This window comes from Phoenix dactylifera, unplaced genomic scaffold (assembly GCF_009389715.1).
Source record: "Phoenix dactylifera cultivar Barhee BC4 unplaced genomic scaffold, palm_55x_up_171113_PBpolish2nd_filt_p 000026F, whole genome shotgun sequence".
Taxonomy (NCBI): Eukaryota; Viridiplantae; Streptophyta; class Magnoliopsida; order Arecales; family Arecaceae; genus Phoenix; species Phoenix dactylifera.
Window position 1 is genome coordinate 2,701,990 of NW_024067667.1, and position 123,359 is coordinate 2,825,348.

The 123,359-nt window shown below is 38.9% G+C and overlaps 6 protein-coding genes and 1 long non-coding RNA gene across 9 annotated transcripts; 3 read left to right on the plus strand and 4 right to left on the minus strand.

The window, feature by feature from the left end:
* Positions 1-4,267: 4,267 nt before the first annotated feature.
* LOC103713632 (branched-chain-amino-acid aminotransferase-like protein 2) lies at positions 4,268-59,454 on the plus strand. The gene is made up of 19 exons (XM_008800633.4): positions 4,268-4,896; positions 5,073-5,171; positions 5,609-5,680; positions 8,747-8,839; positions 16,520-16,657; positions 27,148-27,206; positions 28,859-28,961; positions 31,371-31,550; positions 31,650-31,750; positions 31,942-31,996; positions 32,194-32,280; positions 32,439-32,490; positions 41,932-42,017; positions 48,712-48,765; positions 48,847-48,930; positions 49,009-49,080; positions 50,528-50,608; positions 57,791-57,826; positions 58,922-59,454. Exons 1-19 carry the CDS (start codon positions 4,813-4,815, stop codon positions 59,045-59,047), a joined length of 1,662 nt encoding a protein of 553 aa, XP_008798855.2. The 5' UTR covers positions 4,268-4,812; the 3' UTR covers positions 59,048-59,454.
* A 1,053-nt stretch (positions 59,455-60,507) lies between these two features.
* On the minus strand, positions 60,508-70,477 carry LOC103713633 (protein ABCI12, chloroplastic). 3 transcript variants are annotated; one of them, XM_008800635.4, is made up of 9 exons: positions 70,017-70,476; positions 66,205-66,321; positions 65,573-65,639; positions 65,403-65,494; positions 64,296-64,460; positions 64,037-64,112; positions 62,085-62,149; positions 61,025-61,195; positions 60,508-60,944 (listed from the first exon to the last, which is right to left on the minus strand). In XM_008800635.4, exons 1-8 carry the CDS (start codon positions 70,368-70,370, stop codon positions 61,043-61,045), a joined length of 1,089 nt encoding a protein of 362 aa, XP_008798857.2. In that variant the 5' UTR covers positions 70,371-70,476; the 3' UTR covers positions 60,508-60,944; positions 61,025-61,042. The 3 variants fall into 3 exon arrangements, with proteins under 3 accessions (XP_008798857.2, XP_026662969.2, XP_017699891.2); XM_026807168.2 differs by having other exon boundaries at positions 60,508-60,936; positions 65,403-65,639; positions 70,017-70,477; XM_017844402.3 differs by having other exon boundaries at positions 65,403-65,639.
* Positions 70,478-73,896: 3,419 nt separating this feature from the next.
* Positions 73,897-82,815, plus strand: LOC103713634 (DEAD-box ATP-dependent RNA helicase 57). Its single transcript, XM_008800636.3, is given in 13 exon segments — positions 73,897-74,069; positions 74,193-74,301; positions 74,399-74,517; positions 74,613-74,704; positions 77,361-77,457; positions 77,665-77,745; positions 77,832-78,064; positions 79,977-80,171; positions 80,257-80,347; positions 80,888-81,010; positions 81,217-81,367; positions 82,047-82,073; positions 82,076-82,815. Coding segments are annotated over 13 exon segments (1,599 nt in total). The 5' UTR covers positions 73,897-73,988; the 3' UTR covers positions 82,276-82,815.
* A 93-nt stretch (positions 82,816-82,908) lies between these two features.
* LOC103713635 (membrane protein PM19L) lies at positions 82,909-85,570 on the minus strand. The gene is given in 5 exon segments (XM_008800637.4): positions 82,909-83,185; positions 83,317-83,362; positions 84,904-84,941; positions 84,943-85,121; positions 85,235-85,570. Coding segments are annotated over 5 exon segments (507 nt in total). The 5' UTR covers positions 85,362-85,570; the 3' UTR covers positions 82,909-83,068.
* Positions 85,571-87,277: 1,707 nt separating this feature from the next.
* Positions 87,278-90,147, minus strand: LOC103713651. The gene is made up of 3 exons (XR_005506945.1): positions 89,801-90,147; positions 88,200-88,884; positions 87,278-87,639 (listed from the first exon to the last, which is right to left on the minus strand). It is a non-coding gene; the product is annotated as an uncharacterized LOC103713651 (long non-coding RNA).
* A 2,498-nt stretch (positions 90,148-92,645) lies between these two features.
* Positions 92,646-107,089, plus strand: LOC103713636 (E3 ubiquitin-protein ligase SP1). Its single transcript, XM_039115897.1, is given in 13 exon segments — positions 92,646-93,092; positions 93,191-93,248; positions 94,422-94,447; positions 95,159-95,258; positions 95,371-95,400; positions 95,402-95,467; positions 101,345-101,482; positions 101,558-101,623; positions 101,986-102,098; positions 102,212-102,322; positions 102,853-102,896; positions 102,989-103,097; positions 106,663-107,089. Coding segments are annotated over 13 exon segments (1,029 nt in total). The 5' UTR covers positions 92,646-93,027; the 3' UTR covers positions 106,766-107,089.
* A 12,735-nt stretch (positions 107,090-119,824) lies between these two features.
* On the minus strand, positions 119,825-121,287 carry LOC120104577. The gene is made up of 3 exons (XM_039115918.1): positions 120,680-121,287; positions 120,272-120,607; positions 119,825-120,091 (listed from the first exon to the last, which is right to left on the minus strand). Exons 1-3 carry the CDS (start codon positions 121,100-121,102, stop codon positions 119,825-119,827), a joined length of 1,026 nt encoding a protein of 341 aa, XP_038971846.1. The 5' UTR covers positions 121,103-121,287.
* Positions 121,288-123,359: the final 2,072 nt, after the last annotated feature.

Below are 123,359 nucleotides of genomic sequence, written 5' to 3' on the forward strand. Positions count from 1 at the left end.
GAAGCACCTATGCTGCCACTTCCTTCTAGTAGATCTCTCTTACTCCCTTTATCAAACTTATATGAATCTTAGATAGGGCAAAAAGAGTACAACTAGCTACATAGCAGAGTTTTTCAAATTCTCTTCTTTGGCGTACCTACCTAAAACAGAGAAACTTATGTAGCCCACTATTTCGATAGCTTATGTGTGTCGATCTATAATGCAATTGTTGATCACACTATGTGGTTGCATGCAAAGAAAAAATTATGAGAGTAATATTGGCAAGAAGAGGATCCATTGTTGCACATGCCACAACGTGTGCTATCCCTTCATCCTCCAAGGACACTTACAATTACCAAGTCGAGCACTACAAGAAGACTACCAACCATCGAACCATCATATTGTGGTCTCAAGCGAGGCGAGTCCTTGCAAACCATGCCATGTGATATATATACTTTGTTGTCTTGCTACATTTGTGGAGATCTAGTAAACCATGCTTTCGAGTGTCCTCGTCGATGCTCTAGTACTGATGTCCACTTATCGATACAGATGAAATGGGATATCCAGTATGAAGTGCACGACACTAATTAATGAGAGTTGGTTGGTAAGCTTATCTACGACGATGAACCAAGCGATGAACCCACCATCAGGCTTGAAGCAGATCAAGGCTAAAGCCTTAACTTGTGATGAATGATGTATGTATCTAAAGTTGAAGAAACAGATTGGCTTTGTATCAACATTTTATACACTTGTTGCACCACTGATGTACATGTTTGCAACATCATCATTGATAGTTGGTTGTGCAAAAATATTGTATCTCAAAAAGTTATTAACATGCTTAATCTAAATGTAGAGAAGCATCTCCAACCATAACAAATTGCCTGGTTCAAAACGGATAATGAGATAATAATCTTCAAGTGCTGCCTTGTCAATTTCTTTATTAATGGCACTTACATTGATAGTGTATGGTGCTATGTGACACTAATGAATGCTTGCAATATATTATTATGTTGTATTTGGCAATATGACTGAAGATTATCTATGATGAAAGATATAACATATACTCCTTTCATAAAGATGGAATAAAGATCATGCTCCAACTAAGGAGGAGGAATCCTCACCAAAGGTGGGGGATTCAAGTATCCTTACTATCATAAACTTTCTCGATGAAAGTAAGGGCTTGGGTATGGTCAACCACTGAAAAAAGGGTAATATAAATCCAATGCTTGATGACATCAAGCCACTCTTTAAAAAATTTGATTATCCGTTGCCTGAAGTGCTCTTCAGAGGTCTTCCCCCTACACATGACATCTAGCATGTGATAGGTCTTGTAATTGGTGCCAACTTGCCAAATATTTTATCCTGTTGTATGGAATCAAAGGAGAATGAAGAGTTATAAAGGCAAGTCAATGAACTTTCGTGGAAAGGCTTGATCCATAAGAGTTTAAGTGTTTATGCCATGCTTGCCCTACGTACTCCAAAGAAAGACATGATCTATAGAACGTGTGTGGAAAAATGTGCCATCAATAAGATCATAATGAAGTGCAAATTTCTCATCACTTTGTTGGATGATGGGTTGGACCAGCTTGTAGAAGTCTATATCTTCTCCAAGTTTGACTTTTGCTTAGGCAATCACCAAATTCGAATCTGCCCAAGGAAGGAGTCAAAAATCGTGTTTGAGATGCAGGACCAGCTTTAGAGGGGCTTGTCATGCCATTCTGTCTGTCTAATGCCCCAAGCATGTTTATGAACTAGGTACTTCAATCTCTTACTGAAAGATTTATAGTTATATATTCTAATAGCCACAATTCTTGTGAGCATATGGAGTACTTGTGATAGATGCTTGGAATCTTGCATCAATGAACTTGAAGAAGTGTTTGTGGATTGTGCCCAAATTGATCTTCCAAGGATATGTTGTATGTGAAAATGGTATCTAAGTTGATGAGAAGAAGGTTAAGGCCATTAAAGATTGGCCAACTCTTTGAAACATCCACAATGTCCAAAGCTTCCATGGCCTTGCATCATTTTACCAACACCTCATCAAGAACTTCTCCTCCATCATCACCCCTATCACCAATTTCATGGAGCAAGGGAAGTTCATTTGGGTGCTCAAAGCTAAGAATAACTTCTATAAATTGAGGGAGTTAATAAGAGAAGCACCCAACTTGGCGCTTCTTGACTTCGACAAGTATTCAAGGTGGAGTGTGATGTATCCAAGGTCAACATTAATATAATTCTCTCTCAAGAAGGCCTTCCAATGGCCTATTTAGTTAAAAGATGAATGTAAGCCATCTCAACTACTCTATGTTATTGTGTAGGCCTTGTGATATTGGAAGTGGTACCTCCAATAATATGATTTTATGCTCTATTCGATCTGACCATTAGACATTGCCCTTCCTCAATGACAATCATTGCCTTAATTGTCGACATGGAACATGAGCTGCGTTTCTCTAGCAACTCAACTTTATGATCCTGCACAAGTAAGATCTATACAAGGAAGATGTAGATTTTGAAATTATCTGATTTTTTTTTTAAGCATGAAGGAACTCTTAAGTTCTTTCTTATTGATGATTCTCTCTTTTTTGGAACTTGACTTTGTATCCCAAATTGTTCTATGCAAAAATCATTCAAGAATTACACTAGGGAGGATTGGGAGGTTATGTTGGAGAGGGCAAAACCATGGCCTTGGTAGAAGAAAAGTATTATGGGCCTCAATTATGGAAAGATGTGATCTATTTTGTGATGAGATGCTAAATCTACCAGACAGAAAAAGATCACATATAGAACACAGGTCTTTATATCCCTTTGCCTATCCTTGTAGCATCATGGATTGAAGTGAGCATGGACTTTATTCTTGGCTTGCCTAGAACACCATACAGATTTGACTCCATATTCATAGTGGTGGATACATTTAGCAAGATGGCTCACTTTATCTCATACCAAAAAATGATGAATGCTTTACATATGGCAGTTTTGTACTTTAGTGGTTCGTTTGCATAGTGTTCCTAAGACAATCATTTCAAATGGTGATATCAAATTTAAGAGTCATTTCTAGAAAATATTGTGGTGAAAATTGAGAAGCCTTGGGAATTTACTCAAATACCTTGTGCCAAGCTGACCATTTGGGACTTAGCTCTTCCTTGAGCCGAGTTTGCTTATAATAGCTCATATAACCATTCTATTGGCCAAAATCTATTCGAGATTGTGCGTCGAAGAACACAAAATAGTATCTTGATTTGGTACCCCCACCAAACCCTTAGCCGATCAGTTGTAAGCAAAAGAATTGGTCGATTATATCAAAAACATCCATGATCGAGTTTGGAAGCAACTATGGGAGTCTAGCACTAAATACATTGAAGCAGCTGATGCACGCTACAAGCATAAAGTTTTCAGAAAGGGAGACCTTGTGATAGACTTCCTTTAAGAAGGAAAGATTGACTTTTGTAAAGTTTATAGAAGGTCAATGACAACACTATCACATAAAACTTCTTGAGAGGCATAATCCTATTTTTAATATTGTAGATCTTTTTTAACTTCCAGAGAGATGAGGCTGAGTCGGCTCCAATTCAATTGTTAGCAACTACACCTAAAGATCCAATTAAGCAGATACTAATAGAATGATCTATCATCACTCGGACCACATCCTTTGTTCAATACTTGGTTATATGGAAGAACAAGCTAGCCATTAAATATTCTTGGACATCACAAGTCGTGTTTGAGGACAGGGCTTTCAAGTTAAGAGCGAATTATCTCAAAACAGAGATAGTGACGCACATGTCATTTATGTGTATTTAAATCAATGTATGTCAAAGGCTGATTAAAGAAACAAAAAAGTTCGATACTAGGTTCGAGGCTAAGCTCATTCTAGAAGGCTCCTATAGAATAGAAAATAGCTCTAGAGATCTAATAAAATTTAAGACTGGTATCAATAAAAACTAGATAAATTTGGGAGTACCAAATGAGCCCCGGATCTTATCCAATCAATTTTTTTTTTTTTTTTTGGTACCAAATCAAATCCTAGAATATTATACAGAATATTTTTCCCTATTTGTAATTTTTTTTAACCTTTTGAGCAATAAACGAATATGAAGATATACTTGAAACATCCTAAAACTATAAGTAGATTATTGTGTTGATTCTCCTTAAGGAGAGATATTATCGTCTGCACTTCATCTCCCGTTAGAAGATGATGACAAAATTTTAACATTCAAAATGATGGAAAATGATCATAGTACAAAAGAAAAAAAAACCCGCAAGACTCTAACTATAGAAACCACTACCCATTTCCAACTATCGACATATCTTCCTACCCCCAAACAACTGACACATAATATCCGACACTAGCAATAAAAACAGCAGCGGGAATCCTTCGAGCATGCAACCAAAATAACAGATATAAAAAAAATAGAACAAAAATCAGATTTGCCACGCTTTGCCATCAGCCGCCATGCAACACCTCCACCATCCGTAGCGCCATCGGCCTCTCGTCTCCCCTCCGCCGCAGCTGCCTCCTGTTCACCGTTGATCTCACCGTTGGTCTTCTGGACGGCCATATGCGGCTATGTTGTCTTTTAAGCCTTTTCTTTGCAGTGGGCTGACCTAAGACGAAATTACAGGAAGGTCCTTTTTCTTTCCATTTTGAGGCATTAAGCGGCCGCCTCAGTCACCAAAGAGTTGGGCCGGCCCTGTTCGCTGTCCGCCGCCGACAGCTGGTTTCGGTTTTCTTCTTGGCAGCAGAGAAAGCGTGGAATAAGAAACGGTGGTACTGAAGAAGATCTCCCAGCTGTGCAGATCCGAGAGAGGAGAGAGAGAGAGAGAGAGAGAGAGAGAGCAATGGATGGGGAAGAGGTGCAGGTGATCCACTCGTGGTCGGCTCCGCGATCCCTCAGCACCAGCCTCATGTACTCCTTCGCTCAGGTCCGGCATCTCGCTGTGATGTTATTTAAAATTAGACTACATGTAATTTGAGATGCTAATTTTAGATGTATGTAATCTGAGATGCTAATTTTAGACGACCTTTTCTTTTAAATACAAGTTGCATCTACTATGAATTTGCTTTCTTCAGATTCTAATTTCTGTCGCCTCTGTTTTAGAGGGATGACATGGAGGTGCTCGATGAACCTCTCTATGCGAATTTTTTAAGGGTCACTGGTGTCGAAAGGCCATATCGTGATGAAGTGCTGTCCAAAATGGTAAGGTAGTTGGCACATTGTGTTAATTTGTGAGGCATTCTTGCTACTATGGACTTTGCTTTCTGTTATGACTGCTAAAATGGAGCTGATCTGTACATGTTGCATTTGACTTGTTTACCAATTTGCATGTGTCATTTGGTTCAAGCTGTTTCTCTGGGAGCATGATATTGCCGGGAAATGAAATTCATTATTACCTCTAGGAAATTTACACCAACTACTTCACTTTAGGTTCAAATTTTTTCTTGTTTTCAGATACTATAGTTTCATGTATGTCTCCTTTTCTTCATCTTTTGGTCTTTTACTCTCTTCCTGCACTACTGTTATAAGACTTATATTGTTAGTGACCTTCGTGGTGTCTTCCTTCTTTTGTATGTGACATTATATGTCAAAATGCCAGTTCCATCTGCTGATCTCTCTCTCTCTCTCATGTCGAGTAGGAATCTGATGGTAATAATGTCATCAAGGAGGTGATTTTTGGTCCTGGGAAGAAGAAATATCGATACTGCAAGGTATTATTTTTTGATTTTCAGTAAAGGATAATGTGGCCAGAAATTAGTTTGGCCCAACATTTCTTCAATAAAGTATAAAAGCTATATACATCATCAAAACATTTGTTCTGCCTTGTATTAGACTATGTTTGTTATAAGTCAGAAAAATAGGTAGAAACAAAAAGGGAAACAAAAATAACTTCATTGTTACTACTGTCTTTATATTTTTTCTCAAAAAAAGAGTTGTTTGTACATGACAGCATAACTAAGATAATGTGTTTCAAAATTCAATTATTATGCGAGTGTTACTTCTTTTTGACCAAAGTAACAAAAGAAGAAGAGTAAAATATCTTGACTGTATTTCTTTTTCTAATATGTGGCAGAATCTTTTCAAGCAGGGTTACTTAAAAAATTGTACATACAATATTTAAACAGCTAACTTCGCTTCTTGATATATTTACATATTAATATGTTGCCTTATTTCTTCTCAACATTGTAAGTATAAGATTTTGCATCATTCAATCTTGTAAATATTTTGATTTCTGTATCCTAACATGGCAAAATTTTGCAGGTTTTAGGTGTAGATTTTGATGAATGCACTTCATCTAAGGGCCCTTAGATGATCATATCAACTAAGACTCCTTTCTGCAATTTGGAGAAATTACTTAGTTCTTCTGCTTGAACAATTCAAGAGAAATAAAAGATGGATGAGGAGAACCGATAGAGCCGCCACCATTTTTTGCAGAAAATTTAGGAGACAACTGGAACAGACTTATGGAAAGAACAGAAACTTAATTTGTTGTTTTTAATTGTTTCTTGTGGTAGAATTAACCATCATAATGACTAGAACCTTACGAAAAGGAAGATCATATGTTGGCTCATGAGAATAACAGTGAAATGACATAGTTTGAAGAAGTGTATTTAAAGAAAGGGTTATACCAATAACAACACCATTGATCTATCACAGCATTTCTTGGGACCATTAAGGGGAGCATGCCGAAACTAAAATTATTATAATGCTTTTGGAAGAGTTCTAAGCTTTAAGAAAGGGAGCACAGATCTGATACTAGGAAAGGTTTTCTTTGTAATGATCACAAGAAGAAGAGTAAGAAAAGAACAATAACTAAAAATAATGGTGTTTCTTCTTTATTCCCTTTTTATGGTATCTTAAACTTTCATAGAACTGCATTTCATTCCTAAATTCACCTCATGAACATGAAATAAATAATTAGCTAAAACTTCTTGAAAATGACTGAAGCAAGTTCAGTAATTGTTGTTTGGCCCCCTTTTCACAACACTGCCTAACAAGTTGTTAAGAAAAGAGCTCCAATAGTTCCCTATGCACAACTGTGGGCTTCAAACTTTATAGATCAAATGTTGCAGTGACTGGGTTAACTAGGTCTTAGACCCTTACTAGGATTTTGGTCCTAATGTACTTAGCAGTTCTATGACAGAAATTGGAAGAGAATTTCATGAGAGTACAGGAAGCCATTCACCCCTGGAGAAAATATTCCTCAACAGGAAATGGATGCAAACAAGGAGAGCACCAAGCCCCACAAAAAACTAGATTTTTCTAAATCTTAAGGACACTTTATTTAGCTAGATTTTACATCAAACCTATCCAAGATCTTGACTGTACAAGAGAAATGTTTTGGCACATTAAAATAAAAGTCAGAGATCCATATGAAAAGTTACAGTATAAAAACGGATTAAGGGTCCAAAAAAAATAAAATCCTCAATCATGCATAATGACTTGCGGACTCAGAGTATCAGGTCTCAAAGAACTAGAATTTCATTGTAAAGCATGAATGGTGCAGAGATTTAAAATAGATCTTGCAATCCTTTAGGGGTGATGAGCAAGGTGCAATCACGATTGCTGCACCTCCAGGCTCCTATGATTCTATTGATATTCTCTCTTCCTTACTCTCCATTCCCAACAAGGGACTATTAGACCATCTAGCTAGTGAATCCTTACTGGCTGGCTCCCATGCTTTTACAGTTTTACATATAGCAATAAGGGTTAGGGTTTCCTAATACTGACGAGGTTAGATTGGTCATTGATCTCTCTTTCTAATGGTCTGACTAGCTCCATGACTGCTTCTGTACATCACATAATCCAGATTATTAGACATAAGCAAGAGTCATGTGGCACATCTACAACATTCTAAAATTCTGTGTAGAATTTTGCAGATAAGTTTCTCACATGTAAATTTTATAAAAACTAAGTGACTTCACACCAGTAAGAAATATTATCCCTGCCGAACATGAACTTTTATTGACAAGGCACACTTTTATAAGTCATAACGAAACACTTCAGACCTCTTTTTTTATCAGGCAAGAACTCTCCCTTTGTGCATATAAAAATCTGTTACATTTTTATTGAGGTGAAAGTCCTGCTTAACATGGCATTATCTTAAACAGTTCTTATGCTTTGAGCAGTACAGGCATGTTGTTCACTGTTAGTATAGGGCATTTACATCTAAAATAGTTCCCTAAGCATCATTTGGAAGGTTAACTTCGGTAAGAACACCAGCCCACTATCATCAAGGCTGGGCTGAGCGTATCATATATCTGTCTGGAACTATTTTCAGTATCCTTTATCTATATGTGGATGCATGCATGAATATTTCTTCTATAGAGAGAATTTTGTCCGATTTGCTTGGAGTTTGTCAACTGGGTAGGCTTACAAGTTGATGGGCTTTATTTTTGCATTGGACTTTTATTAATGTGCTCAAGTGAAGAAGAAACATTGTAGCTACTTGCATATATGTTTTGCGCCACGTTAATGAAATACATGTTCATCTTTTTCTGTTGATAAAGTAAACTCGTTGCTACCAGGATTTATTATTTCCTCTGAACTTGTTTTTGTAGTCAGATAAATTTCTTGAACAGAACTTTTTATAATCTACACAAACCTGACTGTTTTTTGTATATGCCAGTCTGCATTTTCAGAGGTTGACCCTGATTGTTTATCTAAATTTGCACCCTGATATTCTTAACTGTTTTTCTAGAATTGCTTGTTAATGCTGGACTACTTGACCACTGAGATAGTCTTTGCATTTTTCTTTTTCCCTTTTTTGTCTATAGCATATGGCAAAACAACATCTTCCTAACTTAACGAATGATTTGATGAAGAAAGGAAAGCACTTCCTATTGATACGGCACCCCCTCAATGTCCTGGTACGTACAACTTTTTGGTTCTAGAAAATAAATTGTGAAGACGTTAGACTAGTTCCCAACTTGTCTTTATTGTGTGATTATTGTCTTAACTCTTAAGCGATGCAACCTTGTACATGTATCTCTTTTTAAGCCCATATTAGAACACAAGGTGATTCTTAACTTGAGTTCTACGTGTCATGTGGCTGTGAAGTAATTATGATGATGTTAGGCTGTGTTGTTCCTAGCTTGCCTTTTTTGTGTATAATATTATCTAATGTGAGGCAGTGTTGTGCTTAGATATTGTCCCCATAACAAAAGACAGCCTGATTCATAACCAGAGAAGGCTTATATGTCTTGAGGGTGTGAAGTTGTTACAATATCTTATTGCAGTTTCTCATTTATTTAATTAATAATTCCTCCCCAGAAATTCTTTTGATAGTGTAAAGGGAAAATTTTGGTTCCAGTTCATACTTCATAGAAAATTACTATTGAAGATTATATATAAAATACAAAATGACAAGTTCTTCTTATGAATTTTCATAACAGAGATAGAGTTGATTGCATAATCTTTTTGTTAACTAGAGTTTAGTAACTGCTTTATTATTTGTGTCTGCAGCCCCTTTTTAGGGCAGTGCTTGAATGATCTTCTTCTTTATTCATCATTAGTTGATTAAAGTGTGATTAGAATTTTTCACTTGTATGCTTCTCCTAGTGTATTTCAAACACAGCTTGAATCCTTCAAGTTTTCAAAAATTTTGAAAGCCAATAGTCAATAAAGTATGCTGTTATATTTTTAGGAGACTGGCAGAATATTTGTGTATCTACCCAAAGGCCACATTTGGTTCGCAGAAATGGAATTGGCTATAGTTTACCCCCAGGATATCATTCCAGGGAATTGTCCAGAATGAGTGATTCCCATCCCATGTTTGGATGAATCCAGGATTACTGAGCAGGAATGAATTTGTCTTCCCGTTTAAGTATTTTGTTCAGACAGAAATGGATTCAGACTCTTTATTTTCTTCCAAAAATATTTGTCATATGTTGAAAAGTTGTTTAGTTGAACCAATTAACACTAGGATGGCCAAATAATAAAGGAGCATCCTGGGTGACACTAGTGGGCCCAAGCAGGCCCCTAAGAAAACCAGTAAATATCACAAGGTGGACCCACAACATCTTAAAGGAAAAAAGGAAGTAGGACCCAATATTGACATGTAGATCTTAGATTCCTGTTATTCTGTATTTTTGCTAGCATGTCCAATGAATAATGCCTCAACATCCTTAAATTGTTCTAGATGTATTACAACAGTCATAATGGTCTTTCTCCTTCCCGCTCGTTTTTTTTTGTCAGTAGAAAAAGAGGTGCTCACCAATAAAACTTAGAGTTCTACTTGAATTCCTCAACAAAATAATAGTTCAATTACAACACTCTATGGTCCATAACAGTTTTAAGTTTCAGCCATTTACCTATGAACTGGACTTATTTGCCTCCAACAGGGTAGCCTTTTTGATGGACATAATCACACTATTCTTTAACAAGTGATTAAGTAAAAGAAAAAGAAGTTAAGACATCTGCACACTAGGAAACAAAAGGATACAAATCTGACCTCATCTCATCTTTCCTTGGACTGATAAAGGCCCATCGCATGATGCACCCACACAGCTTGCCATTCCATGTTCAAAATCCTTGCACTAATTAAAAGGCATTGAAAGGGAGATGGTCCTGATCGTAACCAGCTTCCAAATGTGTAGAAAATAAAAGAGGCTAGGAGATATAGATCTCATATAGATTCCCATCATTTTAAAGAGAGACTATTGAATTCATACAACAACAACATTTAATACTTGAATAAAAATCTTGGCCACCATTAATAACCTTTTTCATAACCTTTAAGCATGGTATGTCGTACAGCCCCGTACCTTACCATGCCAAGTGGAAAACGATATGAAACTCAACTTTGAGTTAGTACAAGCCCCATACCATCCCATACCAAGCCGTACCATCCCATATCGTGGCATAAGGACATGTACTGAGACATACTAAGATGTACCGAGGTGCGTACCAACTCGTACCAAAGCGTATCGATTTGTATTGATGCATATTGAGATAAAAATTGAGAAAAATGGCTAGAGAGCTATTTTAGTCCCGATACCATACCTAGTACCGAGATTGTAGACCTTGCTCCTAAGTAAAAAAAGTCACCACCATCTGAGCTTTATGTTGCTTAACTGAACCGTCAATAAATTAAAACACTTTCTATGAATAGTGATTGGAGAAGGCGAGCTCTCACTTATTAGTATGTCTTAGAGCAAAATGCACGTTAATGATAGACTTCATTTAGAAACCTTAAAATCCTCCCATAATGTTTTAACTCTTGATAGGAACAATGGCTGCATAACAAAATAAAAGCTAAGGATTAGACTGATGCCTCTCTAGTAGATGCTGATTGTAAATCGGGCAGCGACAATTAGAGAGATATAGAGAGATGCAACCATAAGCCTAGGAGCAAGATAATAACTAGACCTTTGGGTGTCATGTTTACCTATATATCGGGATAATGTAGCCTATGTAAATTTATGTAAAAAGAATACAGTTAAAAGTAAGGAGAGGATGACAAAAATTAGAAGCAGGTGTTCAAGAAGAAGGTAATAGTTAAAAGAAAGATATAGATGATGAAAACTAGGGCATACAATGAATGCATCTGCATACGGAGTTACAAATCTATATTTAATTATTAAAATTGCTTTCAATAAGGAATCATATGGTCTTTCGGGATCAATAAATAAATAACATTAAATCATCCTTAAAATTATAATCTAAAGATCCATAAATCTTAAAATAACTTTAGGAACTAAAAGATGAAAAATTAATTGGTAGAGAACTAAGAGTGTGTGTGTGTGTATGTGTGTGTGTGTGTGTGTGTGTGTGAGAGAGAGAGAGAGAGAGAGAGAGAGAGAGAGAGAGAGCTTGTTGGATGGTCAACAATGGGATAGTGCTGAGTTTCATCACTGGTGTGGATGTGTTTCTGAGTCCCTGATATCAAGGAGTGAGAAAGAGGGAGATGAAGGGAGATGGCTTGAAGCCTCAAAAGGGACATCAAAAGGTGAGGGTCATATGGGGTTTGTGGTTTTCTTTTTTGATTCTTGACTCTTAATTCCTATCCTAAAAATAATTGGCAGCCCCACCCATTTGGTATGTTTTAATCTTCTTGGGGGAATTTGAAAGCCATGGGTAGTGTTGTTTATTTTTTTTAATTTGTAGAAGTAAGTAATTTTCAACTTTTCTGAAAAATTATATGGGTACCTAGATGTTATATATTATCATAGTTCCTGCAAAGTTAATTAAAGTCCTTGTTACAATTACCAAAGTATAATATCTGATGAATTGTTCAAGGCCATATTATCATGCCTTTATGTGAATGAACACCTTAATGTTATAAATTTTTAGCAGGACTCTGATAAATATTTCAATGTTATATTGGTTTACATTGTATCTAAATACTACCCTTAGTGACTTTAATAAGTAAATGATAAGGTTGTGAAGACTGTGCTATAATGCTTTTGTCTATCCTTATGATTGGAAATTGGTGATTTTATTTGCAGAATAAATAGCTTCAGTATCATGTTTTCCAGCATTTTCTAGGTTATCTTATGAACAACCATGTTCATAATAGGTAAAATCACCATCACTTCCTTGGCAGTAATTAAAGCCTAACAGTACTATATATTTATTTTCTTTGACTTCTGGAAAGGGCCAGCGCAGAATATAATAACTTGAGGAAATCCAGTCCTTAAAATTTCTACCTAAGGTTTCTGTCAACATCCAATATGATAGTATCATTATCATGAAGTTTGTAGTACCTACAGTTTTTCTATCTTCAATACTAGCTCCTCTATATTATTGGCCTTACATTTTCTTTAAGGACTTGCATCCTTAATTTCCGTTCTTTGCATTACTAGCTCCAGCTATATTTTTATGCATGATGTACTTTATTAACGTATTTTTATGGATATGGAACCTCAAATTTGTTTTAAGTCATGTTGTCAAGCTGGAAGTAAAAGACAGCAAGTAAATAGCTAAACAGGGGCTAAAATTCAGCAAGAGTGAAATAGGAAAACGGAATAATGGATTTAGGATTTGTAAACCACTGACTACTGAAACAGGAATAAGACAGCTGCTTACTTTAGGTCTGAAGACTATTTATACTAGGGTTACAGCAGCTTTCTAGTCCTATTCCTTGATGACAAATAATCGCCATCTAATCTTAGCCATCTAAACTCATTAAGAGTCATATGCCAGTCACATGACTACTTAATATAAACTAGAAACATAATTATTGACCATAAACTAAAATAAAATAATAAAAGAACATATTAAAAGCAGCTGATGAGGCAAACTCCTTGGATGCTCCTGCATTAAATTAAGACATAATAACTCTAATACACACACATACATACAGCCTTAATCCCAAACTAGTTGGGATCGTCTACATGAATCTTTTTCCTCCATTTGGCTTGGTTTAGGGCCATGCTTTCTAAAAGATGTTGAGATATTATGTTGTTCCGTACTATTTCATTTCGTGTGATTTTCAGTCTATCTTTACCCCACATTCCTTCTGTATGTAACAAAACACTCATTCCCGTTGATGCATCCTTCGGCTTACGTTATATATGTCCAAACCATCTAAGTTGTCATTCTCCCAGTTTCTCTTTAATTGGTGCTATCATTACCTTTTTACGAATGATTTCATGTCTTATTTTATCTTTTCTTGTATTATCACACATACATCTCAACGTTCTCATTTCGCCAAACTCATCTTGTGCACATGCTACTTTTTAACTATTGATATTTTGTATGCTCGATGCTAAATACCGAAAATGATTATTCATAGAAACTTCATGATTCTCAATTTTCATACCACGTTCATCTCTCTTTCTAATTTTACTTCAATTACATTCCATGTATTCCATTTTGGTCCTACTTAAAATTCTTAGATTCTAATGCACTCCTTCATAATTCCGATTTACAATTAACCTAGGCCTTGGTTTCCTCTGCTAAGACTATATCATCCGTAAATAGGATGCATCAAGAAATATCATCCTGAATATGCCCAGTAAGCTCATCCATAACATAAAAACAAATTGGTTCTCTGATATTGTTTTGTCATACTTAATTTATGCTCAATTACCCTCTCTCAAAGTTTTATAGCATGGGTGATGAGTTTAATACCATGATATTTAGAATAATTTTAAATATCATATTTATTCTTATAAATCGATACTATAATGATCTTCCTCCATTCATTGAGCATTTTCTTGGTCCTGAAAATTTTATTGAAATAAGTTAGTCAACTAACTTACTTCCACATCATCTAAACAATTCTAAACCTTAGTGGGGATCCATCAGGTCCTACTGTTTTTTCTATTTTGCATATTTTCATAGCCTCCATTACCTTAGATACTGTAATTCTGCGGGTATACTTAACATTTCTATTTTCAATAGGACTAATAAAGCATCCTGAACATGACTTCCATTGGATATCTTATCAACATAACTTCTCCGTCTCTCTTTGATCACGTTCTAGATCTTCAATTTTTTTTTTTTGTAAAAGGAAAATTTTTATCTTTGATGCATTTAACTTGAGTCAAGTCTTTAATTTTTCTTTCTCTTAGTCTTGCAATCGTATAGATATTTTCTCCCCATCCTTAGCATTTAACTTGTGATATAACATTTTGTATACCTTAAATCTAGCCTCTTGTACCACCTTTTTGGCTTTCTTCTTAGTCATCTTATAGCTTTTATACTCTTCTCTATTTTCACATTTAGATAGTCTTCTATAGCATTCTCTTTTGGCATTAACGGCCAACTGAAATTTTTATTCCACCACAAAGTTTTCTTATTGGATGACCATTTTCCTTTTGACTCTCCTTATACTTTTGTAGCCACCTTCTTAATACTGTTAGCCTTTCTTCCCACATGTTATTTATTTTCCCATCTAGATCCCATTTTCCTTTTTTCAACATTTTATCCTTGAAAAGTATTTGTTTCTCTCCTCTTGAATTCCGCCACCTAGTCCTCAGGTTCATATTTTCTTGTGTCCTTTTCTTCCATCTCCCAATACACCACCAATCTATGTTCAGTAGTTAAACTCTCATTCTATATAACTTTACTATCTTTAGACAAAACTAGATCGGTCTTTCTAGTAAGGAGAAATCTATTTGGCTAGTATTATTCCTACTTTTACAAATTATTTAGTGAGCCCTTTTAAAGCAAGTGTTAGCTAATGATAGGTCACATGTTTAAAATGGCATCTCCTTCCTCGTTTGTATCTCTGAAATCATAGGTTCCATGTATCATTTGGCTACTATTATTCCTACTTTTAAAAATTATTAAGTAAGCCCTTTTGAAGTAAGTGTTAGCTAATAATAGGTCACATGCCATTTCAAACTTTAAAATGGCATCGCCTTCCTCATCTTTATCTCCGAAATCACAGGTTCCATGTATCTTTTCAAAATCTACATTATATTTGTCTAATGCTCCTTCAAATCTCCTTTGGTAAATATCTTTTCTTCACTAGAAATCTCTTTAATTAGTCCATTCATGTCCTCCCAAAAGTGTTGTTTTGTGGCATCATCTGATCCTACTTGAGGAGCATAAATACTAATGATATTAATAGACTACTCTCTTAGCTCTAATTTTATCAAGATTATTATATCTCCTACTTTCTTAATATCTAGAATGTCATCTTTTAAACTTTTATCTATAATAATTTCTACTTCATTTAATTTTTACCTTTTCTTGTACACCAAAGTTTATAACCTGTCTTACCAAGTTTCTTTACTTTTTGTCATATCCACTTAGTCTCTTGCAGACAAGTTATGTTAAACTCTTCTCCTAGCCATTGTATTTACTAGTTCCACTAATTTTCTTGCCAACAACTCTGCATTCCAAGTTGCTAAATGTATCTTACGTTTTTGAACTAATTTCTTTACCCATATCCGTCCATTAAAGTTTGGGAACCCTTGCTTATTTCTACTATATCCAGGCGCCGAAATAGTGTACCTAAGGTCCGCTGTACCGGTGGCGGCCCGGATCGGTCCGAACCGGGCCCGTACTAGTTCTCTAATAATAAACTACCGGTACCAGATTCCACGCTGATCCGGTACCGGATTCCACGCTGATCCGGTACCGTATTCCACGTTGATCCGGTACCATATTCCACGTTGATCCCGTACCGGTCCCAGGCCGAACCGGTACGTACCGGCCCATACTGGCCGGTACGGACTGGTACGGCAGACCAGGGGTATACCATTTATGGGGAATCCCCTACTTAACCCTTGCCATTCACTATACTCGGGGTCCAATGTTGTGCATTGCTGGTAGGAAATGCCTCAATAGTTTTCTCAGAATTCGTATGTATATGATGTGACTATCGTTTTACATTGGCTGTCGAACTACCACAACCCTTCTTTACCTGGGCTTGAGCTTGGCTATATACAAAACATAGGCAGAGTTGCACAGATCCATATACACATACATATTATATTTTATATATATCTTTATATTTTGAATTGCCGTATCAATACTGTATTTACTTGGATGATGATTGTTGCATTTAAATCAAATATGTCATTACTGTGTTTGTTGCTCCTTTAATTCCTTGATTACTCATCTGTTTTTCTGGTGCTTATATATCTTGTCAGTCATCCTTCAACAAAGTTGCACCACCATCTTTTCTAGAGCTAGGTTTGGGAAACCTTGCCTCCATTTATAGTGAATTATGTTTGCTTGGGAACCCTCCAGCTATAGTAGATGCTGATGATCTACAAAAGGATCCTCAGGTTAGCTTGCTTTCTACACCATTTATACCATTTATTTACTTTTAAGCATGCACTATTGATCCTTTTCTAAAATATATCGAACACAGTTTATGTAGTACTTAATTATTAAACTTTTATTTATCTTTTCCATAGCTCTCATATGTTCATGTCTCATATGTTGTGATGGACAACCTACGTTTCAACATAGTAGAGCTTGTATAATGAGTTAGCAGTTTATTTACACAATAGTCAAGCTGTTCTCTATTGCTACTGGTTATGTTCTTGTACATGCATAGGTAGGTTCCAACATATCTAAAATAGTGGATTTGCCTCATGATTTCTAAAAGGAGACATGATATAGGAAAGGGCCAGGTTCAATTTTGGAAGTTTTCCTTTCAATCGATGGCTGCAATTAATTGGACATACTGGAAACATTAGATTTCTGCGACTACTAGTTGGAAATGGGAATATGGACATGTTGGATATTAGATAAAGATTTCAGGAATGGAGGTTGGAGTCAGTGTGATGATTGAACACTGAAGACCATAAAGGCCCAGTGTATATGTAATGGTACAACCTAGACTGATGTAGACAGTCTATTGAAGAGGATCTTTTGGGTTTAGGATAGGACAAAACCTATATGTTCCTGGAATTTCAGGTTAAGACTTGAATTTTCAATACAAGAAAATTTAAAAAGTAAATTTCTCAAAGAAAATAAGCAGTGGATCTCTATCAGCTAACCTAGGGTATAGGATTCTAGGGCCTTATTGAGTTTCTAATGGTTTATGCAATGGATTAACCGAAATCAAGTGTTTGTGCTGGAATTTACAGGAACCAAAATGAAAAATCAACAGGCAATGACAACAGAAAGAGATGAGAAAAAACCAGGAAGATCTAAGGTATAAACAATAGTCATGAAAGGAACAAAGGGAAAGATAAAGATGGTGCGTAGACTTAAGTTTGAAGGAACATAAGGCAAAATCAGATGTAGAACAATAGAAAAATATGAACTCCAAAAAGAGAGAATTTGTAGACAATAGTAATGAAAAGAGTAAAGGTAATACCAAACTCAGTCTGGAACCCAGAAATCGCACCTAGAGTTCGAAGGCCTTAGACATCCTTTGTAGAATTACACCATAAGAAGAAATCAAAGACTGCATAGCTTTCATTAATCAACCATCCCATTCTGTTACAAAAAACTCCAAGACCTAGATTTTTAGGAAAAAGAAACTCTTAACAATTTTTTGCAGGCCCAAAACTACCAACCTTAAGGCATGGTTGCTGTTCACAGTCACAATCTGAATAATGCTATGTGAACAATACCATGAACAGTCCTGCTACAATAATTAAACCTGTCAAACTATTAAATAAATTCAAAGATCTTTTAATATCAGCCGTTGACTTTAAATAACCTACCAAATCAAAAAATAAACAAAAATTAAAGAAAAAATAATAAGTTGTTGACTAAAATTAAATTTAAGAGCAACACAAGTCTCATGGCCTTCAGTGCATCATGACATGATATGATTCTCTATCATAGATTGATGATAATGAGGATGATGATGACAATGACAACGATGACGACAACGGCGACGATGGTGACGATGATGATGACAATGATAATGGGGCATCCTTTGGTGACTAAGATGCATGACTTTTTTGCTAGGCTTCCAGTTTTTTAGTCCAGTCCATCTGATGTCCTTTTCGGGAGCTAGAGGAAATGCATCTCAGATACATCAATTAGTAGGTATGAGAGGATTAATGTCGGATCCCCAAGGACAAATGATTGATTTACCCATTCAAAGCAATTTACGCGAAGGGCTTTCTTTGACAGAATATATAATTTCCTGCTACGGAGCCCGCAAAGGAGTTGTAGATACTGCTGTACGAACATCAGATGCCGGATACCTCACGCGTAGACTTGTTGAAGTAGTTCAACACATTATTGTACGTAGAACGGATTGTGGTACTATCCGAGGTATTTCCGTGAGTCCTCGAAATGGGATGACGGAAAAAATTTTTGTCCAAACACTAATTGGTCGTGTATTAGCAGACAATATATATATGGGTCTACGATGCATTGCCGCTCGAAATCATGTCTTAGTATAAAATAAAATTTATAAGATCTTAAGATTTGAGAAGTACCTCTGAATTCAAAAGTTGAAATTTTGTCAAAAATCCCATAAATATGGGATTTGAACTAAACTAAGGCTAAGAAATCACCTTTTTATTCCTCTGAAATTTGAACTTTTTAGTGTTTTATTAAACTTAGATGCGGTTGTTCCTATTTACATGTAATAACTAAAGTAAATGGGAACAATAAAACGTAAATAAGCCCGTATAGTAGCCTAACTTCATCTTATGCCTTGCTGTGTATATAACCAACCCAACCGCTACCAACCGACCTAAGAGGGAACTTACCTAACCTAGTGAATAGATCTAGTGCATCCCCCTTATCAAACTGCCCTTCCTTGTAGTGGGGGCAACCTGCGGAGAAAAAGGAAGTAGCATGGAGGCCTTTAGGAGAAGGAAATCTTGGATAAGGATATATTGCTTCTTCATTCATCTTCAATTTAAGTTTATGCTTTTGGATCTTCTAATCGATCTTAAGCTTACATATCTAATTTCTTCATAAAGAACCTATCCTTATTTTTGAATTTAGTTGTTGCTTTTAAACCCCATGAGTTTAAGTTAGTATTATTTTATGGTGAACAGTGCAGTCAAATTTATTCCTCGATATTCTTTTGAAACCTTAAAATTCAAGCTACTTTTGGAACTCTTTTGAAATCTTATAACCTATGTACTATTATACATCTGAATCTTGAGATGATTTAGTTTTTGAAATAGAGGATTTCTTCTGAAATTTTGGACTCTGCAATCAGATTCAGATTTAAAGTCATTCTGAGTTTGAAATTTACAAGTAGTTGCAAAGGCATTGACTTAGCCTTCCATGAAAAATTAGTATCTGTTAGTTTAAATTTATATTTTGGTTTTTATTTGAAATTCTGAAATCCAAGTTGTCAAATTGATATTTATGGACCTATATTTATATGTTCCAAGTAGAAGTTCTACATGCATTTAAAACTCTTCTACATTCATTTTTTTTTTCCGTCCAAGCATGATCTTGAGGAATTTGTGCCTATTGTCTGGTCTTGTGCTCTCCCAATTTTGCAAAACCTACTAGTGACCAAGCCTTGCTGTGGAAAATCTGATAGATGTCTCGGTCTTGCCACGAAAGAATTTGATGCAAGATTACTTTTACCAAATAGCAGCTTAATAACATTTTTGCTAGATGCTACTATCTTTTCGATGATTAGATGTCCACATAAGATACTAGAATGATTATTATTCATTATTTTGTTAATATATAATGCTGAATTTAATATCTTAAAAAAAAATACAAGAGCTAAATCTTTCACTACATTATGATTATTATATATTATAGTAAGGCTAGCCGAACTGGATCCAGTATCGGTACCAGTTGGTTTCCGGTTCGGCACGGTATCAGTTCGGTATCGTACCAGCACACGGCATGTTGTGGCGTAGTAGTTCTGAATCGGCACCTTTTTTTAATTTTTTAATTTTTTTATTATTTAATAAAAGGTACCTTATTTTTTTTGGTTTTTTGAATGATTTAAAGTCTAATTTGATGTTTTTTGATATTTTTATTGTCTCTGTATATCTTAAATGATGCTTCTCGATATTTTGGAGCAATTTTTCTTCGTTATTGTGGCAGTGCTCTGAAAGAATGCTACCTTGGGAAAGCAAAAATCTGGCAAAACTATGTCATTGGGTTTGCTATCCCTAGCCTTTTAGCGTGAGCATTAGACTAAAACCAAACAGTAAAGAAAAAAAGCTAGCGATCTTAGCTTCATAAGCTAAAAAAAGCAATATGAAATATTCTAAAATCAATTAGTGAAATACAAAACATAAAATGATATAATCAATTAGATGTATTTAAAGTACAACATATACCAACATATAAAATTTTGCCGAGATGTGATATCTCTCATGGATATCGGAATCATTAGCATAACTAGGAGGCACATCAGCCCATCCCTTTAACCAAGCGGCATTATAGTCTTGTGTGCTCATCCTATAAGGTACGCACTCTAGGTTATAATTGGTCTTGGATCTCTTATTAAAGCTCTAGCTCTAAGAGATATCCTTTAACTGATAATAGGATTGTGGAGGGACTCATACGAATATGCTGGCAGTGAAATTCAACTCATAAGGTGCTTCGAGTTTTGTAGGATAGTGGTTGCTGGGAGACGATGCCTCAAATGCACCATATCCATATCCATATCCATATAGGTCATAGGTTGCCGATAGTTCCGAATAATAAAATCCAACATATAACTCAGAATCTGATATCTTCTCTATATATGAGGACATCTACAATTGTGTTCTCCTGAACGATCTTGAGGAGCCCATCTTTTGTATGCAATTGTATCCTCGTGGGCTCTACTAGCTCGTGCACCATGGTCCCTATCCTGTGTAGCATATGTAAACTAGAACTCACCGATAAACTGAAGAGTGAAGACTATCCTACGGTGGTGCCTCATAAACGATGGTCTCATATCCTGCACTCCCTCTCTGCCACCAAATCCATAATCACTAGAACTGTCATTGTTACTCGTTCTTATCTATGAATCTAAGTGAACTGACTCCATTCTATTCATTGGGGCTGCAACTACCTTTCATTTTTCATTCTAGCTACAGTGAGCAGTTGCTTGCTTTCTCTTTGTACCCCTCTCTACTTGGCTATGCTGGGAGGATTGATGTCTCCCTCATGACTGAGTTGATCGGATAGCGTGGTGGCCTCGTCTAAGCAACTCTTGGTCACATCTCTGGGAGCATATCTCGAACATGGAGTTATGTGATAATCAACTCCCCACTGAACCCTATGGCTGTGGCAGATCAACTAGAAGCATGCATGGAATGTTGCGATCTGTCCATTGCTCTGCATCCGCTCTGGCCTCGCTGGCTACAAAACTGGCAGATTGTGGAGGCAATCCTAGCTTATCAAGCTCCGGCTTCTGCTATTAGCCCACAAGCCATCTGATCATGGGGTCATCCTCATCCTGAATGAAAGCATTGTGAATCGAATCCATGTACTTCTGCTCCACTTTCTCTTGAATGCATTTCAACCTCAACTTTAGATTGTAGTGGACATATATGAGGTCATTGAGATACTTCTGTGTCACGGTTTCTCTGCTTGTTGTGGATAAATATGCTAAAGATTGTAGTGGACCAGTTGTGCTCATAGCCACTCGAAGAGACCATTTGGGAGAAGATCCGGATAGCTAGTTGTTTAAGATTTCTCACTGACAGAGCAAAATAAATCCACCATGCAACAGCAAAAGTATTGAAGAAAATTATATATAAGATAGTATCATATTACTAATTATAAAACGTTAAGTAATAGTTATCATTGATATCTAATATACCTAGATTCATACTTTTCTTATGACAGCTATCGAGATTCCAAAGCTGTTAGTACTCTCTCTAAATATTATCATCTGTGAAAAAGAGATGTGTTATAACATATTAATGATTAAAGACACAAGTTAACTTATGCATACCACTTACATTAACTTACCTCTTGTAGACGTAGGACCAAAACTTTTGGATCATGCTTTATCTTATAGATTACATTGCGTAAGGAAGCCAGAAGTTTCTTGTCCATATCGATCCCTGGGGTATGGTGTATTGGAACCTCCAGTTCAGATAGTAAGCTGCAGATAAAGTTTGTAATTATTTTAGTAAAATTTTACAAGTATAGGAGTAGTTAAATTTTTAATGTTCTTGCTTATCTAGTAGATGCAACTCCTTACCCATCTAGTAGTCCCACCTCTACTCGATGTTGATGTACTCCTAGGCATGCTTTAGATTTGCCTCTCTGATTTAATTCTTTACCCTCTCCATCACATAATATAGGAAGCCCATTTAGGGGTATCTCTCGTTGTTTACAGTTTGAAGCAATTCATATAATGGCTTGATATCTTTTACTATCTTCTTGGTCCGCTGCCAGAATGTTTGCCTCATCACCAAGTTCTCCATATGGCTCCCCCTAGTGCCAACCCTTGCAAATCTACTCTTCTGCCACTCAATACTAACAAACATATGATGTAGGCCTACTTTTCTCTTAAGGAGGCTATTAAGTGCAATGTAGTTAATAGCAAACTATGTTACATCTGGTCTTAAGATCTTCCCCTCTACATACCTCCTCATAAGTGATAGGATCCATGTGTGGCTATCAACAAATCTACTGATGGACTGAGTTGTTTCCATTGTCTGCTGCACCCTATGAATCTTCCCAATCTCTATAAATATGAGGTCAATACTATGTGTAGCACATGCGATCCAGAAAATATATGGCCACTGCTCCATCAAGATCTCTCCACGGTCTTAGACTATGGCTTGTTATCAATGATGACCTGCATGACATCATGCACCTGATCGGATTACCGGATCAATCACCTCCTCCATCAATCCAAGGATGTACATGGCATCATGCATATGATCGGAAGCATCAATTGACTTTTGGAAGAAAGTTTTTATGTCATAATATGTTAAAAAGTTGACGATGCTCATCTGATAGGGTCGTCCAACCATCACACATCACCATTAGTCTATATGTAGGCCACTTGCTCTGATATGAGGCAATCCACTTCTGTAGTTTCTTTTTGTTATTGTCTAGAAGCTCACCGTAAATGTTCTTCGGTTCTGGAGGATCTACACCAGGATCGGCAGCTTGTATGAAGAAAATGACAGACCTATAATATGTGTTGCCTGCAGCATTTGCTGGAATTTGGCTGAAGTGGAATTAGGATCCAATAAATCTCTACATATGCTTCTTTTTGTCATTCAGCATGATGTCAAGCATTTGCTGCTTCGAGTCCCTACTAGGAAAGTTATGTGGATCTAGATCATGGATGGTGGCTCTTAGTGGAATCTTTCTGGAGGACTTCTTCCTACTACCAAAAGCTTCTAGATGTGATACGACCACTGCCTTTACTGATGACCTTCGTGATTCAGGAGGTCCTCCTAAAGTTCGGATCTCCCCCGCCAATCGCAGAACCAGAGCCCAACTCATAGTGTGAGAGCCCACATCAAGCCTTATGCCTGGCCACCTCATCCTGTTGTTGTTAATCATCCAAGCTCGTTTGAATGGCATCCTGGATCTGTACTTTCTTGTCATCTGGAATGGAGGCCTCCTCTAACTCCTTAAAGTGATAGAAAGGTGGCTCTGATGCTCGGTGGTCCACCTCTGTCTTCTTCTAGGCAACCCTCTCTTTCGTTGCTCTAAAATCAGTGATTTTTCATAGTTGCCAGAAAATACTTCTAAATAGCACTAATTTTTCATATTTTTTATGTTATGTATATATTTTTAATAATTTTTAAATTAAAAATAATTTTAACACATCAGATATTCAGAAAAATATGTGTTCTACTTCAAAAAATACTTTTGAATTACCCAATATGTAGTATCAATTTTTCATTTTTTATTGATTATATATTTTTAATATTTTTTTAAAATTAAAAAATGATGTTTAAATACAATAATTTTAGAAAATTAATTTGAGCTTAGCTCCATGTAGAATTCTGCCGTGGATACTACATATATTTTTTCAACCCATGGGCATGCATCAAAGACTATTTATTTTTCAATTTTATTCAAATATGGGTCTAGGCCACCGTGCGCATAATCGCATCCAAATATGAATAAATGGACTTCAAGTTTAGATCAAGCGTAGCTTGCATTCCCTTAAACAAGCTTCTAATTTTACGGTTATTTTTTGAATTTTATTTCATTTTTTTAATTTTTTAATCCAAAATTATATTTTTAATTTAAAATTATAATTTTAATGAAAATTAAAAATTTTAGTCTATTGTGTAGATCATTCATAGATCTACAACATATCATTAAATCATGCTAAAATTAAAAATTTTGGCATGACCTTCTCTTATTTTCCAACTTTTTTGACATTTTTCGATGTTAGAAAGAAACAAAAAGGAGAAGAAATGAGGTGGGGGATAGTCATCTTACCTTGTTTTGTGTTAGATTCTCCTTTAATTGTTGAAATCATGTCTTTTTTGGTGAAATGGGTGGGGGTGTTTGAAAATGAAAATGAAGAAAGGCTGGAGAAGGCTCGGGTGGCCTTCTTTGGTCTCTCTATTATTGAAAGAGCAGGGGGGTGCACCGAACTGATTCAAACCAGTGCAAACTGAGTAATTCACATTGGTTCCGCTTTCGAACTACCTGATTTAAAGTGTTTCATGAAATTTTTCAAAAATACTGGCCAAACTATGTCAATTCCGAGCTGGTTCGGTACGGGATGAACCGAGTAGTTTGGATTAGTACAAGATGAACCGAGCGGTTCAATTTGGTACGGGGTGAACCGGGCGGCTCGGCCACGCTTGGCAGACCATGTATTACATAGGCCACCCTTACTATAAAATCTTTCATTCTAAATTCATGCACATTATGATATTAAACCTGCACACAAATTTCTGGCATACTTATCTTCAACAACTTTAACCAACAAAACTCAGCTGATCTCTATGGGATTGAATCAAAGTATAATTGATTAAAGAACATTTAGCAGGAGTTCTCAACCTTTTGTGAAATGTCCAACTTGGTGTCTTAATTCCTAGCCAGTGCAAACTTTAAACACTAGAAGGGCGAAATTTATAGGACCTAGTGAGCAGCTAGTAACAAAAATTAGGCTCATGCAATTTTTCTCTATTGGGTTGTAGGTGTGAGGGCACTTCATGGCTTTGAAACATAGAAATAATCTCTCTATAGATAGGAGTAAGGCTGCATGCATCTGTCCCCTCCCCAGACCTTGCTGGGCCTCATGCATTGTGACGCCCTTTGGGTTGGGGGGGGGGGGGGGGGGCGCTACAAGGTTCCTAGGCTTGGAAAGAGTAACAATTATAAACTAGGAAGGTCTAAACAAAGTCGACAGGCGGCATATCTTGATATAGGTAATTGCTGTTATCTAAAAAAAATACTCTCCAGTTTCTGTTTTTCTACTTCTTAAATTAGTCCTAAAGTTATTAACAATTTAACATATGTAATTTTGATAAAAGAAACAAAAGAACACCATAAGTAGCTTCATAGTGTATTCCTATATATGGAATATCACATGCATATTCTTGTAATCAAGATGTCCCATTTCATAGTTCATAACTTCAGATTATATACTATATTGAAAATGATAGTTTTTAATTTTGGCATTTTCCTCTCTACATTCGATTTATCTCAAATTTTCGCCAAAATGTCTTTGTTGAAACACCAATGTACCTTCTGAAAGTCCTCTATATTTTGACCATGGTCTACCGTACCGGTCCGGACTGGGACTGGTACTGGATCAGCGTGGAATCCGGTACCGGTAGTTTATTGTTGAAGAACCGGTTCGGACCGGTACGGAACCGGTTCGGACCGGTACGGAACCGGTTCGGACCGGTACGCCACTGGTACGGACCAGTACGGGACTGGTTTCATACCGGTCCGGGCCGCCACCGGTACGCCGACCGGTACCGGTACGGCGGACCTTGATTTTGACTCAATTATTTATGTGTAATAGGTAACCTCAATTTACTCCTCAATTTTTCCTTTCTGCATTAACTCTCTCCCCCCATAATTGGAACCTTAACCGAAATGAATCTCTTTCTCAATCTCCAACTCCTACACCATCCAAACTCTCTCTCTCCCCCTCCCTCCCTCCTTCCCTCCCCCCTCTCTCTCCCTACCAGTTCTTGTTTCTCTCCACATTTCTATACATATATTTTTTTGTCATTAAATTAGAATTCTTGTTGAATTTGGATCCTTAGCCAACTTCAAATTGTTAGTAAGGAATGAAGGTGATGGTTTTGTTATATCTTTTTCCCTTCACACTTTTGATTTCCACCATAATTAAGGAAACAAACTCTCCCCAGTTTATGTATACTGCTCTCTTTGCTAATTTTCCTCATGCTTTTCCAACAGAGTGTACCATATTCCTTTTTCTTTGTTATTGATGCACAAAATCATTGAGCAGCAATATTAATTGTGAAGAAAAATGTTTTAAGAAAGTCAAATTTTTAATAGATTTAAAGCTTATAATAAGTTCTCTTAATATATTTGAGTTTGATGTTCATTGCATATGCCTGGGTACTAGTTTCTATAATCTGTATAAATCTAATCTAGGGTCTAAAGTCTTAAGCATATAGTTTTCATTCGCATACAAAGTTAAGCTCCTATAATTCTATATCTGATTAATTGCTTGATCTCCAGTTGGTCATGCTCTAGTAGTATCGTATGATCATCATACTATGATGAATATTAAATTGCCTTGTTTCTCATCATATCCTAAAGATAGGTCATGCTTCAGGAATTTTGATTTAAGTTTGAATATCAGCTTTATAATCGCTCTTCAGTATAATACGATCAATGCTACTAAAAAGTTAATCGACAAAATATGCCATATTTGAATTCACATTGTCTCTGTAATCTTATGCAGGCTGTCTTGAGTGGTCTTTGTCAGGAACTGGGTATTCCTTTCTGTGCATCAATGCTTGAGTATGTTGAACAAATACTACATTGCTCACATATCAAATTTTATTTTGAATCCACCAATATTGAACTAAATCTTAGTTCACACTTCACACTAATCATGACAGGAAGAAATTCCCCCCCCAAGAAAACATAAGTAATATAAAGTTTGTGAAGATTTTCAGGTTGCATGACTAGAAAAAACTTCAGTTTCTGATAACATGTCTATAACATTGAAAACTAATTGTATTTTGAATCCAGTGATACTGAACTATCTTAACTCATGTAATCATGATGGAAAGAAACTTTCCCCTTAGAAATGTGATCAATATGAATATCGTGAAGATATTCATGTTGCATGACTGAAAAAGTTTCCCCTTTCGACAGCATGCCTAAAGCATCTAAACTTCTTCAGTTGTTCTTACAACATCTGTGTTATTCCATATTTTACCATTCTTTGAACCTAAGAGCTATAAAATCTTTATAGTCAGGGTTCTCTAGCACCTTAATCCAGCGATAAATGGTGTTATTCATCTCTGTTTCACTAGATATAGATGACCAGACAAAATTGGACTATTCAAGTACATAACCCAATTAATAGTTCAACTATCATTGGCTTTTGGTTTCCTACAATTTTACATTTTGTTTTTAGTTTCAAATCTCACTATTGAAAATTTCAATTATGGTGGATGAACTGCTTATTCATGGTGACACTACTCGGCATACATAGACCCTAGGACAGATGCTAGTATCTTGATTCAAAGAACAACCAGGGCTACCAAAAGAATGCGATTATTTGGCAGAGGTTTTGTGGTCATGGATATTGCATATGGTAAATTCAGATTTCAAGTGAACAATCAATAGCATCTCAGAATAGAATGACATCAATGTAGGTATGATCTAGGAAATTAATCATTGATGGAATTTGGACCTGATTAGATGCAGATGTGCATGATTTATTCTAGATGGACAGTTAGGGCAGAGATGTAGCCTCTTTATAGGTGAAAGATGATTGCTCTAATTCAAAGGGATCTCTTTCCATGTTAGTATAATGCCTTGAAGAAGCAAAAACACATTATTTTGAGCAGTTAAACTCTAACAATGATGGTGATGACATTTGGAGCATCATCCCCTCTCCTGTGATGTGCGGTCAACAGAGAAAATTGTAAAGTCAAAAGACCCAAGACACAGAGTAAGAAAGAAGAACCTTGGAATCATTAACAATGACCATTAGGATATGATCATCATAACTCAGCTTGCTTTGGTAGATCGAAAGCATAGAACAGGAAAAGATTTTGAAATCCCTTAGGGATACATATTTCAGCATTCAAACTAAGGTTACTGGGATGATATGGGGAAAGATGAGAGGATAGAAAAGAAAGGAGAAGAAAGATAAGATCCAGAACAGAAAATAAGGGGGCATCCTGATCTAGTCTGTGTTCATGGTGCTCCTTGTTTATTTCTATCCCATGGTTTAGATTAAAGCTGAGTAAATTATTATATACCCTCCTTGCCTCCCCCATAAGAAATAAATTTTCATAATAACCAAGTACAAGAAAAAACTCTCCCTATCTTGAGTAAAGAAAAATACAATCTATTTGAGAAATGTGGCTAATATGTTTTACCTTGCAACGTGAAGTGATTTCCTAAGTTATATGGAATCGAATTATTGTTACCAGATGGGAAGCTGGTCCAAAACCATTTGATGGAATTTGGGCTCCTTGGTGGTATGGAAATGTACACAAGACAACAGGTTTTACAAAGCCATGCATGCATTCATCGGTAAGATTTATTATTTTTTTTCGCTTCAAAAATTGCTTTAAATTTTGATTATTTAATTTTTGAAGCCATGTATGGAGTTTGCCTTTGAAGTTTGTTATTTTTTTAAGGATATGAGTTTGTTAAATTGTTATTTTGGCATACGTAGGTTTGCTGTGATGTAAGGCGATAATGTCTAAAAGGATTTTAGAATGTCTTGTTGCTAAGTTTACTTTTTTTTTCCTGTATTGGAGCATAAAACTATGGTCATACCAATTTTGAGTGTTTTATTGAGAACTTTGATGATTCTGAAATTATTTGAGTTTGTTCTTTAGTGCAAACAAGGCCCTAACATGGTACCTTGCTAATTGATGTAGTGTGAAATTTGAAAAGGAGTTGTGGATCTAATTGCATAAAGGAGGGGGGGTGCAGGATCCACATACATAGGAGTGGGGCAGAGAGCTCATTCCAGAAAGGGGTCCACTGCATTTCGTAGAAGCAGAAGGGCATGTGCCTCTGACCCCCTCCCTTTGCAGATTTCCACAAGGGCTGTAAGGTGACATTAGATCACTATTTTCTTTCCTTGACAAGTTCAATTATTATTAAAAGATTCAAGGGTTTAAATCAAGGTTCGCCATCCCGGTACTGGACCTCATATGGGGCTAGGTGGGTACAATATCAGGATAGACTAGCACAACCATTAAAAATAAGAATGAATAGAAAAAATATGAAAAAAATTTGTATCCCAGGATGCCCGACCATCCTATGTTGGGGCGCAAATATCCTAGTCTATTCCAACTAGGACAAACGAGAATCATCTGGAACAACCCAATGTGGAGAGGCATGGGATCCCAAACAAGGTTGTAGATATTGTGGGGTAGCTCCATCCTCTTTTTTCCATGGAACGAGACATATGGAATACCCCATGTCTGAACATTCAGGACGATGGATCCTATCTCGTTCTAGCCCATTTCTATACTTGTCCTATCCCAACACTCAAGTTGGTGGGATGCCCCATGGTCCCATCTACATTTAAAACCTTAGTCTTGGATCTCTTAGACTGTCTCTCTCCGATCCACTACAATACTACTGTTACGAACAGGGTGCTTAATCCTTGATTAGAATATTAAGAACTTTTTAGTCATGAACGGGTGTTTTATATTGTACGTGCAATGTAATTCTTTAGTTGCATAAATTGTGAGTAATTAGAAGCAATTATTTAATTTTTTGTTCATTCCAAGGCATTCATCTACTTTTGCTTTTTTTTCATTGTCCCTACTAGTTCAACCACTACTGGCACCAACTTAGAAGTTGTTAAGCAACAACTCTTGAATCATCTTGGTTTGGTGGAGCTACTGGTGCGGCTCATAGCCTCCTTAACTGCTTTAGCCCATTATACTTATGGTATATGTCCATTTAGTATTTTTTGGTCATGAATAGATACTCTATAATAATATAGGACCTCGTTCAAGAGGACTAGCCAGATGTTATTACTTGGGTTTCGTAGCCCCAAGGTTCGCTGTCTCGGTACCAGACCCTATATCAGTGCCATCCTATTACAGCGTCAGTACACCCAATATGATACCTAGTTCGGCATACCGAGTGACGGTACTATAGACCGGATCGGTATTGGTACCATTGATATGCACTAGTATCAACCAGTACTACAAACCTTGCTTAGCCCTATATAGGGATCCAAGATATTCCCAATGCACAACCAATGTGGGACTAAACATGCCTACACAAGTCCTTGCATCCTAAGTTCTAGTGCGTCATGTAGTCCCTATGCATTTATTTTAGCAATCTGTTGTTAGAGGCTAAGTTGAAGATCATCTCATCCTACACCTTGAAATAATGCCTCACAATAAACAATGGTTAAGACTTGAGAGTTGAGACCATGTGAAGCGAGGCACAAGTCATTGTTTGAAAAGGTTCAATTATGGTATGTATCGGCTGGCTTTAGACGGCACTTAAAAAACACATTACTATGTGGATCTTTAAACATGGGCATGGGTTTTACATAGTGCTGCTCAGAACTTGGTGATGCTGATATGACATCCACCTGCTGAAATTTCTACTTCAAGACATGTAATATTTTATTTGCTGCATTAGATTCTTACTGAAGATCAATACAACTGTATATTGAAGTACTATATTGATATCCTATACCTTACTTTATTTTCAGATAATATATAAATTTTCTAAAAGCAAAAAAGCTCATAAGGCTTATGCCTTGCACCTGCCACACTGAGAATCACACCTGTCTTCGTTCCTCCACCTTCTCAACATCAACCCATGTGAATTTTACTGTTGCCTGTCATAACATTTGGCCCTTTATTATCTTTTATCACAATATTTTTTTCTTTTTCATTTCATTAAAACTTTGAGTATCAAAATTTTAGTTTAGCTAACATTTAAATGGATTTCCTTCAGCCATTTCCATCTGCCCAATATGACTTGCTAGAGCAAAGTCTGCCTTTCTACAACTTGCTCAGACAAAAGAGTAGGTCCTCATTACAACCTTCTTTACCTCTTCCTAGTCTTCCTGTCCTTGCCAATGGGAAGCTCCTTGCTTGGGTTGGTGATGAACTCTTACCTCGTGAGAGTGCCAAGGTATTTGTAAATGAAAAATTGCTAACTACTTTGTCTTCTATGCATTCTACTCATTCAGATCAGTCTCAGTGATCTAACAATATTTTTTTCTTGTTGAAGGTTTCAGTGTTTGATTCAGTTGTACAAGGTGGTGATGCAGTGTGGGAGGGACTCCGTATCTATAATGGAAAAGTTTTCAAGCTTGATGAACACTTGGATCGGTGAGTTACCTCCAACTTTCTACTTCAAAAAATAATTACCATAAATATTAATTGAGATCATGCAATATCTTCAAACATACGGCACTTCTTTATCTAGTTTTTTGTGAAGCATTCATGTCAAATATATTTGATGGATAAACAGATGTTTTTAAAAAATATTTAGCATGGGCATCTTGATTTTCTAATATCAGGTTGTTTGATTCAGCCAAAGCTTTAGCCTTCAGCAACATTCCAAATCGTGAAGCGGTAACTACTAAGAGTTTGTTATTTGCTTCATCCTTTGTTGTTTCAAATTGCTATGAACAATAAGATTATAATGGCTGAAGGTTGTGGTAGGTTCCCACATACTGGGGAAGAAAAATAGATTTAGGCAACTTGAAATTGTAATTTGAGAGGCTCTGCTGTATCTGCCTGAAATTTTTTCTCTGATTAAAAAATTTCAGATAAAGGAAGCAATTTTCAAAACTCTCATATCAAATGGGATGTTTGACAATGCACATATAAGACTCACTTTAACTCGTGGGAAAAAGGTAATTTCTTGGAGGGTTCTCACTCATATGTGTGTTTTCCAATATCCATTGATGTTCTGAAATGATAGTTCTATGTAATTGACTAGTTATTTGGTGGTTACTCTCTAGTTCCTTTTTCTTAATTAGTTTCTATTTCACAATTCACTTTTCTCTGTTAGGTTACATCTGGAATGAGTCCAGCATTCAACCTTTATGGATGCACTCTGATTGGTAATAATCTATAAACTCTCTTTGTTTACTAATTTCCTTCTCATAACTGAATAGCTCAATAAGTAATGAATATCTGAGCTAGATAATTCACATAATAAAAATTAAATAAGTTTTCTTACTAATAATAAACATGTAACAAAATCATTATATTTTAATAAACAAATCTAGAATATCCAGTATTTCTCACTTCATATTCATATTCATAAGTTCAATTTAATATATCATATTTCATCTCAACAACCTTTTTGACTATGACCATATTATCCTTGTAGCAGGGTCCAAAGTACCACATTGAATCCCTATTGAGTAGGTCCGAATTACCGCACTTAACCCTTGCGAAGTAGGTACAAAGTACTACATTTAACCTCTGCAGAGTAGGCCTAGAGTCAATTCATCGGTTCATCCCATTTCATCATATCCAGGATGTGATATGGTTCCAAGGATGATCTGGATATGGATGGTTCCAACAAAATTTCATTCTTGAAAAAGAAAAATCCATTCTTTGATTTATTTCATCTATTATATGACCGGAACAAAAGGGGATACATGTTACACCATGATCTTGAATCAAAAGAGAGAATTCAAGAAATGGCATATTTATTCACTCTATTAATAACCGAGCCAGATTTGGTGTATCATAAAGAATTTGGCTTTCTTATTGATTCCTATCGGTTGGATCGAAAGAAATTTTTGATGTGGTATTCAACTCTAGAGAAGCCAATGTATAACTCGTGTAGTAGGTCCAAAGTAATCAAATCCTGGAATGATCAAATGCCAACATATAACCTCCTCTGGTAGGGTCCAAAGCATAGTAATGATAAGAGTCCAAATCCAAAATATGTCAAAGTTTTGGATAAAATCATATATGTCATATTCCAATCAAAATATGCATATTCCATTTAAGATTTTTAAACGACATGCATAATATTCCGTAATAAAAATATTATTCTGATTTACAAATTTCTTTTCCGTCATGACATTTTCATAAAATTTATAAATTGCATATTAATCGATATATAATTTATTTGATGTCAAAATTTATTCATATTAATCTGATGAAAAATCTAGAGAACGTGAATCATTACTTACCTTGCGAGTACAAACAAATCCAACTAATTCTGAATATTTCTTTCAAAACCTCGATATGAGGACTAAATTGTGAAAACCCTTGTTGGACTTCTTGTCCAAATGAGTACACCCATACATAGAGCCAAGACCAACAATTGGATGAGGTTGCAAAGGGAATGTCATTGTAGAAAATATATGGAAAAGGTGGAGGAAGGACAAGACTGGTTGGGTGCCTCAGCAATGTGGATCGGTCTAATTTGGGTAATCCAACTGGTCCAATCGCAAAATGAGAGTCAAAGCAGGTGAGGATTCCATGATAGAAATTGTTAATGGTGGTCCAGTAATGCTCGATGAAGGTTGGGTGGAGGTCAACATGTTGGGCGATCACCAAGTCAATTCATGAGGCTTTTTTTGGGGTCGATCAAAGGACACATTAAAGGGACCCTTTGCTAGGGTCTACTAAGACGAGAGAGAGAAAAATAAAAGAAGAGAGAAAAAGAGCAATAGGGAGGGTGAATAGGGGTCTTGGGGCCTCTCTTAAGAAGAAAGAGAAGGGGAAGGAGGGTGGTAGTGTCTAGTGGTGGTCCTAGCTGGAGGACCAGCAACGAGAAGTGGTGGCAACGGGCAATGATGGCATGTGGCCAGTGGTAGTGATGAAACAAGAAAGTAAGAAAGAAACAAAAGATTGATTTCTCAAAACAGGGCTCGACGTTAATTTGACCCTTAGCTCACTCGCCAGGGCTAGGGCTTCGACGTCAGTCATAGGTCATTAAGGAGAGATGGCTGGAGAGGGAAGCAATGGTGGTTGGCTTCAAAAGTAGGGGAAGAGGATCAACAAATGCAGAATAGGGGATGGCATTTTTGGTTGTTTTTCGGAGGTTCCTTGTCAAAATCCGGCTAGCAATGATGGATGGGGTAGAGAGAGAATAGGGATGGCATTTTTGGTTGTTTTTTGGAGGTTCCGTGTCAGAATCTAGCTAGCAATGATGGTTGGGGTAGAGAGAGAATAGGGTAATGTGCCATTACCTTGTCTCCACCGAGGTTTGGCTGTAGCCACGATGTGCACCATCATGATGGTCGACAACGGAAAACTCAAGAAAGAAAAAGAGAGGGACAAAGGGCTTAGTGTGGGGCTTCATGGGGAGTGGACGAGGATTTATTCTCGACAGAGGCTAGGGTTTTCTAGCCCTTGCCAGTGTTTGAGGCGGACCCTGGGAACGACCTCCCCTTCTTCAAGTTGAGTAGGGGCTCTGCCCCGTTTATTTTGGGAGCGGGCCTTCTAAGCCTTGCTTTGTCTCTAGGTCGGGCCTCATACGAGCTAGGCTGGCTAGTCAATGGACCAGGCCAAGCCCTACATTCCCTCATAAAATTTGTCCACGAAATTTTCTTTCCTGAGTTTTCAAAAGTTCGGCGTACTCAAAAATGATAACTCCATTATACTTTGACATAACGAATGATACGTCATCGCAATGCTTGATCCCAAGGTCTACCGTACGAGGTGTACCATACCGTACCAGGAGAACTAATACAAAACACCCCTTCAAATCGGTACAAGTCTCGTATTGCCTATACGGAGGCATACTAACCTGTACCGAGGTGCGTACCGAGGCGTGCCGAGATAAAAATTAAGAAAATAGATTGCGAACCTTTCTTGATTGCGGACCTTTCTTGATCCTTACAATTCAGAATTTGTATAGGGTGCTACTCGTATGACAAGTCCTCTCTAAGACATAAGGGTTCAAACTTTACAACATGGCTTGGATCTAGCACATACTTCCTCAACATGGAAACATAGAAGGCACATGTAAACCGGCTAGTGAATGTGTCAAAGCAACTCTATAAGCCACCTCACCAATTCTTTCTAGTATCTCAAATAGACCTGCAATCTTGGGACTCAACTTGCCTTGGATTTTGAACCTCGCAATCCCTTTTGTAGGTGATACCTTAAGTACTACATGACCACCCACTTGAAAGTCCAGTTACCATCTCCGTACATTTGCATAACTCTTCTGTCTACTACGGGTTGCATGAAGTTGCTCTCTAGTTACTTGAACTTTTTCCATTGTTTGTTGTACAAGCTAGGGTCCTAATATCCTTCTTTCACTAACATAATCCCAACAGATAGGTGATCAACATTTCCTACCATATAATGCTTTGTAAGGCTAGCCTGGTAACTAGTATTATAGGTGAACTCCACCAAATGTTGATGCTCATACCACGAGCCTTTTATTATCAAAAGCACAAGCTCTCAATGTATCCTCCAAGATTTGAATATTCCTTTATGACTAACCATCAATCTATGGGTGGAAGGCCGTGTCGAAGTTCAGCTTAGTCCTTAAGGCCTTACGCAAACTCTTACAAAATTGCGATGCAAATCTGGTATCTTTATTTGATGAAATAGTTACACGAATCCTATGCAGCTTCCCAATTCTTTTATATGTAATCTTGCTAGCTTTTCATGACTAAGACCAACTCTAATAGATAGAGTGTATATTTCATCAATTTGTCCGCAGCCACTCAATCTGTGTCATTTGTACTAGGAGTCAGGGTATGCCGTATCGGCCAGTACGGGCTGGTATGTACCGGTCCAAGCTGGAACCGATACCGGATCAACGTAGAATCTAGTACCGGAAGCTTTTTATTGGAAAGCTGGCCGGTACGACTGTTGTACCGGTGCGGGACTGATACGACACCGGTACGGACCGCCACCAGTATCGGTACGGCAAACCTTGCTAGGAGTCTTGGGCAACCCAATCCAAAATCTATAGTGATATGTTCCCACGTCCGTAATGGAATAGTAAGAGGTTGTAACAGCTTTGCTGGTCTCTTATGCTCGGCTTTAACTTGTTGAAACACCAAGCCACAAATTGAACAATCTCCCTTTTCATGCTATTACACTAGCACAACTCCTTCAAATTTGTAGAGATTTTAGTACCTCCAGGATGTACTATATATCTTATGTGGTGAGCCTCTTTTAAAATGTCACCTTTTAATTCTGGATCCATTGGCATACAAAGTCTAATTCCCAAATCTCAGAGCACCATCTTCATGGATCCGAAATCCAAACTGATCACCTGACTCCACTAATTATTTGATCTTCAGTAGCTAAGGATCATTATTCTAAGCAGCTTTAATTCTCTCAATCAATGTAGGATGGACTTGAAGGCTAGCTAATTGAATCTCTGAATCATGCACTCATTTTCTATCCTAAGTCTTCTCAAAAGTTCCAAAATATACTGTTGAGTAGTGATTAAGGCAGGCAAGTTCTACAGACTTCTTGCTCAAAGCAATAGCAACAACATTAGCTCTTCCAAGGCAGTAATTGATTGATAAAGCATAATCTTTCAGCAAACCTAACCATCTTCTTTGTCTCATATTTAATTCCTATTCGAGTGACGTTGTACTTTAAGCTTTGATGATCAGTGAAGATCTCAACTGCTATCATATAGATAGTATCTCCAAATTTTGAAGCATAAATCTCTACTGCCAACTCCAAATCATGTGTAGGTTAATGTTGCGCATAAGGTTTTCATTGTTTGGAAGCATAAGCCACTACTTTGCCATGTTGCAACAAAACACTACCAAAACCTATTGTAGAAGCATCATTGTAAATGGTGAAGCCTCCACTTTCTGATGGTATGGTAAAGATAGGAGCTATCGCCAATCTTTTCTTTGATTCTTGAAAGCTTTGCTCACACTCCTCATACCCCTCAAAGTTGACTCCCTTTTAAGTCAAATGGGTCAAAGGTACAGCTATCTGGGAAAGTCCAAAAAAGTTGTGTACCTCAAAAATGTTAGCCTGAATCTATTGAAATCCCTCTTCTTTTATTTAGCAAAAATCTTCTTATCTCTTAAAATCAACAGCACACATCTTAAATGTTCCTCATGCTCCACTTTACTCGTGGAATGTACTAAATTATTATCAATGAACACTAGAGGTGTGCAAATAGTCAAATCACAAAACTGGTCCAAACTAGTTTCTTTGGTTCGGTTTATATCATTTTTTTAATTCATTTTGGTGTCAAATTAAGAAAGCCTTAAGCCGAAAAAGCTTGACTCGGTTTCGTTTTGAGTTTTCAGAACCAAACCAACTCAACCTGACCCTACCTATATATGTGTGTATTACAATTTTTTTATTATTTCTTATATTTTTGTCCTATATATAAAATAAAATTGTTATGCTTATGCTTAGCCCAACCCATTTAGTCCAGTTTATTGAACATTAATCCTATATAAAATGAAATTTTTATGTTTAACTTTAGTCCAGCCCATTTAGCCTAACCCACTGAACATCAACTTGATAAACCGAACCAAATCAAACCAAATTTTTCAGGTCAATTTCAAGCTGTTTTTGTAGATGGTTGGTTTGGTTTCAGTTTTAGGAAACTAATTTAAATCAATTTGGTTTTGGTTATATCTCCATACTAACTCAACCCAACCCATGCACACCCCTAATGAACACCACTACAAATTTATACAGAAAGGATTTGAACATCCTATCATCAAAGCCATAAACGTTTTCGGTGCATTAGTCTACCCAAACAACATCACCAAGAACTTGTAGTGCCTCTAGCATATCCAGAAAGTAGTTTTAGGTACATCCTATGTTTTAATTTTTAATTGGTGATACCTGAATCAAAGGTCAATCTTGGAGAAGACTTGCACTTTTTGCAGATGATTGAATAAATCATCTATTTCAGGTAAAGGATGCTTGTGCCTATCCAAGGTACTTATACTATAAATATCAAAGAAATGTATCCCAAGGTACTTAGTGTGTGTACCTCTCTACATTCATCTTATATTTATCTCTATATATTATAACCTATGCTCTAATAACACTAGTTGTCACGCCTCGATCCAAAATGGTGAGTCAAGGATATGGCAACTGCCGCACACTCATAGGGTACTGCTCCACAAGCATGCAAAGCAACCATCATGACATCGTAAACAACATAGTGGAGGAAAAATCAGTGTAACAAAAATCTAAATTTAATAATTAATAAATTCAGAACCTTCTTATCCCTATCGTTATGCTCGCTTTTACGAACAAGGTGTCATAGCACTGCCTCACCCGCAAGTTCCCGAGCTTGCCCTACCCTAAGAAAGAAGAACGTGAGGACAGAACCGAGATATAGTTTTTTGAAGCCTGGCACCTAACAATAAACTTCCAAAATTTTTGTTCACAAAATCTAACACCAAATCAGTGAAAATAATACTAATTCTAAGCTATGCCGAAACATTATGCTCTCGCCTCTAGTCACTCCTTTAGCAGTACCCTGTCAGGAACTAATTCTCTAGAGCTGTAAGGAAAGAAGAGACAAATAATGAGCTCAAAAACCCAGTAAATAATGAATACATTAACTAGATAATTCATGTAATAAATTAAATAAGCTTTCTTACAGATAACAAGTATATAACAAAATCATTACATTTTAATAAACAAATCCAGAATATCCAGTATTGCTTAGTTATGCATATTCATGTTCATAAGTTCAATTTAAAAATATCATGTTTCAACTCAACAGCCATTTTGACTACGATCACGTCATCCCTGTGGCAGGGCCCAAAGTACCTATCAAATCGCTGCAGAGTAGGTCAAAGTATCGCACTTATCCCCTACGAAGTAGGTCTAAAGGACTGCATTTAGCCTCTGCAAAGTAGGTCTAAAGTACCGCACTTAGCCTCTGCAAAGTAGGTCCAAAGTATCTAATTTAACCCTTGCGAAGAAGGTCCAAAGTAATCAAATCCTGAAAAAGTCAAATGCCAATGTATAACCCCCGTTAGCAGGGTCCAAAACATAGTTAGGCTGAGTCCAAATCCAAAAAGTGTCAAAGCTTTTTATAAAATCATATATTTCATATTTCAATCAAAGAGATTTATAAACAACATGCATAATATCCGATATTAAAAATATTAACTTTGATTTAAAATTTATTCTCCGTGATAACATATTTTCATAAAATTCATAAATTGCATGTTAATCAATTTATAATTTATCTAATGTCAATTTATTCATGTTAATTTGATGAAAAATCTAGATAAGGTGAATCATTGCCTTACGAGTATAGATAAATCCAACTGATTTTGAATATTATTTTTGAAATCTCGATTGATCCCCTTGTCGGACTTCTTGTCCGATGAGTGCACTTCTACATAGAGTCCAAGATTGCAAAATGAATAAGGTAATGGTGGAAAAATATGAGGCAAAGGTGGAGAAAGGGCAAGGTCGGTCAATGCAGCGTTCAGCGGCCCGGAGTAGTCCAATCTAGGTAATCCAACTAGTTAAATCGTAAAACGAAAGTCAAATTAGGTGAGGATACCATGACAAAAATTGTTAATGGTGGGGTGTAGTGATACTCGACAAAAGTCGAGGTGGAGGCCAACATGCTGGGCGACTACCAAGTCAATTCATGATCCTTTTCCTGGGGTCTATTGAAGGACACATGAGAGGGACCCTTTGCTTGGGTCCACCCAACACATGAGAGAGAGAGAGAGAAAAAGAAAAAAAAGAGAAAGAAAGAGGGAGAGGGAGGGTGAACTGGGGTCCCGAGGCCTCTCTTAAGAAGAACGAGAAGGGGAAGGAGGGTCATGGTGTCTAGCGGTGGTGTTGGCTAGAGACAAGAAAGGCGGAACAATCCTAAATCACCCTGTTCAAGGCATACTGGTAGCGGACCAAGACGGTTTCGGCCAAGGTTCATCGTCTCGGTACCGGACTTCGTACTAGTGTCGTACGAGCACGGTGTCAGTACGGTACGGTACATAATTTTTTTGGCGTACTAAGAGCCGGTACACCATCCATACCTGGTAGGCTGGTACCAATACTGAACTGGTACGGTACGGTATGCTCCATAGTCCATACTATTCGATTCGGATTGGTATGGCATACCATAGTTCCGACAATAAAAAACGAGAAACTGGCGAGTGGTAAGAGAGGAAGAAGGAAAGAGAGGAAAAAAGAGGGAGGGAGGGAAAGAGGGAGAGGGTGGCGGTGAACGGCAGCCGTCGGAATAGGACTGAGATAGGGAGAAGGACTGAGATAGGGAGAGAGGGCTTTCCCTCTCTCCTCCATGTATTGGAACAGCGGCGGAGCACCTATTTCTAAAGAAAATAGGGGCTCCCCCTCCTTCTAGTCTCTCTCTATTGTGCTCTCTCGCTCTCTCCCTCCCTTCCTCTCTCTATCCCTCCCTCCCTCTCTCCTCTCTCCTCTCTCTCTCTCTCAGTCCTGTTCCGGCGGCCATTGCTCATTGTCGTCCTCTCCCTCTCTCCCTCCTTCCTCTCTCTGTCCCTCTCTCTCCCTCTTTCCTCTCTTTTCTTGTCCCTCGCCCCCTTCTTCCACGTCTCTCTCTGTCACGCTCTCCCATTCTCTCCCTCCCTTCCTCTCCCTCTCTCTCCCTCCCTCCCTTCCTCTTCCTGTCTCTCTTCTTCATCTCCCCCTCCCTTGCCAGTCTCTTTGTCAGTTCATGAATGTCGGTACCTTGGCTGAAAGACCGCGACATATGTGGCGATAGCAGGCGATGATGACAGGTGGCTGGTGTTAGTGACAAAAATAGAAAGGAAGAAGGAAACAGGGGATCAACTTATCGAAACAAGGCTCGCTGTCGAACTGAGCCTCCGCTCGCTCGCTAGCAGCTAGGATTCAACAATGGTCGTAGGTCATCAAGGAGAGATGGCTGGAAAATGAAGCAACGGTGGTCGGTTTCAAAAATAGGGGAAGAGGGCTAACAAACATGGAAAAGGGGATGACATTTTCGGTTGATTTCTGGCAATTCCTTGTCAGAATCCGGTCGACATGGCTAGGGTAGAGAGAGGGAGAAGAGGATAAGGCGCCATTACCTTGAATTTGGTGAGGTTCAGCTGCAGCCATGATGAGCAGGTGATGGTGGCCCATGATGGAAAACTCGAGAATGTTCCTACCATTAACATACCCAAATGTTCCAATGTTTTTTGTTGTCATAAGTTGATGGGCATGGGGATCTTTTCTTCATCACAATGCTAGCACGAAAAAAATGTAAAACAATTGCTGCACCCAAAAAATGGTCAAAATGCTCCCATGTCGATTAAGTCATTATTCAATACCAATACAAAACATGGGGTCACCCCGGTCATTTCACTGGTGTAAACAGCTTGTTGGATAATGCAATTGTAGAATTGCAATGATACCCTTCTTTAATAGAGTTATTAATTTTTTTTTATTCTTCCATATCCTTCTCTTGCTTTATTTCCTACCTTAGCATTCTCCTTAGCATGTGTTGGTATTTGATCCCTCTCCATGTCCATGCAACATCTGTATACATATAATTATGAAATAATTTGCTGATGTATTAATAATTGAGTTTCTTAATGCATCATTATTTGTTTCTTTGAGCAATTCAGTGCTTGCTGAGTGGAAACCACCAGTCTATGACAATTCAGGTGGTATAAAACTGGTGACAGCAACCACACGTCGTAATTCACCAAATGTAAGAATCATGATGTAACTTGTTTTTCTAAATTTGTTTGATGTATTTATGTTAGAGCCTGGTATGCAAGTTGTGACATAAATGACTGGCCACTTTTTTTTACTTTAAGGACTGAATTTTATTTATTGTCATAAATGATCTTATTAAAAAGAATTGTGGAATGATAAGCTTACGAGGATCACATGTGTTGCTAAGATATCTTGAGCACTCAAATTTTTCTCTTGAAAATTTGTTAGTTCCCTGCTGCTTCAAACATATAAGATTGATGCATCGTGTTCACAGAAGTTTGGCTATCTGAAACCCCTAACAGGCGTAAGCTAGTAGTATGAACTTCAAATTTATGCCAGAAAGTTTTGAACTGGCCTACAAATATGTTTCAACCTTAAGATATATTGTGCCGTAGATCTGTGCTCTGCTTGAAAACAACCAATGAAAGATAAACTGGCTTTTTAGGTTCTGAGTAATGACCAATAGCCACATCAGTGAAATGGGTTGTCAGAATGATCTCTACAATTTAGTAGCTGACCAACAAAAGCCCCTGTGAGTTTCCAGACTTGAATTTGTGTTTTATCAAATAGTTATTACCTAGACATACTGGATTGTCTTTGGTATGTTTGCAGAAGTATATATATGTGATTTGGTCTGCTAAAGTAAGAGCGAAGCTAGTAAGCCCTATTAATTTTTAAAGTAGAGGACCTGATTACAGACCACTTCTGTGTGAACCTAAGACTAAATAGGGTTGTGCATTCTTTAACATCCATCTAGCTCATTGTATGTTGCTACAATATGGTGTATCTAAGTGCATGTCAGTGTTTCCTAGTTGCTAATTGTGCTGACCTAGGTGCCAAGAGGTTTATAGTGTGAATGTTGGAACAATCTGGGCATCGGCTTAGCTTGGTTTATGGCATTGCAATGGCCTAGTGAGCTGTTGAAAAGTGTAATTGTAACAACCTAAGACCTCACCCAAAATGGCTAGCCGGAAGATATTATTTGGGTTTCTTGATTTTATATAAGTACCCAAGATCTACCCAGCGAATAATCGATGTGGGACTAAGCATATGCCTGCACGGGTCCTACATACTTCTCCTATTTAAGCTCTGACGTCCTCGTCAGGCTAAGGGTTCAAATCTATTCAAATCTAATCACAAACACCACTATCGACCCCCCAATGTATCCATGCTGCAGTGTCCCCTAGTCCACATAGGTAATGGGCCAAGTTCGCTCTGATACCATTTGTAATATACCAGGACATCACCCAAAATGGCCAGCCATAAGGTATTATTTAGATTTCATGATTTTGTATAAGTACCCAAGATCTACCCAGCGAATAACTGATGTGGGACTAAACACACACATCTGCTGGATAGATCTTGAGTACTTATAGAGGATCAAAGAATCCAAATAATACCTTCTGGCTGGCCATTTTGGATGATGTCCTGAGTTTTTACAAATGATATCAGAGTGGATCCAGCCTATAACCTATGTGGACTAGGGGACACTGCAGCACGGATCCATTGGGGCTGACCACGGACCGATCGTGGTGCTTGTGATTAGATTTGAACCCTTAGTCCGATGAGGACATCACGGCTTAAACAGGGGGAGTATGTGAGGTGTTAGGATCTGATGCATGCCGCAGAAAAATTTCAAAAATTTTCAGATCTGCAGCGGAAGGCATGCAAGATCCCGTTCATCGCATGAACGTATTTTAAAACCGTCGTTTGTAGATAGATTAGGATTAAATTTTTTTAAACCATTTAAAAATCAATAAGAAGATCAGATCTTCACCTTGTGCGGGTAGAAGGTCTCCGCAAATCTGATTTACCTGGATTTGTTGAAGGTTTGATGGAAGCCGCACACGCGTCCGACCTCTACGGGTATCCACACGAGGCAAAGCACCGATTGAAGCTTTTAGATCTTTCCGGGGTGCTAGCTCCCTTGTAGAGATGGCTATTGATGGCTGATATCCTCCCTATCAATCAACTCTTGAATGCCTAAGGGAGGAGGAAGAAGAAGGATGGTTCAATGGAAGGAGAACAAAAACCCGCAGCCTTTTATTTTTCCTTCGCGTTGGAACCAAGGAAGGGGATGAAGTAGACCACGTCAAGAGCTTCTTTTCCCTTGCTTCCTTGTGGCTGAAAGGAGAAATGGAAGGAGGTTCCTTGCTGCCAAAAATCCCAAAAAAAACCATGAAAAATTTGGAGCCCCTTTGAACCCCTCTTTTATGGTGTGTGGATAGAGATGAGCTCCTAAATTTTAGGAGCTCATCTTTATCCCTTTGTGAATTCAAAATAGGAGGGGCATGGCCCCTCCTTTTTCCTTCACGCCACCAGCCAAGTGATAGGATTCAATCCTATTCAAAATAGGATTTGCACCCATTTCAATTTTCTCCAAATCCTAATCTAATTAGGATTTAATTGAACCATGACTCAATTGAACTCTTCAATCCTAATCCAATTAGGAGTCTTTTAATTAATTAGATTAAAATTAAAATTAATTAGGACTTAAGAAAATCCTAATCTAATTAGGACTTATTAAATTTCAGCCCTAAGGCAATTAGGACTTTAGAAATCCTACTCCAAATAGGACTCTAATTTAATTTGAAATCCTAATGCAATTAGGACTCCAACGATCCTACTCCAAGTAGGACTCGTGATCAAGTCCAATTAATTAAATCCAATTAATTAAATTAAATTGCAATCCGTTTGCAATTATTCCTTCTTCAACTCACTAATTCTTAACGGGTTAACTAATTATCAATCAAATTGATTATTTGTGATTTCTAATCACAATTCAACCATCGGATCGGTCAATACCTCTAATGTGTGTGACCCCATAGGTCTATTCTGACTGGTAGTGAGATATATTGCGATCTTTATCACAATATCATTGAAAACTCCTTTCAATGGGTTGAAACAATTCCAACTCAACTAACCAGGGATCATCGACCATCAAGATGGTTCCTATGAGTCTCACCATCCACCAGTGACACCTAGCAGCATGTAGTGGCAACCCAGCAGAATGGAATGATGAACCTCTAGGTGCAGTTATCGTATGATACAGTCCTTCTATCGTAGATCCCTACAGAACGAAGGTCATGGATAACTCGTCAAACCTCGTCATCTGTCATATGTCTAGATTTATTCGACTTGAGTTCGAGAGTGGAAAACTCTTTCTCCACTGTATATACTGCCCTGGTCAAGGTCTTAGAACTCAGTTTTATAAATCATATAAGATCACTCCTCATCTATCAAGATCGATAGATTCCATGTAGGTGCATACCCTACTCCTACAGTGAACCTACTGCAGCCAATCTACACTATAAGGACCCATATGACTAGAGATCATGTATATGTGTAGTCAAACTACAATAACCTCATTGTGAGTAGCCGAATCACCGCAGGTCAAAGGACCAGTCACACTACTGCAACATCAAGCAAGTCACTGACGAGTGGATAGACATCCAAGTGACTTCTTATCTTGGTCACGATCAGTACCCTTGTTCTCTAACAAGCACCTGCACTATCACTTCAGTGTCTCTATACTGTGAACTCGAGTCTCATCCATCCTTAAGGAAAGCGATCTGTGCACTGATCTTATCGGATCGATCACCGTCCTTGTGATGATCCATTGATCAGGAGTATTTAGAAATTAATCACCAATGATACATGGCTCAAATTCTCAACTCTTGAGAATATGCATTATCATCTTATTAATTTCTTGGACGATTCATAGACACATAAACAATATGAATGAAAAAAATGCTCATTTATTATTCAATAATAATAAAGTCAAGTACAAAACAATGTCCTAGAATTAATAATGTGTCAGCCAGATTGGCTTCTAGGGCATATATCTAACAATGCGGACCCATGCCGGCATGTGTTTGGTCCTACATCAGTTATTCACTGAATAGATCTTGGGTACTTATATAGGATCAAGAAACCCAAATAATACCTTCTGACTAGCCTTTTTAGGTGAGGTATTAGTGCATACCGTCTTGTATCGGTGCCTACTCTACTATACCGATACCAAACCAATCTTAATACGGAGGCGTATCGGGTATCGGTAAGGGTGGCAATCGGGTTGGGTCAGGCATAAACAGGTCAGGTCAAATACAGGTCGGGTCAAAAAACTATAAATCTGAACCCGACCTGTTTATTAAACGGGTCAGGAATTACAAACCTGAACCTGATCTGTTTATTAAACAGGTAACCCGACCCGACCCGTTTAACCTGTTTAATAAACAGGTAACCTGTTTACCCAATCCGACCCGACCTGTTTAACCTGTTTGCCCAACCTGATCCGTTTAACCTGTTTAGACCTGTTTAATCTGTCCAACCCAACCTGTTTAACCTACCCAACCCGACCTGTTTAGACCTGTTTAGACCCATTTAACCTGTTTAGACCCGTTTAACCTGTTTAACCCGTTTAACCTGTTTAGACCTGTTTAACCTGCCCAACAGTTAAACGGGTTAAACGGTTTAAACGGGTCAGACATCTAAAACCCGTATCCGACCCAATTAATAAACAGGTTAAACGGGTCGACCTGTTTACGACCCGAACTTGTTTAGGCCAAACCCAAACCTGTTTATGGCGGGTCGAACACGGGTCGGGTTGGCGGGTCGGGTCATATTTTGCCACCCCTAGGTATCGGCGCACCAAACCAACCCACATATTGGGCATACCTACACTGTATCTACATGGTACTAGTACGTGATCCAGTATTGCAATTGCGAACCTTGGTTAATATGTTATCATGATATTTCTTGGCATGACTAATAATCTTCTATTTGGACAATCTACTTGACAGAATCTAATTCATGTATAGATTTATAGATTCTAGCACCTTTCCGCATTTTGAGATTATGAATTTAGGTGAATTTTGTCTCATTGCTTTACTCAATTTGTAGTTAGTAACAGTGAAGAAAGGAAAATATTTTAGTAATGTGGTTGTCCTTATTGTTCTTATATATGATTATTTTTATCAAACAAGATGTCACAGAATCGACAAAACCAACAATTATTGGCCTCCATTTTTCGGGAACTGCAAGGCCATGTGTTGCTGGTCTAGAACAAAGCGCCTTTGGTATTTCTTCTCTGATCTTATAGCAGTCCTGGGTTGTTACAAATGATATTATTCGGATTCTAGCCGGAATGGTATCGGAGTGGACGTGGCCCATAACCAATGTGGACTAAGGAACATTGCAATACATGCTCATTGAGGCTAACCATAGGCCGATCGTAGTGCTTGTGATTAGATTTGAATGGATTTTGACCCTTAGCCTGACGAGGATGTGAGGGCTTAAACAGTAAGAGTATGTGAGGACCCGTGCAGGCGTGTGTTTAGTCCCACATCAGTTATTCGCTGAGTAGATCTTGAATACAGGATCAAAAAACTCAAATAATACCTTTTGACTAGCCATTTTGGGTAAGTTCCTAGGTTGTTATAAATAGTATCAGAACAAACTCAATCCATAACCTATGTGGATTAGGTGACACTGCAGCATGGATCCATTGGGGCTGACCACAATCTGATTGTGGTGCTTATGCTTGTGCTTGTGCTTGTGCTTGTGATTGGGGCTAGCCATTGTGGTGCATAACGTGGTACGCCTCGGTACAGGCTAGTACATATCTCGGTACGCCTCGGTATGCCTTGGTACGGCTCGGTATGCCTTAGTACGGCTCGGTAATCCTCGGTATAGATCAGTACGCCTCAATATAGGGCGGTACATCTCAGTACATGGTAGTACGAGACTTATATTGACTCGAAGTTGAATTTCGTAGTAGTTTCCTCCCAGTATGGTAAGGTAAAATTGACCATGGACTTTTCTCTCATTAGCATTAGATGGGATCATGGTTGTCCATTGGGATGCTCCTTTATTTGTAAGAAGGGGAAGAAGCAAAAGAAGATCCTAAGAAGTTGCTTTTTATTTAAATGTTAAATTCAAACTTTGAAGTGTTATATGGGATCATGGCCATCCATCAGGATGCTCCTCTGTTATGTGCATTGCATGTGCATCGCACATGCTGCATTCTAATTCAAGAAGAGGAGAATAGGCAATCTTATTTGAATTTTAAATTCAAAATCTCAGGTGACTTTTCTCTCATTAGCATTAGATGGGATCGTGGCCATCCATCAGGATTCTCCTTTATTTGTATGTTCCATGTGTGTCGCAGAAGAGAACAAGCAGTCTTTATTTAAATGTTAAATTCAAAATCTCAAGTGACTTTTCTCTCATTAACATTAAATAGGATCATGGTCATCCATTAGGATACTCCTTTATTTGTATGTTCAATGTGCATCTTGCTATTTGGGGCTATAAAAATGTTTTAGTGCTTAATGCTGCTAGAAGTGTCATTTCTTCCAGTAGCATTAGAAGGGATCATGGCCATCCATCAGGTTGCTCCTGTGTGTGCATTGCATGTGCGTCGGACATGCTGCATTCTAATCCTATATTATTGTTACTGACCTATGGCTGTAAAAATGCATTACCACTTGATAACACTTGGTGCTTTTTGTGCTGCGCAAATTTTTGATGTCTGAAGATAACATATGTCGCAAGCTACAATCATGACTTATGAGTACTTTGCTATTAACCTATCGCCACAATTCATGCTACCAAAGTAGAATTATGTTTGTCTAATTTTAATAAATTTTGCCAGACATTGATTTTATATTTTCGCCTTGTTCCAGAGTATAGATTCCAAGATTCATCACAATAATCTTATCAACAACATATTGGCCAAGGTTTTGTCCTTTAAACATGTTTACTCATGGAGTTTGGCTTATTTGTTTGTTTGATAACTTTAGGATTTTGTGGAATTGCAGGTAGAAGGAAACCTTGCTGGGGCAGATGATGCTATCATGCTAGACAAAGATGGTTTTGTATCAGAAACAAATGCCACAAACATTGTGAGGAAATATTATGATAGACTTTTAGTAAATATATTATTGATGTTTATCTGATAGTACAACTGATTTTTCTTGCAGTTCATGGTAAAAAAGGGGCAAGTATCCACGCCTCATGCTGACTACTGCCTTCCAGGCATCACTCGAGCAACTGTAATTTCCATATCCTTTGTTTCTTTTAAGTAGCACTAATTCTTCTATTAGAGAAGTAGCTTCCACAAATATAAGAAAATGCAAGTGACAATACACTTTAGCACACCCGTAATGTATAATACTTGCTTTTGGAATCTTTCTTAAAATTATGACCCACAACATAGATGAGATTATTTGCCACTTATCTACCACCTTTTTCTTGAAATGCATAGCCTTTAAAGGGTGAAGAACAAGACAACCAGCAAATACAACTTCCCAAACTAGAAGCACGAAAAGTTTAGCATTAATTAAATTGGCACCACCAAGTTACACCATCTTGATATCGGGCCCCGTACCAATGCCACCCTATCACTATCAGTATGCTCTATAATCCGGTTCGGTATGGTATGGTGTACCATGGGTACCACCAAATAGACCTACTAAGCTAATTTATTAATAAAAATTAAGTACCTAGTTGATATCGCATCATATCGGGTGTCCCGAATCAGAATAATGAGGTTCTAGGTCTAGGGATGCTCTTGGTATCTAGCGTCCTTGGAAACCACTAGTGCCCCAGTTGGTACTACTCGGTACATGGGATCGTACTAGCAGTTTGCCCTGATGCTAAACAGTACCACTCAAAAGGCTCCAAAAGCCCTTTTCTTCTTGTGGAGGAAAGAGGGAGGGAGACAAGGAGAAAGAGTTCAGAACCAGAACCATTAGAGAACATCTAAAAGGAATGGTGTTGGTGTCAATACCTGGCACCATAAAATCCAATTATGCGCCCTAAAGCCTAACCTAACCCTAATATAGGACTTAGACAAACCCTAAACAACCATAAGATATGGAAAAACAAAAAAAATAAATAAAGGGTCTCATTGCAATATCAAGATGTCATAATGTATTGTGTTTGTGCCAGTACCCTAGCACGCCAATACTGTACCCGACCCAGTCCTAGACTAATACCAACACTGATAAGGCACTTTAAACCCTGCATATTACACAATGAGCAAGTATATTAACTATTAAGGTTCTTTACCTTATTTGCCAACTATGCAAAATGCCTTGAAGGTGAGATAACAATAATATAGTTTAGTAAAATATGATTCTATTGGCTTGAACCTCTACAAACTAGAACCATCCTAATCACTTGGAATTTTCGAAAATACAAATCAATAGGGTAAGATATTTTTACCTCCTCAAGCTTCTCATTGAGAAGGTTTCTTCTTAAAGATAAGGCCACCAAACCCACCAGACACTCTCGTCAGTAGTTATACAAATATTGAATAAGCCTAGAGTATTAGAGAATATCAGAATATCCAATGTAGCAAGTGACTCTGGATACCAAGATTTGTTTGATGTTTTGAAAATTGTGTTACAAGAGCATTAGTTGGTGAATGAACATCATTTGATAAATTAGTCTTTTTTTTAAAATATAGTTGAGTAACTTTTGTCTTTGAAACATCAGGTTATGGATCTTGTGGTGAAAGAGAACCTGGTCCTACACGAGCGACGTATTAGTCTATCTGAGTTTCATACTGCAGATGAGGTATGCAATTTCAAATATGGAGAACTTTTGAAGCTTTCACTCAAGGGATTTTTCCATGTGTAACATTTCAAATAAATGTTAATGAAACTGCTTTGTAACAATGTTGACTGTACGTATCATCATGTTTGTATATTCTGCTATTGGAACCATGTGATTCTATTTCCATTGTTAGCTAGATACTGTTCAACTTTCAACAAATTCTTTGTCATCTGTCCTTATAGGTTTCCTCTTTGCTTGAGTTTTACAATGACAGTTTGTGCTGTTACTAGACTAAGATTAATAAAGTCAAGCTGCAGTCATGAAACTTGTATGATAGATATTACATGTCAGTGACAGTTGAGAGAATGTTGATGATAATTAACAGACTTCTAGGTGATGATTAATACATTTGCTTCTAGGTGTCAGCAAGGTTGACTAAACTATCCTGAATCGCCCGGTTCGGGGCATACTGACACGAACTAGTCAATTACCGAGATGGTTCAGTGGGTCAGCTTGGTAAGATTACGAACAAGGATGAATCAAGCTGAACCAAGGGTAGTTTGGGCCTCTTACCAACCTAATAATTGGGGACGAGGTAGAGAAGGCCCTCCTATGACCTTCTTTGCCTTCTCTTTTTCAAAGACACTAGTTTTAGGGTAAAAGTGAGAGGAAATAGGGATTTCTGCCTGTTTTCAAGTTAAATCCCACCAAAATCAGGTTTTAATCCCCTCCATTCTAGCCATTCCTCTCTGCTTTTCCTTTTCATGCCTAAAATAAGCCAAAAATTGGAAATCAGCAAAAAATATGCCAAAATTTGTATTTTGGCATGATTTCATAATATGCTTTAGGTCTAATAATGAACAATGTATTGACGAAGAAATCATAATTTTTCATTAATCATATAATTTTTAAATTAAAAATATTAAAAGTAGTAATAAATAAAATAATATTCATTTTTTTTAGAAAATGGTAACATGTTTGGGGGTATATATGCTACAAGCTATCTTAGTTTTATAGCAATTTATTTAAATTTGGGTGTGGTTATGGCTACCCAAATCTAAGCCCAAATTCAAGTAAATATCAAGAATAAGTGATGATTAATACATACTAATAGGCTAAAATAGATATATGTAGTATCTGGTAGGATTCTACATTAATCTGAATTAAAATTAATTTTTACTAATTTTAATTACATGTTAATTTTTTACTAAAAATAATTAAAAATATTTTAGAAATATAAAAATATGAAAATTTTTTTTCTTGTGTCGATAATGCAAACATATTTTTTGAAGTAATTCAACCATTTCTGAATTACAATGTAAATTATCTAATTTTCAAGTATTTAATTAATTAATTGTTAGTTCAACTAAAAATCATGAAAATATGGTAATGTGCATCAGCAATTGGGGCATATTTTTTGGGACAACATGCATAGTTTTACATAATACTATAAATTACTACATATTCATAAGGTTCGCCATACCGACATACCGGTGCGGTCTAGTATTGGTAGTTTGGTACGGTATCGGTACCAAACCGAGCCGAACCGGTACCGTACCGAAAGTGCCACAGCGCGTGGTACTTAGTGCCATACGCTGTTTCCCATGAAGAACACCCCGTACCGATGTGAACAGGCTCAGTTCGCACCGGTACGAGTATTTACCGGTGCAAACTAGTATGGGTATGTATCGGTGCGAACCAAGCCGGTTCGCACCGGTAAAAGCCATGAACCGATCGGTTCTGACCCAGATTGGATCGAAACCGATTTCAATAGTCCGATTTTAATAGTCGTACCGTATCGGTACCTGTCAGTATCGGTACGGTACGGGCTGAACCGACCGGTACCGATCGGTTCAGCAGACCATGCTACATATATTAAGGGACATTAAACTATAAAAGTCCAATTTTTTGTATAAAATTTTGTTTATTCTTTAAAAAGTATAGATTTGCTTTATGTAGTTTATGATGATGAATGAGGTGGTTCATGACGTGCATTTGTCAAACTTGCAGAAATGGATCCAAGAAGGAAAAAGAAGGATATTGGTTGGGTGCAAGGTGTGATGATTTCAAAATGGCACCATTGGAGGTGCAAATATGCAATGCGGAGTTTAGCACGATGGAGTGATGATTTTGAAACTTCTAGTCTGTGATTACATTAACGTGGCTGCATGTAAAAAATCTCCACTGGAGGTCTGGCAATTGATAAAGAAGCAATTTGTCGATTTTAGAGTGAGCAAGAGAAGTGCAGGGAAGCAAGGAAAGATTAAGTGTCGGGTAGCTAAACCACCATCATGGAGATCTGGAGTACTATGAGAAATTAGATCCAGATGACATGGAGGAGGCTCAAATTCAAACTACCATACGAGACAGTCTAAATGATCAATGGTAGAGGGACGAGATTGCCAGCACAGGGCATAGTTTGTGTCCTCACAATACGAGGGAGTTTCTGGTTCTGAGTCCACCATAGGAGATCTAGGTTATAGAAGTCGTCCATCAATGAGAGAGATTGTCGATAAAGGTGGCATCGGATGGCATCTATGGTTAGGGCCTTCATTAATGTGAAGGACAAGAAACTTGAGATATACTAGTAGGAGCCACCATTCATGACCAAGATCTACATGCCTTTCCTAGCATAGACTTAAAGTAGCAAAGGATTGATTCTATGCTTGTTCAAGATAAGAAAAAGGACATTGTGGAGAATTATTGCTTTGTAGTTCCACTTCAGCCACATTACTGCAAATACCATAGACAACATCTAATGCTGGTCTGATATTAGCTCCATCCAAAGAGCAGTCACAATGTAGATCCTCTTGGGCCAAAGGATGTATAAAGTGAGCTGCTTAACAGTGATGAAGAGCTAGAGTGATAGATAGCCTCCTACTAGAGCAAGTGGCACACCTACGGTGTAACTTTGATTGCGATGGATGGTTTGGGCTGCAGAGTATCATCAATTTTTTTAACATATCATGATATGAAGACTCTTTTATAAGTCAGTGGATGCTTCTGACAAGGTGCACAACACCCAGTACATCCTGAAGTAATTGCTCAGATAAGGGAGTAACATGTCATGCAGATGATTATTGATAGTGGATCATAATACAAGGCTTCCAAGTTTGTTGTGATGATCATGAGGTGACGCATTACTGGGTCCCATGTGTTGCCTATTGCATAGACTTATTTCTGATGGAATTGGCAAAATTTGTAGGGTTAAGCAGGTGGTGCAGACATCCCCAACCATTGCAAAATTTATGATGAGAAAACACATTGGGGGTGAGGTACTAGGTCAGCAAGAACTCACTTTGCCACAAACTATGTTGTACTCCATAGCCCTATTGAGAAGAAGGTGGGCCTGTGTCGGATGTTTATGAGTACTGGGTCGTAGGAGAGTAGATATGCCCATAATGGTATGGAAGGTGACTATTTGGAGGGCTTAGTGACAAGCCAACAGTTCTAAAAGCAGGCCAACAGAAGTGAAGGCAATTGCACCACTATATCAAGTGCTCAGGATTGTGGATAGTAAGAAGTATTCTCATATGGATTTCTTATATCATATGATAATGTTCCCAAGGTCGTAACTAGGTAGGTGGATCCAAAGCATGCTGATAAGTATATTGACATCATTACGCAGTGGTGGGATTACCAGATGGGCAGGAAGTTGTATCGTAACCCAAGTACAATCCGCAACACTTGTTTATTCTTATTAAATGAAATCGAAGTGCAATTATTTATTTGTTAATTAAATCAATTACATATCTTGGCAGCTACTACCTCAACCTAAAGTTCCAATATAGTGTCCCAGGAAAGGTCTGCCATACCACCCCATACCGCCCAATACAGAGCGTATCATACCGTACCAAAAGGAAACCGACACGAAACTCAACTTTGAATCAGTACAAGCCCTGTACTGCCTTATATTGCCCTGTACCGACTTGTACCGGGGCATACCAACCTATACTGAGGCATACCGAGGTGTGTACCGACCTATTCCGAAGCGTACCAACCTGTATTGAGGCGTATCGAGATAAAAGTTGAGAAGAATGACTAGAAAGCTATTTCGATACATCATGTATACCGAACCGAACTACTAAGGTACTGATAGGTACTCGGTACTGAGATTGTGGACTTTGGTCACGGCAATGGACATGGATGAGGAATGATTAATCGCCCTGCACAGCATGATGTACAAAGTAGAGCTGATTTGATCATTGCTGCTAGATGTCTGGAGAAGGTAAGTTAATTTTAATGGGATATAAGAACTTTACTTTGTTAATTAAAGCAAATCATTGATATCATATATCTTGTATGTTTCATAAGGTAAAGCTTTTAGAGAGGGCTTGCACAGTTTTAGTGAGAGGGAAGCTATGCAAGCAAAGATAATATCATGGTATATTATACCGGTCGGTACCGGATGGACCGTACTGGATCCAATTGAAATGCATCCAAGAGGTGAAGCATGATGATCCACTTCATAATGACTTCGTATATGATGAGGAGGATACAATGATTTGTTAGCTTAAGGGCCAGCGGTAGGTAGAGCTTGATGAGCCAGGATCACCTCCTCGACCGGCTAGTTTCATAGCAATGGAGGTTGTGGTGAATGCAGAACAGTGGGCATAGCAACACATGCCATACTTCCAACAAACCGAGCAGCCATAGAGGACAAGGGGAGTCGATCATTATCGCAAGACTATGTCTAAGACATTCTCTCAGAGATATGACAAAGTGATGCTAAGAAAAGGTCGCTACAGTCCAGTCCAATCAAGGTAGTGGGGGTAGTCGAGCCACCTAAAAGAGTCGGCAAGCAGGGGCAGTTAAGGAAAGAAAACAGATTTACAAAACAACAAGCAAGGAAAAGGAAAGAAAATTGCAAAACCACTGGAGGGAGTTGATGAGAAGCCTGTTCCCTCAGATTCTAAGACCAGGTACCCTTAGATGACCAGTTGTAGATCATCTCGTGATACAAGCAATGATGATAATTACAGTTTGAGCAATGACGTATCTGGTGGCCAAGGATGTAGCAGTGGACATGGCAAGGGTGCATACAACTCAGTCATATGGTCTTTACTCAATTCACCAGGTAATTGTATTTCATTTATGCCATGCAGGACACGGACCATAGTGCATGACCTAAGCCCATGAGGATACAATAGCATGTAGAAACAAGCCCCTTGAGGCGGTTCAGGATATGGAACCATTGCAGATGATCTAGCATGTGGAATAAGGTTCCTGGATTTATCTAGATCCTTATGTATACTACATCGTATTCTACACAACTAGGGTATGACCCATCTGGATATCCCCAAGTTTGAGACATCAGATTCGAGTGGCTACTACTCTCCAATCGTAGATAATGGGTTAGATTTCGTTGCCCATGACCAAAATCCCAATGTCTACAAGTAGCATGAACACTCCATGAGGAATTAGATGCTGGTACATATTTTTTAGTTCAAATCAACTTGATATATATATTTTCCAATTCAAAAATATGCATTGTCTATATTAGTTATATTACAATTGTATTCATTAAGCAGTCGTATGGTCTGTTGAGACCAATGTGACATAACATCAAAATACCCTTGAAATCATAATTTAAACAACCATAAACCTTAAATTATCCCCTAAAACAACAAAAATGGGGGGGAAAAAGAGAAGAATAGTTTACTAGTACCAAACTGGTATGCCAAATTGTATCTAGTGCTTATATGGTATGATTGGATACCATATCATACTAGTCACCGACTGGTATGGTAACCGATACCAAAATAGTGGACATGTTATCTTGAGATAGTTGCTTCATAAGTGCTTCCCATATGACATCATTCTGTTGAGTGAAAACAACATCATAAGATGATGCTTCCATGAGTCTTTTGATTACAATACTTTGCAGAATGTCCGTGAAGTAGCTATCAGCAGCTTGTTTGTATGGAAGAACCTCGACACAAACAAAGAGTTGAGTTTATATAATTTCCTATGCGACCAAGAGGAACTTTGTGGCCTTAGACATTTCTAGTCTCCAGAAATCTGTGAAGTGAAAAGTAGAAAAGTTAATGCTTTTACGTTATTATGCAAACATTTCTTGCTTTCACTAAGAAATGATGGGGCTGAGAAAGTATTTTGATTCACAGGAACCATATCTTAGCTGCATACATAGTATCATGCAGTATACCTATGCTGTAATTCTAATATGTCATATTCTTTCTTTAGATACAGGCACCACTGTCTGCAGGCATGGTTGCTCTATGATTTATAAGTTGAGCCTGCTTCATTCTTCATAAGCTAGCACCAATATGCTGGTGGGATAGCATATGAGATCATAGGTTTAATGGAGAGACAGCAAAGAGTACTAAAATGGCATGTTTGAACATTGATTAACAACTTTGACGGGTGAAAAGGATTGACAACATGACTACTATAACTCCCTCTTTGAACTTTGTGTTATTCAAATTGTCTTGACAAATGACAATTAGTTGCCTACATGATCTTCCTAAGGGATATAATATTTTAGAAATTGATTAAGTTTGATCGTGAGAAAAAAACAACTAAGGATCTCGTAGAACATTGGGAAATATCCAAGCCAAAGGCTGCAATTGCAAAGTATGTTGATTGTTGAACCACATTGATGTACTTAAAAAAGGTGATGACAAGGGATATCGCCTGGGGACTTGAGACCATGACATGACTTCTAAAGGCTATTCTATGATTTTAGTAAAGGCTTATGGTACATGGTTATGTTTTTCTTCTCCTCTTGATCTGTTGCGGTGTTACTATAATACTTCCATTAGTAAATAAGTCCTCTTTTTATTAAGAGTAAACAAGTCCTTGATAAGAAGAATTGGTGAATAAGGATTCTTTTAGCAAACCCAAAATGGTCGGAACAAGGCTTGATATTTATGGTTATTTTGTAACATATTGCTCATAATATAAATTTTTCATCATCTGTTCTGGTATTTCTTTCATTATTGTATATAATAAGTTACTATTGTCCTTGTAGTGCATTCTCTTAATCTCATTTTCCCAAAAATTTCACTGTGCCTGTCGTCTTTTAATAATTAAATGGAGAATAGTAAATAAATAAATGACTTGTTGAAATGTTTAGGTGCATTAGAAAAGTCGAAGTTTCAAACTTTCTGGTTATTGTTGTTTTTTAAAAAAAAATTACATCCTCTCTACTCCTTGTAGTGACATTAGTATTTTTGTGCACAGGTATGGACAACAGGAACTATGGGTGAACTAACACCAGTGAGTCCCTCTGTCTGTGATGTTGAACTGAAATTATTTGTTTTCTATCTTCCATGCCAGTTTTTGTGGTTATAAATTTTTTCCGTACTATGTCCATGCATCTTTAATCCCAAAAACTTAGTGACTAGGTTAAAGCAACAAGTGGCTAGGTTAAGGCAATATATTATCTTCAAATATATTTTTAATATAATATATGATACATAACATGCAAGTTAATTCAGCTTTTGGTTTGTTTGCCACAGAAAAAGAAAAAAAAGTTATAGTAAACCAGTTCAGTAGGCTGACTAGTAATTTTAACAGCTAAATATCTCTACATGCCAAGATCCTTACTGGTTATGAGATACCTTTGCATGGTTCTGACATTGTAATTCTTCCGGTGGTTTTATTAATGAGTCTTGTGCCCCAATAATTACCACCACTACTCTCTAGACAACTCTAATGGTGGCAACTACTATATCATTTGTTCATGTGGAAGGTTTAGTTATAGAGTGTCATACATGATTGTATATTCAAGTTCTGGTGTTCACCTGGCAAAGAATGCCCTAGTGCAGCAACAGACACTTGTTCCCAAAAGGCATGCAAGTGCTACCAAGACATGTTCCTGGGGCAAGGGAGGGGGACAAAGAGCAAGAACACCACCCTGTACAACAACGATGTGGCAGGTGAAAAGCAAACTAGAGAAACTTGGCATTAGCATCATTCAAGCAAAGAAGGCAGGAGAGCTAAAAAGACAAACTACCAAAAGGTGGAAGGACCCCACCAAGAGGAGATGCATAGGGATTGTTCAGGAACTGAGATGGTGTGGTAGTTTTATGGAGGGAAGACAAGCACATCCAAGAGGACTAATGCAATAAGCAAGTCGTCTCAACTCCCCCTGCCCCAAAAAATGTACTCAAAATTTACCACTCGAGTCTTCCCATCCATTTTGAGAGAAAGTTGTACAATAGACTGATGTAGACATCTTGATCGAGGAACAATAGAGCTTGATTAATTTGAGTTACTTGTATCCTTCCAGTTTTTCTTTTCTTTTTTTTGTGATTGTTGGTGCGTTAAAATGGATGATGATTCATTATTAACAATGGCTGCTTTCAACAGGTTGTCGTGATTGATGGGCGCATCATTGGAAATGGAGAAGTTGGTCCTGTGACTAGAAGAATCCAGGATGCTTACAGGGTCCTGACTGCTGAATCAGGGGTGCCAATACCTATGCATGTGGAGTAATCATTCTGAAGACTGAAACTAAGACTAGCTCCAAGCCACTGCCTTCTGATCTGTTCTGTTCACATACACTACAGTGAGGCAGAAATCTGTGGTGATTTGAACTTCATTTTGAACCAGTAGTAAATGTCATATTATTACTGGTGCTCAGTTCTTGTTCCCATCTTGTGTTCCTTCTGTTGATGGCACCAGCTATCCATAGGAAGTGGGATCTGTCCTGACCAAGATTAGCTCTATCCATGCGCTGGTAGTTATAAAATCTAAATTGGAACAGTGGATCTACTCAGAACTCCAAAAAATTTGGATTCATAACTAACATCATGACATGTTCATAAACTCCAATGAGATTGTAGTACTTCACATGAACCTTATTGAGTGTGAGAATGTGTACATGTCCACATGTTCATTTACGGGAAAGTTTGTGCATACCTGCATGCAATATAGCATTGATACACATTTGTGTCGATTATATAGAGTTCACTGGACCAACCAATGCAGCCCTTAATGAAGGAAGGCTAGCTCCAACATTCGGGGAGAGTGCTGGCTGGTGGATTGGGTAAAGTAGCCTCAATGTTGGATACCTACACCTAATCCCAGGCTAGCCCCGCTTTTGACCAAGCTTCCTCTCATCCTAATTCTCAAAAAAAAAAAAAAAAAAAAAAAAAAAAAAGGAGCTGATTTAATTTCAGATTCAAATCTAAACTCTAACATTATAGATGGCAATGTACATCAAATTGAGGGAACCTAAGAAGAAACAGAGGACACAAGTAAGAAAAAGGAAAGAGATAAGGGAAAGAATACAGAAGAGAGCTTCAGACTACTTGCAATCAGTAGTGTACTTAAGCATTTCCTTGCTTCGCATGTACATTCCTACTCATAGACGGATTCACAGATGGAAGGAGCATAAACGTATATAAGAAATATAGCCCTAAAGTTGTAACTAAAGCCTAATGAAGCAGAAAATAAAATTAAAATCCAGCAAAGGCTCTAAAATTCTGAAGGCAACAAGCAACCTTGGAGCAAGAGTGGATACAGCAGCAAAATCAAAAGCTATGGGCCAGCAATCGCAACAAAAAGAAAAAAAATATTAAGATTCTGTAAAATTAAGCAAACATATTATTTGGCAGATCTACTTCAAGAAATACATTAAGAATAGTTCATAACAAAATAAATGAAACAGTTAATACATCAAATGTTGTCTTATTATACATGTAAAGAACAGGTTGACAAAGGGAAATTACAGAGAAAGCATCTGCATGACTGGTAAGTGTATGTTCAGATGAAATTCCATGATGGATCTGGCAACCTAAGTTGAAGATTTTGCCACTAAGAGGACAGGTTAACGTTGTTAGAGTTTTTGTTTCCTTTTTACGCCCAAATACAACACCTTATGGCTCATATGAAAAAGCTAAATGCGTTAAATTTTGCAATTAATATGAGCAAATTATGTCAGTGAGCTACAGTTCCCAAGTTAGATACATTATTAGGAGCACTATAATGCACTGTACAGTCAGAAACTGGTCTAACATGATTACAACAATTAAAGCCCACTAGGGGACTACATGCTATGGCTCTTCACATCTAATAAAAGAAGACCTCATCAATCAGATAGTTACAAACAGAACAACAGTGTGCAAATTAAAGTATTGCGAGCATCATTGGATATATACAAATTCCCACAAAAAAGAAAAAAGAATCATACAACTGAATGTGCAAAATGGCCAGATTCTATCAGAAGAAACAGTTTGTCATCCATTAGTGCAAGAGAGTCTTCTTTCATTTATAATTACAAAGTTGATATCCTCGCTGTCAGCCAATGACTATGAGCTGCAGGATTGGCAGCCAAATCGGTGTCCATTAAACCAGAGATAATTGCCCTTTGCGTATGGGATCTTAGTAGCTGAAAAGATCAGTCATACATTACACTGTAAAAACTGCAGTCATTCATAAATCATAACTAAAAATTGGTAAAGGACTTACCAAAGAACAAAATCTATATTATATAAGGAATTGTTCTGACAGGATGGCAGCACCTATGAGACCAAGAAGGCACAGCAAGGAGAGGAAATCTCCAATACCAAGGGAAGACTCAGAAAAGAAGTATATCTTATGTGTGTTGCTATTACCACGAAAACCTCTAGCAACCATTGCCTGTCAAAGACAATTTTGAAAGATCAAGTACAAAGGTTGACAAACATCATTCCAAGGTAAAGAATTAAGCTTCAGATGAGAACTTTTAACTTCATTAGATCATCATTTGTCCAGAACTGTAATTTACAGCAAAATTTAATGAGAAACAGTTTGAGACAGTAAATCATATTATCAAAAATCCAGCAAATGAGACTGTAATTTGGACGCTTTTGTTTGAAATTTCAACAGGCATGTCATAAAAGTGGGATGAAGAGGAGGTGAAGACTAGATGGTGTCTTGCTAATTTGGATTTCACTTTACAGATCAAAAAGTTCCAATGGTCACCTGTATGCTGATAGATCAAGCCCAGACAACCTTCAATTAAACAACCATGTTAGGAAATAAGACAAAAAAAAAAATAGTAGATAGGTATTATCACATATATCATATATCATACATGGAGATGTTGCTTCACTAATTAGTCTCAGAAGCATCATCTATTAGTCAATATGGGGGACAGCATGATCTTAGGACAATTGTGTCAGTTACCGACCTAGCATAAAATAGAGCGTTCATAAATAGAGTTCAACTTTTGGTTGAATAGAGCATTTCATTCAATATTCCCACACAAATTGATATACTTTCTTCTTAATCAACTTAAAAATTCATTTTTTCCGCATTGTTGTAATTTGGTTTTATGCCTTAGTTTCGGTCATCAAATTATGATCTACAACAAATTCATAAAAGTTTGCTACAATACAAATTATGCTTTTAACACTGAAAATGGCTGAATCTGGAATATGCTAAAGATATTTATCATGAAATACCTTCACATCTAAACATTTTATGGGACCTAATGATATTTGAATGGACTTCAATAATGGAAAGGGGTCTCAAATAGAAAACTGACCTTGGAAATTTGCTCAGCATGACTAAAAATATTCTTGAAGATCCGACGAACATACATGAAGCAAACTACACAAGTCAGACTTAACAAGTTAGAACCATAAGCATGCATTGCAGTTCAACCGTAAGACAACAAAGTTAAAGCAAGTTTCTGTTGAGCCACAAAATGTGTGCAATGCAAAGCCACAAATACAACATGTTCCTACTACTAATCATCATGAAAAGGATATTTACTTCTAACAACTGCAGAATATAATAACTTCCGCAATATTGAAATCCCACAAATAACACAATATGCAAAATGCAATGTGCAGCCCTTAAATTTCCACACATCATTATCTCAGCACCACCAAAACCTGCAGAGCTATTATTACTTTTAAGAGGCTTAACCAGCAACAGATTATAATAATTCAGGCCTTTTGGGGACTCTACAATTAATCTAGAATCCTCGTAAATTTGGATTTTGGACAATTAAAATTCCCTAAAAAAACACCTAACTTGTAGACTTCATAAAAGATCTAAATCTTAACTAACTTTCATCTCAGGCAAAGGGCCAAGCCAAGCTATCTTTGACTGCAAATATCAGCAATTGCTTCACTAGTTTTTCTCTTGCTTGGACATATTGACAACAATGTAGTGGAAAAGTTTAAAGCAATCTATATATTATCAGGTAATACACTATCAATGTTCAGGAAGGAGATTCTTCTAGTCTACAGGGAAAGGTTTCCTGTCAGCTAAAAATCTAGATTTTAAGTCCTAAGTTTTGTCTCCCTGCATGTATTTGGTAACAAAAGTCTTGTATATTTTGAATGTTTTATACTTCTTTCAAAATGCTTCTGGAATATCATGTTGCATATGTGTATTAGCAGCTAAGATGAAAGTATGATCACCTGCATAATGATGAACTCAAATCTCATCTCCCCTTGAAACTTAAAAAAGATTGTATCACTTGTATCGAAGGTTGTTTCTGTTACCAGAAGCAGTATCTATGAGCACAGTATCTACAATTTCTTGCAGGTACCGCGTCTTGTCATCATAATTATTTCCTTTTATTACTGAAATTAGCCTCTGACCTCCTTAGCTGTGTATGATTGAAAAAATGCAATTTATATCAGCTTACTCACCTAAACAAGAGCAAATTAGGTGGATATTAAACTTAATACATGAACTTATAATCAAGTTAATAACAGATTATGTAGATAATCCAAATAACAACAGATTACGTACCCTCAAAAATTCTCACATGTGAGATTAGAATCTTTTCCCTTACCCTCTGCATCTTCTTTTGGAACCTCTTCATACATTAAAGTAGTATGTCTTTATGATCACCCAAGGTAATGAAACAGACCTTTAGTGAGTTATACTTATACAGTTATACTCAAATCTCAACTCTGTTTGGGTTTCTCTTGGCCCAAAGATTCAGGTAGCTATATGATATTGAATTAAAAAGACATAACGGAGGTCTTGTTTGCTTTATATCTTAAAAGGTAGAAGCTGCAAATCTCAAAAAAACACACATAGTATACTAACAAGCACTACCTGTCCAATATTAAATAAAAGTTGCTTCTTTAACCATCAATAGAAGCAGTTGGTTTATATCAAATTATTTAGTCTTTATAATTTTATTGTCAAGTATAACTTGCGGTTATATCTCAAGTGTTAGCTTTAAAACTATAGCATTTGTGTATTATGTTCAGTAGGGTGTTTGCCTTGGAGTATATTTGACAGAATTCCACCCTGGGTTTTTGCTTAGATTTTTATTAAGGACACTTTTATTTTTCCTTAATATATGCATGTGTTTGCATTTGCAAGTCCAAGTTTACAAAAGAAAAACAGATTTTGTAGGTGAAAAAACAAAACATAAGGTTGTTCTTCAGTGGCATCCGAGGCCATATTGGCTCAAGAGTAATCCTATGCAAGTCACCAATTAGATATAAATAATCTAAGTATGTTTACCATCCAACGTTTCCATTATTGTTAACCGGTGCCATTGTACTCGACGTGCTATGATCCCCAATGCAGCATTGCGAACCTGTCAAATTTAATAAGCAAATCATCAGCATTTAAGGAAGCAATTGTTTTACTAAAAGAGAGAGAAATGACAAGAGATTCTCTTTGATCGATAACCAATCAACGTTTATCAAATGAAAAACAGAGATTTACTAACCAAAACTTTACATTTCATTGCTCACTACAATTATTAACTGCTACTTGCCTCATCAAAGACTAGATTGATAAACCTCAGAGAAAGTAGGAGAGTAAGTAATATCTCAGCTACTGGAACACCTATAAACGTCAATGGAACCATAAACCACCGAAATGCAGATGCAAGTTGCTCAGGTGTAGTCGTCGTCAAGCATAGACTTGCACTTTGAAAGATCTGTTAAAAAAAATGTTTTTTAAAAATTGTAAGAAAGCAACTATAAAACCTAAAAAGTCATAATAGGAAAACAAGCAATGATACATAAATTACTTCAGCTACTTTTGGTAATTGGTTAGCAAAGACTAGAAGAAGGAAATAGTAACAGAGAAAGCAATATTACCAGATCTGCATGCGAAGGGATGGATCTGCTATGACCAGAGTTCAGATCCTCTGTGGTGCATATTTTGCACGACAGAGAGCCATGCATCATTGGATTCACCATGTTACCAATCTTGGAAACGGACAGCCATCATTCATCTCAAAAATAGAGATCATCGTGTTGCATGCCAAACATGGTAGGTGGGGAGATGAACCACAGCCATCCACTTCCAATATGGGCAATGTGGCAGCTATCCAAGGATGCACAGTTCTCTACAGTGCAAAACACGCACCGCAGAGGAACCTGCTATGACCATTTTTTGGTAAGACCGTACTCAGTATTATTTTAACAAGAGATCTAGGTTACCTTCACAACTGTGAATAGGCATTACAAGAGGATGTGGGCAAAAGTTACAAAGTACCAATTAATAAGTCTTTCTAATGAATATCAGTTCAATTATAATGATAAGAAATGGTTGAAAAGGTTTCATAATGCAATTGCCGCCATCATCCAGATAAGGGGATTACAAATTAGACCAGAAAGATCCACAAAGAGAATAAGCAAGCAATGAGGGGATGGATAGCACTGGTCCAAAAATATACAAGCCATCATGGCATAAGAGGTGGTTCTTAGTAAAAAGAAACCAGATCCAAATTGCTGGGGAGTCTTCTTGATCATGCTATTATGGTAAAGGAAGCAAAGGTGAAGATAGTCATATAAAGAATTAGCTAAGAGGATGTCAAGAAGATGCAAAGCGAAATCATGTTGCAAAATTGTATGTGAGAAGAAAGGGAACATACAGTAAAAGTTAAACAGGCAGATGTACTCGCCACCGACAAGCCTTTCCTTGTGAATTGCAACGGTCCTAACTTCATGATTGTATATGAATAACCTGCTAAAGATGAGGGAAGACATGACAATCCTGAAACAGATGCAGGAGGAGTTCTTAACTGGACAAGTGGAGGTACACCATCTGAACCCAATCCCAGCATGATAAATAAGATCCCTGAAAGCAAAGCCACTCTTCCTAGTTGGTCCTGAAAAGAAGAAAGTATTTCACTTGACTACTTGAAAAACTTGAGCTGAAATTTAAATAAAGTATGCATGTGAAGTGAATGTTGTGTAAGAAACTGAGAAGAACAAGAAATAACAGCATTCAAAAACTTGATACAGCAACACATGACACATCCATCAAAGTATACATGTATTTTACTAAGGATATATGCAGATGACCAATTGGACCAGCTGGCCCACAACTAAATGAAATAAACAAGAATATTATTATGGCTACATTAAGGTTCAATACCTTTGTCAAAAGTGCCATGAAATGACATAGGAAGATGATGCAATCTTAGTTTCACAATACAAGTTGTGATTATAGCAAAACAAAAACTGTCCAAAATCCAAAAGGTCAAACAATTCAAATTTTGAAGTGTCCAACAAACCATCTAGTACATGATAAGAGCAATAAGGTATAACAATGTGTCTGTGAAGCAGAAGACCCAATACACATTATTGCATGCACTTGAATGTACAAACTCTTATGTTTAATAACCAAAATAAAACTTGTGACAAACCAAGTAAATTCAGCATCAAGCTTACCATCCAAATAGGAGTTGGAAGAATCCATATTGACAGTATAGAGAGGTATAAAACTAATCCAAAGCGCATGTAAATGTGTGACCTAGCTGGTAAGATGACAAGTGCCAACAGCCAAACCTGTAGAAGTGATAAAAGTTATATAGAAGAAAACTAAATGAAGCATACCAAAGAACATTTAGAAAATAAATTTAATATCAAGTAATAGTAGCTCTCATAATTTTGAAAACAAACCAAACTTCTCAGTTAGATGTGTAATACAAGATTTAACAAGAATGGCATGTGGCCTTCAGGATGAGAAATATTATCTAGCAAATGAGAAAAGCTTACTGTACCATCAATGGAGCCTAAAAAGATGCCTTCTTACGACGGGTATCAAAATATAATTCCACAAACTGTCAACTATATTGGATACACATATAGTAAAAATGAAAATACTTAAGAAGAATTGAAAATGGTTTCATGAAATCCCTAGAAAAGCATTCACTCTGCCATCAGTGGAGTCTAAAAAGATGCCTTCTTAAGATGGGTATCAAAATATAATTCCGTAAACTATGAACTATATTAGATATCCATAAAAATAAAAATACTTAAGAAGAATTGAAGATGGCTTCATCAAATCACTCCAAAATCTAAAATAAGACAGTTCCATGCACTAAATGTTTATCAATAAATCCAAAAGATGCAGACAAAGATTGGAATTATACATAAACTTCAGAGATACAATACTAAAGTTTGAGTTCATATCCTAATAAAACCAGCATACTGTATCTTAGGCAGCAACTAAACAAAACACAGAAATTAACAATAAATAATAGCATTTTAATATTTAACATTAATGATCCATCAATAAAAAGATTACAAGAATCATCTGAGAAAATGTAATTGCTCTAACATTGATCTATAGTATAGAGACATCTTGGGATTTTTTTTCTAGTTCTTGGGACTATAGGAAGCAACAAGAAAGGTCCATAAAGAAAGAAGCAGAAAGTAGGTTGCAGCCATATTTGAAGAGAAAAAAATCTAAAGAGAAGAGGGATGGCATTGCTCTCTCCACCTTCAGTTATGAAGAGTCAAAGAAGGGTGAAGGTCTGGATCAAGTACTCCATAAAAGGATAGTAAAAAGTTGAGAAGAAGAAAGTGAGAGTAGAAAAGATAAAAAAAAGGGAGAGGAAACATATCCTGTTCTAACCTTTTAACCAAAAGGGTGCGGATCACCACTTGTATAAGACGAGAGAACACCAAAAAAAGTAAGTGTTGGGTTAATAAAATGAACGATGACCCTACCTGACCACTTCAGCATCAAAGACCATGCTTCAAACCAGATCCCTTGGCTTGAACATGTGCCTGAAGCAACGTAAGTGAAACCAAAATGTTTCAGTTTGGACTAGAAGCAGTTTGAAATTTGGATCAATGTCAAAGTTTCAACCGAAACTAACTTACAAGGCCAAATTCATTGCACATATAAACTATCAATGCTCTTTTACTTTTGTTATTTCTTCATTTATTAAAATGTTAAGAAGCATGTTGTCTAGAGAACCTAAGTATTTGCATGGTTCATTGGTTTGCAGAGGTCTAGAAACATCATAACATTAGGTTCCAAATAGCCTAAGAGAAAAGAGAATTTATGGCATAGATTTGGTTATATTTATAATTCAGATCTGCTAAGAAGGTTGTAGTATTCATATTATCATCAGACAATAAAATGAGATATTATACTCTGAAAATGATTTTTTTTTTTTTTAGAAGGGCCGGGCTCGAAAAATCCTAAACAAATTTCATTAAGGTAACGAAATAAAGAGAACAAGAAAAAGAAATAAAAAGGGTGAAAAACAGAAGAACTACACAAGACAACCAAGTGACCAACCCAACCAAAATCGCCAACAATCTTATATACCCGAGTTCACATGACCACCACCCTTTTCTCACACTCTCAGACACTGCCAACCTCTAAGAGATAACATTCAGCCTCTTGAGAACTTTCTCTACTCACTTTCGAGCCTGGTCCTGCTGCATTATACCACTCCTTGAGCCCTTCTGATAACAACTCCTTGAGCCACCTCCTTACTCTTCTAATAACCACCAGTCTAACTGCTTTAATAAATTTTGAATTTTGCAAAGCTTTGTAGATGAGTCTTCTAAAAATCATTTTGGTGGGAATCTTGCCCAGTAATGTTGGATACCCAAAAAGCTTTTTTACCATCAATATTAAGAATTAGTTTTATGTATTAGCTCTCTTAACAACCCTGAGGTATCAAAAAACCTTCTCCCATTTTGGCCTGTCCAACAAGACATTGTTTGGATGCAAGCTTAATCAGTTTGATCTGCTGCAGGCCTTTAATAAGGGTAGAAGTCAGCTGCCTTGCACTTTTCTATGTCCTTAAACATCAAAATCCTATCTATACACAGTAAACTAACTAAAGGATTTCTTTCCCAGCACCCAGCTCCCATCACTCAACAAGCAACCAGCTCTTTGCTCGGCTCTGTAACAACATACTTGAATCCACTGTAGCGCTCTGAGGAAAGAAACAAACTCAAGTAGGGATTAAGGAAAGAAAAAAAGATGAACAATCAGTATGATGACCAAGCAAAGTATTAACAGCTGTTTGAGAAGCCAAAGCTTAAGAGGAAAAGAAACTAGTTACTATTATCTCTTTCTTCACACAAGTAAGGAACATGTATAGTTCATGTGCAGAGCAATCTCTCTCGCTCTCAACTAGCATATGAAAACTCCAACTACAAGACTAACTACATTAGCATTAGGACTTCAGTAAAAGACAAACTTTGACTATTATTACTATTACTAACAGGCTGCCATGTATAAGATATTAGACATACTAAGCCTAGTCCTAACGTACTTTAAACTCCTATATCCAAAAACAAAAGGTGGACTCGAAAACTTTAGTCAACCCTGGCTCCCATGCATCAAAACTGAAACAAGAATCAGCATATAGGTGTGCATATGAACGTCAAATGCAAACAAATTGGCTTTCAAGTTTCAAATATAATAGTTGAGGAGCAAGAGTCACTCAGTCATTAGGGACAAGAGTGGTGGGTGGTCAAGTGAAAGTTCCATAGTCAACTCATGTGGCAAGCTCCTTCCTAGTTAGATAGAACTTACCTACTTCCAACCCATTTGGGTTTGCCAGCCTATCTTGCAACAAAGCACCTTTCACAAGTACGTAACATTCATAGCTTAATCAAGAATATTTTATGAATAGACAGACGTATTTCATTTGGGAAATTGTATTTCAACCTAGCTCTTTGGCTTATAATATGCACCTTAATACTGAATAACATTCTCTATATCAAGCCATGATCCCAGTCCTTATTGCCCAGATTGTTTCCAAGTAAAATTGGAACACTGGCAAAGGAGCTTAAATTACATGACCAGTAGGAAAGGCCTCTCTATTTGTCTTAGTTTTCACCATAGTTTCCACCTGTCCACCAAAGTTGTCATCGCAAGAAGATATCACTGAGGGTCATGACTCTTGACATTTGATCAACAGACTGGCATGCAATGTTCTCAAAATTCGACAGATCATACTGCCACCATCATTCCGTCTCATATTGAGGGAGCAAACCTTGTAAGTCTGGTAATAGCTAAAACAAGGCAATTCAGCGCATTAAAGTCATCCTCCAATGCGTGTGAGAAACATATGCGTCACACAAGCCATGTCAGATTAGGAAAAGAGAAGTTTTGCAAACGAAATGTCTGTTCGAATGACAAATAGAAACAGAAAGCCGATGACTTGAAGCAGGTCAAGCAAAGGTCAAGTATTACAACCAACTAAGAGGAAACATAAAAAAGATACCAATTTGATCCGCGGGTCGATGGAGTGCAGGAAAGTGCGGGGAGACTCGACGAACTGGCAGATGGGGCTGGAAGTGGCGCCCGAGATGAGCTTCAGAATCTTGTCCGGAGACACTCGACGGGGAATCCATGACGCCCATCCCGCATCTCCACCGCGATCGGCCGCCAAACAAGTTATGGAGATTTTCCTCTTGGCTGACCTGAGGGTTCCTCCTTTCCATGGAGCCCGAAGTACTCTCGGATTCGGACGAGGTGGCTGCGGGAGATGAAGAGAATTTGGGGGAGGAAGATGGAAGCCGAGGGTTGGGATCGGAGAGGAGAGGAGAGAGGAGGAGGAAAGGAGTTGGGATGTCATGAGCTCGGAGAGCGAGCAGGTGTAGGAATAATCGCAAGCTCTTATATCTCAGGGAGGAGGCGAAGACTCGAAGACGGCCGGAAAAAACAAAAAAAACAGGGAAGAGATGGGAATAACGGCCAGAAAAGACGGATCATATGCTTCCGTTATTTTTTTTTTGCTATAAGTAATTTGCCGTTAACCCTTCACAAGCCACAGTATCAAACAGAAAGAATGATTCTGATATTCCTTCCCTTCCCTTTATACTACCAATAATATAATTAGCATGTTTTCTACACTGAAAAAAAAAATATAGATATCCTAATAACTAACAATATACTTGTGCTTTAAACTAGGACTAAATTGGTCATTGCCTAATTTAGGGACACCTACCTCTAAATTTTTTGTTTTAGAAAAAAAAAAAAGCAAACCAAAGATGAAATATGACCTAAACCAATTCGGGTGTTTATAAACCTAGGGCTCTTTCTGAATGGCAAATTTTATTTCAATAACGTTGTAACTATGTCGCATTCGCCATGCCTTTTTTAAGAAGCACCAAAGCCCCTTTTCCTCCTCATAGATAGCTGCAACTTATGAATAAATAGCATAATGTGGGTTCTTGTGAGGGCCATGTAGTACACAGATTTTTTTTTTCTTTTTTGGTAAATCAGATGCATTAAATTAAACTAAACATGAATAGATACGTTTGTGTGAGTTAGAAAATAAAATATTTAAAAATTGAGTAGGAAAATCAATAGAAGAAATTTATAACTTTGATCCTGTATGGTTTGGGGTATAAGATGTCATTCAATCAGTAACACAAGTAGTCTCTCTGTAAATATATGAGACGTCAAGAGAGAGTGATAAGTGCATCGTTCTCCAACAATGCTATAATAATGGATGTGTATGTTCCCAGATTTTTTTTTGAGGCTGCTGTTAGTACACCTTTCCTAAATATAATTTTAGGAGTCCCATATTAATTTAGTGTATGACTGTGTGAGTTTATTGGAACCGCTACTAGAAAAATATTTAGATGATTTTTCAAACTCATAAATATATTTAAATAGAGACTAAGTATTGTTCTCAAGTGTGTGCTGTGTAGTTCTGTGATACTTATTGCTGATGATTTGAGAGAGCCAACAACTGTCAAATTTGTTATTGAAACCTGTGCACAGTCATTCTAGTTGATAATAGTGGCATATCAAGATAGACATATCTATAAATTATCTATTGATTAATTCAATATTGACAAATAAAATCCAATTGTCGAATTTGTGATTGAAACCTGTGCATAGTCATTCTAGTTGATGATAGTGGCATATCAAGGTAGACATGTCAAATAAAATCCAAGAAATAAAAAATAGAACTTCATGCCACGAAATATTGAGCAAAGCAGTAATAGATTTTCTACCAAAAGTCAGACAATATGGCATATTTTCTTGTATTGGCTATATGTTGTATTGGCTATATGATGCATGCATCCTATTAAAATCATTCCTGAAATCAAGAGAAGAAAAGTATTGCATGTAAGCACAAATATAGAGCAGGGTTTGAGTTGTATCTTCTGCGCACTAGAATGTTTGATTTTTTTTCGCAAAGACATCTGTTGGATCGCACCCTACACAACTCTCAAAGTAATCCCAACTACTTTATCTATTTGTCTGTCTTGAAGCAACCATTGCACGATCCAATAATAGATTTTGGTGAAGAAAGATGAATCCTTATTTGGTGCAAAAGATACAGCCCTTGTCCTATAAGGCATTATACAACAAAACATACAGATTCAAATGATACGCGTATCACATAGTAACAACAATTGACAAATATCCACATCTTTGGTGCAATGGTGGTCTCCAAATCAACATAGAAATTTGTCATTTAATCATTCGCATTCTCTTCATATCATCACGGAGTGCGCAACAAAGAATCTGCAATCCTTTATCAGTTCACACCCATCTCTAATCCTGCCAAACTATGCAAACTCCCTGGGTACTTCATAGCAAGTTCATATGGACAGTGCAAATTTACTGCTGCCCAGAGTTAGGTTACCATGGATCAAAACTTTTTCCATGTTTTAGATATGATTGTCAAAGGAATGAGCAGTTCATGAGTATCTCATTTGCAATTGAAACGTGGTTCAATATGAGTTTGCTTGAGTTATAAATGAGCTAAGCTTGAAGCATGATTTTAAGTTCAAAATATAATAAGCCAAATACAAGATATGCCAAGCTCACCAATGTTCGGCTTGAATAAGCTTGTTATAAATATATGAATATAAATAAATTAAATATATTTATTTTATAATTATTTTATTTGCATTTTGATAATAAATGATAGACATAGTATTTTTAAGAATTTATAATATATAACTTCTTTAACTAAAAATTCTTATAACACTTCTCTTTTCAGTTGGATCCTAATTTATTAACTACAATGGTTTGGAAGCAGAAATATCACCATTGGTGGCTTTAATTCTTCCTTACCCAGTGCTTGTCTGCTCAGTCTCCTCCTTATGTCCTTACAGCTCCTTCTCTTTCTGTTATCAAAGGAAAAGGCAAGCCAAGTAGCTCAAGAAAGATCAAGCTCAATTTGCAGGTAAATAAATCGAACTTGACCCAGTGAAACAAGCTTGAAATTAATTTTGAATCAAGCCAAAAATCAACCTAGCTCATTTAGGCTCGACTATGGTTATATTGTACATACCGTATATTATATAGATAATGGAACGCTAGATCAAGGTTTTAATTAATGTCTTTTGCTAGTGTCTTTTGTTTATTCTTTGAATTAATTAAATATTTATTCTTTGAACTATCTAGCACTTATTTAGATGGTATAACCTTTTGTCCCATCTTGGGCAAGAGGCTGGGGATTTGATTCTAGTCGGAGTTAATCTCAAAAGGTATGGTGGATATAAGGTTAAAAAAGTAGAATTGCCCCCTCCTAGTCTCAGTACAAATAAAATAGATATGAATTCGTGCTTGAAACAATGCATTTAGTGTTACTTGCGCTTTATAAAAAGGGAAGATGAAAGCTATAAAAAATTTCTAACTTTCTCCAAAAAGTATTTTTTGTGATTTTTTCTTTTTGTAGAAACATTTTTAAAATTATGTTTTCAAACACTTATTTTTAAGAAGTCTCTTTTTGCTGTAAAAGTCACAAAAAATATTTTTTTAAAGTAATATCAAATATGCTCAATTTTAAGATCAAGTTGAAATCACACTGTAATTCAAGTTTGAGGTAAGCTTGACTCAAGCTTGAATTGATTTCAGCCCAATTAATGATTACCTAGCTGATATATTTGATTTGTATTTGACCAGGTTCAAAACTAAACTTGAATGGAGCTTGACATGGAGGTAAACAAATTGAGCTTGATCTCAGAGTTCAAGCTCAAAATTGATTTTACTAAGCCCCCGGCAGATGAGCCTAAGCCAGGCACGAGCTAGCTCAAACGAAGATGAGCTGAGGCCGAGCCCACCCTAGCCAGCTTTCAACGAGCTCGAGTTCGCCTGCTGAAATTGTAGTCCTAGAACAAGGCGGATACGTAACAGACTATAACGGAAGAGCTCGGAGGAGCTAGGGTTTTGCATCGCGGCGCAGGGGGGTTTAACACGGACCTCGTCGCGTTCGTCGCCGGCGTCGATGGAGCAGGCGTCGTCGCTGCTTTTCTCTGGCATCCATCTCGACCGGAAAAGATTCGCCGGTGACATCGCCCGATTTAAGGCAGAGTTCTTCTCTTCTTCTCCTCCCGATCGAATTGAATCTCGATGCTTTTCGATAAAGTTCCAATTTTTATTTGGAATCTAAAGCGAACGCATTAGTGATTTTTGTCTTATTCTTCGTTAGCCGAAGAAGGAGCCGGAGAAACCGCAGGAAGTGGAAGCCGAAGCAAAGGAATCGACGGAGGTGACTGGAAGCAGGAAAGGGAAGAGGAAACGGAAGGCTAAGAGTTCTGGTGATCTCTCTGCACTTAGTAGTGGGCTTTAATCGTCTTAAAAGAATTTCTTTTTTTAATCTTTTTCTTGTGTATTATTTCAATTTTGGTGCTTCAGAAGTCGTAGAGGGTTTCAGTGTTTTTAGGAGTTCGGAAACCGTACTGTCTGATGGAGAGAAAAATGATACGGAAGCTGATCTCTCTCAGCAGAGGAAGGAATTGGAAAAGCAACTTGAGGTTGAATTTGCTCTTAGTTATGTAATTTTAGTCCAGAAGTAGAGTTATTTGAGTAATAAAACACTTTTATAATAAAAATGCTTGCTTGATTCCAGAAAGCTTCGATTCTGCGTAAGAAATGTGGGATACATATTTCTGGCCACGACGTTCCTTCTCCACTTGAGAGCTTCGGAGAACTTCATTCAAGGTAAATATTTCAACTTGGTGATATATGTTTTGCTATTCTTGATATTATTACTGATTGAATGATAGGGTATGGATAACTGGAAATGTAGGGCATCTTGTGCTACTTGGTTTCAGCTAAAAAACTTAAAAACAACTTGCTTTGAACCACTACCCAGCTGAATGCAATCAGCTTAGTTAAGTATGTTTCTATTATTTACTTTTTTCAAATTAAGGCTTTGACTTCAATCATATTAGATGCCTTTTCCACATATCCATCCAAGCTTGATTGGATCATCATGTCTGTATATTTCATTCCTTCTTTTGTGTTGCTCCTTAGTGCTGCACATGATTGAGGACATAAACACAAATATGTTAGGATCTGATCTTATTTTCAGAGCTGAGAAGAAAACACTTGTTCATATGTTAAAGTATTTTAGTTCTCGGGGGGAAAAAGGGATTGAGTATGCCTCCCAAAAGGGCAATTTCTAAGCCAAAGATTTAAGAGTAAATGCAGAATAAAGTGAAAAAGACAAATCATGAAAAAAAGGAGGTTTGAATACTATTTCCATAAAAACAAGATGTCAACGGCAGCAGCAATAATTTGCATAGAGCGGCGGCGGCGGCGCGGGAGGGGGGGGGGGGAGAAGAGAGAGAGAGAAGTATTATAAGTAATAACTCTTTCTAAACCTTGAATGGCCCCTTCTTTCTGAAATGGTGCTTCTACTATTCTACAAGATGACCTTACCGTTGTTTCTCTCTAAAATAAAGAGAGGTAATACTAAAATAGGTTCAGGAGCCTGCAGACTGAACAAGGAGATAAGAAATAGGGTTGTTAGCTTGAGGCTCCTCTGCTCTGGTTGGCCCTCAAAAACAACTGCCCTATCTCTCCTTGCATGTCATAAATGTTTAGTTGCCCAGCTATAATAGCTGGCCTATATGGCCTCCTTATAGTGGCCGACCTAGTTCATTGCACTTCTTTGTGGAGCGCCCAAAAACTTATGCTAGAAAAAACTTAGGAAACAACCCTCCATCAGCTAGAAGCCCATGATTAACAAGATTTCCCTAAAAACACTGAGAATTTTCTTAAACCTCTAACAGGGAATAAAGGACACAGCAAACAGCACTCAATTCATTATTTGCTCCCGCACAAATCTTTTGCTTGCACCACCAATTATGTGATCTTCTGTCTTGATTTCATCATTCTAGTGTTCTGGATTATGGAGAATACTCTCTCTTGGTATTGGTTTTCTTACCTCTTTCTTCTCATTTTTGCCATCTAGTACTTCTTCATACTCCTCACCCTCTCCTTACAATAGTAGCCACTCGCATCAATTAGGTCAGTTGTTGGCTAAGCAACCCACTTATTCTTGTTAAAAACCATGTAATAGTCACTCCACTTTCTTCTCTCTTTGTTTCCTGTTTTTATGTAGATGTGCTTGTTTGTTGCCCTTGAGTCTTAATTGTGAAAGTATATGTCATGCTCTTTGTGTATAACTATGCCTATGATTTATCAATTTGCAGTACCACTTGGTAGGTCTTTTCTGCTGTCCAGAATATAAACTTTCCATTTAGCTTAAACAGATGTTCTTAATCTAGCTCTTATATTCTGCAATTGAGAAATTTTTCACTTCATAGGCATGTGACCTCATTGAAAGATCAAATAGAACTTTCGTGAGTTATCCACTTTCTCTCATCATAGGAGCTGATGGAACTTGCACAAGTAATAGGGGTCTTATTGTGTGGAAATCTTCCTCCTTTGGCCTTGTTTATCCTTTATTGCACTACCACATAAAGCTCAAATTGCATTTTCAATTTTAGATCAGCACATTCACTTATGCAGACCTAATCACCTATGTTTTCTTAAGTGATTTTAGTGTTTCTATAAACTTATTAACAACTTCTTATCATGGATATATATTTTTTTGAAAACAAGATGGATTGGAGCTGTATTCACTGTTCATGCCTTCATGCACATCTTTGTGGTGCTTACTGAGCTCTTTGTTCTTTACTAATATATAAGGGCATCATTACTGTTGGATTCCTCTCCTAAATGGTTTAGTCATAGTAGGAAATAGATGATTATCGTGTTGTTGTTCTTGAGATTGTGACTTGTCTTGTGCTACATGAGTGTGAGTGTGCCATTTTGTTGCAAAATGATGCACCTAAGATCAAAATAGTTGCAAACCAGAAGTATCTAATAATTGCTTAAAGTTTATGATTAAGCATAAAAGTGAAAGTTATAGAAAGAAGCTTAATGTTAGACCCCAACATGTAATTTATCATGACTTGATTTGGCATGTGCACAAGAGGGGAAAGTGTCATCACTATGGGCAATGCTGTAGAAACTCTCAAAAAGAAAAATTCTCCGGTAATGGAGGAGGAGATTCTATATCCCGTTCATCACAAGTTGCTTAATTGGTTGAATTAGGATATTTTTCACATAACCTACTTGTTGAAGTTCTCCGTTGTTAGGTAAGTGATTTTTTGGAGGATGGTAATGTAGTTTAAGCTACTATATCATGGTTTTTTGATGCATACACATTTCTATATATGTTAACTCTTGGTTCAAAATTTTGTGCTTTTTTTAATCTGCTTTGATCTTCTAAGGCATTATTTTACTTTACATATGAAACATTTATTTTCAAGTTATGCTGAAAAGATCTTGATCTTGTGAACAGGTATGGCTGTAAATCATATTTATTGCAGAACCTACAAGAACGTGGATTTAAAGAGCCTACACCTATTCAAAGGCAGGCTATTCCAGTACTCCTCTCGGTATGCTCTTCTATTTAAGCTATTCCCTTGGCACATTTTTTTCCTCTTGCTCTTTGTTTATCCAAATGTTCTAGTCTTGACTCTATAATTTTCTCTTTGAGCATTCTCCAACTATTACCTAAATAATTTTACTATCCTTTATTGTCAACGTCTTTAGCTACTGCTTAATCATTTGGATTAATGTTTAAATGTCCTAACTTGTTTCAGGGTCGGGAGTGCTTTGCATGTGCCCCAACAGGTTCTGGCAAGACTTTGGCCTTTTTATGCCCAATTCTTATGAACATTAAGGTAACATGATGTTACAATGGGTATGAACAATAATCTCTTTAAAATATTGCATTCAAATGTATGAAACGATCCATTATGGTCATTAGCCAGGATCCAAAGATGGTGTAAAGGCTGTAATACTTTGTCCCACAAGAGAATTAGCTGCGCAAACTACTAGAGAGTGCAAGAAGCTGGGAAAAGGAAGGAAATTCTACATTAAATTGATGACTAAGGAGCTCGCAAGATGTGGTAATTTTGACAAAATGCCCTGTGACATTCTCGTATCGACTCCACTTCGCTTGGATTTTGCTATGCGAAAAAGAAAGCTTGACCTCAGTAGGTATGCTTTAAAATTTTCCTAAATATCCTTTTGCATTTAAGACATAATACACATGATCATCTTTTGTTTTAAGTGATGCTTCGAATTTGTTTTGCCATTGCCTAGACCATTCTAACATTGGTTGATATTTCTTAAGGGTCAAAGCTTGGGATGGTGCATTTTATCATGACATTTTATCATGCTGACTATTGCTAGTAAGCTTCACTAAACAATGGACATGTCAATGTTTAGAATATATGGAGCATAATTGCATAGTGAAACCCTAATGCATTGCAAAATTGACTAGCATAAGATCAAGGGTGATGGGGTGGGATGACGAGAAGCAGAACTACGGCTGGAAGTGGGCCCGGGCCGGCTTGATTTCGAGTTGGGCTATAGGCTAGGCTCAAATCATTTTGGATTAGGTTTGGGCTCAAATTGAGGGCCCGTTTATATTTTGGGCTGGGCTTGGGTATATATTTAGCTTGAATCAAGCCTAGATAAAGCTTGAACCAAATTACTACAATAGCTCGGTACTGGTGTCATGTAGTAATTGTAATAATGTTGTGAGTTAGGTCAAAGCGTATAATGTTGTGAACTCGGCTATATATCGCCATGCCGGCACTAGAGCCCATACCAGTTGGTTGGCAACACGGTTCAGTATGCCCTCGTGCTGTTCCATGTCGGGCTCGCAACAGTAGAGAGGATGAGGGAGAGGCAGAATGGGAGAGAAGAAAAGAGAGAGAGAGGAGGGAGAGGGAAAAGAGGCTTCGGAGGTTGCCGAGGGCCGGAAGAGAGGCTCTGCCCTCCGGACCCCTGTTTCTTTTGAAACAGGGTCCATCGGGGCCTCTTTTTTTATTTTAAAAATTTTAAGTGAAGTCAGCAATCGTCGGGGCCTTCAAGTTATACTATGTGAAATATTAAATGATGTTGCTTTTCACTGCTTAATATTATTAAAAATAATGAGTACTAACAATATTGAAATGAAGTTATATAGTTGAGCAATATTTTCTAATTTTTCTTTAATTAATAATTTCCTGTTTTATCCTTATTATTTTCAAACATTTGTAGTTACATAGACCATCAATTTTCTTTAATTAATAATTTCCTGTTTTATCCTTATTATTTTATCCTTATTATTTCCTGTGTTAATTAATAATTTCCTGTCATATGCTGGTGTTTTCAGAAGATGGAATAAGATGATCTGATTAGTCCACATAAGCTTTGAAAATCTGTTACAAACTTAGAGATTGATATGTAGCCCATACATATGGTTTCTTGGACGTGTGCAGATTCCTTTCTTATTTCTGTTCCCTTTTTCTTTAATTACTCGAGCACCAGATATTGATAAAGTACTCATTATGAGAGGCTCATTACTGTGCGATGTAATAGTCATATGATAGCTGCCTTCATTTTTGAAACTGCAGCTGTAACATAGATGTCTCGAGTATTATACTGACATTATTTTGATGAATTTTCATTATTGAGTCATAATTAATTATGGCTTTTGATTTATTCTCCCTTCATGCATTTGCACGTAAATTTAAGGCAAATAAGAGAATCAAGCAATACACCAAAGAAATTACAGGGCAATTTGTAATGCTCCGATAGTTAACTCAGTGAGTATACAAAAACTAAATGTGTTCTCACATGGAAAAAAAGAAAAACAAATTAAAAAAAGCATAAACTTCATCAATTATGAAAAAAATCTTGGACCAGAGATAGTTGATATGTAGCACTGACTGTAAATTTTATATTTTTTTTGTTCCTCAGATTGCTAGGCGTCAAGGAATAGTCACAACAAATATTGAAATGAAACAACTCTTTACCAAGATCATGCATCTATCTGCTAATTCAACAGAGAATCCACATAAAAGTGCTTCAATTTTTATCATGATACTTCTGTAATTGCTCTAGTATTTGCTTTATGCAGGGTAGAGTACCTTGTCTTGGATGAATCTGATAAGCTATTTGAGCTTGGATTTGTAGAGCAAATTGATTCTGTGGTTAAAGCATGCTCAAATCCTTCAATTATACGATCCTTGTTTAGTGCTACGTTGCCTGATACTGTTGAAGAACTTGCACGCTCCATAATGCATGATGCAGTTCGGGTTATAGTGGGTAGAAAGTGAGTATGACAATTTAAATAAAAACCATCATTTCCATATCTAATTTTCCAAACCATTCTTTTTTATTACGAGAAATTTTGACAGGAATTCTGCATCCGAGTTGATAAAGCAAAAGCTGATTTTTGCTGGAAGTGAAAAAGGAAAACTGCTTGCTTTACGGCAAAGCTTTGCAGAGGTATGTTACTTATTCACCTCTCTTGCTCGAGGCAAATGTAGATCTCGTAGCTTTGCTGATTGATGCTTGTTATGCCTGTCTAGCTGCATACTCTGAATAAAGCTACACAAAAATGATGTATTTTCAGCTAGTTATGCTATTATTCTCCAATTACGCATGGGTCATACTTCCTTTTTTTTTAATCCCCTTTTCTGTAGCAGAATGGTGATTTTTTTTTTTTGATTTATTTTTATCTTGGTAAACTAATATCTGTATCTACTTGATTTTGATATAATACTTTGGTACATTAATATTGAGTCATCTGAGCAACAGAAGTTGGTACCCTCTTTAACTAGACTATGCTGTTCGACTGTTGATTTCAATTGTCAGAGTTGTTCAAGTTGTTACTTAAATGTTCTTTTGATAGAAAACATGCACTTGAATTATCATCTTAAATATGTTAGTTCATGCATTTGAATCCTGTTGTTTCAGGGTTTTTTTTTCCTGTACTTGCAGCATGTTCATTCTACTTACTTGTTCTTGTATTCTGTCAACTGGTAGTGCCTGAATCCTCCAGTATTAGTTTTTGTACAAAGCAAGGAAAGGGCGAAGGAGCTCTACAAGGAATTGTCATTTGATGACATAAAAGCTGATGTCATTCATGCTGATCTAACTCAGCAGCAGGTAAAGTCATATAGAACCTGATTCTCCATGAAGAATAATCTCCCACTAACCTCTTTTCCATCTTATACACTAAGACTGTTTACGATTCTGAACACCATACTTGGGAGACCCATTAAACATTATTTCTTTTTCTTTTCCTTAATTCGCTATTTATCACTTTTTTTTGAATGATTTCCATTATGTAATTTTCATTTTTATTTGTCCAGCGAGAAGATGCAGTCGATAACTTCAGAGCAGGCAAAACATGGGTTTTAATAGCAACTGATGTTGTTGCTCGGGGTATGGATTTTAAGGGCATCAACTGTGTTCTTAATTATGATTTTCCTGAATCAGCTGCAGCCTACATTCATCGAATTGGTAACACCCGGAACTTAATTCTTGGTCATTCTTACTAACACCAGCAAGTGATGTTTATGCTAATTTCACTGTTAAATGAATTTATGGCTATATAATAAAGTTCAGAGTAATAATGCTGTCTGAAATAACAAGATGTCATAGTATTCTGGTTTTGGTTACATGTATCCTGTGTTTCATTAGCCAGTTTGTCAACCTGCCTGTTTGAACAGGCACATTAGAGGCTCACAATCTTTCACATACTGCAGGCCTTTTCATTAGCCTGCATCTGGACACTGGGGGATATCTCTCATGTGAGTTGGAGGAAGTTTAGATTTTGAGGAAGTAAGAGGTGGTGTGATCGGGGTGTGAAATCCCAGCAAATCAATTTGGAGCTCCCCACCTCTTTCTTTCACCTCGACTCATTGTGAGACATCCTACAGATGTGATGGGGAATCCAGATAGGCCCTGCATGTGTTGTGCATGCAGAATCCAAAAGCTCATCCAAACAACCTCTCTGTTGCTTCTAGACAATGTTTACTATTACAATCGAGGTAGTTGATAATGCTAATATGACAGCATAATGTTGCTCATGGGAAGAAAGTTAAACTACACATGATTATCACTTCCCTGTCTTCCATTTATTTGCTTAGCTACTAAATCTCAAATTTCAAATAAATCTCAAATTTCAATGTACCATTAGGTCGATCTGGAAGGGCAGGAAGAACTGGGAAGCAATAACTTTCTACACTGAAGAGGATAAGCCATTCCTGCGGAATATAGCCAATGTGATGGTAGCTTCAGGATGCGAAGTTCCGTCCTGGATTCTGGCATTGCCCAAGCTCAAACGTAAAAAGCACCGGCCAAAGCGAGACTCAGTCTCAACCATTCCTGAGGATAATGCCAGAATGAGAATGCAAAAGGTCTATTGACAACATCAAATCCTTCTTTTCGCATCTTCTGGATTTTGTCTGCCTACTCACCTTGTGGCATCCTGACCTTCTGGCTAGTCAACTCTTGTTAGCTTTTGCCTGTACAGACACCTGCTGCTGTTTGCTTCCCCTCATCTTTTTACACTTGCCATCATTGATATCCAAGAGCCTCCAATTATGATGCTTGGAGATATGTCTAAATGCAATCACATAAGCCATTTGCATAAGCTGACCATGCTTAATCAGTTCCATTCTCCCACCATTTACTTTGTGACAAAAAATTTTGTAAGTGATTAGATGTTGAGGAGAGTTGTCAGTTTGTTTAGCTATTGCTTGTTCTCTGCTCATTCTCTGTTTATCTCTTTTGTGAAATTGTATCATGTGGATGAGCCTATTTATGGTCCTTGAAGCCAAGTAATGGTTCCTGTTTTATGAAAGAGTGATTTTTTTTTTTTTGACTCCCCAAGTCTGAATTTGTAACCTGAGAAACAAAGGTTGATTTATTGAATTTCTGAGAACTGACGAACTTTTAGAACCATAGTTTTTTTTGCATCTTATGTTGTGTGTATGTTATTCATTGAACTGTAATTTAGCGGTCCGTGGGAGTTCCATGGTGCATGTAGGAGATCTGTCTTCATAAACACCATAAATTTTTATTTATTTATGTCTCATCATCTCCAAGTATTACAGAAAAATTTGGAACATGAAACTGATGGATGGAGATGGTTGTAAGTAATTTAAGCACAGGGAATATAGAGAAATAGATAATGTAGCAGAGGTAATTTTCATGGTCTTAGCATCGTCCGGCGAAGTGCTCATGCGCCGTGGTGGCTGTTGCGCCGGCGTTAAGGGTCCCTGTGCACAGCAGTTGTGTGCCACTCAAGATGATGGTCAGTGTCTCCAGTGTTCTCTGCACAAATGGTAATGAAATGGATGATCTGTTAGATATTGGAAACAGATAGCTTCTCGTCCCTCAAGCGAAGTTAAATCATGGAGGTAAACAAGCGCATTCTGCTCTCAGTTGAGTCAACAAGCACTTACCAAGCTTGGAGGCCTTAAGCTTATGCTAATCTCTTTGCATGCCAACCTGAGGAAAAGAAGAAAGTTTTGGTGAATGACATGATGATCCGTTCTTATCATAGATATTCTAGCTTTAGTGGGCCTCAATGAAGAAGATTTAAATCGATTCATTTTTTGATGTGGATGTCATGCCATGCTCCAGCTTGAAGTTTGATCATGACTCCAGCCAACTTCCAATCTCAAATATCGGCTTAACTAAGTTCAGGTTCGAACTTGAGCTCTTAAAAGTGGCTTGTTAATGAAGCAAGAACATGAATCCCCACTGCAGATTTTATGTTTACACTCGAAGCCAATGTCAATCCATAAAAATCAATTTGATGGCTAGAATGTTTTGGCTGACAAAATCCATCTATTAAATCGATATTGAATTTGAACTTCTTCACTCTCAAGCATATTATATGTCTATACAATTTTTATTTACATGATGTGCTTTCCAAAACTGAACATGAAAGATTAGTAGTTCTCAAGCATGGCTTAGAAATATTTCGGGGCAATGTTCAGACTCAGGCTTAAGATGACCGAGCCCTTATGAAACCAAAGGCATGGATGGAGTCAAACATTGGTTGCTCGAGAATGACTAAGGCTCTGTTTGGGAGAACAGTTGGTAGTAGAGCTTTTAAAGTAGAGTTATTGAAAGTAAACTTTTTGAAGTAGGCTTTTATAAAAAAATGTTTATTGTTTGGTAGCTACATTTCTAAAGTGCTGTAGCATTTTAATATGTATTTGGTAAACAACTGAGAAAGTACTATTTTATGACAAAATGCTTATAAGGGCATTGCATAGTATTATACCACAGAGCATAATAAATATAATTTATTAAACATAAATATATGATATAGTTAATATATTATTGTAATGTAATATAATATTACTGTAATATAGTAATATAATATTGTATACTATAGCATAATAATTTAATATAATATTAAATTATTTAACATAACATATCAATGTATTATGATGTAATGTAATATATCAATAATAAAGGTATAACATATTATAATTATTAGCGTAAACTAATTTTTCATAATATAATATAATATTAAATTATTTACATAACTTATTAATGCATTATAATATAATGTAATATAATATTATATTTATAGTATAATATAATTACTATAAATTGGTTATATTTATATTATATTATTACTATAAAAATGGCTAGAGTTTTTTATTGGGACTCTTGCAGATTTTTAGGATTATAAAGGGACATTTGTGTAATTGTTATATTTTTATCATGGGTATTTTGGTCAAAAAAATAGCTTCCTAACGGAACCTAAAAGTACTTTCCGAAAAGCTCCAAAATGGAGCTTTTTCCGAAAAAATGTGTTTTTAGCTTTTTAGAAAAGCTAAAACAGCTTTCCAAATTTTTTACCAAACACTCTTTTTTCGTTTAAAAGTATTTTTGGAGGGCCAAAAACTCCCCCAAACGAGGGTTAACTCATTCGGCAATATTAATGATGAAAAACTTTGACATTGTATGACTACGCCATTCTAATAATGGAACTATTAGAAGTTTCAAATACGAAAACATGCAGTAATTACCCCATAGCCAGAAGAGTGAGGGCCCAAGTAATTATAGAAAGAGGCTGCAGCTGATAATAAGCTGCATGGATTCCATTGGATGACATCTAGCAAGCCAGTGAGTGAAGTGGCAACACCCACAACTCCAGCAATGAGCGAGAAGATCACAAAAAATCCAGTTGCCAAGTTTCCAATGGGATAGTATATTGGAAACAGTCTGGTCACCGGCGAGGTTGACACTGCCAAAGCACATGAATATTGAACACTATCAGTAGCGTACGTTGCTGCTAAATTACCAAGACTCACATCCCTTCAATTAGATTAGTGCACCATTGAAGGCTAATCAGCTTACCTGCATGAGGAGTCTCTTCGATGCCATAGTTAATGGCCCAACCGGCGATCACGGCGACGATAAGATACATTATGAGGTTGAGGAAGAGGAGGATGGATGCAAGAGGCCTTTGCCCCTGAGAAACCATGATGGAAGGTGGTAAGAGCAGCCTGAATATGTTAAGGAACCATCAAAGTATGACTACTTGGCAAGCTCAAATGCATATATATAGGCAAAGTCTATAAAGGGAGTTAATGACTGCAGCACGCCAAATTGTTCTGCCTTTAGTGCAAAGGAAAGGATGACATTCCTTCTTGTGCTATAGGAGTCATCTCCTTTCCTTTCTCTTATGGGAAGTAAAGTATTTCTTTTCAGAATTCCATGCCTGGAAGCCAGTCCATGCGCAACAAGAATCATCTGGGAGAAGTTATGATTTGCTATACGAATATATCGATACATGCATTTAACACACAAATTGGGTGCCACTTAGCTGTTTACAATTGCATATCCTCATTGGGATGAACCATGTAAGACTGTCAGACTTCAGACCTTAATGTCTTAGGAGCACCATTTAGCAGTCCTTGGGATCAATACTTCCTCACAAGGATGTGCAACCGGGATCTTATTGAAATGATGCTGTCTGATTCTGGTATATTTAGACACATTGTGATCTACTAGTGGCAAAGAGATATTCTACATATAGTGAGCCATCAAAAGTCAGGTATTGCCAAAAACTACTATTAATCGCAGCCATAGCCAACAGCAGTTGGCTCATTTTTTATGTGGTATATCCTATGGAAGTAGCAAGTAATCTAAGCCTGGATATCAATAATGTCTGGATTCATGTAAGCTCTGCAGGGATCAAAGGAAACTGGAAGAAATTCTCCAGTTGGTATTATAGAGCTTGCTACGATTCATGGAATATTCTATCTTGAATCATAGTGACAAGAATGGATCAAATTATTAAAAAAAACTGAACAAACCAGGGAAAAAAAAAGAGACTAAAAAGATATCAGAGAACATGAACAGAGGTGGTATCTAGTGGATGGACATATAATCTTTGCTATGCCCCCCTCCAAATCACTTTCTAGCTTCAAACCTGCAACTGCGACTTCTTAGCAGCAAGAGCCTCAGATTCAAGAGTTAGGTCCCAGAGAATTGTTAGTTTCCGCCAGTATAGAAGCCACCACATATGGGTCCATGTTTGAAGCTGGACGACGATCTTCCAAGTAGCCTAAATAAGATATAGAAAACATGGTCTAAGTTGTCACAAGTGCAATTACATTTATGTAGGTTTGCAAGCAACAGCTAGATTTTGCATCAGCAGGAAGCAGCAGCTTCTCCTCGGTAATCATGTAAACATTCTAGACAAAAAAACACACCTTTGCCTTGTCTTCCTCGTAACAACCCAAGACGTCATCCAAAAAGGTTAACTGGAAGGTATTATATGAGTTCCTTGGTCCGATATAAGTACCCAAGGCCTACCCAATGAATAACTGATGTAGGACTAAACGCACGCTCGCATGGATTCTCACATACTTATTCCGTTTAAGCCCTGGCATCTTCATCAGGCTATGGATCCAAATCCATTCGAATTCAATAATGAAACACCACAATTAGCTCATAGTCAATTTAAATATACCTATGCTATAGTGTTCCTTTAGTCCATATAAATTATAAGCCGGATCCGCTCTGATACTATTTGTAATAACTCAGGATTTCACTTAAAAAGGCTAGCTCGAAGGTATTATTGAGTTCCTTGGTCCTATATAAGTACCCAAGATCTACTCAGCGAATAACCAATGTGAGACTAAACGCATGCCTATACAGATCCTCACATTCTTAGTTTCACATCCCACATGAATAGAGCAGCCACGATTTGCCACACTTGAGAGACAAGGCATAAATTGTGGCTATCACATCCCCTTCATTAATGGTTGAGATGTTTCGCATGCTAGTGGGGAGAGTTCCTCATGAATATATGGTGGTTGCAGTGGCCCTCGGATCCGGATTTCAGGTTAGGGGCGTGACATGACTTGCCTTCTCGAGTATGCGTAAATATAAGTTGAGTGAAACATTGTCAACTTAAAAGAAGTATACAGCAAAATAGATGTATTCCTAGCAGTAAGTTTACATGCGAGTGTTCAAACACATACAGAAGGGAAGGTGTTTATGTCGGCTGTCTCATGCTTCCCTGTCAACCTTCGCTCATTTCCTTCTCCATATGCTCTGATATGCTCCTTGTGCCAGAGTGAGACATTGAGAATTACCTTCTTTATTACTTCATAACCATCTTCTTGCATGCTCTTAGTACTCCATAAGTAATTCATAAATTTAATGTAAATTTTCAAGAATTCAGAATTATCAAAGAGGTGGAACTCTGGACTAGCATGTTAGGCTTGAGAAGAACAGATATGCAGGGCTGCCTGTCAATGTTAGTAAAGTAGTTACTCATCAAAACTGTTCATTATAAAAGATGTAAAAATCCTTTTTCCATGATGATCAAAGCAGAATCAGACCTTTGCTGTTATTGCTATTTCACATTGGTAAAACCTTTTCCCTCATTTATGAGTAGAGATTTTTTTATTGTTTGAACATCCTCTAGGATCTGTTAACTTGGAGGAAATTTGAAGACTGCTAAGCTTTCCATGTTAAACTTATTAAACAAGAGATGGTACTAGATTTTAAATCCTTCTTTTGTATTTTACTTCCTAAAACATTCTCACCATCTCTGTTTTTTGTTTCTTCTAATATTGTTTACCTCAAGGATGTTTTAACCAATAACACATAATATTTTAGAAGCACTTTTTCACTTTTACTCGCAGCAGGCTGATATTTATTGTAAATTTGACAAAATAATGCTATTTTCCAAAGCACAGTTCAGCTCAACTTCCTTTGAAACACAATAAAATCATGGGTGCATAACAAATTCCATGACTTCAAACCTTCATATGATGGAAAATAATAGACATCCTAAAAACAGTACCTGAAGTTGGCATGACATCCTGGCTCCTGCACCATTCCAGTCGCCCTAGCCACATAAAGTTGCAAGATTGATTTTTTTTTTCTTTCCTGTTTGCAATTTTGAATAGTTTAAAAGAGTAACTTAGGCACATGTCTCCATGACTACCTCTATTGGTTTGGATCAAGGGAAAGCACCACACCTGCTTGTTCGGTGATTCACTGAAGGGTTAAAGAATATAATTATGGACACATCATGATTGTATGCAAGACATCTACTACATTATGCTTTTGTTCATATAAAAATATGTCTTTGATTCTTGTAAACAATAACTTACCAACCTTGTTGGAATTTTAAATATTTTACTCATAAATATCAATTTAATATCGCAAGATACTCAAATGTTAGTGCTATGCCCTAACCTAAGATTGCGATCAGGGTCGCTACATAGCTGCATATTCATTGAGACTTTCCTACTAGCGTGCAAGGCATCTCAACACGATATTATAAAGCAAGCAGCAAAATAAACAATTAATTATATAGAACCAAAATTTAAATAACTAAAATTCAAACTTTAATATCTCACAAATTTTAATAACATTCGAGGTCTTATAACAGACTTAAGAAACTCTAATCCAGAATAAAGAAAAATCAGACTTGCTTCAATCACTCTTCCAAATATATTTCATGCCATCTTAGTCCTCAAGATCTGTAAAAATAGTAAGATATGAAACAATAAGCTAGACAACCCAGTAAACAATGATACTTCAACTAGATTAATCAGGTATAACTAATAATTTACAAAAAACAAATATATCAAATTTATTCAGTTCAAAAACTAATTTAGATATGCAACATTATCAAAACATCATACATGTTAATCATATCTTTCTCAAATTCAAATTTTGTTTATAAATCCAAATTCTTTCAAAAATTAAGTTCATCTTGTCAATTATAAACTATGACCATATTTTTTCTGTGGCAGGGTCATAATACTAGGGGTGGCAATCGGGTCGGGTCGGACATAACGGATTAGGTCAGATGTTAAACGGGTCAAAAAGTTAACCCGACCTGTTTAATAAATATGTCAGAATTATAATCTGAATCCGACCTATTTATTAAACAGTAACCCGACCCGTTTAACCAAATGGAGACAGTGAGATGGGAGGGTGGGTCGGTGGCTGGGTGGGGTTGCTTCCGGCGAGAGAGAGAGAGAGAGAAAGAGAGAGATGGGGGGTTCGATGGAGAGAGGAGAAGTCTCTCTGATGTTCAGAAATCGAAGTCTGAGATTTGATGAGATCCGGGAGGGGCCGGCGGCTCCTCTCCCAGACCTCATCACGGCAGCTCCACCTGCGACCAAGTCACGGCCTCAGCAGAAGGGGGAGGAAGAATCCTCTCTGCTTTGCCTACCCACAGCAAGGGAAGAAAAAGAACCCCTCAGAGGAGGGAAGGAAGAATCCTAGAGCGGCCGTCGATAATTGCGGTTACGGCGGCGATCAAGCGCGGCGGCGGATCCACAACCAGAGATCCTAGGTAGGTTCCTTCCCCCTTCCTCTTCCTCTTCTTTTTTTTTTATTTTGTTATCATGGGGTAAAAGGAAACAGGGGTTAGGGTTTACGGTTTACCTTGCTCCGGGAAGAAGCTGCAGCTACTCTCTCATGTGGCACTAGTTGTGGGTTCTAAAAATCCTAGCCGAGGAGGAAGAAGGAGGGGGGTGTCGATGTGGCCGCGGGGGCCTCGACAGGGTGATGTATGCACGATGATCTCATCCTAGGTGAGAGTGGGATCGGCCGATCAGGGGCACGATGTAGTCGTGGTCGCCGACTCGCCGTTGACGGGGAGGCAGAAGTAGTCGGCAAGGGGGAGCTGGGGAGGAGAGGGCAAAGTCGGAGGGGAGAAGAGGGGAGACGAGAGAGTAGAGAGCTCGGGCGGCGCTTGTCACAAACCCTAGTCCCTAAGTCCCCCAAATGGCCAAATCAGAAATCATGGCTGAGCGGTGAAAACTAAAAAGAAAAACCAAATCGGGCCGACGCGGAGAAATTGGGCTGAGGGGAGTTGGGCCGGCTCTAGGTCTTGTGGGTTGTGGCCTTTATCTTCTATCAACCCAACGGTTAAACGGGTTAAATGGGTTAAACGGGTCAGACGTCTAAAATTCGTATCCAACCCAATTAATAAACAGGTTAAATAAGTCAACCTGTTTACGACCCGAACCTATTTAGACCAAACCCAAACCTACTTATGGCGGGTCGGGTCATAGTTTGCCACCCCTACATAATACCGTGCATCTTCTTATGATGTGCCATACATTATCTTGTAGCAAAGTCCTTCATAACCACGTATTTGCTTGCAATATGCCGTGCATCTTCTTGTAGCATAAATCTTTCAGGACTAATCAAGTGCTAACGTATTAGCGCCTATTAGTAGGTTTCTTAATATAGTCAGGTTGAGAGTTCAAAATAATTATAGAATTTTATATTTCAATTCGACCAAAATAAAATATAGAAAATCATATTTCGATACATATGAAATCGATCAAACATGTTCAATATTTCTAATCATACATCATTCATAATATTCCAAAATCAAGAATATTCAATAATAAAGTATCATTCATCAAATTCATGCATCATCAATAGTTGACTCAAAATTTTATAATTTGCCAATAAATTTAAAAAATGAAATATTACTTATCTCATAAGTACTTTGACAAATTTGAATATTTCAAAAAATCCTTTTCAAAATCTCATATATAGACCATATTGCAATGTCCTATCATTGGACATCTTCCTATCTAACAATTCTAGCTTACACGAATTTAGCTCCAATTAGACAATATCAACGAAAATTCAGGAATAATGGAAAGTATAAGAAAAAGGTGGGAAGCAGCCTGCCGAAGGCGATTCCAAAGTCGGTCAAGTAATTCAACTGATCACTATTGATCAAATTAGTATAAGATATAGAAAGATCATAAAAATTGATGATGACAGAGTCTAGTACTGTTCAACAGGACAAAGCGTTCAATGCCCTCTAGCAGATCAACTTGAATCATCAAGGGCTTTAGAACTTTCACTGGTTATGGTTGTGTAGAGAGGCTATAAAAAAGAAAAGAAAAACTAAGGATGAGGTTGTAGGCGCAGACCTTAGTGGCCTAAGTCAGTCCAATCAAAGCAACTTATCTTATCAAAGTCTAGGCTAAGATATAGGGGTCTAAGCAATCAAGGGTGAAAATTTAATGGTGTTCAAGGGCAGGTGAGGCTGGCTGCTACCGATGGTCGTGGTCGAATCCTTCCAGAGTTGTCAGTCATTAGGAGGCCCTTTGCTAGATTCAACAACCTCAGAGAGATAGTGGAGAGAAAAGAATCTAGGGAGAGATGAGAGAGTGGGGAGAGACAAAATATAGGAAAGATGAAATAGGAACTACTGGAGTTTTCTCTTCTATAATATTTTTTCCTTTTTTTTCTTTTTTTTCTTTTTTCTTTCTTTTTTTTCTTCTTTCCTTGGTTTCTTCAGCAAAGCAGAAGACTCATGCTCACCCCTCTATAGAATAGAGGAGGGGCTGACTGTGGTGGTAACTACTGGTCGAAGGATCGATGACCAGGCTATAGTGAAGGATGGCTAGCAATAGCAACTGGTAGAAATTATTCATACTTACATATAGTAGTTTATACCCTATCACTTGTCCTTTTTATATCTTTTTTTGTTTTATTTCTTTTTCCATGGCTATTTTTACTTTATTTATAATTATTCATACTGACCTATAGTAGTGTATACCCATCCTTGATATCCTTAAATTTAAATACCCATTATTTAGTTTTTTAAAAGCAAGCAATATTGATTCTTTTATATATTATTACATCCACTACTTTTTTACTTTATTCAATCAATTTTCCAACACTGAAGCATATAGCCCTTTTTACTTCGATTGGATGCCAATCTACTACGACACTACTAGAAAACTTTTTAATTTTAGATAACCCTTGTCAATTTATCACCACAATCAAGTTACGCTGTAGCGACCGTTAAATAACAATCAATTTTTGCTTATATATTACTACAACAGGATTATATTGTAGCAGCTGGCTTACAAATAATGACATAAACAATGCCCGCCTATTTTTGACTAGGTTAACTTGCGATCCATTGCATATGGTAGACAGCTAATATTTATCATATATATCAATTTAGATTTTTTTATAGTTATTAATATATTTTTATAATTTGTAGCCAACTTGATGTTAAGATTTGAGATTGAACATAATGATATTACTGAATCAATTAATTTTAATTTTTCAAATATAGAGGATCATGCTTGCAATAATTTAAAAACTGAAAACTTCTTTCCAAGATGTAGAAGGGAAGATTTACCAGTAATAATATGAAAATGTAAAAGAAATCAGAGATCATGTTTTCGTACTAGGTGCACGTGGAAGACACTAGTAGACGTCTTTACGTAGGGGGTTGGCTGGGCAATTGGGTCGTCGCTCCTTCAGTCCTCACCGCCTAATATATACCTCCTGAAGCTTTCCCCTTCACAGATTCTTCGTTCTTTTTTTCGATCTCTTCCCTCCTCTTGGGTCTGGGATCCAATTCGCTTGCTCCCTCTCCCTTTTCGTTAAACTCAATTTATTTCTCGCCTCTTAACTTCAATTCTCTCCATTTCTCCTCCTAAATTCTCTTCCCCTTCGTTACCCTCGCGTCAATCTCGATTCCCAGCTCTCCTTTCGCAAGAGTTATTGGATTTTCGCTAGAGTTGTTGGATTTTCTCAACCTTGGCCCCCTAATGGGAATTGGCTTCTAGGGTTTTTTTTTTTCAATTTTTTTGGGGATCTTTTTGGGTTTGGAAGATGATTCCATGGGGGGATTGGGCTGCTGCGTGAGTGCAGCTGCTCTATATCTCCTGGGAAGGAGCAGCGGAAGGTTTGTTTGGATTTGCTGATTGGATTGACTGAGTTTGCTCCCGTCTTTCCTGAAATATATGCTCCTGATTGTTGATTGTTGATGAACTTTATGCGCAGGGATGCCGACGTTCTAAGGTCGGTCACCAGGGTAGGCCAATTGAAGGATCTCCGGTATGTGCGCCTGTCGCGCTTTGGTGGCTATTCTTTTTCTCTTCTGCTGCTTGTATTATTAATTATTCAATTAATAGATAAACTAGTTTTGTCGATGCTGGTGCTTGGATTTTGAGTGCTCTATTGATCCAGGTTTCTGTTTTTGGTTCCACAAAGAAAATGCATTTATTTTCTTTTCTTGTTTTAATTATTGTTATAGCTTGACAGTCTAACTAAATGGGATAAATTTTGGTGGTTATGTTCTGGTTATAATTTCAATCTGTATCAAGCACTAGTGAGAGCTATGGAATTGATTGTTTGTGAGGTATGTATGAAATTCAATGGATGTCTTAATCTAGTACTTCTCCTAAGTACTGGTGCAGATGCTTGTGTTGGATGTCACTATAGGGAGTGTGCATCTCTGAACTCAAAAGAAAAAAGAAGATTCCATGATGTGCTGTATATGTTTGAATATGAATTGGAATTAGCTTTATATTTTGAGTTCATATAAAAAGTCAAAGTAAACAAGCTCATGCTTTTATGGGTAAAGCAATAATCAAGAGACAGCGCACATACATCCATGAAATCATTGGTTATATGACAACCAACATAATTAGCTTATGATAGACACAATATTGGAGGCAAGTCTCTCAGCATCAGTTTTGCGTGGAAATGGATGTGAGAACCATATTTGAACATGTTGCTGGTTGTTTGATCCAACAAGAGGAGAAAAAGAGATACAGGACACAGGAAAAAATAATGTTAATGTAGTTTCATACATTAGTTTTTAATATTATATAATTAATATATAAAAATATATTTTTTGGCAAAGGTGCCTCAAATATATGTTTCTCATCTGAACATCAAAATTAGTTCAAAAGTCAAGAGTACAAAAATAAACACCATTCAAAGTTATCTGAAAAATGAAATAGTTAATTAAGCTCTAGAAGCAACAATAGGCCCCTTCCAGCATCACTCCGTATGGTGGATCAAATTCATTGTTCAGAGAACCCAACTCTGTCTCAATCTCTAGAAAGTTACATATAAAAAGTGTGATTAATATCTAAACGTTTGATGCATATCTGATTGACCGATATCTATCAGATAAGTATTCGAGTGGACGGATGCAACATTCTTGTTAGTGCAGCTGAAGATATAAATATTCTCGCACCTGTCCTTTATGTATACTGTCCCTGAGATGTGCAATGTGGATCATAAAATTCTGTTAAACAATTTAAGACTCCTCACATGGAATAAATGGGAAGGACCAACAAGATTTGAGATTACATGGGTGCGATCAATGGTGCCAACATCTGGTACCTCTGACAGGTAGAGATTCTGTGCAATGAATGTATTGTTCAACCTCCAGAACTGTAAATAGTGATAGCTACTTTTGTTTTTTGAGAGATAGCAAAATTCTCTTTGCAGCAAAAAAAAAAAATTGAAGTCTTTAAAAATCTAGTAGCATAGTCCTTGGAGATGATTCATCATTGCTGAGATTTCATCAGACCAAAATTGAAGCAAAGCTTTGTGAATCTGTAAATATCACTGGGCCTGTTAGCATTTCCTTGTGTTGCCTCGGTAAATTTTAACATCTTATATTATAGTCTAAGTGTTTTGGAATTCTCTTTAATGGGTTTGGAGAAACACACTTTCTGGTTGTTGTGGAATCTGAAACCATGTTTTGTTATGAGAACTTCTCACTATTCATGATTACAATTAGTGTGTCCTCTGTTCAACCTTGTTTTTTTTTTTTTTTTTTGCGGGGGGTGGGGGGGTGGGGTGGTGAATACTGTAAATTTGTAGCTTTTTACTTTGTAGAGGGTGCCTTTAGGTTGATACCGTTTGTTGAGAGCCAATTTAAAGGTTATGACATAAAGGGATCTTCCTTATGTTTTTCCTTTCAGCGTTTCTTTTGGATTACTGCATGCAAAGTCCTCCTTTTATTGTCACTGGTTTCTTGGACCAGTAGGGCTCAGAAACACCGATCAGCTGTGAACAAAGTGGTTTGAGAGCTGTAATACTTGAGGAAATGGTACAACTTGTTTCTCCATGAACCATTCTGCTGTGAAAATTTTATATATACCTAGTTGGCAAATTTTTTTATCCATTTGTGTGAACTTTCTGGTTGAAACCCTCAATTCAGGGCTGAACAGCACTTCTTGAAGCATAATGATGGCTGGTTCATGGATACAAGACTCTGCTTTGATGCTTTCCATGAGTAAAGAGGTTCCCTGGTACCTGGTAAGGAATGACCATGATTCTTCACTTCAGGGCTTTGATGGTTGATGTAATGTATCATTGATTGGACAAAAATGATTAGTGTTGCATTAAAAAGCTTATTATTGAAATAGTTTCTACTATAGAATTTTTATCATTTCTAACCTACAGCAAACAAAAGATCAAAATTTCCCTATGCATCTAATGCTGAGAGGTTTGTGAGGAATACTTTTACAGGAAAGTCATGGTACAGGGATTCTGAGAAAAGCATTTGTGATGGCTATTTTATAAGGTTTTGTGAAATCTGTTATTCCCTATACATTTTGTTTATGAGAAATTGATGCTTCCAGGAAAGCTATTCTAGTTATCATGTTTACATTAAGTTGTCTGTAGCTGTAGAAATAAGTTCCCCAGAATGATGAACAACTTGGGACGATAATCTATAGGTAACATAGAAAAATGAAAAATCAATTTCTGATTAAATGAAATGTTTTATGTGCTTGTTTCCTTGTGATTGTTCCTAAGTCAATGTAATTCCATCCTTATCAAAGTACACAACTTTACAAAATATCGGAAGAAGAGATAATTACCCTTACAAATTTAATGAATCTGAAATAAACCAGAAATATATTTGTTTAGTTGGATTAAAATTTTCAATATATATACTTTGTCTATGGTGACCTATGGATGTCTTACACCTATTATACTTTGATTTGGTTAATTATTTACCATTATTATAAAAACTACTGGTTTATATATTGACTAGTTACCAATGAAAATTCTTGTTCAAGTTTGATGAATAAAGGGCTTAAATTTGCCGGAACTTTTCTATAAGAAGAAAATTGTAAAGTTCTTCTTATGAAATTAATGATATCTGGAAAACTTAAAATGAGAAAGTTTTGATATAAACATTTATAAAATCATTAACTCTGACTGGAGGGTATATGGATGATGTTTTTATCACTATTACATCAGTCAGATCTTTTCTTTCTTAATGTGAAGCTTGATGCTTTTCAGAAAACGTTCAGTTAGGCTATAAATTTGGGTGTCCTTCTATTGCAATATGATGGGAGCATACCACAGATGAAATCTAATGCACATTTGGTTGTTGGTATTCTATATTTGGAATTATATGCCTTTAGATGCGCCACATGTAATCAGATGTATAAATAGGATATTAGGATGGCCAAATAAGGCTCATTCAATATATCATATTTGTCTTGGGTCTTTTGATATTCTTCTTGTGTAGAGTCAACTCATGTGTTGATTGTTAGAGTTTCCATGGCCTTTGCAGTTGAGTGGATATTCTCTCACTCAATGAATAAAGTTAATCCCATTTCATGCTTTCACCAAAATGAAAAGCAATATTGCTAGATATTTCAATGGTTTTGAAACTCCCTAGGTCCTTAATGTTTGGTCTCTTTTTCTTCTTGAAACTCCAAAAGGTAATTTAATATGAGAATTTGAAGGTCCAAAGGCAAAGTTGGTAAAATTGCTTGGAGTTGTCACTAGCAACTCAGGTTCAAATACCACCTTCACCTTATTTTAAGGAGGTGGAACTTTGCATCTGCCTGTCCCCAAGTTCAAAAGGGAAAAAGGAGGATTTCAAATTTCATCATGTTTTGGGTACACTTTTCAAATTATTAGGTTTATGTTGCATGTTTGGTTGATTTCCTTAGATCTAGGGGTGGCAATTTGGGTTATATAAGGGTTGGGTCAAAAAATTGCCAACCCCAACCTGACCTGTTATTAAACATGTCAAAATTTCATATCTGAAACCTGCCTATTTATTAAACAAGTAATCCAACCTAACCTGCATAATCTGTTTAATAAATAAGAAAAATCAAGTTAAACAGGTTAAGTGGGTTTTTAACAAATTAAATGGATTTAAATGGGTTAAATAAGTTAAGTAGGTCTGGTTAAATTGTACAGAAATAAGTTAAATAAGTTCTAAATAGGTTAAACAGGTCTTAAATATATTAAACAGGTTAAATGGGCAGGGTCATGACTCGACCTAATTACTAAACAAGTCAAAACGGGTTAAACAGGTCAAAGGTTTAAAATCTGAACATAACACATTTAATAAATAGGCCTAAGTGGGTTGACCTGTTTATGACACAGGCCTATTCAAACCTGAAACCTACTTAAAGCGGGTTATTGGCGGGTCGGGTTGATGGATTGGGTCAAAAATTGCCACCCCTACCTAGATCCCACAGGTCCCGTTAATTTTAAAAGGATGTTGTAACTCTTGATGCATATTAGTTTTTACCTGTTGCATTTTTGTGATCCTGCCATTTTTGATATTCTTACTCAGATTTATCTGAATTTACAATATATTTTTTTATTGTTCCTAATCATCCCTAAATGTACCCTGGCTATTTTAGACAATCTTTGTTTTTGTGTGCAAGGTTCACCTTCAAGACCCACCCGTTGGTGGTGAATATAATCCTCCTGCATATCAACACAACCATTAAGTTACCTAAATTATTTTAGGTGGTTATCTATTTTTGCTATGAGGCTTATGCTAGCCCCTTTGTTTTGGATATCATTTCACCTGGCTAGCCTATGGGTCATCTTTGTGAGCTCAAGCCTACAAACTCCTCTTAATTAGTTTGATTAGTCCTCATTGTGATCTTTGTTATTCTTTTCATGATTGCTAGTGGGACCTATTGTGCATCATGAAATTCGTTCAAGAAAAGCCAAATGTGTGGTAATTTATACTGATAATGAGAATAATACCAATTCTATTACTAATACGAATAATACTAGTAATAGTGATCAAGCAGAAGAGGTGGCTTTGATACGCTACTCGCAACAATCAGATTTTCGTAGAGATATAATAAAAGGATCCATACGTACTCAAAGACGTAAAACAATTACTTGGGAAATATTTCAAGCAAATGCACATTACCCACTACATCAGCAGTCCTGGCCATGTCATAAAAGGGCAGGCTCAAACACATTGAGTACACCCTATACATGTATTAATGTAATTAGGACTTCTTCTTCCTATGGTCCATCATCTTTGTATATTACCATCCATTTCATATATCTCTAGTACTTGCTTGAATTGCTTTAGAACTATTTTTGTTTGTCATGTCTACACATTTGACATTTGGATATAAATTCTTCATGGCTCAACTTCTTATCCATTGGTTGCATGTGCATCAACCTTGTGTCTTGGCCTTTGTTCCTCTTTGTTGAACATTGTGTCTGCTGATCCTTGGAATCGTCTACTTGTGGGTGTTATGGTATTGCTCTTAACTTTATCAGCTAGTCTCAAATGCTAGCAGGTGTTTCCACTACCTAACTTTCACCAGTCTAAGTAACCTACCTTGTTAGCATACTGTTCTATATTTCCAACATCACCACTTTCTAAGTCTTGGATGTTGTCTTGGTGAGGCTTCTTGAAGTAAACATTGATATAATCATGTATATTATATTGCCGGTAAAACCAATAATTGGTTCAACTTTTGGGGCTTCTCTTAGTGAAATTGTCTTAGCTCACCTGCAGAATTACCGTGCTACTAGATTTGCACTTTCATGGCCTCTAGTGATAAGTTAATTTCTGTGCACTTGATTGCTAATACATGGCCATGTATGATGCAGGAGCATGGCACATGAGCCATAAGGAGTCCTTGTGTGGATAGGAGTTTAATTTGAATTTGGGTCCTGAATTGAGTCTTAAATTGAGTTGTAAGTTTGTTAAATTTCTATTGAGTCCATGTAATTGGTTGCCAAGTGGATCTAATTGAGTCCTTGTAATTGAATGCCAAGTGGCACCATCATAGGGTCCATGCCATCGTTTGAAGGAGGGAGTTGAATTGGTCAAAGCTGAGATTGAACCTCCCCACGCCATGAAGACTTGCGACGTGGAGAAGAGATGAATCCTCGACTTGGTCAAGGCTTTTCCAAGTGTCTCCACGTGTGGAAGGATAAGGCTTGAAGGACTTTTGACTTGGTCAAAAGGAAGTTGATCCGCCATGTGGAATTCCCTTTGACTTGGTCTAATTCGCATGAAGACCTTCCAAAGCCCTCCACGTGTGAGATCATGGTGTGAAGGTTTGATAAGTCATGACTTTGGTCAAATCTTAGGTTGCTTAGGAGTTCTAATTTGTCTTTAATTTTAGAGTTTAGTCCTATCTTAAAGAGTCCAATGTAAGTCCATGCCTCATCTATTTAAGGAGGTGAACATGATGAATAAAGCAATGCAGAATGTTTTGGCTTGCAAATTGCTTGTGATCTAGAGGCAAGAGTCTTTTTCTTTTTTTTCTTTGGTGAGACTCCAAAGGCTCTTTTTCTTCCTTGGTAAGACGTCAGGAAAACCCCTTGGGTTTTGGGTATAGGTAAGACTCTTATATTCGGCTCATAGTTATCTCCATTATATTCAACTCGCAGCACTTTAATTGTTATTATTTCAATCCATCATTCATCATAAATTTCCGTAGGTTTCAGACCTCAAACGTAGGCCTTGAATCTTTCTTTACTACGTCCAATTAACACAAACCCAAGCCATCACATGAGGGAATTAGAATGAGAGATTTCTGCTGCACAACCTAGGCCGCACCACATCCCAATCCCTTCCCCTACGCCGTCAATGTATTGTCAAGTGTCATCGGAGCTGATCTTGCTAACTCCATGCCTTGGATATTTAACGTCCAATTCAATTAAGACCATTGATGTTGTCTTGTTTCTTTGCTCTGCTCTTTACTTCAACATATCTATAATTTTTTATTTGGTAGTTTGTTTTGATTGCGGCAAAACCATGGTTATTTATCCACCTTAGGTTCGAAAAACTGAGAGTTGGGTTTGGTAGTAGAATAACTACTAGCATATAAATATCATACGAGTTGTGCATATAATTCTATACATTGAGTCAGCTCATCATGTACCCCTAGTGTGTGTTAGTGCATGCATCTGTTTAAGTTGCATGTTAGGCTGTTCAAAGTGAGAATCTCAAAAGTTGATCATGATTTGTGAAAATTATATGTATGAAGGAGAGAAAAAAAAATGAAAATATTTGGAGCTCACTTAGTTTTGCATAGTGGGGTTCTATAATGATGTATCTTAAGATATTGTGATGAGATGATATGCGGTCTAAAAGTAATCACATCTGATAATTTTTGTTCATATATATTAGATTTGTAGATCGTGATCAATGGCATGTGCAGGTGCATACTGCCTCATAAGATAAAACAACCACATCAAACTTTCTGAATCAGCTGATCTTTTGTTAGCTATAGCCACAACCATTAGGCCTCATCCTAGGATTGGCATTACTAGTCGTGTTTCCCTGTCATCTTATAGAGATTCTTTTTCCTGTCATTCTATGGAGATTCATTCTTCCTTTTGAGTTCTAAACTTGCATTAATGCTTCTAGTTCCTCCAGATTTCAGACACTCTGATCCATATGATTAGTTGTCGTATCATTTAATGATATGTGCAACCAATTAGAAGATCCCTGTACAACCATTATTGTAAGCATGTTAAGTTGTGAACTGTTCACTTTTTCAACGTGACTCACATCATTATTTTGTGGTGATGCAATATTTGGAGATCAGTCATGCCAAATTCCACTTATATTTGAATCTTGAGTGTTTCTATAATGCCCTTATGGTTCTAATTGTTTGTTTTGACAAATGGATGATTCTCATTATTTTACTAGCAATAAGTATTTTTAATTCTCTGCAGGTAAAATTGAAATGCATAGCAGGTTTAGAATTTTATTTTTGTTAAAGGATCTATTATCATCTGTTCATATACTGGATTTGCCGACCCCAAATAGTTGGGAAAGGCTTTTATGGTTGTGTTGAGTGAATTTTGGATGTAGACAATGAAGCAGCCCTGTGCGGTTATCCTCTTAGTCTTCTTCTTGAATTCTGTTAATCTAACTGATACTAGGATGATGGGACTGGACATGTGTATATTGTTGGGGCTCGAGGTGCTACTGGCCTGGTGTTAACCATTGCTAGTGAAGTTTTTGAAGAGTCAGGGCGATCCCTAGTGCGGGGAACTCTAGACTATTTACAAGGTCTCAAGGTCTGTCTATTCATATTCACGAAAATGGAAAAGATTCAGTGTAATTCCTTATATAATAGCATTTATCATTTGCAGATGCTTGGAGTCAAGCGAACAGAAAGGGTTCTTCCAACTGGTACTTCTTTGACTGTGGTTGGTGAGGTAATTGCTATGATATTTATTTAGAACAAATATTGATTTCTGTTAAATGAGTTTCTCTTTCAAGGAACAATAATGATATTTAAGAAATAAATGAAAAGTGGCAAAATATACTGAATTTATGACAGTTACATAGAAGAAAAAAGTGTGTTCTACTCAGAAATACATTGATCATTGTCTTTATCTCCTAATATTTTACTTGGTCCTGTTTATTATCATATACTTATTTCAGTTTGAGCAAATGCGTATATTCGCATATTATTCATTAGCAAATCCATCTGAAACCCTGTCATATGTATTCTGAGTTCTGTTGGTTTTTGGATGTTTGCACTTTTTTCCTTTTCTGGTTCTCGTGTTCTGAACAGGCCATTAAAGATGATGTTGGAACACTTCGGATACAGCGACCTCATAAGGGACCGTTTTATGTGTCCCCAAAAAATATCGATGAACTCATTGCAAATCTCGGGAAATGGGCTAGGTATTTAATATTATAAATATTCGGCATAGGAAATGCTTTTTTATTAAAAGTAATATGTATATGTGTATTAGAATAATTACAGGGGAGCTAATAAAAGGGGCTATCTTCAACAGGTGGTACCAATTTGCTTCAATGGGATTTACATTCTTTGGTGTTTATCTGCTTGCCAAGCGTGCACTTGAGTATATTCTAGAGAGAAGGCGACGCTGGGAATTGCAAAAAAGGTAAATCTTAATTTGAGTCATTAGTTGTTTCTTTGAGAACTAAATAATTTAACAAACCATGTGAAAATGCATTGTCTCTGTTTGGTTGCTAAGAAAGTAAGAGAAAAGGAAGAAAGCTAGGAGGCAATCTTCATTTTCACTGTTTGGCCATGAAAACAAAATTTAAGGACAGAGAAATCTGAATAAAATAAGGGGCCAAAATTTTCTCTGGAAGGCCTAAAGCTTTCCTATATTTTAGTAAGTGATTTTGAGACTACGGAAGTACAGGATAACTTCCATCTATCCGAGTTACTTTATCCCTTTCTTTGCATTTTCTTTGAATCGACCAATAAAGAGAAATTCCTCAATTTATTTTTCTGTTTTTATTTCATGAAATTTTCTTCCTTACTTTTATTTTTCTGGAAACCAAATAGAGCATTAATTAAAATTAGCAGTAAAAAAATACTGATTTTGCATCTAGTGTTTACTTATTATGTTGATTTTGAATCATTATGTTTCTGAAAGTACACAATGTTTTTTGGTCTATACAGAGTTCTTGCTGCGGCAGCAAAACGACAAGCACGAGAAGCTGAAGGTAAATCTTCTCGTTGTAGTTTGTTGTATTTTTTAGGCAGTCATAAACTTGTTCCAGCAATCGTTTCCCTGATGATTGGAATTTCTCTGTAGAAGCAGATGAGGATTCTGAAGAAGTATCAGATAACATGAAGAAGGACCGATTGATGTTGGACATATGTGTAATATGCCTCGAGCAAGAATACAATGCCGTTTTTGTTCCGTAAGCATCTTACGAATCATTTTCATTAGTTATTCCATCCTGAAGTATTTAGAGGTTGTCTTTGATTGAATTTTTGCTCATTTAACAGCATGATGAAGAGAGAGTATTCTTTTTATAATTTTACTAGAGCAAGCTTCCTAGTTTTGAACATCATGTTTGGCGTCTACTTACTTATTTTTCTGTACTTTTGCTTTTTCCTTCTTTTTTTTTTTGGGTGGTTTTTTTTGGGGGGGGGGGGGGGGGGGGGCGCCGGGGGGGAGTTGATTAGAAGAGGTCGTTGGCCAGTAAGATGCTTTTTATAATTCTATTTGAAGTCAGGTTACATTATATCTTGATATCTACATACTTCTTTTGGCCTTGTTTACTTATTTCAATATGACATGAATATTTTACTCATTTTCTGTAGTTTGAGTTGCATATTTTTATATTTACTGTTCATTTTTGAACATGTCGGTGCTATAAAGTCCGCTTGGCAATTTTGAGATTTAAGTGTTTCTAATATTATAATTGTTTGATAAATTATATTAAATTAAATTTGCTTAAGCATTGTGCATGAATAATGAAAAGAAAAATGAATAGCCTACTTTATATGTACACAGCTTGATTGTAAGCTTCTTTTGCTTGGTTAGAGTGTTAGACCCCTTGTCAAAAGGAAAGCATGAAGGTATGCAGATGAGGATATTTGCCTTTTGTTTTTAATATTCATACCCATAGGAGATATATTTGGTTGGTTGATAATGATAAATGGCATGAGATGCTTGAATTGGATTTAATGGACTTTTGCAAGATGAGGTGTGGTGAAGCTAAGGATGTGGGTGCAAGGTTGGGGATGCTGCAAGTACGAATACTCAGCGAGTAATCAAACAAGGGAATGGACAAACCTTCTTTTTACCTTGATAGGTGTTAGGTATCCTAATCTGTGAATTACAATTGTAAGTGGGTAATCATAGAATGACATAATTTAAGTTTTTCAGTAGTTAATATCTAGCAGTGAACTATGCTACTGAAGATTGTCATCATTTGCAATCTGCCAAAGGCTTCAAAGCTCCCAGGAATCCACCAAGTTGCTGGAAGTGTCCTTGGATGGTTGTGAGGAACCTGCCCCACAGAAGAGAGCACAGGGAATAAATCTCACTTTCATTAGTTGTCAAAACTCAAGTTCAATGAGGTGTTTGTGGAGTACTTTGGTGTCTTACATCGGTAAGCCTCATCTGTGCTTCAAGTAGCCTACTCAAACTAAGCAAGCTACAATAGGAAGGTAAAATATGAACTGGAGTTCCCAAGGAATCAGACTGGTGCAAGGGTATGGGGCACTAGGTCTTGCGAAATAGACAGATCCAATATGTTGGTTTTAGCTTTCATTCCTTTATTCTTTGTGGCACTTGTTGGCTGATTTTTTGTCAGCATTCTGATGCTATGTGACTTGCATCAGATTGGTCTAAGTCTATCAATATGGTCTCAGACTCATTCCAATGCTAGCTGGCCTGCATCAAACACTGAGTATTATCCATGTGGCCTTTGGGTTGGTCTGGAGATGATGCAACTAGTCCTTGTATCTTAACGAAGTCTTGCTGCTTCTGCTGGAAAAGGGTGGGTTTGCACTTCAGTGAAGTGGGCATTTCAATGTCGGTAAATGGTTGATCAGGTACATTAGTTAGCAACACGGGCATACATTTTTGCATGAAGGCTTTTTTACTTGCATATATGTTTGTTCTTTGGTTTCTTTAGGGTGGCTTATAGCTTTAAAATTTCTCTCTGGAGCATGATTGGTTTAACTAAGGAAATCAAGTACTTTTCCATAGTTATGTGCCTTGTGGCTGCTCCTTTCATCACATTCTTTAAAACTGTCTCTTCCTCTCTATGTAACGTCTATTGGTAGAGAATATAGAGATGCTAGAACACATCTTATTTTACCAGAAGATGGTTCCTTTATCCTCTGTGTGTGTGTTTCCTTTAAGGTTGTGGCCAGGGCTCCCCTTCTTACCAGACTATTCTATTGCGATCCATTGATTATGACATGTCAATTTCTGATACTGTCTCTTTGTTTATTATCAAGATGGGAAGAGTTCACTAGAATTTTCTCTCTTTTTTTTCTTTGTATCTTTTTTCTGATACTGGCTCTTGCAAGTTTTAAATGGTTCTTGCATCTGGATTTCAAAGTTTCAACTCATATCTTCTCTAAACTGTTCCTTATCTGCATCATTTGTTACCTTAGAGTGCTTGACTTAACAAAGGAGCACTTCTGTTCTGTGGTCAGTTCTTTGGTGATGCACACCTCTGCAACTTAATATGGTAGCCCTTCTGTTCTTCGGCCCATCACCGCCCTTGAAAAAGGTGACTGGTGAAGCCATCTTAATTACATGAATCTGCTACCCAACTTTGCAATGCAAAGCCTATAGTTTCTTTTGACTTTTCTTGGGTGCAAATTTGCATATATTTTCTTTTAATTTTGAATTAATTATTTCTCAGTGATTTGGAGCCTTTTATTCATTACCAAAATGTGCAAAACCTAATTTATTCTGCCACTTCAACATTTCTCATTGGGTTAATATCAGTTTTTTGAGCAATTGAGGTAAGAAGTTTCATACCCTCATCTCCAGCTATCTGTGTTATCTCTTAGCCGTGGTTCTGAATATTCTGACTTGAGTATCAAAGCTGAGTAGATGTATCAGTTGATGCTTACTCTCTGTGAATTCATGACTCTTATTGTTTCATCAGAACTATTTACTTGGATCAAATCTACTTATGTTGATCTTGTTCTTGCAGACCGCCTTTGTAATATTACATTCCCTTATTTAAGACCCTGGTTGTTGTTTCCATGCAACTTGCTGCTTCTCAAGCTTCTTGTTCTCTCTTTAGTGTCTATTAGATTTCCTTGCTGGGGTCATTGTTAGGGTGCCTATTAGAGGTAATAGAGAATGCACGCTTCCACTTTTTATTCCCTCAATTATTTCTCCCATGCATAAGCTACCATTGTGGCTGGACAAGGCAGCTCCATTAGATGTAAGAATCTTTCCAGAAACTGTCGTACATCCATGTATACCACCTTATGCTTATAGTTTGAGGTAACCACGTGATATTTGATGGCTTCATATTTCATGCCTGTCATCCTGACATTCTTCCTCCGAATTTCACATACCTGGCCAGTCTCCTTTGCATATTTTGCAAGTTGGTCTGCTGCATCTTCATTATAGATAGTTGAATTACTTGATGTCTTGGTGGTAATCAGACCATCTAAATCCATCAGGAAACTAGTCCTGTAGCCCTTTGTTTGAACATGAACATGCATTAATTTTCTGTATTTTTGTTGGGTTTCACCCTTTCGGATTGATATTTCCCCTAGGTGATTGTCTGAGTTGGATCATAATTTTTGTGGTGAAATGGGCTTCTTTTAATAAAAAATAAAGCACAATGATGTGCCTTTCTCAATGTCACTTTGCTCGGTAACTAATTTCGTTAATGTTCCTGTTGTTTTGGTTAATCTTTTCTGGCTCTGTTCTTGTAGTAGGTCTCCAAAATCTCATGATTTGTCGGGCAACTGACGAGGACTCAAAAATCTTTGCAGATGTGGGCACATGTGCTGCTGTACGACATGTTCTTCACACTTGACCAACTGTCCGCTCTGCCGCAGAAGAATTGATCAAGTTGTAAAGACATTTCGCCATTGAAACTATTACAAGTTGGTGGTTTAGAGGTAGGGCTTGATGTTGTTGTACTTGTTTAAAACAGTGAGACTTCCAGCCCTTATCTTTGGGGGCTGCTTGAGATGTTAGCTTCTGTCACATACTGTCAACCACAGAATTCAGTTTGCTGGCTCATCAACCGACCACAATTCGCCTTCAGAAAAATTTTACACATTCTTAGGTGGCATGCTAGCCTTGAAAACTTCAGATTGGCTTATGAAATGTGAAACAACCAACAATGTTAAATTTGTAAATAATGAGATTTTTTGTTTTGTTAATTTCTGATTACTTCTTTCTTAGCCCTCTTAAGGTTGATTTTCTTATTTCGATTATTTAAATAGCCATCTCCCTGAACTAAAGTGCAGGAAGAATTTCCTCTTTTTTAAAATGGTAACAGCATGTGTTCTTGTTGCTCCTTTTGTGAATGTCTTGCAGAATTTCCAGTTGTAAAGCATCATGCCTGTCTTTATGAAGCTGGGTATTTTTTTTTTTCACTGCTTTAGTCGTTATCTTAGATTGATCTATTGTCAGTACTTGCCAAGGTAGCCTTTGATACCTAAGATGGCACTAGCCCCCTATGATGCACTCTGGTCGAGATATTGAAGCACTAGAGGGAGTTCATACTATACTCTAATCATGAAGCTTTGTGGTATTTAAATTCTTAGAGGAAGTTGAATTCTAGGCATGCCTGATAGAATACATCTTCAATTTGATCCATAAGATAAAGAGTTAAGAACAAGGTTAGCGAAGCCCTGAGTTGATGAGCTTGTTTATTGGTGCATATGTTAGATGAAGTGATTGGGTTTGACTAGCTTAAAGGACTATATGCAGGTGATCCCTAATTTGTCAAGATCTATAAAGCACTAAAGAAAAGTGAAGGTAGGGATTACCCTGGAATCTTGCTATAAGATGGCTATTTAGGATAACTGATTCTGCATCCTAGGAACTTCCATGTGTGACCAGATCTTTTAGGGGCAACATGCAGGCGGTTTAGGTACACACTTTGGCCGAGACAAAATTGTTGCTCTTGTGAAGGAGCGTAAAATCCAAGCATCAAGAAGTACATACAAAAGGCTATCAAACGGGATCGCATCTATTAAATGATCAGGTCCAAGATATTGATGCTTGGGCTTTCGTGAGAGTCGGCCTAATTGGGTCTATTTTGAGACTGAAGTCGGCAGCACGCCCTTTCCATTGAATCGATAAGGCCATGGTAATCGTGGCCGGTGAGGGCTCCTTGAAGCTAGTACAAACGGCCATCGGTCATTGAGGCTGTTGCCAACCGATGAATGGCAGCATTTTCTTACATTAGGTCGAGTTCATCCTTCCAAAAGCCTACTTTTAAATCCCCTCTTTTTTGATGATTGATCACTGTCGAGCCTCCCTCCCTTCTTCTTCCTCGTCTCCGGTGGCTGCCGTGCCACCCCGGTCGACCGCTGCCATCCTCAAACCCCCTTCTTTTCCATTTACAAAACTTGATGCTTTGTTTTTCTTGTTTTGAGTCTTGCCACTGCAAAGCTCACCAGAAACCACTATATTCGGCTTCCAGTAGCCGCCACCACTCTTGGTAATCTCCCCACCTCCTCCATATGGTTGTCCAATGAATAGACCTAAATCTAGGCACCATTCTCCTTTTTTTTTTTTTGGCACCAAATAGAGATCTTTCTCCTACTTTCATCGACTGCCACTGTTGTTGCCATTTCCTAACAGCCGACGTCTCGCCCCTATGACTTGGCCAACATCACCCCTTCCTTGGCCTTTTTTCTTATTTCTTTTCCCCTCTCTTCCTCCTCTCCATTTCCACCTCCTTTTTATTTCTTCTTTTCCTTTCCATTTTTCCCTTATTTATTTATTAATTTTAAAAAGAAATTTTTTTGTTTTTCTTCTTTAGTTGTTAATTTTCCTTTTTCTGGTCCAAGGACCAGATGCAGTGATAATTCATGCCACCAATAACCAAACCAAGATCCATGATTGAGCTCAGACTGAAATTCTCTCTCTTTCTCTCTCCAAGCAAGATCATAGATCTTAGTTCAAAGCCTTAACTCTCTTTGCTCGAATTCAAGTTGACCTAGGGTGGAAGCCCTAAATCACCTGGTATTCAAGCAATAGGCCGACCCATTGCCTCAGTTCTTGCCGAATTTCTTTGGAATTCGATCACTGTTGATCTTCGTTGAGTTACTTAAATCATATTTGATCTTGACCAGTTAAGTTCACCTTGTTCAAATCGATATATATAGTCAGGTGCCGCTACCTGATCGATCTTGCATTTCTTTTATCCTAATTTGGACATGAGGTTATATCCCTAATAGTATTTTAATTTTTAACTTTACTTGGCTTCTAAGATAATGACAAAATTAATTATATTTTAATGGTTTTAAAATAGATGAACCTGACCCGTCTAATTGAAGTGAGATTTTGAAGCGAGAAGAGGTAAGTAATCTAACGCTTCAAAGTATATTTTCTAACCTTTGATAAAGTTATAATTAGTTTCTTAAATTTGATTGTGATCTCTGTTTATACTTAATTAAATGGGTGAGTCATGTTATTATTATTACGATAATAATTATTTTAAAATATGTTATGTGTTATGATATTCTTGTAAGATTAAATTTGGAAAATATAACTAGATAAATTAAAAAAATTGTTATATATATATGTATGTATGTATGTATATATGTATGTATATATGTATTCTTAGCATGACTATGAGCTTCTTTATCGACTTTAGTCCGAAGGTCACTCGTTGGAGGCATCACATACTACTTCTAGCCCCTCCAATGGAGATTATTCATTGGTCCTGTTGACTTGTAATCTAAGAAACTAGTTTTAACATCGAGCTACCGGTGATTAGAATAATAGTATTTGTTATCTAGCACTTTGTGCATCCTGTATCTACTATCTGACCTATATTATTGGGTTATATGGCCATAGCCTGATGTTGGGCTTAGTATTAACTTATGAAAAATAAATTTTGAAAGAAATATATATGTCTTTCAAGATTTGATTTATTCCTAATTAGTATTATGCTATTTAATTATTTATTTATTTGGCATGCTTAGACCCCACTTTGTTGTATATGCTTACAATTCTGATATAGCTCATTATTTTTTTCTTTAACTTTTTCATATCCTGAATAATGATTGCTTGGGATTTGGAGGAGTGTGTTAGATCTGCTGAAGATATTCATAATTATTTGGATTTCTAGTTGGTTTAGTTAGACTAGTTTAGTTTAGTTTGAGCATTTTATTTGATCTGAATAATAATAATAATAATAATAGTTAGTTAGTATATTTTGATTTATGTTACTTTGGGACAATTGATTATGAGAATGATTTGTTTATATCTTGATTAAATTAATTTTTTCGAGGGTCGAAAATTATTATTATTGCTTCAAGATTATTATGATTGATATACAACCTTGTATTTTTTGTATGGTCTGCCCTACAGATATGCAGCGTCTGTTATGCTCTGGGTTCAGGGCATGACAGCTCTACACTTCATTGCCCATCAAAGGCCTTGGAAATGCTAAGCATGGACTTCATCCTAGGGTTACTCAAGATCAAAAGATAATACATATTTCATTTTGGCGGTGAATTGGTTCTCCCATATGGTTTACTTCATTCCTTGCAAGAAGGCTATTGACACTTTCAATGTTGCCAAACTTTTCTTCAAGGAGGTGGCTCGCCTGAACAAGATCCTAAAAATTATAATGTCCAACAGCAATATCAAGTTGACCAACCACTTCTGGAGGGCACTTTGGGCCAAGTTAGTCACTAGGCTTCAATTTTCTACTGTCATTTATCCTCAAACTAATGTGTAGATAGAAGTTGTAAGTACAGGTTTAAAGAGCCTGCTATGGAGTCTTATCATGGAAAACTTGACCACTACAGGCACCATTCTTTCCTAGAAGACAATACAATCTTCTTTAAAGATTCTAGTAGGACTAATACCATGATGACTGCTAGATCTGGCACTGTTTCTGGATTCTAAAAAGACTTCCCTCAAAGAAGAGGACTTCTCATGGTACATCTAGCATATCTATGAGGAAGTCAAAAAGAAGATTACTGAAAGAAAATCTAGCATATCCATGAGGAAGTCAAAAAGGAAGACTACTGAAAGAAAATCTTGCATATCCATGAGGAAGTCAAAAAGAAGATTACTGAAAGAAACAAGCTGCACCAATATCGAGCAAACCAGAAGTATCAACATATCCACTTCAAACATGGTAACCAAATGCTCATCCATAACAGACTCGAGCGACACCCACCCAGATCTCACAGCAAAGTTGCAACCTGTTAGGGGAAAAACCCTAAGTCATATATCCACAGAGGCGCTCGGCCGAAGAGCGCCGACCGGAAAGCCGCTCGGCCAAAGGATGCCGACCAGGAAGGCGCTCGACTAGAGGGCGTCGAACAGAGCGCGCGCCAAGAGGTGCCCCACCCAAAGCTGCTCGGTTAGAAAGTGCCGACCAAAGACAGCGCCAAGGCGCTCTGCTAGAAGGTGCCCGCCTAAAGGGCGCCGACCAGGAGTACTTGAAGCAACCCCGCCACAGGGCGCCCCATTGGGCGACCAGCTCGGCTCGGCACTCTTGCCGAGCCGATGCCTTAACCAAATGTTCAACCTCCGCCTAAAGTCCAAGGGACTGACAACTCCTACGGCTTGCGACCTGCCACTATCTCCAAGCCATCAAGGCATAAGATCTTCGCAGGTATTCGGCACGACCTGCCATTAATGCACGAGACTCTCTCAAGCCTCCGATGCACTCAGTCATTTAATGAACACGGCCCAAGACGATCTCCGGATCACTGAACCATCAGAGCGCATGGCTCTACCTGACCGCCGGTTCATTCGGTAATAAATGCACTTACCATCCACAGACCCCAGGCCCGCTACGGCCGGCGGTTCAACCACTCCAACAGGTCCGATCGACCGTGACAACTCCCTGATTCCGGTCTGATTCGGCCCTGTTCTCTACTATGTCATAAATGGGCCAAATCGTGCCCAATTATCACAGACAGGGACAAATCCCCCGGTTACCTCCCAGGTAACGTAATCCCCTCCTATAAAAGGAAAGCTGGGAGAACCAAGGGGGGGGAACAAACAAAAAACGGAAACAGATCCCCGGGACTGAACCCGCCGGGAAGCATAGACACAATTGAGGACATCATCCTCTTCGTCTTCTTTATCCTATCCAAATATTCTTGCTGTCTTCTCCATATACTCTCTTCCCTGCTCTCTCCACATACTTGCCCCCTCTGACTTAGGCATCGGAGGGCCGGCGCCGGGGAGCCCGGCCACCGGTTTTCCTTGAAGGACTTGCACACCCCCCCGCAGCGGAGGACGCAGCCGGCCGGCGCACCGCCGTCCGCCCCCTGTAGCAGCGGAGCTCCTCCTTCCCCGGCTTCGCGGCGGCCCCCGGGTCCAATTTCCAGCAACAGTTGGCGCTAGAGGAAGGGCCCGAGTTCGCTACCATAAAGCTAAGAAGCAAAGGGGCTTCCAACGCCTCTCGACGTCCTCCACCAAGCCCAGAATGTTCCGTTCGGAACTCACCACCCCCGGTTGAGCCAGCACCTCAAGTTCAACCGGAACAATTTGATGCCCTGGTGCAACAAGTGCAGGCGTTGGCTACCGCCGTCCAAAGCTTGCAACCCAGGGGCATCCCAGCAACACCGCCTCCCCCGGCTCCAGTTCAACCGGAGCCCCCTACAAGCGGGCTTCCTCTTCGAGGTCAGGACCCTCAAGTCCAGGCCTCCCTCTGGAGAGAGCACCCAGTCAGAGATCACGGAGGCTGGCCACAGCCTTCAGAAGCTGAGTCGGTTCCAGGGCAACCTGCACCCGGAGGAACCGCTGTAGCGATCCTCCAGAGTGATGGACTCGACAAGAAGGTCGAAAAGCTGGAGCGCCAAATCCAGGCACTCCACGGGAGAAAATCGGGATGTAACGGCGACTTCGAGTTCAATACGAAGTCGCCCTTCTCCCAGGAGATTGAAGATGAACCGGTTCCCCTCCGGTTCAAGATGCCCCAAGTGGAGCCTTACAACGGCAAGGCAGATCCCTTTGACCACCTAGAGAGTTACCGGGTCTTAATGGCCCTACAAGGAGCCTCGGAAGCCATGATGTGCAAGGCTTTCCCAGCGACACTCCGAGGACCAGCCCGGCTTTGGTTCACCGGGCTGAAGCCAAGTACTGTCTCCTCCTTCGAGCAGCTCGGCAGACAGTTTGCCGGCAACTTCGCCGCTAGCCAGCCTCAGCGGCGGACATCCGACTCCCTCCTCGACATCAAACAAAAGGAGGGAGAGTCCTTGAGGGAATATCTTGACCGGTTCACCGCCGCAACATGGGAAGTCCGGGAGCTTGACCAGTCAATCGCCATGTCGGCGCTGAAGACTGGAGCCCGGTCCTACAGATTCCTCTTCTCGATTGAGAAGAATTTCCCAGCGGACCTTACAGAAATGTTCGCTCGGGCCCGGAAGTACGCCAAGGCTGAGGAAGCCGTGGCCGTCAGGCGGGGCGGGACCGAGCAGAATCCCAAGAAGAGGCGCCGCGAGGAACGCGGCCGACCCAGAAGCTCGTCTCCACGACGAGCTAAGAATCCGCCCCGCCCGAAGAGTCCACCCCGGTTGAGAGGACCGTCGCAGCAGAGGTCACTCCGCCCAAGGTTCCCATTGCAGGCCCGTGCACCTGAAGGGAGGTATGAAAAGTATACTTCCCTTAATGCTCCTCGGGCTGAAATCCTCATGGAGATTGAGAATCGGGATTGCATCCGGCTCCCCCCTCCAAAGTCAGACACCAGAATCCGGCGTGATCTCCGGAAGTATTGCCGTTTTCACCGGGATCACGGCCATGATACCGAGGATTGTTATCAGCTCCGAAATGAGATCGAAGCGCTCATTCGCCGAGGGGTGCTCGATCGGTTTGTGCAAGGCCGGCGCGAAGGGAAGAAGCCAGCCGAAGGAGCAGCACCGCCTGAAGGTTCCAATGCCAACAGGCCCATCGCCGGCGTCATCAACACTATCCGAGGAGGGACCTCGGCTGGAGAAGCCTCAGGGGAAGGAGCCTCCTCGAAGCGCCCGCGCACATCTGAAGCTATCTCCTTCTCAGATGACGATCTAGAAGGAGTCGAAACTCCCCATGATGATGCCATGGTCATCTCCATGATCATAAATAAATTTGATGTAAAACGCATCCTGGTTGATAATGGAAGCTCGGCGAATGTTTTGTATTTTGATGCTTATTGTAAAATGGGGATGACAAAAGAACAGCTACGGAGGATGAATGCTCCGCTAGTTGGATTCACTGGGGATTCAGTCCCAGTAGAGGGCGAGATCGACCTTCTGGTCACAGCCGGGCTCGCCCCTTGTGAAAGTACCATGGGTATGAGCTTCCTTGTGATACGCCTGCCCTCGGTTTACAACGCCATCCTTGGAAGGCCAGGACTCAATGCCCTCCGAGCAGCGGTCTCAACTCACCACCTACTGATGCGATTCCCCACCAGCCAGGGAGTCGGTGAAGTCCGAGGGGACCAAATGGTGGCAAGGCGATGCTACCTAGCGACCCACGAGGCAAGACGACCAGCCGAGGTGCCCGCCCCAACGACTGACCAGCCCTCAACTGAAGCTATGGAGGCACGGGTCAACCCCCAGAAAGAGCGGGTAGAGCTTGGTGAGTTGTTAATTCAAGTTCCCTTGCGAGAGAACTTTCCCGAGCTAACCGTGCAGATCGGCTCTGGCCTTGGCGAAAACGGGAGGAGTCGCCTCGTCAACTTCCTACGGGACAATATGGATGTCTTCGCCTGGTCGCCTATAGACATGCCGGGAATAAACCCGGAGGTCATGGTCCACCGGCTTCAGGTAAAGCCGACCTGCAAGCCCGTGCGACAAAAGAAGTGAGGCGCCGCCCCTGAACGACAACGAGCAGCAGCCGAGGAGGTCGGTAAGCTCCTTGAAGCCGGCTTCATCCGGGAGATATCCTACCCGGAATGGCTCGCCAATGTGGTCCTCGTCAAAAAAGCTAGCGGAAAGTGGCGTATGTGCGTGGACTACACCGACCTGAATAAAGCCTGCCCGAAGGACAGCTTTCCACTTTCCAGCATAGACCAGCTCGTGGACTCCACCTCGGGTCACGAGCTGCTGGCATTCATGGACGCCTTTTCCGGATATAACCAGATCCGCATGGCGCCAGAAGACGAGGAAAAGACAGCCTTCATCACCGACGGGGGAACCTACTGCTACAAAGTGATGCCATTCGGTCTAAAAAATGCCGGGGCGACTTATCAAAGGCTGGTCAGCCGGATCTTCAAAGACCAAATAGGCCGAAACATGGAGGTCTACGTGGATGACATGCTGGTGAAAAGCAAGGCGGCGCAAGACCACATAGCCGACCTCAATGAAGCATTCTCCACACTCCGAAAGTACCAGATGAAGCTCAACCCAGCTAAATGTGCATTCGGGGTCACCTCCGGCAAATTCCTCGGCTTCATCATTACACAACGAGGAATCGAGGCCAATCCAGAGAAGATCCGAGCCCTCCAAAGAATGACGCCTCCCAGGACGATCAAGGAGGTACAGCGGCTCACGGGCCGAGTAGCAGCCCTCGGGAGGTTTATCTCCCGCTCGGCCGAGTGCTGCCTTCCATTCTTTGTAGCCCTCAAGAAGCCGAAGAACTTTTTGTGGTCGGACGAGTGCCAGCAATCTTTTGAAGAGCTCAAGCACCTGCTGGCTTCCCCTCCCCTACTCACGAAGCCTCAACAGGGTGAGCTCCTCTACTTGTATTTAGCTGTCTCCCCTGTAGCAGTAAGCTCGGTCCTGGTCCGAGAGGAGGGGAAACTTCAGAAACCGGTGTATTACACCAGCCGGGTCTTAAGGGATGCTGAGACCCGATACTCCAAGCTTGAGAAGACCGCCTATGCTTTGGTCATCTCAGCTCGGAGGCTCCGACCCTACTTCCAAGCTCACACAGTGGCTGTGCTGACTGACCAGCCGATCAAGCAGATCCTGCAAAGATCGGATCGTGCGGGTCGGATCACTAAATGGGCCATTGAGCTCGGAGAATTCGACATTGAGTACCGGCCCAGACAGGCGATCAAAGCACAAGCACTCGCAGACTTTATGGCCGAGTGCACTATACCAGATGAGGTCAAGCCTGAACCTGAGCCACCGCTGGAGCAGACCCCGAGTTTTACATGGGCTCTACATGTCGATGGCTCTTCAAACTCGGGGGGTAGTGGAGCAGGATTTATTCTCACCAGCCCGGAGGGGGTGGTCGCCAAGCAGGCCCTGCGCCTCGAGTTTCCTGCTTCCAATAATATGGCGGAGTATGAAGCGCTCGTCGCCGGGCTTAAGCTAGCCAAAGAGCTAGGAGTGAAGGACTTGAAGGCCTTCAGTGATTCTCAGCTCGTCGTCAACCAAATTGTGGGCGACTTCGAAGCTAGAGACCCGACCATGCAGAAGTATCTCCAGAAGGTACGGGATCTCGCCTCGACCTTGGACTCTTTCCACATTCAACATATTGCCAGGTCGGAGAATCTCAGGGCCGACCAGCTATCAAAGCTGGCGTCCTCTCGCATGAGCGAGCTTCCCAAAGGGGCAGTCCTGGAATATCTCCAAAAGCCCAGCACGGACGAGACCGAGCAGACCCTCTGCACCGAGCTCGAGCCAAGCTGGATGGATGGACTCATCAGCTATCTGCAAGACGAAACTCTCCCTGCTGATGTACGAGAGACTCGCCGAATCAAGCGCCTCGCCACCCGATACATACTATACGAGGGAAAGCTCTATCGGAAATCCTTCACCTCTCCCCTTCTCAGATGCCTTCGCCCAACGGAAGCTAATTATGCCCTGCGCGAAGTCCACGAAGGAATTTGTGGAAACCATCTGGGAGGACGAGCCTTGGCCCATAAAATTCTGCGCCAAGGGTATTATTGGCCGACACTCTAGAAGGATGCTATGGATTTCGTCAAGAGATGCGACCGGTGCCAAAGGAACGCCAACGTTCAACGCCGGCCCTCGGCTCTTTTGACTTCTATCAGCTCCCCTTGGCCTTTTGCCCAGTGGGGAATTGACATCCTCGGGCCATTTCCTCTGGCCACCGGGCAAAGGAAGTTCCTGGTCGTCTCCATCGACTACTTCACTAAGTGGGTGGAAGCTGAGCCCCTCGCCCGGATAACCGAGCAGAAGATGCGGGATTTCGTTTGGAAGTCCATCATTTGCAGATTCGGGCTTCCTCGCATCCTTATCTCTGACAACGGTCGCCAGTTCGACAACATCCATTTCAGAGAGTTCTGCTCCGAGCTTGGCATTGACCACCGCTTCACCTCGGTCGCGCATCCTCAGACAAACGGAGAAACCGAGGTAACAAATCGTACTATTTTGCATGGTCTCAAAACCAGGCTCGACAAATCCAAAGGACAATGGGTCGAAGACCTATACAATGTCCTGTGGGCTTACCGGACTACGTTCCGCGTCCCCACCGGCGAGACTCCCTTCAACCTGACATATGGGACGGAGGCCGTCATTCCACTAGAGATTGGGCTCCCCTCTCCAAGAGTCGAGCACCACGATGCTAGCTCCAACTCTTCGCAGCTCAGAGGCAACCTCGACTTGATCGAGGAAACAAGAGAGGTCGCCCGAGTGCGTATGGCGAGGTACCAACAAAAGACAGCTCAGTACTACAACGCCAAGGTCAAAGTCAAATCTTTCAGACCAGGGGACCTTGTCCTAAGAAGAGCTGAAACCTCCCGACCAACTGAGCGAGGGAAGCTGGTCCCGAATTGGGAAGGACCATACCGAGTCACACGCATTCGCCGACCCGGAGCTTATCAATTGGAGTCTCTAGATGGGACTCCCATTCTGCGGAGCTGGAGCTCTGAAAATCTCCGCGTGTACCACCAGTAGAACCCTAAGGGGTCCCTCATTATTCAACCATTAAATTTCATCTTATGAATTTCACTCTATAAATTTCATTTCACGGTAAACTGATGGATTACGAACTTATTCCGAGCTCACCAATTTTCTTGATTATCTCATGGCATCAGGTTTATTCTTCCCTAACCACGGTTGGGATGCCCTGATACCTCGGGATGATGGAGTACCTGCGTGGACTCCCTGAAGATGTCCATGAGTTTATGGTGCGCTCTCCATGGACGAGCTCGGCTCGTACTCCATCGACTATTGGGTAGCGGTCCTCTGACCGGACGAGCTCGGCTCGTGCTCCATCGATTATTGAGTAGCGGTCCTCTCTGACCGGACGAGCTCGGCTCGTGCTCCATCGATTATTGAGTAGCGGTCCTCTCTGACCGGACGAGCTCGGCTCGTGCTCCATCGATTATTGAGTAGCGGTCCTCTGACCGGACGAGCTCGGCTCGTGCTCCATCGATTATTGAGTAGCGGTCCTCTCTGACCGGACGAGCTCAGCTCGTGCTCCATCGATTATTGAGTAGCGGTCCTCTCTGACCGGACGAGCTCGGCTCGTGCTCCATCGATTATTGAGTTGCGGTCCTCTCTGACCGGACGAGCTCGGCTCGTGCTCCATCGACTATTGAGTAGCGGTCCTCTGACCGGACGAGCTCGGCTCGTGCTCCATCGACTATTGAGTAGCGGTCCTCTGACCGGACGAGCTCGGCTCGTGCTCCATCGACTATTGAGTAGCGGTCCTCTGACCGGACGAGCTCGGCTCGTGCTCCTACCCCGACCTCGGCCGAGATGCCCCGGTTCATCGGGATGCCCCGATACGTTGGGATGTTGTCTTTATTGGCCAAGCGAGCTCGGCTCATTCTTTACCGGCTTCAGCCAACGAGCTCGGCCCGCTATTCCATTTTTGGATTTCTCTGCCGACGTCCTCGAAGAACGGAGTCCGAGCAGAGAAGCGTCTTCAGTCGCCTCGGCGCAAGGACGCATACGGTACAAGGTACCCATTTATTTAATATTTTTTACATTATCTATTCTGCTTCTGGATTTCTCTGCCGACGTCCTCGAAGAACGGAGTCCGAGCAGAGAAGCGTCTTCAATCGCCTCGGCGCAAGGACGCATACGGTACAAGGTACCCATTCTGCTTCTGGATTTCTCTGCCGACGTCCTCGAAGAACGGAGTCCGAGCAGAGAAGCGTCTTCAGTCGCCTCGGCGCAAGGACGCATACGGTACAAGGTACCCATTCTGCTTCTGGATTTCTCTGCCGACATCCTCGAAGAACGGAGTCCGAGCAGAGAAGTGTCCTCAGTCGCCTTGGCGCAAGGACGCATACGGTACAAGGTACCCATTCTGCTTCTGGATTTCTCTGCCGACGTCCTCGAAGAACGGAGTCCGAGCAGAGAAGCGTCTTCAGTCGCCTCGGCGCAAGGACGTATACGGTACAAGGTACCCATTTATTTAATGTTTTTTACATTATCTATTCTGCTTCTGGATTTCTCTGCCGACGTCCTCGAAGAACGGAGTCCGAGCAGAGAAGTGTCCTCAGTCGCCTCGGCGCATGGACGCATACGATACAAGGTACCCATTTATTTAATGTTTTTTACATTATCTATTCTGCTTCTGGATTTCTCTGCCGACGTCCTCGAAGAACGGAGTCCGAGCAGAGAAGTGTCCTCAGTCGCCTCGGCGCATGGACGCATACGGTACAAGGTACCCATTTATTTAATGTTTTTTACATTATCTATTCTGCTTCTGGATTTCTCTGCCAACGTCCTCGAAGAACGGAGTCCGAGCAGAGAAGTGTCCTCAGTCGCCTCGGCGCATGGACGCATACGGTACAAGATACCCATTTATTTAATATTTTTTACATTATCTATGCGTTGCTATACCATTGGTCGAAGAACCGAGCAATGGAGCTCGGCAAGCCAAAACTTAAGCTCAGGCCCTAGAGCCCATATCCTCGGAACCCAAAATAGATCCGAGCAGAGAAACTTGAGCTACAATAGACAAGTTTCCACACATGAATATTCATTTCAAAAAGCCCGGAGGCCTAGTACAAGAGCTCGGACCTGGCCTTAACAAAGTATAGAGGCCGCTCCGGCTTACAAAAAGGAAAAAGAAGATAGGAAAAAGGGAAAACTACACCAAGGGCTCAGGCCCGGCGACTTCAGGAACAGCTGGCTCTACTGCGGCCGAGGCCCCCACGGTGGCTTTAGGAGCTGCCTCGGTGACCTCGAGAACGATCTCGCCTTCTTCAGCTTGACCCTCCTGGTCGGTCCCGCCAGAGGTTGGAACCTCTACCTCCGCCTCCGCTTCTGGGTTTTCGACCCTAGCGCCTGGTTGAAGCAGGCTAAGGTCGAAATCTGGGAGAAGTCGCCGCAACTGATTGCGGAAGTCCTTGAAGCCCTGGATGAGACCATTGACGCCTTCCTCTTCCATCAAGTTGCGAAACTCTTCCGATTCACGGAAGAGCTTGACGGCGTCCTGGGACTGCTCCCGGGCCTCCTTCTCCCGAGCCTCATGGTAGGCGGCCTTCCGCTCCAAAATCTTTATTTCTTTTTCGCGATCCGCGAGCAGAGATTGCACGTCAAGTAGATGGATCTCGAGATCTCGGACCTTTATTCGAGCCTCCCCCACCTCCTGCTCGCGTATAGCGAGCGACGATTCGGCCTCCGTCCGGCGGGCCTCCGCGGCGCGCACTTCGGACCTAGTCAAAGAGTGCGCGCCCTTCTCCTCTTCAAGTTCGGCGAACAGAGTCCGAACCTCGTCTTCGGCCGCCCCTAGCTTCGCTTGAAGCACTTTCTGCTCGGCCTCAGACGCGAGGAACTTTGTTTCGGCCTCCTCGCGCCCCCTTTGATGCCTTCGGGCCCGGTCCCGATAGTCCTGGATGATGTGAATCATCGTCTCGGTCTCGTGGAGGCGCTGCAAGAGGGACATGTAAGAAACAGTTTTAAGCCGAAACACAAATTTGCACAGAGATAAAAGCTGACTTACTCGGATGGAAGAGCAAATAGCGGAGTCCATGAACTCGCCGTAGTTCATGGACCGAATTTTGGCCTGGTCGGCCGGGAGCAGCGCGACCCGAAGAACTTCGCGCGCCACTTGTGCATTATCGAGGGCCGAGTCGCCCTCGAAAACAGCCCATCCAGGAGCGTAAGGCACCCGCTCCTGAGGACCCGAAGAACCCGCCAGACCGGCCTCAGCTGGCCTGGGTGCGGCCGACCCCGTTGCTTCTTGGCTATTCCCCGGCTCAGAGCTGGGGAATTGGGGTCGAGTAGACGGCTGACCGGACCGCTGCGTGGTAGAGGTAGGGCGTGCGAGCGCCAGATCTGTTGAGGTCCTCCCTCCCTGGTCGGAATTTGGAGCTTCCCGCCGACCAGGGACTTGCGAAATCGGCACCGGACACGGAGGTGCCATCGTGGCTCCGCCAGAGCCCACGCCCTCTCCCCGACCAGCCTCAGGGCGCACGGGGCGAGAAGCGCGCGCCTCAACGGTTGTGGTCGTCGAGGTCTTCGCCGAGGTCTTTGCTTTCTTCCTCGGCTCGGTCGGTTCTCCTGAGAGTTCGGCCGCCCTCTTCTGGAAGCGGGCGTAAAGGACTTCGCTCTTGGTCACCATTTTTGCGATGTCTGCAAAGATGAGCAAAATTAGAACATTAGAACAATAAGGAAATAAGAAGTTGCTGTAACTATCCTTACCCTGAGGACGTGCCGAGCTCAAGCCCACGTTCACCAGGGCGTCCTCGCCAATGAGGCCGTTCAGCAAAATCCCGTCCCCAAGGCTGCGGATGGTATCGAAGATCTCCTGCTCACGCGGAGAAAGCTGGGGGAGCCTGTTGATGGATTTAAGTTGGGCCGGCCTCCACCTGGGGTCAAACCCCCAGGACCGTTCAGAACCCAGGAAGAAGAATTTCTCCTTCCAACCATGAATGGATGAGGGGGCACCATGAAAAAGTGGACGACCCACCCGGAGGGCGATGTAGAGCCACTCCCCGTCTCCCGAGTTCGACTTAAAAATAAAAAGTCGCCGGAAGACGTTGACAGAGGTAGGAATCCCCTGTAGTAAACACAGTGATAGGAAACCCATCACTGTCCTCCAAGCGTTTGGAGTGAGTTGCGCCGGGACCAACTGGCATACCGCCAGCAACTCATTCACAAAGCTGTGAAGAGGAAATCGGAGGCCGGCCCAGAGTGACTCCGAGTGCACTCCGATCCGGCCTACCGGAGGATCGGTTACCCGATCCCTTCGCCTGGCGGGTTCCAAATGGAACCCGTGAAGAGGGAAAAACCACTCTTCGGTCATCTCGACCTCCAGGACACTCATGGTGGATACTACTTCGCTAGGCAAAGAACCCATTACAAGAGAGGGAAATCGAAAAGAAGGGGGACCTGGGAAAGATGCCGGAGAAAAGGGACTTCGGTCTGAGGAAGACTGGGAGAATAGGAAGCTGGAAGCAGAAGGCAATAGAAAGAGGACAGGGGGCCGGGGGAGAGTTTATATAGACCTCCCCAACGGCCCGGATCAGCGAAGAAAGCGCTGCGTCCTGGTTAGATGATAACACGTGTCGGCCTAAAAGACAGAACGACGCATTTAATTAGGGCTAGCGCTTCGAATGTCGAAGCGCCCCATCGGATCGTGCGGAAAGGCATCCGCAATCGAAGATCGTGCGGCCCCATCATGAGCCCACGACGCGAGGACGCTTCGCAAAAGGTGTCCCAATAATGAGGTTCTCCGGGAAAGAAGAGACGCCGCCTATTAAAGGCACCTCGAAGCGTTCGATAACTCAAAACGCACAGTAAATCAAAATTTTCGGAATTCGTGATGACCCAATTAAAGCTACTTCCCGCGCTCCAGCTGATAGCCAACTGGAGCTCGGAAGTCGGGGGGTAGTGTTAGGGGAAAAACCCTAAGTCATATATCCACAGAGGCGCTCGGCCGAAGAGCGCCGACCGGAAAGCCGCTCGGCCAAAGGATGCCGACCAGGAAGGCGCTCGACTAGAGGGCGTCGACCAGAGCGCGCGCCAAGAGGTGCCCCACCCAAAGCTGCTCGGTTAGAAAGTGCCGACCAAAGACAGCGCCAAGGCGCTCTGCTAGAAGGTGCCCGCCTAAAGGGCGCCGACCAGGAGTACTTGAAGCAACCCCGCCACAGGGCGCCCCATTGGGCGACCAGCTCGGCTCGGCACTCTTGCCGAGCCGATGCCTTAACCAAATGTTCAACCTCCGCCTAAAGTCCAAGGGACTGACAACTCCTACGGCTTGCGACCTGCCACTATCTCCAAGCCATCAAGGCATAAGATCTTCGCAGGTATTCGGCACGACCTGCCATTAATGCACGAGACTCTCTCAAGCCTCCGATGCACTCAGTCATTTAATGAACACGGCCCAAGACGATCTCCGGATCACTGAACCATCAGAGCGCATGGCTCTACCTGACCGCCGGTTCATTCGGTAATAAATGCACTTACCATCCACAGACCCCAGGCCCGCTACGGCCGGCGGTTCAACCACTCCAACAGGTCCGATCGACCGTGACAACTCCCTGATTCCGGTCTGATTCGGCCCTGTTCTCCACTATGTCATAAATGGGCCAAATCGTGCCCAATTATCACAGACAGGGACAAATCCCCCGGTTACCTCCCAGGTAACGTAATCCCCTCCTATAAAAGGGAAGCTGGGA

Bases quoted from the DNA above. Each gene is read 5' to 3' on its own strand.
- LOC103713632 (XM_008800633.4), top strand. From the start codon at position 4,813: ATGGATGGGGAAGAGGTGCAGGTGATCCACTCGTGGTCGGCTCCGCGA. The intron at 27,207-28,858 runs GTATGTTGAACA...TATTGTTACCAG, and splicing joins TTCTGTGCATCAATGCTTGA to ATGGGAAGCTGGTCCAAAAC. The intron at 48,766-48,846 runs GTTTTGTCCTTT...GTGGAATTGCAG, and splicing joins TCAACAACATATTGGCCAAG to GTAGAAGGAAACCTTGCTGG.
- LOC103713633 (XM_026807168.2), bottom strand. From the start codon at position 70,370: ATGACATCCCAACTCCTTTCCTCCTCCTCTCTCCTCTCCTCTCCGATC. The intron at 65,640-66,204 runs GTAAGCTTGATG...TCTTCTTTTCAG, and splicing joins TTCCAACTCCTATTTGGATG to GACCAACTAGGAAGAGTGGC. The intron at 64,113-64,295 runs GCAAGTAGCAGT...TAAATTTGACAG, and splicing joins TCAATCTAGTCTTTGATGAG to GTTCGCAATGCTGCATTGGG.
- LOC120104577 (XM_039115918.1), bottom strand. From the start codon at position 121,102: ATGGCACCTCCGTGTCCGGTGCCGATTTCGCAAGTCCCTGGTCGGCGG. The intron at 120,608-120,679 runs GTAAGTCAGCTT...TCCCTCTTGCAG, and splicing joins CTATTTGCTCTTCCATCCGA to CGCCTCCACGAGACCGAGAC. The intron at 120,092-120,271 runs GTGCAATCTCTG...GGTCTCATCCAG, and splicing joins TCGAGATCCATCTACTTGAC to GGCTTCAAGGACTTCCGCAA.